Consider the following 144,179-nt stretch of genomic DNA (forward strand, 5'->3'; position numbering starts at 1 on the left):
TCACCGGTTTGGATGTTGAATATTTTGCTTTTGCACATTCTATATGGATCATATAAGGTTATTCAGAATGGCCCTAAATAATGCGGGATGTCAAGAGGTTAATGGTATGAAATTATATTTTATTGGACATCATTTGGTTCGATTTTGAGTACCTTGATTTGGCATATTATTTTTTATGGCTCAATTGAGAGTCACTTAGGGTGACCCTAAATAATTTAAGATTGCAAGGGAATGGTTCATTGAGGACGAAGTGATGGTTATTGGACCATGTAGATTTTTTTTAAAAGAAATATATATATATATATATATATATATATATATACTTTATTTTTATTTATTTTTAGGTATCGATCTATCTTTCGACAGTATTCTTTTATTAAAAAATTTTTTAAGCATGTTAATCTGTCGTTGACAGCAAGCAAAAGCGAAAAAATATAAGTTTTTAACGTGCTGTTAGGATAGGTGGTGTGTTATTAGAAAAAGTTGTTTTTAATTCTTAAACTCGTAATGTGGGGTGTTGTTAGTGTTTTTAATTCTTTCTTTTTTCTATCTTCTTCTTCAATTAGAAAGAAGATGACAGCAAGAGGAGAGGCGTCCCCCCATCTCTCTCTCTCTCTCTCTCAATTTTGATTTTTAGTGATTTTCCATCTTTTAAGTTTCTTTTCAATGCCATCTCTTTATTTCTCTCATCATCCACGCTCGTTTTCCGATTATTTCTTGATTGCTTTGAAGGTCCTTTAATGGTGTCGTTTTCAATCTCTACTTCTGTCTCTATTTTTTTGGTTTGATCTACGAAATCATTTTTAATCCCTCTCACAAACGAAACTGATTCTCAAAGCCTCCTCTATCAATCTCATTCCAGACCCACAAAACTAGTAATTCAAACCAGTAGCCCCTCCAACCTTTCATTTCAGATCTAAACTAACCTCCCTCATCCCTTCGTTTCAGCGCCAAAAACCAGTCAAAGTATCTTCTATCTTAATTCCATGTAGTGGGTTTGAAGGTTGGGTTCGCTGTGATGATAGAGTTGGCATGTGGTTCTGTTGTGGATAAATAGGTGTGTGGTGGTTTTAAAAAAAATAAAAATAAAATGGAAGTGTGGGTGATGTGAAAGGTGCTGGCAGCAACATAAAATTTTAAAAAAATTGTTTTATAAAAAAAAAAGGATGTGTGAGTTGAGGTGCTGGCAGCAACATATAACTGAAAAAAATGAAAAAAAAAATTGAATTGTTAGTGTTGGTAGCATGTTGTGACACTAACATAATAATGAAAAAAATGAGCTAGCGGTTTGTGTGCTACAAGTTGCATAAAAAAATTGATTGTCTTTAGGATGGCAGCAACATAAAATATTTATAAAAAAAAAATATGGGTTAGTTTTACTAACTTAATAAGATTCCTTTCTTACTAAGAGTCATTGATTTCACCACGTGGCACTTCGAAAAGATGATCCAACGCCGCGTGCTTGTGGTGGATGAAATTTTGAAAAATTTTAGAGGAAAATTTTTAAAATTTTTTTTTTTTTTTGAACTTTGATTTTTAAATTTGAAATTTCAATGTCACCCATTTTCAAAACTTTGGATCTAAAAATAAAGTGAATTTTATTTTTGGATCCAAATATTTTCTAATCAAAATTGTAAAGGCCATGGAATTAGATTATCAATGAGGAAGCCACGTGGCCTAATGACCCTTAGTAATTTTGAAATCTAAATGTGTTTGTCGAGATAACCTAAGTTCTCATTGAGAAATTTGTTGAGTCATAAAATTAAAATGCAAAAAAATTCCAAAAAAAATGAAAAAAAAAAAGTTGTTGGTTGTTCTTGTCCCCTTGTTTGATTGGTGATTGATATTATTTGGTGTTATCCTGATTGATTGATCATCTTGGTCTCCTTTTGCATTATCTTGATTGATTGCCTGTCTGATATGCCATGAACTTAATTGATATGTATCTTTGATGTGCATGAATGGATCTTGATTGATGTTATGGATATTGTTATGTTTTGTGAACACATTTTCTAATATCCATATTTTGATGGTTTGATTTGGCCTATGGGCCTATTTATCTAGAAAATGCCCTAGGCACACCCCACCCTGTATTACACACACCACAAGCACGTTTACTGTTTTGTATGCTTGCATGTCCCAATATAGCTAACGTGGCATTAGTGCATGGCCCGGTCTCTTCGGAGATGCGACGTCATTCATGAAAACCATAACTCCAATCACATACCTTAGGGTATATCAAACTGGGGCATCAGTACCGTCTGATCAGGTGACTCTGAAAGGTATATCGATGCACCTAGGCTAGAGTGACCTAAGCCTTTGACCTATTGTAAGTCGCACAGTCACATGTCCTGTTTGCCAATGTAGTACTAGTACGTGGTCGGTCCCCTCGTGGGATGCCAAACCGTTTATGAAAGCTACAACTCTTGACTCGTACCCATAGGTATATCGAAGATAATATAAGTACATCAATTGCACTTCTTGGTCAAAATCAGTGCCTAAGCGAGATCCTGCTCCAATGTTATACGGGACTAGGAGGATAGACTACGTCTATTCTAGAAAAGAGGTGATTTAAGAGTGCCTTTGCTCAAGCATCACGCGCCACCTCTGATCTGGGGATTAAACTGACTATTTTTGGCTTCAGAGAAGTGAGTTGAAGTTTTAGATTATCACCTATACGATATATCAAACCAAGTCACCATGTACCATCTGATTGAGCATGCTCGAAAGGTATATAGGTGCACTTGGGCAAGGGTGGCCAGGTAAATTGCATTGCACGTAGTGAACCTAAAGTCTAGAAACCTCCCTATAGGTCACGACTCGAACTTATCGTAGCTGTTCCCGGGTTGTTCTATTCAATCCAACTAAAAGGTAAGTGGGTGGACCGGTCCACACAACTCCAATCGAACCCGCAATATCGGTCCAACCCAGTAGACTTAATTGATGAGACATGCCGATCAATATCAAATTAAACTAATTGGTAAATGGACCGGTTGAACTAATTGGCTTAAAAATATTGGATGAAGTGATTCAAGAACATTCGGATCCATTGGATCGAACCGGTCCAAACTCGACTGGGTACATAGTCCCAATCACCTTATATCAGCCAGTTTAATTCAATGGATCGAATATTTCACAAAATTGGAATCAGTAAGAAAATCATATTAAGGGATGTACAATTTGGATCTTACTTTTAGAAAACCGTACAACCCTTAATCACTATTCAAAATTTTCTAAGATTCCTGATTAATCGATAAATCATCTTCATGTAATGTTTCTTGATCGAAATATTTCATTGGTTAGAGTTTTTGAATCTAGGGGTTTAACTTAACCAATGCTATCAAGAGGGACCTATATTTCTAATTGCTAAACGCCTACTCCACCTTTGATGGGGTTTCAGGATATGATTGCGCCTAAACTCAAGCGTCCATCTCCTAATTGGAGTCGTAAGTCCAGTCAATTAGAACGAACATCGGTACCAAATCAACAGTCGGAAATGGCTTCAGAATCTGAGCTTGAAGAGATCCGTAAGATTTTGGCAGCCTTTGCTAATGATATCAACAATATAAAAGGTAAGGTGGAAGTCTTAGAACAGATTTCAAAATCAATTGGCAATCCTCTTAAAAACCCAAAAGGAAAGAAGGCAGAAGAAGGTGCAACAAGACGTTCACATGAGGTCTTTGAAGTTGATGGAGATGAAGAACTCATCGATGAAAATCCTGTGTTAGCCAACATAATGTCTTAATTAGAGTAAACTCTGAAGAGTATAACTGATATTAATGAGCAAGCATTGAAGCTTTGAATCATATCCTTAGGATTCAATTGCTAGAGAAATTTATGATGCCTGAAATGGATAAGTTCAATGGAGTGGGTTGTGCAAGAACCCATCTCAAAGTATATATCACTAACATGCGCACTATAGGGCTTAGCAACGAATATATGACATTTCTATTTCAGCAAATTCTGTCAGGATCAACTCTACGATGGCTGATGTCTCAAGATCCAGCTATAATAGGTACATAGGAGAATATGTCAAAGGCTTTCTGGCATCAGTACAAATACAGTACCGAAATTGAAACTTCAAAAAACTACTTGGAGTCAACTAAACAGAAGAATGGGAAAACATTTACTGACTTCATCGGTCGTTGGAGGGCCAAGGTTACACAAATGTGGGATAGACCTTCAGAGAAAGAACAAGTGGCTATTATCTTAAAAAACCTCTCGCAAGGGTATGCCCGATATCTAGTCTCCCAATACCTTCCTATATTCGAGTCGCTAGTGCAAGTTAGTAGCCAATTGGAAGATGCTTTCGCTTCTGAAATCCTTTCCAATCCTTCTGACAACAAGCTCAAAAAGCCTTTCACCAATTCCAAGTCTAGCGCTGATCACACGTATGTAGCCAATACGTCTTCTACACCCGTCCAATCTACTATCTTGCCTAGCAACCAAGTTAACCCTAGTCAACCTCGACCACGTAAGAAATTCACCAATTTTGGTATGCCTTTGAGCATTGTCATTCAGAAATTATTAAGTAAATGACTCATTGCACCTCTCCTACCTCGACTCTTACCAAATCCACTTCCTACTTCTCACAATCCCAACTTATTTTTTGAGTTTCTCAAAATCCAGGTCATCTTACTGATCATTGCGTCCCTCTTCGTCATACAGTTCAAGACCTCATTCGACGCCAAAAAAGTTATTATCCTTGCCAGTGAGCAACCAAATGTTACCACCAACCCTCTACCCACTTACCAACCTCCTCAGACTTTGAACATAGTATCCAATACTCAATTCTCGTTTGACCCAATCCTTCTCATTCGCTCAGCCAATCATAAACCTCCTAGCCCCCCTCTTACCAGAGTGACGGTCCATAATGAGGTTTTCGCCACCAAATGCAATCTTTGCCAACAGAGAAAAAATAAGTCTGAAGAATGCAAAGGATCTGAAGAAGAAAACTCATTTCAATCGCTTGGAAACAATTTCTCGAGTTCTCAGTCTGTAATCAAGCCCATTGTGGGTAATTGTCTCAAGTTGTTTATGGGTCTTGAGTCCAGATCTTTCTATCAATTCAGTAATCAAGTCTGTCTTTTTATTTCTTATTTTGTTATAGTCAAGTTAGTGTCGAGTCTGCAATGGTGTCAGTCGCCCTATCTGAATTTAATTGAATAAAGGAAATTTCTAAATACCTCGAGTGCATTAACGATTTAACTAATAAACTGGCTTCAAGGAGAAATTCCTCTAATAAGTAACCCCTTCCTGAATGAGAAGATAAATGTCTTGCTCGACCTCTAATCAAGAAAGCAAAGAGCATTGACCTCGGAACAAAAATAATTATCAAGAAATTCAGATTGGAACTAACTTATCCCTAAGGAACATAAAGACATGATGAATTAATTCAGAAAATTCAAAAGACTTGCTTACATGGTCTTATGAGGATATGTCGGTTAAATTTGGAGTGTTGTTCAACATGAAATATGTACCCATCCTGTGAGAACACCACATATACAAATCAAAATAGATTCAAATAGTCAGAGGAGAGATTACAAAATGTATTAGAGCTGGACTTTTAAAAGGTTTACTATTTTTAGATCGATGAAATAATTGAAGTAGCCAGTAAAAATCTCAAGACAATCATTGTGAAAATGTGTCAATCACACATCACATCGGGATTGGCAAGAGAAATTACTATTCGGGCTATGGACATATTACACTTCAATACAATCTTCCACTAAAGTCACACTAGTATATGATATAGAAGCAATCTTACCGATTAAAATAGAAAACCCTGTATCTCAAGGTCTTGATGGAAGTCAATTGTTAGAAACAGATTGGATCTTTCAACAGAGAGGAGTCACTTGCATGTTTGACAAGAAAGTCAAAGTTCATCACTTACAAGTCAAGGATTTAACCTTCAAACTACCAAAAAAAAATTGAGCACTCTTCCTCAATTATAGGTGGAAGTTTGAACCCAATTGGAGAGATTCAATCATTAAATAAATACTATTTGGAAAAACTATCAAACTTCAAGATCATGATGGAATCAAATTATCAGAACCAACCAACCTTGACCAGATCAAGCGGTACTACATTTAAGGAGGCCATTTTCGGTCGAATTAATTTTCCTGCTACCTAGTTCAATATCTTTTTTCTCAGCTCTTTGCAGCCTTTTTCAAAAAATAAAAAAGAAATGACTTTTTCTTTCTCAGCCAGATCACCCAACCTAGGGTAGCGAAAATTCGAACAACGTCTTGGTCTGATCCCAAAATTCTGGGGTACGTAGGCAACCTGAGAAGTTATTTCAGGCCCGACCACATCAAAATAAAAAAATAGATTCCCCGACAAAGAAAGAAATCTAAAAATAAAAAATTCAAAAGAAAAAGAAATATCATCCAAAAGGGGAAATAAAATTTAAGAAAAAAGAAAACAATTTAAAAGGAAATGCCACACAAGGGGCATTTGGGTTTTTGAGCCTCAAAATTCCTTTCTTTTTATACCCACTCTTAAGCTTACCCATGAAAGTCCTCATTAGTATCGTACGAAAAACTTAAGGAAGGTAGTAAAGCATGATCAGACAATAACTCCAGAAGTTTAGAAAGGAAGAAGAAGAAAAAAAAAAGAAAAAAACCTGCTAAGTTGAAAACCCGAAAATCGCGGCTTAGGCAAAAATTAAGGTAAGCTCGCAAGGTTAAAAATCTAAAATGACGACCTTGGCAACAATCAGAGAAAAGAAAAGAGAAAAAACTGTAAGCTCGCTAAATTGAAAACCTAAAAAGGCGATCTAGGCAAAAACTAGAGCATGCTCACTAAATTGAAAACCTGGAAAGGCAATCTAGGAAAAATTAAGGCAACAAAAAAATAAAAGAAAATCTCCGTTGAGTTGAGAAGCTGAAAAGGTAATCCGAGCCGAAACATCAGAAGTCTGAATGATAAAGTTTCAATACCCAGTTTGAACTAAATATAGACTCAATGGATACAAGTATCTCGTCTATGATTGATCTGAAGATTTTCATGTCCCTAAGCGAACCGACGGGGAGAAAGAACAAATTCTATGATGAATTGCAGAAAGAAATATTTTGTTCCAATTTCTTTGAGCCTGACTCAAAATCTTCAATATAAAAAGTCTAAATTAAAAGTTAAAGCTTTATTGCACTTACGGTAATCAAAGATTTCAAATTTTAATAACAAGGGCACTTCCTTTTTCTAAAGAGTACAGTTTCTTCCCTTACAATAGGGGCATTTATTTTAAAATTATGTTCAATTATCCCCAGTGCAATGTTTCCTGTCAAACTAGGGGCATTTTGGTTCTGAAGCCTGGTCAATTTCAACCCCAAAGGATAAGGTTAACTTTGAATTAAAGGTTATCCTCTTGATAGCAATTTTGAAAACTCCTAAGATTCAAAGAGAGTTAAAATGTTTACCGGACCTTCATAAAATCCAACTTTTTATTTAAAAAAATCAAATGCGAGGTTAATCCCCCATTTGTTCCTTCAAAGCTTAGTTCATTACTCTTTCACTCCAAGTAGGTAGAGTAGAACTTTCCAAAAAAAAAAGCTTAGTTCATTACTCTTTCACTCCGAGTAAGTAAAGTAAAACTTCTAAAAAAAAATTAGTTCATTACTCTTTCACCCCGAGCAGATAGAGTAGAACTTCCCCAAAAAAAATTAGTTCATTACTCTTTCACCCTGAGCAAGTAGAGTAGGACTTTCAAAAAGCTTAGTTCATTACTCTTTCACTTCAAGTAGGTAGAGTAGAACTTCCCAAAAAGCTTAGTTTATTACTCTTTCACTTCGAGTAGGTAGAGTTGAACTTCCCAAAAAAAATTAGTTCATTACTCTTTCACCCTGGACAGGTAGAGTAGGACTTCCAAAAAAATTAGTTCATTACTCTTTCACTCTAAGTAGGTAGAGTAGAGCTTCCCAAAAAATTAGTTCATTACTCTTTCACCCTGGGCAGGTAAAGTAGGACTCCCAAAAAGCTTAATTCATTACTCTTTCACTCCGAGTAGGTAGAGTAGAACTTCCCAAAAAATTAGTTCATTACTCTTTCACTCTAAGTAGGTAGAGTAGAGCTTCCCAAAAAATTAGTTCATTACTCTTTCACCCTGGGCAGGTAAAGTAGGACTCCCAAAAAGCTTAATTCATTACTCTTTCACTCCGAGTAGGTAGAGTAGAACTTCCCAAAAAAATTAGTTCATTACTTTTTCACCCTAGGCAAGTAGAGTAGGACTCCCAAAAAATTAGTTCATTACTCTTTCACTCCGAGTAGATAGAGTAGAACTTCCCAAAAAATTAGTTCATTACTCTTTTACTCCGAGTAGGTAGAGTAGAACTTCCCAAAAAATTAGTTCATTACTCTTTCACCCTAGACAGGTAAGTAGGACTCCTAAAAAAATTAGTTCATTACTCTTTCACCCCAAACAGGTAGAGTAGCACTCCCAGAAAAAGAAGTCCATTACTTTTTCACCCCGAGCAGGTAAAGTAGAACTCCTAGAAAAATAAGTTCATTACTCTTTCACCCAGGGTAGGTAGAGTATAACATTCAACTCTTTCTCAACTTTTGCTTAGATTTTTCTCAAACCTCAAATTTTTTTCAAGTTTTGTTTAAAGTCAAATTTTTTCTCAGGTTTTCCTAGATTTTATGTTTTGCTCAGATTTTACTCAGTTTTACTCAGATTTTGCTTAGACCCTTTGAGATTTATCTCAGATTTCAAGTGCACACACTTGCACATTTTAGTCAAGGAGAATTTTCTAAAATTCAAGGATCTGACACCGTCAGTAAGAGCTCTTGCTCGAGGATATGACAACATTTTGTTCGGGGAGAGTTTTACCCTCAAAGATCTGAACACCTCGACGAATTGCTAAATCAGACTCCAAAATGAACTGTCCCTAACTTTGGCATTTAGATATCGCACTATCTACCAAAATAGATTTGTTATCTAATTTGCTTCAACCCTCTGCCAAAGAGGGGCATCTGTAGACACCCCATTTTTGCACTCGCCTGATTAATCAACTCGTTAACAATCACAACGGTTCCCACTGATGGATGTTTATTCCAATGCTTTGTTTGTTACTAGATGTGTTTCAGAAATTCGGATGAGGTATCTCAAACTAACAAAACCTTAGAAACCATGCTACGCTAGGAAAATATAACTCCAAAAACATAGAAATTATCATCTTGCAGACAAAAAGAAATTTTACGATAAAAATCACTAAAAATGACCAAATTACGAAAATACCCCTAAACTCAAAACAACCCTGGAACCCACATTACACTAAGGAAAATCCTTTCAAACACATAAAATAACAAATCAAAATCAAATAAACCATTTCGCCAATTTTCACAAAATTTTACAAAATTACGAAAATACCCCTCATAAAGTTTACTACCATTTTGCACAAAAAATTTCATAAATTACACAAACCAATATTCTCATTGAATTCCTTACGAAAAATTGATTCCAAAACATCCTGGAACATTGAAAAATGACTTAAAATGCAAAAAGTCCTCTTCGAGGGTAAAATGATAATTTTACAATTTTAATAATTAAAAATTTTAAAATTAATAATTAAAATATTAATTAATGTAAAGTGAAAATTCTAATTAAAATTAAAGTCAATCAAGTAAGACTAAAGTCAAAATCTTAAAGTCAATCAAGTAAGACTAAAAGTCAAAACCCTAATAGAATTCTAATTAAACAATAACTCTATTTAGTACAATTTTAATTAAACAATAACTCTATTTAAAATAATTCTAATTAAATAATAAATCTATTTAAAATAATTCAAATTAAATACTAACTCTATCTAAAAAGCACTTAAAAAAATCTATAAATAGGGGTCTCTACAATTTATTTTCGTATGAAAAGATAAACCTTAAGAAAATTAGGTTAAAATGCTTCCCTAACCTCTCATAAACCTTATTTTGTAGCCTTAACTTCTTATCTAATATCCATACCCCAACTTTAGCTCAAAAAACACCTAGAAGCCCTTCAAAAATACCTAGAAATTCATAAAAAAATTCAGATCTAAGAAGGAAATATTTCGTCTTGGAGATTTGAAGTGAATCCGGTAACAGAACGAAGTAAGGAGTGTTGTATGAGGAGCTGTTCTATCAAATCTGAGAGAACAAAATCATTGTGTTCGTGAAAGTAAATTTCTTTTTTTTTTATTTAGGTTTTTTTAACAATGTAGTTTTATTTGAGAATTAGTAGAGACTGGCATTTGTCGGGCGGGATTGGTGCCTAACACATTCCAACCCTGTAATGTGATCCCCGGACTTAGTATTTTTTAATAGATTAGTTGTTTGTTTATCAGTTTCGAGTCAATATTCGGTTCCTAGACCGTAATAACTAGGTGACGACTCCCAAACCTCAAAGTCAAAAGCGAATTCGTGTACCCCGCAGATCAATGGCGTTTTCAACTAGATCTTTCACCCTGCAACCTTTATTGTAGATGTGATAAGGGGGCCGAAAAATGTTGCTCTCATTCTCATCTTGGAGGAAGGCCCCGTGTCCCATCCAGGCAAAAGCAGCCTCTTTTAAAGGAGTCTTCCGAAGATAAAGGCACTTATGCTTGGACTCTTCAAGCTTTTCTTGATCAGTCGACACCTTTTCCGTAGCTGAAGGTTAGGAACAGGGTTGTCATCCCTGGCAATGGCAAAACTCTGCCTTACTTGCATCTAAGTCTCTGCAGAAATAGCTGCGACATTAATAATAGTATTAGTAACAACCGTAGTAGAAACAGTAGCAGAAATAGTAGCAAGGGTAGCAGGCTCCCTAGGCACCACAACTATCTAACTAGCCTCTCCAAAAAGGCTTGGACCATAAGAAGTCTGGCTCCTCTTCTTTCTTCGATTCTTAGCTGGGACAGTGGGAGAAGGATCACTAATGGCGAGGGAATGTAAGAATCGGAACTTTGAGAGATTGATGTCTATCGTGTCGGAGGACCGTGATAGAATCCCAGAAAGAGGAGAGCGCCACTCAAAATGGATCAAACGATCCAAACCTTGCTCGTCAGAAGGAGAAGCTTGATGGCTAGGATCCCATCATCAAGGAAGAGGCTGACTGGAAACAAAGTTGGGACGGGATGGATCAAGACATTCCACTGTTTGTCCAGCTTGGCCAGAGGGAGCACATCATGTAGGTGGTCGAGGAACGTCACTTAGGAGATCTTTCACCATCTCCTTCTCTACAGCCCAGGTTCAGAGATCCACTAGCACTAGCCTCCGATCTTTGGATGTTTTGCATTGCTCTCTCCTAGCCTCAACAGTCACAGAGCAGAAGAACCTGTGAAAGAAGCAAAGAAACCATTAAGAAAATAGAGCAAATTCTAAACAGGGTTAAAAATATAACATAGCCAGACAGTATTACCCTGGAAGGTCCGGGGGACTCTAAATCCCTAATGAAAAGTGCCTGGGGTGAATTCTTAGTCCTCAAAAATGTAGAGGGGATCTTTATGCCATATTTTATCAAAAATAGGAAGAGATGGAATCAAGGCCACCGTTGTGTTCTTGGAGGACAACAAATAGTATCCCGACCGTTGGGGAATAGCTTTCAGGTTTTATCGAAAAAGGAAATTATTGGGGGTAATGCCTATCTTCTTTGTAGCCTCCACCAAATGGTAGAAGTTCCCGGATATTTGGCTAAGGGCCTGGTTTATCTTACTTAGTACTTCTTTAAGGAAGGCAGAGAGAGGAAAACTATAGCCAGTCTTAATTTGGCCGACAAAGACAAGAATTTTTCCTTGGTGGTACTCGCCAAAGGCATCAGAGTCTCTGTCAATCTAAATGTGTATAGATGCGGGAATGTACAAACTTCGTCGAAGTTGGGTCACAATGGCATCCATGGAAAAGTTATGAAAAGGAAATTGTACAAAGAAATAAAAGGTTACCTCGATGTAAAAGAGGTAATTGAAGAAGCAAAGTAGAAAGAGAAGTAAAGGGGGTTTTCGTGGAAAAGCACAGAGATGAGTTCACAAAGTTTTAGCACGATAATGTGCGAAGAATGCATTAAGTCCCCTATTTATAGAAAAAGGCGAAGGAGAATATACGCTTGAAAGGACAGCTTGAGCCCAGTTGAAGCGTCGTGAGATATGGGGTAGTGCAAAAAGCATCAGGACATGTGGACAGGTATAGATGAAGAGCAATCCCTCAAGGCTGTCAGAGAAGATTCGAAGTGATATCGCATTGAATGCGTCGATTCAAAAACAACATATGCAATTATGAAAGTACAAGGTAGCCAATCAAAAAATAGAATTGAGTCTCGAGGAGACGAAAAGACCTTGCTCCTCCTTGAAAAGGGGTAACTGTAGAAGAAAATAATTGCATGAGACATCTACGCCATATACATGTCTTAATCGACTTAGTGGTACCAGGCACAAAATAATATATGAAATGCAGCTCGGCGGGTAGGGCAAGTCAGAGCAAAGATCTCCCTAGTCTTGTTGGTAGGGCAGTATAGCAAGAAGCCATACCAAGCCTGCTAAGCTGGATAGGCCAGGTCCTGAGAAAATATTAATTGTTGCATGCATGTCAATCCTGGAGATCACGGAAGAGATCTTTGCAGGTAAGTATAATAGATCCAGAAAATCCCGATTAGGTAAACAATCCGCAAAGTTAGTGGAAATCCCATGATTGCTGCCTATGGAAGAAAAAACCCTAGGAACAGTTAGGGGGGATAAATAACATAGTAAGCACTATAGAATGGGATCTTTCTGGAGATATTAGAGTCTAACCAGTACTAAAGAAAATTTCTCCACATCTCTAGCTTAAGCGTCGAAGTGGTTTTGGTAGGTACCATGCCGTCGTGAAGAGGGAGGTGCTATGAACAACTTCATATCAGTGCGGTTGGAGTCATCGTAGTCGTTTACCAAGCTCTGACCACACAATAATATCTATTAGATTCCCGAACGGCGTGTCAATCAAATCTACCATTTGAAAGTTATGGCCAAAATATCTCCCAATGGCATTTTGATAATTTTCATAATGCCACAGGATTAACTTCACAGTACCACCTGTGGAACTCTTGATGGTTCATGGTGTCATCGGCAACAACTGCAAAACGGTCATATTTTTTTATTGTTAGGCTCCAAAACCCCTTGAATGCCTATAAAACTCACTCTTGAGTTCATTTGTGGGTTGGATTGATCCCTAGAGAACTTGTACTCTCCCTCTCCCATCTAGAGAACATTCTCTATACATTAGAAGGTTCAAACCTAAGTTGAAATCCCATTCAAGTTATGCCCTTCCTGTGATTCGACTCTTTCTTCACATTCCTTTAACCCTTGCAGACATTGACACATCTATTGGAGCAAAGAGCTGATGTTGAAGGAAGAAGTGAAGCATAAAGAGCCGAAGAATTAGAAGACGTGATTGGAACATTAGATCGTCAAAAAGCTCTCGTGGACTTAAAGACTCGAAGGCCTCAAAAATTGATTGGCAAATCTCTTATGTTGAGTGAGTTCTTATTATTTTGTTTTTGTTTTTATTTTTAAAAACATATGTATGTGGTTATTTAGTTCAACCCTCAAAAATCAAGCTTTTGTAAGAATCGATGATTATTAACAAGAGTAGAGGTTCGTGAATTTCTAAGGAACAAAATTCACACATTTTGAGAGGATACGTTATCTCGATCTTAAGGTTTTAGAATTTAATCTAGGTATAGAAATTCTATGTAAAAGGTTCGAGGTGAACCTAAACCTCTTTTATAGTGAACATCAAGCTCCTAGGTAGGAACCTTGGGAGAGGATGTAGGCACGTTGCCGAACCACTACAAAATGCTTGTCTCGTGTTTGTGAAAATACCTCTATTAATTTACACTTAGATGAATACATGTTATGGATGAATATTGTGCTATGTATGACATGCTATAAGTGTTTAAATTCTATATGAACAACTATTGCATTGCAAATTAGAAACTTGTCGTGAGAAAGGATGTAGGCACATTGCTGATCAATTAGATGTCTTATGTCTTGTGCATTTTTTCATAATTTCACAATTTACATTTGAATGTTTTGAATGTCATAAGATGCCATGAATGCCGAATTGGTAAATCTTATATGAATGGATCAATGAATGACATGACGAAATGAATGTTTAAATTTCAAGTGTATTTTCATTAAATGCAAATTAGAGACATGAGTGAAAAATCGAGGCTAAGTGATGACTTAGAACACAGTCAAATTAATCAATCTAAGTTAAAATTGGATAAATCGAAAGAAATTTTAATTATCCTATGCAGCCCCTTCTATTATTAGACACGGTACGAAGCCCGGTATTTTCAATTTGTATTAAAGCAAGCTACTCTTAATAGGCTTAACATCCTAGAGTTGATCCCAAGACTTTGAACCGTGTCTAAGTCCAACATTGGTCATCCTCTAAACCTCCCATCTATCCATTAGCTCAAGTATGCATATTGGTAAATTAAGACGATGATGTACATCAATTCCCTTGAGTTATGATGTATTATGGAACAAAGTAGAGCAAGGGTATGAGCTATCCAAACAATAGAAGACCAAAAGTTTCAATATTTGAAAACTTTAAATATAGTTACACGGTCAAATCAAATGATGAATTTATATGAATATAGTTACACGATCAAATCAAATGATGAATTTCACCTCATGATTGGACAAAAAGGATTGTGAGCTAGATAGATGGAGAATTGGGAATCACTTGTGTAATGTTGGGAAGTGTTTCCATCCCAATTAATGCAGTACTTGAATTTGATTAGTGAGAGCCTCAAATCCTTTAATGAAGGGGTTGATAGGATAGATATTTTTCTCAAGGACTTTGTTGATAGAGTGTTCCATATCTATGGCCCCTTTTATAAGTGAGGGATGATATCACATCAATACTAAGATTTGGAAAGAAGGTTATCTGAACTGGGAAAGCCCAACTCCCTTTAATATTGTCTTATTATGTCTTCCTAATAATTTATGCTGAACTTTATTTTAAGTACCCAACTAGTAATACTTAACTATGACAATTAAGTTTTTACTTCATCATTAACAAAGATAATCTTTCACCCTTGGACTAGGAGGAATGGGTCTCTAGGATTTTGGTTACAACCTAAGTTGGTGCACATACGTGGGAGCATATTAGGTTGGCATGATCTTTATGAATGATTCTCCTTGGAAGAAAAGATATTCCTTAGTCTTATAGAATGGCTGAGAACTGGGATGGTGCTTTGTCATCCTTTGTTTCTCGACTCACCCAATCTTTCCTTTTTCAATGTCCTTGGTTAGGTAGATATGATCGAACTAATCAAAATTAAGGTATCAAGAATTCTTATACTATAAAGTATCCTTTAGTTTGACTACGTTCATTCCCCTATTATATTTGTATTATCCAAAGAATCTTGTATCATCGAAATCAAATTGGAATCTTTGGCATTGGGACAAACATCTCCAACAGAATTAGCATTGGAATAAATATCTACAAGATTCTCTTCATAGAGCCTTTGAAAGCGTATGTGACATTACTTTCTCCAGTGATAAAGCCTCATAGGAAATGAAGGAAAACAAGCTCCACATGCATTTTATTTTATACAGTATGGCAAAGTATAGTAGACAACTAACCAATCCAATTGAAAATCTTAATTCGAGAGATCAAACTAGCCAAGATCGAGGATTCACGTCTTCCCTAAAGGGAAATGTCCGTTTGTAGACACCCCATTTTCGCACTTGCCTAATTAATCAACTCGTCAACCTGATCGCGACGATTCCCAATGATGGATGATTATTCTAATGCTTTATTTGTTACTAGATATGTTTCAGAAATTCAGATGAGGTATCTCAGACTAACAAAACTGTAGAAATCACGCTACGCTAAGAAAATATAACTCCAAAAACATAGAAATCATCATCTTGCAGACAAAAAAAAGCTTTACGATAAAAATTAAATTATCAAAATATCCATAACATCAAAACATTCCTAGAGCCCACAGTACGCTTAGGAAAATCATTTCAAACACATAAAACAATAAATTGAAATCAAATAAATCATTTCGTCAATTTTCACCAAATTCGACAAAATTACGAAAATGCCCCCCATAAGGGTTGACAATCATTTCATGCCAAAAAATTTCATAAATAAAACAAATCAATAATCCCATTGAATTTCTTACAAAAAATCGATTCCAAAACATCTCGGAACATCGAAAACTGACTTGAATTCTCTTCGAGGAAAAAACGATAATTTTCTAATTTTAAAAAATTTTAATTTCGAAATTAATAGATAAAATATTAATTAACATAAAATAAAACCTTAATAAAATTAATTTAAAAATCTAAACCAAGTCAATCTCATAAGACTTAAGTCAAAATCCCAATCTAAAGAAACTAAGTCAATCTCATAAAACTTAAGTCAAAATCCTAATTAAAATCTTAATATAAAAAGACTAAGTCAATCTCATAAGACTAAAGTCAAAATCCTAATTAAAATCCTAAAAGAAACCTAATCAAATACTAACTCTACCCAAAAAACTCTATAAATAGAAAATCTCCACAATCCAATTTTGTAGGTTAAAGAAAATCCTAGAAAAAGTAAGTCAAAAAGCCACCCTATCTTTTTCAAAACCTTGATTTTGAAGTCCTAACCCTTTACCTATCATCAAAACCCTAACTTTTATAAAAAAGACTCTCAAAACTCCCCGTAAACCACCTAGAAACCCATCACAATACTAGGAAAAACTCAGATCTAAGGAGGAGATACTTCATTTTGGAGATCCGAAGCAGATTCCATGACAGAACAAAACGAGGATAATTTATACGAGAAGTTGTTCTACCATATCTGAGGGAACAAGTCGTTGCGATCGTCACATGTATAATTTCTTTGTCTTATTTATTTATTTATTTTAGGTCTTTAGCAATGTAATATTCTTGGTAATTAGTAGAGATCGACGTTTGCCGGACGGGGTTGGTGCCTAGCACCTTCCAACCCCGTAACGTGATCTCCGGACTTAGTATCTTTTGTAGATTAGTTGTTTTATTCATTTTGAGTCAAACTCGGTTCTTAGATTATAATAACTAAGTGGCGACTCCCAAATCTCAAAAATCAAAAGCGGATCCGCACACCAAGCGGATCGAGGGCGCTTTCACCGTTCCAAATGAGGAACAATATTATTTTCTCACGAAAGGTCAGCTCAAGAAGTAGAAGTGTACTGGTATCCACATGTAACTTTTGTTAAAGAAATCAACGATCAAAGACGCTTAATTATTTTGTGTGTGTGGTTGTTGAGGTGGGGGGTGGGTTGGGAGAATCAAAAGTTTTTGAAAAAAATAAATATCCAAGTATTATCCTATAAATCAGAATTTTAACTAGAGTTCATCATATAATTTGAGGGAGGAGGTATAAAATCCCACAGCCACACCTTAGATCATGCTATATATAGATATAAAAGAATATTCATTTTCTAGTGGATCTAATGGGAGATTATTATTGTGGCAAGATGTGAGGTGTGTGGGGGTATTATTTTTTTTTTGAACTTTTAACCATCATCCGTGGTTTTCATTAGATCCCAACTTCTTTTACCTTGAAAGATAAGGTGGTGGAATTTTGTGAAAAATAATAGAGGAATTTTCTTTAAGGGGGTAAAAGATGAAGGGTATTTCGGTTATTTTAAATTTATTTTAGTGGAGACCACGGTCAAAGGATATGACATCAGTTTGAAAATGCACGTGCGTATGTTCTTGCCTTCGTTGATCGATGGTCTCTCTCTGGCTCTGCTCAATAAAAAGAAGACGAGAGGGTTTTTAATTCCGAGTTTCCAACTCCCAATTCTTTTCTTACTGAAGATTGAAGAACCGTAAAAAACTGAATAAAAGAAAAAGACAAGAAAAGAAAAGGGGGTTCGAACTTCGAAGTTATTATTCCTGTAAATCTTTCGAAATCTTTTCACTGTGATCGCCAATCGCCTCCTCCACGCATTCTACAATCATGGGTTCTGGTAAGCTCTCTTCTAATTACTTTCTCATTGTTTCCGTCCAGCTTTAATCAAAATCAGGGTTTCTATAATTTCTTATTTTAGTGATTTTATTTTCGTCGAATCGAATGGTAGTAGTTTTCTACGTCATTTGATAATCTTAGCTGATTACTTATTTAATATTGTTGGGTTGATTGGTTGTTTTGGGTTTTTCATCTATGGATATCTTTCACGATTTGTATTTTGTGGTGGTTATTAGAGCTAAAGTTCACTAGTAGTTAGGGTTTTAGAAACAGTAACTAAGACTTAGGATCTAGTACGTGTTAGAATATAATTTTTTTTTTTTTTTAAAGGTTCACGACAGAGGTCGTGAACCTTATTTAGATCAAATATATTGGATTGTGAAACTAACCTAATTCACAAAATCAGCTGATTCAAAGATTTTTAAGTATCTATTATGTAATTTAGGGTATGTTTGTTAACACTTTGAAGTCTGAAGTCTAGTTTCTATTTTTGAATTTTGAATTCTGAAATCTTTTTCGAGTTCTTTGTTTACCATTTTTAAAAGCTTCTGGTTAAAAAAACGAATTAATTTTAAAACATATTACCCTTTATGTTATTTTAATAAATTGTTAATTGAAAAACATAAAAAAATAGCATGTTATGCATAATGAAACCATTCACACGTTTAATTTCGATTTTTGAAAAATCAAACATCCCCAAAATATTGTTTTCAAATTGAATTCATATTTAAGAAATTATATTCTAAAAAGATCATACTTAAATAATAAACAATTATGCATGTTCTAGTTGAAGTGCAATCAGTTCACGTAAAGTGATCATATTAACTTGTGCTTGCGGTGAGAATATTTCATTATAAAATGGTGGATCTTGTAGGGGTTCAGAGTCTACTAAAGGATTGTTCGCTTCGTCAACATTAACTTTATATTGTCAAAACAACTCATCGTGGAGAGAAACATGACGCAAGAAGTTGTGTATTGCCATGCATGCAATAACAATGTTCCGTTTGGTGGGAAAATGATATGAAGGCATTTTGTTTAAAATCAGGAATATTTTTTTAAATATACCAAAGGTCATCTCAATGACATTCCTTAATCAAGCATATGCATGGTTAAATTTATCCTTTCTACCTATTGCGCGTGTTCCTCGATATGTTCTTCATCAATATCGTGTGTTGCGATAGGGAGTCATAAAAACCCTAGTTTGTGTGTATACAATGTCACACAAATAATATATATCGACAACAAACATAAAATATATGTAAAACATATGCTATTGATTGGAAGGTTAATTCCAAAAATATAATTTGAAGCACAACTCAAGTAAATGCTTCCCTTTCAAGTGGTCCATAGAAAAGCCTACCCTATCAACACTCTTTTCTTATTGAGGGTTTTGGTTACTCCTTTCTTTATTTTTATTCTTGGAAGTTATACCTATAAGTAGCAACAAATAATGATCAACTTTTGTTGGGACATTTGTTTAATTCCAAAGAATGTATGGTCAATCTTCATTTTTTTTTGGGGCTTGACATAATATCAAACACCTAACATCCTTATGCGTTACCTATAATGCTATTGTTCTTACCAATTGAACCACAATTTGGGAGCTAATAAGTAATGATTCCTACTTTTTATAATAAAATGTGGTAGTAGTGATCAGTAGAAACATTTTCAAATTGCTCGAAGAAAGAACCTTTATAGGTATAAATCAACAACACCTACCAAGTTTTTGTCAATAGTTTAGATAAAATTTATGCAAAGTATAGATATTGTGTTTGTTTAATGAAGGATTATATATATTATATAACTAATAAAGTTAGACAATTGTCGGAATGGTAATGCTAGTCATTAGGAAACCTCATGTAAGAATTTCTTTGGAGTTTAGAAAAATAAAAATCTAGGAAAAGTGCAAAAAGAGAAATGACACAGCTTTTGTCCAACCAAGATGCCGAAGCTCTGGGAACCACGGATTCAATCAGAAAGTTCTCGATTGAATCCACAGAACCCAATTTCAATTTTGCAATTTTTTCGCTACCACCCAACCCTAAATTCCCTAATATTTTTAATTTTAAGAGTATTGGGGATGGATAAATTCATGAGGTTTTGACTCCAAGGAGATTTTCTAGATCAGAAATTAGTTTAACCAATTAATTTATGCTTGAATTTAACAAACTTGTGACATCTGAAATAATATCATTACATATGTTGATAGCAAGCAAAAGAAGATTACTTAGAGTTGAGACAAGAAGCTATTGACCAGAAGAAGTACTCTAAAGTCACTGACCTTTCGTTGTGAGGTAGAAGAGAAAGAATAGAAATAAGAGTTGAAGAGATGAAGTGACGAAATGAGTTTCTATAAAGAATGGATAAGAGCTGGAAATATATTATTAGACGAGGGTAATTTAGGAAAAAAATACAAATTAGAAATTAGAACTTTCGTTTAGCACCACTCCATCGTTGGTTCACATCTTCTAGATTTAGCTTCTGAAGTCTGAAATCAAACAAACAAGGTTTTTTGCTTCTGAAGTTTGAATTTGAAGTCTGGACCACCTCCATTCAGACTTCAAAAGTGTTACTAAACACACTTACTTTACTGGAAATTAGCATGGTTCAAAGATTTTTAAGTATCTTCAATGTATTTTTTGTTTTTGATTCATTGCAGATTTCCTTCACCATATCACACTTTTTTTACTTTTTTAGAAAACATGAAAACCTTAATTAATTTGTAAAATTAGTAAAATTAAATTTATGATTGAGGCCATTCATTAATTGATTTTTGGCCCTGTGTCTAAGATGTGACCTACATGTTGGGTCCTGATCTTCTGCTTTCCAGCCAAAAAAGGTTTATTTTCTTGTTTGAAAATTTTAGTGTTAATTTTAAATTGATTCAGAGATTGGGTGTTCATACATGTAGATGCGGATATGGAGGATTATGGTTTTGAGTACTCTGAGGAAGAACCTGAGGAGCAGGATGTTGACATTGAGAACCAATACTACAACTCTAAAGGTACTTGCTTCTCCAACTTCTTAGATTGAGTTATTGATATTTTACATGATGGTTCATTATATATTATCGTAGATACTTAATGCGGAACACAAATCAAGTCAACGGTCAAGGGTTATGACTAAAAATTCGTAATTATTTAGGTTTTCACTTATTTGGGTTTAGATTTATCATTTTATCATTCAGGATTATTTTAGATTAATTAGTTAATTTTTTTGTTTTAGGACTTTAATTTTATGTTTTTTGGGTTCATTTTATTATTTTATTGGCCCATGGTCTTAGTATAATTAGGTGCCGTTTAGTAACTTTAGTTAGTCTTCTATTTAAGTTTATTAGGGTTAGAAAATTAGGAGAGAGAAAGTTATGAAATTAGGTTATGTATTTGGAATTTTAGTTTGATTAGGATTTTTGGATTTATTTTCTTTATATATAAATTATATTGGGATTTTTTTTAACAAAATTTGATGAATAAAGAATGATTTTATTTCATAGAGTGAAGTGAGTTCTCCACCATTCTTGGTGTGATTCCAAGAAACCCTTGGTGGGATTTAAAGGTACTATCTTTTCTACCATCTTCTCATCTTTCCATTTTTTTATTGTTTCTTGATTTTCTGGAAGTCTTGAATCCACCAAGAATTCTCTTTTCTTGATTTTCTTTTAGACCTTGTTCTTGATTTACTTAATTCTTGGAACCTACTAACCTCCATTCTTAATCCTTTCCCCATTTTCTTAACCTTTAATCCGTACCCTACAAACCTTAATTTTCGACACTTTCCTAATCCAATAAACCTAGATTAATCATAATTGGAAAATGAGAAAATTAAACCTCACAACCAAATCCTTTGGGTTGACCCTAAAATTTTAAGGTATCCCTATTGTAGCACAAATCCATAACCCAATCCCAAACTAGAAATCCCCAACCAACCTTTTTCTCCTCTTCTTCCCCCACTGTCCTACATCAATACTTTAACTCGTTAATTATTTTTTCTCTTTAGGTACTGGAAAACTAGCCAATCATTTTATTCTATTCTAGCTGTTGCTACCTCTTGATTTTTATGTTTTCCTACGATAAGCTGAAAAGTATAGCATCTTCGATAAGGGTGTGTTTGGAAGCAAGAGTTAGGTGGAGTTGGAGTTGGGAGTCTGTTAGAGTTGGAGTAGGATGTAATTTTACAAATAAACTCCAGTGTTTGGTTTGCTGTAGAAAGTCGGGAGTTCGGTGGGAGTTTAGTAGTTGTTCATTTTCAAAACCTTGGATCAAGCCAAAATTTTTAATTAATTATTTGTTTAAAATCTAAGTTTTTCCATAAAATCTAGAGGGCTGTGATGTTGGATTGCCAATTTGGTAGTTCATTTGAGCTCGACCACCTTAGTAAGATTTCAAATCTTCCTTAGAAAACCTAGAAACACAGTGGAGACAGAACACAAAGAGGTCAAACTCAACACGTATGAAAAAATAAAATAAAAACCATATTTGTCTATTGACCAGCCATTGTCGGTAATCATGATTAGGTGTATTGAACTGGAATTGGTAATTCTTTTGTTGGATTGAATCACTAGATCATGATCTATTGGTTGTAGGAGCTGCAACCTCACCCTCATTGGTGACACTTATAGCCATGTAGATTAGAGAGAGAGAGAGAGAGAGAGAGAGAGAGAGAGAGAGAGAATGGAATGGGGGGAGGACATGATGATCTTTTCCTCTTATGAGTTGAAGTGATTTGTTTAGAGAGGATGAGAAAAAAAAGACTTTTTATAGATTAAAATTTATCAAGAATGTTTTAGGAGTTTGTGTAGGAGTAAAACGGGATGGAATTGCAACTCCGACCCTTCTCAGTGAGAATTGTAAATTCGCTTAATCAGGGTGTTGGGATGAAAATTGGAGTTCTAACTTTGTGGAATTAGTCATCCAAATAACGTCTTTGGAGTTTACACGAGGAAATGCAATTCCAACTCCATTGAACTCTTTATTCCAAACACACCCTAAATGATTGAGCTAGCAGAGATATTCCATCTCTTGGTAAATAGAAAATCACTATGGAGCAACAACCTATGGAGGCACATTACTTTAATTAAGAAAATCTCCTCATATTCAATTTGTTACTTAGGGCACTTCTATGCATCCATAAAATTCAAGATTTTGTCATTAAGGTTCATCTTCATTTTTTTTCCTATGAGATTCTATTTATATTGTGGAGTGATTTTAGTATTTTTTGTTTGATGAATCTACGTTCGACAAATATGTATAGCTATATTTGGGGTCTTAAACAATTTAACTAAATTCAGACAATCAATTGAAAAGATAGAAAATCCTTAAGTGTCCTAAGTTATATGTTGGTTAAATTGTTCTAGATACGTGTTTCGGGTCAAACAATGTTTACTTGTGACTTTTAGGGTTTTCTACATTTTCTTATATTCTAAATGTTCTACTTGTTTTTTTTTTTGTTAACTGAGTGTCCGGGCCAGCTTGCGCGCACCACAACTAATCTCAGGGAGGACAACCACAACAACCCACCGCCATGGTCTCCCAGTTAAATCATGAGAAAACCCAATCGGAGAATCGAACCCGTGACGTGCGCCTAACCCACACTTCACATGCTCGCCCTTACCCTTACCACTTAGGCAACCCATGGGTGGGTGTTCTACTTGTTTTTTCCTTCATATTTTTTTGCTAGGCGAAAGAGAATAATATTAAAAAGCCGGTCGAGATAACCAGCAACAAAGAACAATAACGAAGAGAAAGAACTAAATGCCAAAAAACAAACTAATCCTCCTCTGAGAGATTACAAATTCTATCCCAATTAAACACAAATTCTATCCCAATTAAACACAAAATCCTCAAAGAAAATCCCTCTCAATTCTTTAACGATTTTACACCAAAAGAAAAGCGAGTACATAATAGTGTAAAAAGTATCCTCCACTGCATTATCTCTATCCTAAAAAATTCTCTCATTACGCTCCATCCAAATTCCCCAAAGAATAGCAAACACTTCACAATGTCCGCTTAAAATTAGAGAAGTAGCTCAACTGAGACCACGATTCCAACACCTCTTTCTCCGAAGAAGACAAGCAACCTTCCACTCCGAAAAGTGCTAAGAAGCGAGACCAAATATTTCTTGCTCTAAAGCATTGGAGAAGCAAGTGATCAACCATTTCCTTTTCACTTTTACACATGCAACAAGTAATCGGATCGCAAAAATCTCTCCTCTTCAACTAGTCTGTTGTCAGGATTCTCCCCTAGACAACTGTCCATACAAAGAAAGAGATCCTAGAAGGAACCCAAGACCCCAAACAACCACATGAGGAAAGGATATGAGTTGATCAAATTTAGCCAGTTGGTGATAGAAATTCCTTATTGAAAAAAGAACGTCCCTGCCTCCAACCCAAATTCTACCATCTTCTCTTCCCAAATTAGTCACAACTTCAGACACTATGGGTCAAGGAAGCCACTTCTGGTATCTCCCAATCATTAAGTGCTCTCTGGAACCCTAGATCACAATCTCCTTGAGGATGGCCCTAGCATTCCAAGATAGACGTGACTATCTTCCTAGAAAAGGAATGAAGCTCCAGATATTCGTCTTTCAACAATCTTTCACCACACCACAGATCCTCCTAAAATCTGATCATATCACCCCTCCCTACCAAGAATCTAACTTTTTTCTTAAAATGAGGAAGCACCATAATCCCTTTCCACAATCCACATCCATACGGCCTTTTCAATTCCTTATTGTCCCAATCGAATCTATCTCCGCTGAACTTTGCAAAGGCAACTCTTCGCCATAGACTCTCCTCTTCCTCCCCATACCTCCAAAGCCACTTGCCCAACAATGCTTGGTTCATTAAGCACACCTTCCTAAAACCCAGACCTCCATACTTTCTATCCACACACACATGCTCCCAACTTACCCAATGATATTTTATTTTTGCTTATTTATTGTGCCAAAGAAAATCTTTAAATAGCTTGTCCATTTGGATTTCTACACTCCTAGGAGTGGAGTAGATCGATAAGTGATAAACTGTTAAGCTATAGAGCACGCTCTTAATCAAGGTCAACTTCCCCCCTTTTTATAAATGCACATTCTGCTACGCCCCCAATCTTCTCTTAACTTGCTCAATGAGTAGATCGATATGTGATAAACTGGTAAGCTATAGAGCACGCTTTTAATCAAGGTCAACTTCCCCCCTTTTGATAAATGCACATTCTGCCACGCCCCCAATCTTCTCTTAACTTGCTCAATGACTGAATCCCAAATGGACTTACTATTATACAGAGCCCCTAGAGGAAGATCCAAATATGAGGAAGGAAGGAAGCCTACTCCCATCCCAAATTAGTTGCTAGAATTCCCATTTCATGCACTTGGCCCACTGCAAACATCTTACCCTTCTGAGCATTAACCATAATTCTAGAAATCACCTCAAAACAACAAAAAACACCACCCAACAATCTAACCTGCTGCAAATCCGCATCTAAAAAGATTAATAAGTCATCTGCAAACTGAAGGAATGAAACTACTGGACCAGAATAGTGAACTGCATTGTCCACCCCTTTACCCTACATCCTCCCTAGTGCCTCAACAACAATCAAGAAAAGGAATGGTGCTAGAGGGTCACCATGTCTCAAATCCCTAGAGCTCCTAAAATACCCCTTACGAGAAGCATCAAGTAATATCGAAAAACAATGGATAAGACATTTCAACACCCACTTGATCCACCTCTCACCAAAACCCATCTCGTCCATAAGATAACGCAAACAACTCTAGCTCACATGGTCATATGCTTTTTCGAAGTCCAACTTACAAACCACCCCCGAAATTGATGATTTGAGTTTTGAATTAATGCATTCGTTTGCTACTAAAATGCCATCCAGAATTTGTTTCCCTTTCAAGAACGCCCCTTGGCACAGACCAATAACATTGCTAAGGACCTCCTTCAATTTAGAAGCTAACATTTTAAAGACTCTCTGATGTAGGACGATGAGGGGAGATAAGAAAATGAATTTTGATTTAGGAAAAATAGGGGAATGGGTAAGGATTTGGGTAGGATAGGGTAATTTAATTATGATTTTGTATAAGTATGACCACAATCCCAATGAAAAGGGTTAAAAGTTTGTAGGGTAAGGAAATGATTAAGGGTTAAAGATTTGAAAAAGAGATTAACGAAGTAAGGGTTAAAAAAGTGGGGAAGGATTAAGGTAAAATAAAATGGGGTTTGTCGGTTTCAAGAATCAAGAATCAAGAAAGGGATTTCAAGAATCAAGAATAAAGAATTAAGAATCAAGAATCAGGAAAACTTAGTATATGGATTGGTTTCTTGAAAGGATTAAAGGTTTCTCGATCTCTTACAAATAATAATAAATAAAAAAATAGAAAAGATGGATTGAAGAATAGATAGAGGATAAAAAGAAAATTAAAGAACGAAAAAAATGATATTTACCTTGGAATCATCCCAATGATTTCCATGGCATCTACCACATTGAATGCACCAACATTAAAAAAAAAAACATAAACTTCTTATTTATTCCATTCATTCTTCATGTAAATAAACCCTAATACAATCTATATAAAGAAAATAAATCAAGAATCCTAGTCAAACTAAAATCCAAAATAAATAAACCTAATTTTCGTAATTTTCTCTCCTAATTTTCAAACCTTAATAAATTTAAATAAAAGATGGTAAAGTTACTAAAATGCCCATAAATATTATAATAAGACCATGGGCCAATAAAACATAAAAATAAGTCCTAAAAACATAAAATTAAAGTCCTAAAACATAAATCTAAATAAAAACTAAAATCTACTGTTTAAGATTTGATGCCCCCATCAATTCTTCTCGACTGGAAAGATTTCGCCATTGACGAAATAAAATTATAGTAATTCTCATCATTGGCTGCGTTTCACATTATTCTTATTTAGTTAAAGATAACTCGTCATTGAGTTTTAAAGTGCTTACGAATGATAATGATAATTTGTAGTTCATCTTTTTTGGTGAATATTCGTCCTCTTGTTTTGATCTTGTGTTGAACTATTAACTTCAAATTACGATCTTCCATCTTGGCAAAGTCTTCATTGTATCTATTTGAGATGATTAAGTCGGTTTTAGGTAGTGACGGAACAACTGTATCATGAGCAAAAATTGTAGATGTTGTCTCCAAAAGATTTTCCTTAGGCTCTTTTGACGTATTTTTTACTTTGTGATCTTCTTCAAGATCCATACTTAAACAACTTTTATACATGAAACATCAAAATAGATAAATTTAAAACAACTTACACGAATAACAAGTCAAATATTTAACAATATTTAAATTAAAGTACTAAATTTAAGACAAGCCATCCTTATACATTAATATCATGTCGATCATAGGCTTTTTTTATAGCTTCTGTTATGACTTCTCTCTTTTGTTGCATAGCCCTATTTACTTGACGATGTGAATGCACAATTGGATTTCTATAATCTAAAGATGTGGATCCTTCTTCTACAAAACTATCTTGATCATATTGGACAAATTCCACATCTGCTAAATCTTCTTTTCGAATAAAATTGTGTAATCCCATACAGGAAATCACAATATCCTGTGCGTATCAAATGAATACGAATGTATGTCATGTAAAATTGCCCATCGCGCCTTTAAAACACCAAAACACCTTTCAATGACATATTTGACTATATAAGTGTGTATTGTATCTAGTTGAAAAGTATCTATGGTTTCTAAGCACTTCCATGTCAGAAATTCCCCCCCACCCCCATGTTACTTTAGCATTTTCCATAAAAGATAGAATCGTGATAATCTTACTACCCCATGTGACACACTCAATCGTCTCTCTTGATGTGACAACTTTGGGAATTGTAGATCCCCATGTGGCACAAATCTATGGTGCCTAAAGTTTTCACGTCAGAAGAGTGGATTGAGTGTGCCACGTGGGATATTCAGATTATCACGACTCTAAAAGAAATCACATAAACCAATAGGAATGAGAAATCTGAGATATTCAATCTTAGTCCATGGCAGCCATTACAGCCTGAACAACTCCCATTCCACCCCTTTTGCAGTAAATAGACCTCATATTTCCTTTTGTTTTAATAGCCCAAGCAACCCCTTTTCCATCTGTTTTTCAATCACTATTAAGCCTTCTCACTCTTTCGTTTTTCTGCCAACAAAATCCCCTTATCTCTCTCGAATTTTTTTCCCTACAGATCATCATCAATCCACTCACCTCCCCTTCGTCTTGTAGCCATTAAAGCCTCACACCTTCACTTTGTTTTGCAAACATTAAAAACTCACATTCACTTCTGTTTTCACCATCAAAACAACTTCTATCATTAGCCATTAACACCTAACTAGCCTCTATTCCTTTTGATTTTTCACTCACCCAATCAACCTCTATCCCTCTCAGTTTTTCATTCACCAGACTCACCATCACACAACTTGTCTCTAATCTACTAATCAACTAACAACAATTATCATGACTCTATTCCTAAACAAGGATTGATCAAGTAATGTACGGTGAATGATGATAAGATGAACAATGAAGTAATCTTAGATAAGTTATAAAGCATAACAAATCATAATCATAATCATAATGAACTAAACTAACCTATCAATAACTGTAATTCAATGCTAGAAAATTTAAGTTAAGCAATTGAGAAAAAAAAAATTAGTAAAATATCTTACATTGGAGGATCAAATCTAATTGATAGAATCTTTGGGCCATGGCTGATCCAAAAGTGATTCCAAACATTTTGATTAGTTAGTTGTTGGGATCATATTCGACTATATAAGTGTGTACCGTATCTAGTTGAAAAGCATCTATGGTTTCTAAACACATCCATGTCAGAATTCCCCCCCACCTCCATGTTACTTCAGCATTTTTCATAAAAGAAAAAATCGTGATAATCTTACTACCCCACGTGGCACACTCAATCGCCTCTCTTGATGTGACAACTTTGGGAATCGAAGATCCCCACGTGGCACAAATCTATGGTTCCTAAAGTTTTCACGTCAAGAGATTGGATTGAGTGTGCCACGTGGGATAGTCAGATTATCACGACTCTAAAAGAAATTACATAAACCAATCGGAATGAGAAATCTGAGATATTCAATCTTAGTCCATGACAGCCATTACAGCCTTAACACCTCCCATTCCACCCCTTTTGCAGCCAATAAACCTCATATTTCCCTTTGTTTTAATAGCCCAAGCAACCCCTCTTCCATATGTTTTTCAGTCACTATTAAGCCCTCTCACTCTTTCGTTTTTCTGCCAACAAAATCCCCTCATCTCTCTTGAATTTTCTGCCCTACAAATCATCATCAATCCACTCACCTCCCCTTCATCTTGTAGCCATTAAAGCCTCACATTCACTTTTGTTTTCACCATCAAAACAGCTTCTATCATTAGCCATTAACACCCAACTGACCTCTATTCCTTTTGATTTTTCACTCACCCAATCAACATCTATCCCTCTCGGTTTTTCATTTGCCAGACTCACCATCACACAACTTGTCTCTGATCTACTAATGAATCATGTTCTTTCAACCCAATAAAAATAAAGAACAACAACAGAATAATTTTCTAAAATAAAAAAACTAGAACAAATGTGGGTTTCATCACCTCAGAGTATCTGACTGATCTAATAATCACCATGAAAATAAAAGAAAAAAATTTATGGGTTTTTAATTGAATCGTGTTCTTTCAACTCAATAAAGATAAAAAATCAAACAGAAATTACAGCAACCATGTTCACCTTAGATATACGAGTAATAACAATCAATGAAAAAGGTTCATAACTTGGCTTTCGTCTACGGAGAGAAAAAGAGAGACTGAAGAAGATGACGGTGTCCTGGTTGGTTGAATGAGTGAAGAACACAGCAATAGAGGTCGAACGATGGAGGGCTGAACAAACGAAGAACACAGTCAACAATGGAGGCTGAACGATGGAGAAGAAGGGGCCGAACGAGCGAAGAACACAACTAAGCCAAACGAACAATGGAAAAGAAGAGCCGAATAAGCAAAAATCAGCAATGGAGGGCTTGGAGGCCGAAGGAACGATAGAGAAGAAAGGGTTTCTTTCGTATGATTTAGGGCAAATGAATTAGGGATCTTTTCATAGAAAATTAATAAAGTTAAGGGTACTTTGGTAAAATGAACCGTTAGATTTTGACTCCCCGCAAGATGAGTTTTGAGAAATAGGTTTTCTCAACTTTTTCATAAAGAGTAAATTTCTTACTCTTGCGCGGAGTAACTCTTCGAAGGAGTTGCTCATCCAAACACATCCAAACGACTTCTAACTCCCTGTAAGAGTTAGAAGTAGCCAAGGAGTCCTATCCAAACGCTTACTTAGTTTATAGATTGGTTTTTTGAAATGATTAAAGGTTTCTCGATCTCTCACAAATAATAAAAAATAAAAAATAGAAGAGATTGATTGAAGAATAGATAGAGGATAAGAAAATTAAAGAACGAAAGAATGATATTTACCTTGGTATCACCCTAATGATTTTCATGGTATCAACCACATTGAATGCACAAACATTCAAAAGAAAACAAAAACTTCTTGTTTATTCCATTAATTCTCAATGTAAATTAATCCTAATACAATTTATATAAAGAAAATAAATCAAGAATCCTAATCAAACTAAAATCCAAAATAAATAAACCTAATTTTCGCAACTTTTTCTCCTAATTTTCAAACCCTAATAAACTTAAATAAAAGACGGTAAAGTTACTTGTTAAATAAGTCTGTAGGGTTATTTTAGTCTTTTCACTTCTTTAGTTCTCTTATGTAATACTTACATAGCCTAATTAGGGCTAATTTAATTGAATCACTATTTTCCTCTTAATTTTAACTTGGTATCAGAGCTAGGTTCCATCGTTCCCTCCTCTCTCTCTCATCTCTTCTTTCTTGCTGTAAATTTTTTTTTTCTTCTTTCTCTCCTTAAACCTATCATCAACAGTTCTCGACTTCAACAACTAGATCACCCCTACGGGGTTGTTTGCTCCACACCTTAATCACATCATGTGATAGGGTTGTTTGAATCTCTACGGCAGTAGTGTAGTCACTATCAAAGGTAGCAACAACAACAAGGTTGTTGGTTGGGGTTAGTTTGGCCTGGCGATGGCATCTTTGACCTCCACAAAGGCTGACGATGACAACAACTTGGCTATTTGATGAAAACTAAGTCAGGCAACACAGGATCTCCACAAGGGCTGGCGATCATAGAAAATGTCTGTTTGCAGCCTGCGATCACCCCTGTGTGACTGTTTTGGTCTGTCAATCACAACAGAGTTGCTGTTTGGTTGAGTTTGGAGCCTGCGATCATCACAGGGTTATTGTTTGAGTCTGGAAATCACAGCAGAGTTGCTGTTTTGGTCTGTCAATCACAGCAGAGTTGCTATTTGGTTGAGTTTGGAGCCTGCGATCATCACAGGGTTATTGTTTGAGTCTGGAAATCACAGCAGAGTTGCTGTTTAGTTCTTTTTTGAGTTTGCGATCATCACAGTGTCGCTGGTTGGAGCTGAAAATCACAGAAAACGATTGGTTTAGCGCTTGCGATCACAGCAGTATTGCTGTTTGCGACTATACTCACAGCAGAGTTGCTATTTGACAGTTGTAACCACATCGAGTGGCTGTTCGGGTCACCTACAGTAGTAATTGGTCATCCTCCACGCCTCTTACGATCGTATATTGTCACCGGTGGGGTGTTACGATCAGTTTCCTGTTTGAATTATCTTCAAACCAAAACATATCCACTCTCTAATGGCTTCCGAGGTGTCTTCTTCCTCAATCACTGGTAATAGTAATGGATCGGGTGGTTTTACCTCTAATTCGACTGACTTTCCCGGTATTCAAATTACCACCGTGAAATTAGATGGTCCTAATTATCTCCTTTGGGCACGATCAGTTGAAATGTTTATTGGTGGAAAAGGGAAAATCGGTTACCTCACTGGGACAGACAAACAACCTGCCCAGATTGACAGTTCTTACTCCTATTGGTTTGCTAATGATTCTGTGGTCCATTCTTGGTTGGTTACTTCTATACAACCACACATTGTGGTTGGTTTTATGTTTTCCTCGACAGCAAAACAGATATGGGATTCCGCAAAGAGTATTTACTCACAACGTTAGAATAATGTTAGGATCTTCAATTTGGAGCGTGAGATTTCTTGTCTTTCCCAAGGAGACTCTTCAATTACCACTTATATCTCACAACTACGTGCTCGGTGGGAAGAGTTGACTTTCTATTCCTCATCCTATGCTTTGAAGGACCCTCTTGATGAGACATTATATTCGTCAATTTTGGATAAGAATCGGGTTTTTCAGTTTCTAGCGGGTCTCCGAGACGAATTTGAGTATGCGCGAGTTCATTTATTGGGTATGGATCCTTTTCCGTCGCTACAGACTGCTTATTCATATGTCTTAGCGGATGAGAGTCGTCGTGCAGCTGTCCTACCTCATTCTTCAAGGGATCATTCTGTTATGCTTACTCGCCTATCTTCTCCACAACCCCCTAGTGGGTCTATGCCTACCCGTCAACGACATAAGTGATCATTGTGGAAAGTTAGGTCATGTGACGGCTCGATGTTATGCACTTCATGGTCATCCTAATTAGCAACGTAAACAGTCTCAACGATCTTCGGCTCATATAGTTTCTCAGTCAACTACTGATTCAGCACCTCTTTCAGTTACTACATCCTCATCAGACTCGGTATCTCTATCCCAAGCCGAGCTTGCTAAGTTCAGAAAATTCTTCAATCAGATAGAGACTTCATCTTAGCCGGTTTCTACCTTCGTTCACTTAGGTACCTTTGCATCTGCAAATAGTGTTTCTACCACTTCCTCACTATGGATCATTGATTCTAGTGCCTCAGATAACATGACCGGTATGTCCTCCCTATTTCAAACCTATAGTGTTTGCTCTGGTCATCGCAAGGTTCGCCTGGCTGATGGTTCTTTGTCTTCCATAGCTGGTCAAGGTTTTTTACCTGTTACATCCTCTTTATCTTTAACTAACACACTACATGTTCCTTAACTTACTACTAACCTGGTATCCGTTAGTAGTCTTACCAAAAATTTGAACTGCAGTATAACCTTTTATTATTCTCATTGTGTCTTTCAGGATCTGGAGTCGAAGAGGACGATTAGCATTGGACGTGAAGTGAATGGATTGTATCTCCTGGATGTTCCCAGTTCCCCTAGCACCCATTCTGCTTTTCAGCTTAGTAGTTTTAGCAGTCAATCTAATAAGGCTCTTGTAATGCGTTGGCATTTACGCTTAGGCCATATTTCTTTTGGATATTTGAAACACATGTTCCCTAATTTATTTAATAATAACAATGTGTTTGATTTTTCTTGTGAAACTTGTCAATTAGCTAAACATGTGCGTTCTTCTTATCCTATTAGTATGAATCCTACTACACCTGCTATGTTTGACTTAATTCATTCTGATGTGTGGGGTCCTTCCCCTGTTACATCCACTCTTGATTTTCGCTATTTTGTCTTGTTCATTGATGATCACAGTCGTACCACTTGGGTTTATCTTATGAAACACAAGAGTGAGGTTTATGGGATCTTCAAGCAATTTCTTGCTATGGTTCAAACCCAATTTGGTCGTACCATCAAGACCTTCCGTTCTGATCAAGGTACTGAGTACACCTATAATGAGGTCCTGAAACTTTGTTTAGAGTCTGGCATTGAACATCAAATGTCCAATGTTAAAACCCCTCAACAGAACAGCCGATCAGAAAGAAAAAATCGTCATATTCTAGAGTTAGCCCGTGCCATTTCGATTGGCATGAAAGTGCCCCAATCCTGTTGGGCTGATGCAGTTCTTACTGCTGTTTACCTTATTAATTGGAACCCCTCTAGTGTTCTTCAGTTTGTCATACCCCTTTCAAAACTCTCTTTAGATCGTCCCGTGTTTTCACTTCCTCTGCTTGTTTTTGGGTGTGTCTGTTTTGTTCAAATTCTTGATCAAAATCGTTCTATACTTGACCCTAAGGCGTCAAATGTATCTTTCTGGGTTATTCCTCTACCTAGAAAGGATACCGTTGTTATCATCCTCCTTCTCGACGACGTTTCATTTCTCGAGATGTTTCCTTTTTTGAGCATACTCCTTATTATAATGGGTCCGTTGGCATTCAATCTGAGTGATTTCCTCTAGGTTCACCTGATGATTTTTTTCCTTCTTTATTTCTCCTTCCCCTGCCTGTTCCTCCCTCTCCACCCCCCGTCAGTCGTCCTCTCCTCCATTGCAGGTTTACTCTCGACGTTCACGTGATACTTTCATCACTTCTATGTCCGACCAACTCGCCTCCTCGCCTCCAGCTCCGCCTCCGTCTGTTCCTTGTGATGATCGTCTTATTGCCACTCGTAAGGGTAAGCGCACTTGTACTTATCCCATTTCAAATTATATATCTAACTCTGCGCTATCACCCTCCTATCAGAGTTTTCTTGCTTCTGCTTCCGTTGTTTCTCTTCCTACTACTGTTGCAGATGCTATTGTTCATTCTGAGTGGCGCGCAGCTATGATTGATGAGTTGACTGCTCTTAAAAAGATTCAAACTTGGGAAATTGTGCCTCTTCCGCCTGGAAGGAAAGCTGTGGGTTGTCGCTGGGTATTCACGCTTAAGCATAATCCGGACGTTTCCATTGCTCGTTATAAGGCCCGTCTGGTGGCCAAAGGTTATGCTCAGACTTATGGGATTGATTATCAGGAAATTTTTGCTCCGGTTGCCAAGATGACCACCATTCACATCTCCTTTCTGTTGCTGCTATCCGAGGATGGCTTTTTTTTCAGTTAGATGTCAAGAATGCTTTTCTCAATGGTGATCTTCAGGAAGAAGTCTATATGGTCCAACTTCCTGAGTTTTTTCCTTTTGCTTCTCCTGCACATGTTTGTCGTCTTCGCCGGTCTCTTTATGGTCTGAAGCAGTCTCCTCGTGCTTGGTCTGAGCGCTTCACTTAGGCCATGCATCAGTTTGGTTTCCATCTGAGTTCTGCTGATCACACCTTGTTCTTGCGTCACTCCCAAGGCAAAACTGTTGCTCTGATTATGTATGTGGATGATATTGTTCTTACTGGAGATGATGCCGATGGCCTTACCGAGGTCAAAACTTACTTAGGTCGTCAATTTGAGATTAAGGACCTTAGACATCTTCGCTATTTTCTGGGTATTGAGGTTGCACGGTCCCAATTTGGTATATTTATTTCTTTGCGTAAGTATGTTCTTGACTTACTCAGTGCCTCTGGTCAGCTTGGATCTCGTCCAATTGATACTCCTATTGAGCAGAATCACAAGTAGGCTGATTCTAAGGGGGAATGTGTGTCAGATATTGGCCAATATCAGTGTCTTGTGGGAAAATTGATCTACTTGTCTATGATTCGCCCTGACATTGCCTATGCTGTTAGTGTTGTAAGTCAGTTTATGCACTCGCCTCGAATATCTCATCTTGCTTCTTTTTATCGTATTCTTAGATACCTTAAGGGATGTCCTGGTCGAGATATTTTATTCAACAATCATGGTCATCTTCGCATTGAGGCATGTACAGATGCAGATTATGCTGGTTCAGTGACTGATAGATGGCTACTTCTGGGTATTGTATTAAAGTTGGTGGTAACTTGGTAACTTGGCGTAGTAAGAAGCAGGATGTGGTTTCTCGGTCGAGTGCTGAGTCAGAATACAGAGCTATGACACTTGGAGTATGCGAGTTGTTGTGGCTTAAAATCTTACTAGCTGATTTATGTTTTCCTGTGCCGGTCCCCTTCTTACTATATTGCGATAATAAATCAGCTATTAACATATCTGCAAATCCAGTTCAGCATGACAGAACGAAGCACATAGAAGTTGATCGTCATTTCATTAGAGAAAAGATAGTTTCTGGACAGATTTGTACTCCCTTTGTTTCTTACCTCTCAACAACTTGCTGATGTTCTTACTAAAGGTGTTAGTAAAACCTCCTTTGAAGATGTCTTGTCCAAGTTGGGCATTGTTGATATCCACGCACCAATTTGAGGGGGAGTGTTAAATAAGTCTGTAGGGTTATTTTAGTCTTTTCACTTCTTTAGTTCTCTTATGTAATACTTACATAGCTTAATTAGGGCTAATTTAATTAAATCACTATTTTCCTCTTAATTTTAACTTTACTAAATTGCCCCTAAATATTATAATAAGACCATGGGCCATAAAATATGTAAATAAGTCCTAAAAATATAAAATTAAAGTCCCAAAACAAAAATTTAAATAAAAACTAAAATCTACTCTTTAAGATTTGATGTCCACATTACTATCTTGTAGGTTGCCCCAATCAAGGTAATCGGCCTTAGATCTGAGATATCCTCAACACACGCCTTCTTTGGAATTAAGGAGACAAATGTGCAATTTGACCCATGGTCTAGAAACCCGAAATAATAGAAATTTGTAACCATTGCCATCAAATCATTCTTCAAAGTCTCCCAACATACTTGAAAAAAACCCAAGGAAAAACCATCTGGACCCAGAGCTTTCTCCTTGCATAAACTATCAATAGCTCTTTTAACCTCCTGCACTAAAGAGTCTCTCCAGCTAAGATCTTTGAGCATGCGAGATACTATCAAAACGTAACCCATTAAGCTTGGGTCTATCAAGATGTGCCTTATTGTACAACTTCTCATAGTATTTCACAGCTCCTTCACTGATGTCATCCTCACCAATCAACCACTCTCCATTCACTCTTAGCCTAGAGATGAAGTTATTTCGATGGTGTCGTATCGTCGCCCTATGAAAGAACCTTGTAGTGTTATGTCCCTCATTTAATCATCTAATTCTTGACTTTTGTCTTCAACACACCTCTTCTATCACCACCAATGATTGATAATTCTCCTTCACAGTAATACGCTTTGCCTTCCAAATAGGAGACAAGCTCCCAACTTCTTTTTTCCCGTCCGACTCCAACTCCAAATGCTGATGCATCAGCCACATGTTTTCAAATATGAAGGGTGAGGGTCTCCGACTACAATCTCCTACATCGAGAGTAATGGGACAATGATCTGGCGCCGGACTAGGCACGATCTTTTGGATAATGCTTGGAAAGTTTTCCTCCAAGTCTCTTGAAATTAGGAATCTGTTCAATTTATTAATAACCACATTCTCCTGATTATTTGACAACGTAAATTGCTTCCCACACAATGGTAAATCCACCAACTCATTATCTTCCATGAATCTCCCAAAATTCCTCATCCTTGAAGAGACTCTAGATCCCCCAAGCTTTTTGAGCGAAAACCTTATTACATTGAAATCCCCCCTATGCACCACGACCCATACCAATAGGCACACACATCACATAATTCTTCCCAAAATTGTTGGTGATCCCTATCATGGTTTGGTTCGTAAACAACTGAGAAAATCCACTAGAAATTTGAACCTACCCACCTATAAAGAACTAAAACGGAAAAAGCATCCACGAGCGAATCCTCCGCCTAAATAAAAATTTTATCCTAGAGAACAAGAATCCCACCAACTGCTCCAATTGAAGGTGCACAATACTAGGCGATATTCCTAGAGGCCCATAATTCCTCAATTATCTTTTTATTAATACAACTTAGTTTCCTGTAGTGTCACCAAATAGGGCTTGACTTTGCATAGATTTAACCACCCTTTTAATTTTGTGATCGTTCAAACCTCACATTCCAAGACATCAATTTACTCGACATTGAGAATTGATTTGCGTCGCCCTGATCTCCTACCAGGAGAAGACTTTACTGGGAAATCAATGAGATTTCTCTCCAACTCAACTGCTTCCTCAATCTGGTATTCTTCTTAGAAGGCATTCCTGGAACTTCCACTGCCTCTACAGGAATCTCTTGATGGGTAAACAACCCCTCTAGCCCCAAACTCCTCCAACTCTAGATCATCGTCGGTTTCCTCCTCACACAAATCCCCCCTTGATGGAACCTAGTTTTCCTAAGACTAACTATTGTATGGTGGAAGAAACAAATAACAAGACCTTTCCTTCTTGTCCCATGTCCCCACTTAGCAAATCCACTAAAGACCCAACCTTTGCCACATTTTTCAACAACCATGCTGAAGAATCAACTTCAATACCTATTTGTGAGAATTCAATTGTAGCAAAAACCCCTTCTGTCCTTGATAACATTTGGACCTAAAGCAAAAACCCACCAAAGATAACTAGAAGCCTAGAGAAAGGAAATATGAGTCAAGAGAGTTGGGATTTCCTCAAATCTTGAACATAAGGGCATGAGAAGGCCAACTTGCATCCTCTTGCGGAGCCATACTGATCCAGAGAGAACTTCTGGTTGAACTTTACTCCTCCAGAACTCCTACTTGCCACTTATGCACAACGCCCTTACTAACTTGTTCTACTTCGTGAAGAGCTCTATTGCTAAACAAAAATCCTCAGCCTCAATAGAATCAAAAGAGGTAAATGTGGGCTTAAACATTCTACATTCTACAGCCAGACTGGCTCTAGTCTGTGGATCTCAAATCCTGCCCAATCCCAATGCTAAAAGAGTTGGAGATAACCCTTTTGGTCGAAATCGTGATCTGGCCCACGCAAACAGTCCAACCCAGTCATAGTGTTATTCACACCACACATAAGGGATTCTGAATTGTTGCCACACGTAGGCCCATCAACTTGGCTAGGCCCAAGACTATTATCCAGCCCAGTGAACAAGTTTCCACTATCTGCAACTAGTGGATTCTCGGATCTCACACAATCTGCAGCCTTAGTAGCCTCGAGATTTGCTGCACTACAAACATTGGACGATTCTTGACCTTCCACGTCAATTGAGTAGGAGACCCTAGAAATTCGATCACCGCTCCCTGGGGACAACTCCTCCATGGTTTGCGGCATATTTGTCTTAATTGGCTTTTTTACCAGACTTTACGCACATATCCCTTTAATAATGATTTGGAACTTTTGCTCCACCTTGAGATCCTCTCTATAAAGTGAGCCCATTTTCGACATTTCCATGATCTACTCCTAGTTGCATCATAACACCCGTTTTGCTTTTTCTGCCAGCCTCCTTTTACAGAACTTGCAAAGGAACCCTTTTCCCCTGCCACGTGCGTCCACCTTGCCCTTTTGAAACCGATTTGAAGTTTAAAAACTTTAGAATTTCCTCGAAGATTTAATTATTTTGAAAGACCCCCTTTCTCCTTCCTTGTAGCTCAGAGAAGTTTACCCATAAAGTCGCCTCACAGGCATGGGTTGCGGTAGATGTCCCCCATTCTCTTTCACTACCACCACTTCCTCCATGAACTTCCCTTTCCCTTTATCCACCCAATCACCCTTGGAGCTCCCATCAGGATCTAGATCGAAGCCATGCCTCCTTTCATCAAGCAGGCTAGCTCTTCAACCTCAAGAGAAACAGAGAAATTTTGAAATCTACCTCTCTCCATCAGTTCCACTACCTTGAGATTCTTCGACCATCTTTCCTTCAATTTTAATTTTTTTGATCCACATGAATCACCCCCGGTTTCTTCATTTTCAAGTCTTTTTTTGGCCATATGGTTTTTTTATCTCCCTCAAATCCTAGATCATTTTTTCAAAGCACCATTGCTGCTCTTGGAAACTCGATTGAATTTTCATTTCCTTCTGAGTAGAGAGGGTTTAATGAATTTATACTTGTGACAATGGGCTCTCTTTCTTACTTTCCTAGACGTTTTTTATGGTAGCTACTGTAAAACAAGTGGGATTTTCACCGTAAAGGATTAGTGTATTTTGTTTTTCTTTGTTTTTTTCATTAATGGTATAATCATTATATAATGGTTCTAGGTATGTATTAGATGTGGTTGTGAGGGTATCCCTTCAACCAATTTTTCATCTTCAAGTACACTAGATTATTCAAACAACCAGGTTTGAAGATCAAAATTCTTGGCTGGGGTTGTAGTATTATATACAAAAACAAAAGAAGAGGGAGGATGATAGTCACCATGGATTCAAAGAAGTTTGAGATTTTCGCTGGATGGAAATAATAGTCAAAGGGGTAGAAATAGTGGAAAACTCCAACGAAAAGTCATGCCTTACAATTTTGTGATAGAATAGGCTTTATGGCTGGTGGAAGTCCCACTACAGTCCTTCAACATCCTAGTTGGGAAGGAGGTTTGTTGGAAGAATGTTGTTAATGAAAAAGTGAAGTTAAGAAAATAAGTGTTCCAATGAGTTTGAAAGATACTTTGGAGGGATAGAATCCTCTCCCATTTGGACCGTTCATTTGCACCAACAGACACATATCTCAAGGTGGACACATGGCATATTTGGGTGTAATTCTTTCTAATTAGGGATGAATCCCAGTATGGGAGGATTCTTCTTTTTTAGAATTTTTTTTTTGATATTGTGGGTATCCCCACCGTTTAGGTGGGATTAATCTCGCGGTCACACGCACCACCCCTTTGGAAAGTTCTTCGTGCAACAGGTTGAGTCCAAAAAATAAAATAAATTGGACCACTCAATTCAATGGAATCACTAGACTCGGTCAAGTTGGGCATGAAATTAGCCCCACACCGAAAATAATGTGTAGTCCACGCACCCAAACACAACCTTGTCACTTTTTTTTATCTTCCTATTTCCTTTTTAAAGGATAAAAGGGGAGTCTTCGTACATAAAAATGATGCATAGGTTAAACATTATATTTTACTCAATTCCCAGCAAACCATTTTTCCTGAGGAATTTACCACTAAAGGGATTTAAGCACATCAAATTTGATGTGTATAAGATGCACCCAACCACTTTTTGTTTCAATTATTATTTTTAAAGAATGAAGAAATGTGAAAAATACCCAACAGCTTCAGTTTCCTCATCCTTTCAAGGCTACTTGGTTCCTCATAGCCTACGTGAGGCAGCTTGTGATGTCACAACCCTTTCATGATGCAATGGCTTAGTTGTCAAGTCACCTAGCTGTATTCGGATTGCCTTTACAATATCAATATCCCATAACCCTTATCCCTTTCAGAATTAATGGCTCTTTATGTACCTGTACCTTTGTTTAATTAACACCTCCTTCTTGACTATATTATTGCCTAACAAGCATCCAAACCTCAAATACACCTAATTCCATTCTACGTTTTCACAATAGTACTTTTCAAATAAAGAAAGGGGTTTCCCACACATCAAGAACAATGCACATGCAATGCACCCAATCTAATCTTTTTTATACATACCCTTTTATCTTATGTTCTTGTTACATATGAAGACGTTCAATACTCAATCACTATCTTCTTTGATAGTTTTCCTTATCAACCCAATATCACCATGATATCAAAATAACCAGGTGATACTTAAAGTTTCTTGTTAATCTTTCACAATCTTGTAAGGCTTCCTCAAAGAGTTCCTCAAATTGATTTGAATCAAAAGGTGTATCAACTCGATTGAAATTCAATGAGTCAACCATCTTGGTGCTCAACTCAATGAACTTTTCCAAACTGATGGACCAATCTTGGCCCAATCAAACAAGTCGATTTCTTCGAAGGGGCACAACAACCTTGTCTCATTTCATGGAGCTATGCCTTTATTTCGACAGACAGAGAAGACTAAAAAACCATAGTCTTCCAAACCCTAGACCTTTTAGGATTGATTTTGGGTAGCCCCTAATGTTTGTCAAGTAGCCCCCAACGAACCTACTACCCCACGATCCCTACCTTCCTTTCAATCCATCTTTTTTTTAGCCTCAGCCCATATGAGCCAATAGTTACCCCATATTTTTTTTGATTGGAAAAATAGTTTAAAATCTCTCTGTAGAACGTGATCCAGTCTTCTTTCTTCTCTTTTCTATGTGTCGTAGTCCAACGAACCTGCAACCCCCATCTCTCTATTATTTCCCCTTTTCTTTCTTTGTGGTGCTTAGAGTTTTCCCAAGGTTGGTTTTAATCCTATTAATCCTCTGCATAAGCACTCAAATCTTGTTACCTTGGTCGTACCTTTTCCTTGCAATCCAATAATCCAAAAAATAAATCGTGACTTTCCCTCTATAAAATCAAATTGACCAAACTTGCCAAGGGTTCTTGGGAGCAGCCCGCAACTCCTACTTCATGTTATTTCTTGTGGATCCTTATTTGTTCTCATGGACGAATCCAAATTGTAGGGATATTTTTTCTAATTTGTCTCGAGATACTAGAGATTTGTTGATGATCCTCAAGATCTCACACATGGGCCATACAAATAATAGAAAAGCATTAAATAAGATAAAAAACACAAGATTTTTATGGTGTTAGGCAAAAGTGCCAATATCTACGGGCTCGAGGAGCCATTCTACTATATTATTTCAATATTACATGATTTTCTCTTCGCTTTCCAAATCCCTCCTTTCCTATCCCTCTTCTCTTCTCCTTTATTCTTCCTCCTTTCCAATGGCTTTTAGTCCCTTTAAATAGAAAAATCCTAAACCAAAAATAGAAACCCTAATTCTAATCAAATTAGAATTGTCATATTTACCCTTATTTAAATAAAGTAATTATCCAAAGAGGAAGAATCCTCCCAAATTGGAATATTTCCCTAATTAAATAGAGTTCCACCTAAATAAATAATGCCACACATCCACCTTGAGATGTGTGTCGATTGGTGCAAATGAACGGTCTAGATGAGAGGATTCTATCCCTCTACACTTTCTTGTTAATGAATTCACTTAGAAAGACTAAAGCTTACTGTTATGCTTTTTGGAGGGGACAAATTAGAGAAGGTGGTCAAAGATAACAGGGTGGTTGAGGTTTGCAGTTTCAGAGAAGAGTTGCAGAAACTTTTGGAAGAAAAAGTACATAGATATTCAAAGAGTATCGAGTTGAAGGATATTTGAAATGACAAGATTTTGGTGCACATGAAGGCTTTGGAAAGTGAAAAATGCAATGGTTTGTGAGGACCTGATGATGAGGTTCCTTGGGAGACATTAAAATTAGAGGCCATCTTAATGTGATTAGGTTTGGTTATTACTTATGAGAAAATGAAGACATTTGAATCACCAGAAGCATGAGGGACTTAGATGATTGTCATTTTGTACACTCAAAATTTTGGATTATGAGTAGATGGTGGTGTTGCTATAGAAAGTTGATTGATATACCTAGCAATCTTTCTCTTTCTTTGATTTATTTATTTATTTTTGTCATGGATATATAATAGTATTCCATGTATTTAATTTATTCTGGCAAATGTTGTGATTGCATAGATATGATTTTTCATTCCTTTTCTGATGTCTTCTTTAGTTGTTCATATCTCATATCTAGTTTCTATTTGTGTTGGAGAAGATTTAGGCACAAAATAATCTCCTTCCAACTAATTTATCTATCTTTTCTCTGTGGCTATCCTTTCACAAAATTATAGCTTTTTTGTTTTGAGATTCTGTATCCACAGTTGCTTCAGAGTTCATTTTCTTCTAGTAACATCCATCTTTCTTTTTTACAGGTCTGGTTGAAACTGATCTAGAAGCAGCACTTACTGGTTTTTCTGAAGTAGTACGCATGGAACCAGACAAGGCAGAGTGGTAATTTTTTGAAATCTAAGTCTTCTTGATATGACATCAGGGCCCATGGGTCAGATTTATTTGGAGTCGTTAGTATTTTTTTTAATTTATTCTTATTATTATTATTAGTGGTTCATGTTTAAGTAGGGGTTATGTTTCAATTTCTTATTTTAGTTAGACTCTTATGTAGAGTCCCATGATTGGGATATTAGAGAATCCCATGATTTTTTATAAGATCGTTTCTATTTTAGTAGTTAGGGTATTGTAGGAGTCTTCGTTGGAGTAGAAAACTATATATTTTTGTAAATTTCTCTTTCAAAACCAATGGATGATTAATATTTACAGATATTATTCATCTTCTATTCACTTCTTGTTTGAGGTAAGTTTTAATGCTATATTCTTTTAAAAAGGGTCTCTCTCTCTTTCTATATTTATATTTTAAAGACCAACAAGCCACCTGTATCTCTATAGCTGCAATATACCCTAACCAAACTGCTCATGGCACCCTCTATTGCTGTAGTAATCTGATTCTGCTGCCCTCTAGTGCAGCAAAAGCCATCGTAAGCACCATCTAGTCCAATTTACCCATCCCTCTTGAATTGTGGTACCCAGCTGAGCCCTATGGATGAACTAATACCCAACCGAGGTACCCTTTGAGAATTCTTGTTGCCAGAAAATTTATATCTGGTGTACTTCTGCCAGCCATTTCCAGCACCCTAGATTAGTCTATCCAATCCTATTTTCTTACCCTAGACCTTTCTGGCCCAACTACAATTCCTATATACATTCTTTCATTGCTATTCCAACCATCCAATTGCCGCCAAAACCTAATCGCCAGTCCCCAATATTCTTTGCACACAAACTTAACTACATCCTTCACACCAAGCCAACCAATACCGTTTATAATGCAGGACGGTGGGGGAAGAAGAAGAAAAAATGGGTGATTAGGAGATCGGATTGGGGATTTGGAATTGGGTTAAGGATTTAGGCGACAATTGGAAAAGGGTTTCTAAAATCTTAATTGGCTATTGAGATGTAAAATGCAAAGTTTTGTAAATTACGATATTTTGAATGGGGTTGGATAAGGGTTAAAGGAAAGGGGAAAAGATAAGGGTTGAGGTTTGTAGGTTTCGAGAATTAAGAATCAAGAAAAAAAACAAAATTAAAAGAAAAAAAGAATGTTAGCTTGGACTCCCTCCAAAACGGCCTAACATTACACCCATTGTTGGGTAGAGTTCGAAATAGAGAGAGAAGATTAAACTTGATTAATTAGCCCTAATTAGGCTATATAAGCATTACATAAGACAACTAAAGAAAGGGAAAAGATTAGAATAACCCTACAGATTTATTTAACACTCCCCATCAAGTTGGTGCGTGGATATCAACTATGCCCAACTTGGACAAGATATCTTCAAAGGAAGTTTTACTAACACCTTTAGTAAGAACATCAGCAAGTTGTTGAGAGGTAGGAACAAAGGGAGTACAAATCTGCCCAGAAACTATCTTTTCTCTAATGAAATGACTATTAACTTCTATGTGCTTTGTTCTGTCATGCTGAACCGGATTTGCAGCTATGTTAATAGCTGATTTATTATCGCAATATAGTAAGAAGGGGATCGGCACAGGAAGACATAAATCAGCTAGTAAGATTTTGAGCCACAACAACTCGCATACTCCAAGTGCCATAGCTCTATATTTTGACTCAGCACTCGACCGAGAAACCACATCCTGCTTCTTACTACGCCAAGTTACCAAGTTACGACCAACTTTAGTACAATACCCAGAAGTAGACCGTCTATCAGTCACTGAACCAGCATAATCTGCATCTGTCCATGCCTCAATGCGAAGATGACCATGATTGTTGAATAAAATATCTCGACCAGGACATCCCTTAAGGTATCTAAGAATACGATAAACAACAGTAAGATGAGATGTTCGAGGCGAGTGCATAAACTGACTTACAACATTGACAGCATAGGCAATGTCAGGGCGAGTCATAGACAAGTAGATCAACCACAATAAGCTGATATTGGCCAATATCTGACACACATTCCCCCTTAGAATCAGCCAACTTGTGATTATGCTCAAAAGGAGTATCAGTTGGACGAGATCCAAGCTGACCAGAGGCACTGAGTAAATCAAGAACATACTTACGTTGAGAAATAAATATACCAGACTGGGAACGGGCAACCTCAATACCCAGAAAATAACGAAAATGACCAAGGTTCTTAATCTCAAATTGACGTCCTAAGTAAGTTTTGACCTTGGTAAGGCCATCGGCATCATCTCTAGTAAGAACAATATCATCCACATACATAATCAGAGCAACAGTTTTGCCTTGGGAGTGACGCAAGAACAAGGTGTGATCAGCAGAACTCTGATGGAAACCAAACTGATGCATGGCTTTAGTGAAGCGCTCATACCAAGCACGAGGAGACTGTTTCAGACCATAAAGGGATCGGCGAAGACGACAAACATGTGCAGGAGAAGCAGAAGGAAGAAACCCAGGAGGTTGGACCATATAGACTTCTTCCTGAAGATCACTGTTGAGAAAAATATTCTTGACATCTAACTGAAAGATAGGCCAGCCTCGGATAGCAGTAACGTAAAGGAGAACACGAATGGTGGTCATCTTGGCAATCGGAGCAAAAGTTTCCTGATAATCAATCCCATAAGTCTTAGCATAACCTTTGGCCACCAGACGAACCTTATAACGAGCAATGGAAACGTCCGGATTATGCTTAAGCGTGAAGACCCATCGACAACCCACAGCTTTTCTTCCAGGCAGAAGAGGAACAATTTCCCAAGATTGAGTCTTTTCAAGAGCAGTCAACTCATCAATCATAGCTGCGCACCACTTAGGATGAGCAATAGCATCTACAACAGTAGTAGGAAGAGAAACAACGGAAATAGAAGCAAGAAAACTCCGATAGGAAGGTGATAGTGCAGAATCAGATATATAATTTGAAATGGGATAAGTACAAGTGCGTTTACCCTTACGAGTGGTAATAGGACGATCATCATAGGGAATAGACGGAGGCGGAGCTGGAGGCGATGAGGCGAGCTGGTCGGACATAGAAGTGATGGTAGTATCACGGGGACGTCGAGAGTAAACCTGCAATGGAGGAGAGGACGAACTGAAGGGGGGTGGAGAGGGAGGAACAGGCATGGGAAGGGGAAATAAAGAAGGAAAAGAATCATCAGGTGAATCTAGAGGAAACCACTCAGATTGAATTCCAACGGACCCACTATAGTAAGGAGTATGCTAAAAAAAAGAAACATCTCGAGAAATGAAACGCCGTCGAGAAGGAGGATGGTAACAACGGTATCCTTTCTGGGTAGAGGAATAACTCAGAAAGATACATTTTACGGCCTTAGGGTCAAGTTTAGTACTAGTTTGGGCAAGAATTTGAACAAAGTAGACACACCCAAACACGTGCGGAGGAAGTGGAAACACATGATGATCTGGAGAGAGCTTAGAGAGGGGTGTGGCAAACTGAAGAACATTAGAGGGGGTCCGATTAATAAGGTAAACAGCAGTAAGAACTGCATCGGTCCAATAGGATTGAGGCACATTCATGCCAATAGAAATGGCACGAGCTAACTCTAGAATATGGTGATTTTTTCGTTCTGAGCGACCATTCTGCTGAGGGGTCTTAACATTGAACATTTGATGCTCAATGCCAGACTCTAAACAAAGTTTCAAGACCTCACTATAGGTGTACTCAGTACCATGATTATAACGGAAGGTCTTGATGGTACAACCAAATTGGGTATGAACCATAGCAAGAAATTGCTTGAAGATCCCATAAACGTCACTCTTGTGTTTCATAAGATAAACCCAAGTGGTACGACTGTGGTCATCGATAAACAAAACAGAATAGCGAAAACCAAGAGTGGATGTGACAGGGGAAGGACCCCACACATCAGAATGAATTAAGTCGAACATAGCAGGTGTAGTAGTATTCATACTAATAGGATAAGAAGAACGCACATGTTTAGGTAATTGACAAGTTTCACAAGACAAATCAAACAAATTGTTATTATGAAATAAAGTAGGGAACATGTATTTCAAATATCCAAAGGAAATATGGCCTAAACGTAAATGCCAACACATTACAAGAGCCTTATTAGACTGACTACGACTACTACTAAGCTAAAGAGCAGAATGAGTGCTAGGTGAAACGGGAACGTCAAGAGATACAATCCATTTACTTCATGTCCAGTGCCAATCGTCCTCTTCGACTCCAGATCCTGAAAGACACAATGAGAGGGATAAAAGGTTACATTGCAGTTCAAATTTTTTGTAAGACTACTAACAGATACAAGGTTAGTAGTAAGTTGAGGAACATGAAGTGTGTTAGTTTAGGATAAAGAAGATGTAATAGGTAAATAACCTTGACCAGCTATGGAAGACAAAGAAGCATCAGCTAGTCGGACCTTGCGATGACCAGAACAAACACTATAGGTTTTAAATAGGGAGGACGTACTGGTCATGTTATCTGAGGTACCAGAATCAATGATCCATGGAGAGGAAGTGGTAGAAACACTGTGTGCAGATGCAAATGTACCTGAGTGAGCGAAGGTAGAAACTGGCTGAGATGAGGTCTCTATCTGATTGAAGAATTTTCTGAACTTGTCAAGCTCGGCTTGGGACAGAGATACCGAATCCGATGAGGAGGTAGTAGCTGAAGGAGGTGCTAAATCATTCGTTTGCTGAGAAACTACATGAGCTGAAGACCGTTGAGACTGTTGACGATGTTGGTTAGGACGACCATGAAGTGCATAACAGCGAGCCTTCACATGACCTAACTTTCCACAATGATCACACTTATGTCGCTGATGGGTAGGCAGAGACCTACTGGGGGACTGTGAAGAAGGTAGACGAGCAAGCATAGCGGAGTGATCCCCGAAGAAAGGGGTATGACAGCTGCGCGACGACTCTCATCAACCAAGACATAGGAATACGCAGTCTGTAGGGAAGGAAAATGATCCATTCCCAATAAATGAACTCTCGCATACTCAAACTCATCCCGGAGACTAGCCAAAAACTGAAAAACCCGATTCTTATCCAGAATTGACGCATATAATGTCTCATCAAGAGGGTCCTTCCAGGAGTAGTACGAAGAATAAAATGTCAACTCTTCCCATCGAGCACGTATTTGTGATATATAGGTAGTAATAGAAGAGTCACCCTGCGAGAGTCGAGAAATCTCACGGTTAAAAATTCGGACATTGTTTTGACGTTGCGAATAAATGCTCTTTGTGGAATCCCATATCTGTTTTGCTGTCGAGGAGAACATAAAACCAACTGTTATGTGTGATTGCATAGATGTAACCAGCCAAGAACGGACCATAGAATCATTAGCAAACCATTGTAAGTAAGAACTGTTGGTCTATGCAGGTTGTTTGTCTGCCCTTATGAGGTAACCGATCTTCCCTTTTCCACCAATGAACATTTCAACCGATCGTGCCCAAAGGAGATAGTTAGGACCATCTAATTTCACGGTAGTAATTTGAATGCCTGGAAAGTCAGTTGAATGAGAAGGAAGACCACTCGATCCATTACTAATACCAGTGATTGAGGAAGAGGATGACTTAGAAGCCATCAAATAATCCGAGTACTTTGGTTTGAAGAGAGTTCACGAAGATGAGGGCACAACTCTCTAGAATAAAGTGATCGCAGCACCCTAAAGGTGACAATACACGATCGAAAGAGCTATAACGATTGATTAAACACTGTTGTGGGTGACCCAAGTAATCATTACCGCAAGTAATCCTCCTTGCAGCCGGGTTGGTTAATAAGTTGTGTAAACAACCCCAGGTCAAGGGTTCGAGGGTCAGTAGAGAGGTGAGAACAACCTTAAACAGCACCCTGTTGTGATCGAAAAATTTCGTAGATGTTCAAGAACACTGTCGGAACCCTCATATAACCACTATGGGAATCGGAAAACTAAAACACAGCCACCTGCTGTGTCACACAAGGCAGAACAACAACTAATTGGGTTCGTGTGCTCAAGAATCAAATACCTGCTGTAGTTGTAGGGTCCAAACACTCATGAGCTGAGTTGCACGAACTAGAATAGCCACTTATTGGGTTCGTTTGCGCAAGAATCAACTACCTGCTGTAGTTGTAGGGTCCAAACACTCACCAGCTGTGTTGCACGAACTAGAACAGCCAGCTGCTGCGTTGAAAAAGCTGAAACACAGTCACCTGCTGTGATCGCAAACGTCTAGACTCTACCTTGGGTGTCGCAGGACCTCACTACAACCACCTTCGGTGTCGCAAGGCTGAAATACAGCTGCCTTAGGACTTGTAGGCCCTAAACAACATCGTTGCCCTAAACAACATCGTTGCTGTAAGTATAGCTTGATCGCAGGCTTTGAATATTGTTTAACTCCCTATCTCATGATGCGATTAGGGTTTGCAGCAACAGAGAACCCCCGTAGGGGTGATATAGGTTGAAGACGAGTGGTGTAGGGGTGTAGGAAGTCGATTGAGGTCTGTTATAAATGAAGAAGGAGGAGTTCGATATAGCTTCAGAGAGCAAGCTCTGATACCAAGTTCGAAATAGAGAGAGAAGATTAAACTTGATTAATTAGCCCTAATTAGGCTATATAAGAATTACATAAGATAACTAAAGAAAGGGAAAAGACTAAAATAACCCTACAGATTTATTTAACAGGTAGATCAAAGCTCATACTCTATTTTTCTTCATCATTTTTCGTTAAAAAAAACCCTAATACAATCTAAATATAAAGAAAATAAATCCAAGAATCCTAATCAAACTAAAATTTTAAATAAATAACCTGATTTCGTAACTTTCTTTCTTAATTTTCTAGCCCAAATAAACTTAAATAAAAGACAACCTAAAGTTACTATACTGCCTGTAAATATTATACTAAGACCATGGGCCAATAGAATATCAAAATAAGGCCTAAAAATATAAAATTAAAGCACCCTAAAATAAAAAACTAAATAAAAACTAAAATCTACTCTTCAAGCTTTGATGTCCCAATCAATTCTCCCTGAATGGGAAGATTTTGCCATTGACGAAATAAAATTATAATAATTCTCTAGCAAATGAAGTCTCTGTAGTCCACATGCAATATGATCCTGGCTTGCTTCTCAATTAATACACCCTCCACGCTTCAATAGATATCATCAAACCAAATAAATAACCCTTGGACTCTTATTTTCTTGCAAGAATTGGAGCTGGCACTCTAAAATGCTCCAATGTAACTTCTTGGTTTATTCCAAATATCATCTACCTTTTCTTTTTCGTAGGACAAAACCTGTATAAGCGGTAAAGGATGTAGCGACTCAACAATTTTCTTTTCCAATTGTTCAGATTTTTCAGACATAGATTATTTTTCAAGATCCAATAATGATGTCTCACACTCATCTATCTCGCTATAGCTTAAATTAGACTCATATATTTCTTCCTTGATTTTTTTATTACTCACCTTGAGTTTAGGTGCATAGACTTTGATCACAGTTGCTTCATTCTTCCAATTTGAGCACTCTGTTTTATAATTTTCACGACAATTTGACTTGTTGCATATGTTTTGTTGTCTGAGTTCTTCATACTGTTGTTCACATCGTGGTTTGTGCTCTTCACTTTCTTGCATAATACGATTACAGACATAGTAGAAATATGCTTGAGAGTGGCGCGTTCGATGTAAATTTGACAACATATTTGTCAAATCCTCTACTAATGTTTTTGTTGCCTGGACCTAGGCTCTGATTCCAAATCTGATATAGGACGGAGGGAAGAAGAAAAAAAGGTGATTAGAGGATTTGGAATTGGGTTAAGGACTTGGATTAGAATAGGAAAAGGGTTACCAAAATCCTAGTAGGCTAGTTAGATGTAAAATGCAAAGTTTTGTATATTACGTTATTTTGGATGGAGCTGGATAAGGGTTAAAGGAAAGGGGAAATGATTATGTGTTGAGGTTTGTAGGTTTCAAGAATGAAGAATTTGTAATCAAGTAAAAAAAAACAAGACTAAAAAAAAAAAAATTAATGTCATCTTGGACTCACTCCAAAATGTCCTCACCCCACACCCGTTGTTGTGAAGATCAAAACTCAAACTCTATTTTTATTCATCATTCTTCGTTAAAAGCAACCTTAATACAATCTATATATAAAGAAAATAAATCCAAGAATCTTATTCAAACTAAAATTCTAAATAAATGACCTAAATTCGTAATTTTCTCTGTCCTAATTTTTCAATCCTAATAAATTAAATAAAATAAAAACTAAATTTACTAAATTGCCCTAAATATTATACTAAGACCATTGCCATTAAAACATCAAAATAAGCCCAAAACATAAAATTAAACTCCTAAAATAGAAAACTAAATAAAAATTAAAATCTACTCTTCACGCTTTGATATCCCCATCAATTCTCTCTAGTTGGGAATATTTTGCCATTGGCAAAATAAAATTGTGGTGATTCCCCAACAAATGAAGTCTTTGTAGTCCACGTGCAATATGATCCTGACTTGCTTCTCAATCAATACACCCTCCACACTTCAATAGAGGTCGTCTAACCAAATATATAATCGTTGGAATCTTATTTTCATGCAAGAACTAGAGCTGGCACTTTCAAATGCTCCATGTATAATGTAACTCATTGGTTTATCCCAAAAATCATCTATCTTTTCTTTTTTTGTGGGGCGAAGCCTGTGTTCGCTATAAAGGATGTAGCAACTCAATAATTATCTTTTCCAATTGTTCAAAATTTTCAAACAGATTGTTCTTCAAGATCCAAAAATGATGCCTTACACTCGTCAATCTCACTATCGCTTAAAGCAGACTCATAGATTTCTCCCTTGATTTCTTCATTACTCGCCTTGACTTTAGACTCATAGAATTTGATCACATTTGCTTCATTCTCCCGCTTTGAACACTTCCATTTATAATGTCCACAACAATTTAACTTGCTGCATAAGTTTTGTTGTCTGAGTTCTTCATACCATTGTTCACATCGTTGTTTGTGCTCTTCGCTTTCTTGTATAATACGGTTATGAACATAGTAGAAATATGATTGAGAGTGGCGCGTTAAATGTAAATTTAACAACATATTTGTTAGATCCTCTTCTGATTTTTTTGTTGCTTGAACCAGGCTTTGATTCCAAATCTGATACAAGACGGTGGGGGAAGAAGAAGAAAAAAAGGTGATTAGGGGATTTGATTTGGGATTTGGAATTGGGTTAAGGACTTGGACGAGAATAGGAAAAGGGTTTCCAAAATCCTAATGGGCTATTGAGGTGTAAAATGTAAAGTTTTGTAAATTACGATATTTTGGATGGAGTTGGATAAGGGTTAAAGGAAAGGGGAAATGATTAAGGGTTGAGGTTTATACGTTTCAAGAGTGAGGAATTAAGATTGAAGAATTTAAAACTAGGAAAAAAAACAAGACTAAAAGAAAAAAAAAATGTTATCTTGGACTCACTTCAAAATGCTCTCACACCACACCCATTTTTGTGAAGATCAAAGCTCAAACTCTATTTTTATTCTTCAGTTTTCGTTAAAAAAAACCTTAATACAATCCATATATAAAGAAAATAAATCTAAGAATCCTATTCAAACTAAAATTCGAAATAAATAGCGTAGGGCCTGTTTGGATTGACTTCTCCAAGTGATTCTGACTCTGGCGGGGAGTCATAAACACTTTCACGCACGTTTGGTGTCAATACAAGTACTTCGCTCTAGAGCTAAAATCGTCTCCAAGTCGAAGTAGCAACCCAAATACTTCTCAAAAGTGTTAATGAGGGGGAGCACATTCTCCATCAAAATAACATATCTGAAAGACAAGTATGCCCTTCATAGTTTTGTGAAATGCCAATTTATATCCTAAAGCCTATTTACCCATTTTTTTCGGTCTCCTTCATTCATGATCTCATCTGTTGGACAATTGATTTTTGCCCTCAAACTAGCTGTCACTGCTCCAACCTGTCGTCGTCGCTTTAGTTACCGTCGGCTTTGCTCCAACCATCGTTGTTCTTCTTCATTCGGATCTAGTGTTTTTTTTCCTCTAAAATTTAGGGATTTCTTCACTGATTTTCAAACATAATGTCATTGATGGGGTAAGGTATCACCACTACTCATTTGTCCAAGATTCTAATTGATTTTAGGGAGTAATTGTTGTCATCTGAAAAAGATGATTTCAGATCAATATTATGACTTGATTTGATGAATTTTACAATCACATTGCCTATAAATTTGTGAATTTGGTTTATAAATTTGATACACGTGTTTTATAAATTTTTTTTTTTTTTTGCTTAGCTATCACAGATTTGTGAATTTGATACATTACTTTTATAATTACTTTTTTTATTGTTTTCAGATTGAGTTTCATCCATCATCATTCAAGTGTTTATAGTTCAGATTGTGTTTATGTTCATATGATCTTGTATACTATCCAAACAACATGGTCGTGTGTTTTTCTTGTTAATTATCTTGTATGTTTTTAGATTGAATTTTCTTTTAGTGTGGTGTTATAAATCATCTGGTGTTTTGTTGGTGAGAGGTACTCATTTATGATATTATATTTGACAGAGTATATTTCTACAGGTTTATTTTTTTTTTAAAAGTCCAGCTTTTAGGGGAGGTTTTGTTTAAATTTTGTAAAAAATTAATTATAACTTAAGTTTAAAATGATATTATAACATTTTTGTATAATTAATAACACATGAAAAATATTTTAGGACATAATTAGTGGAGTTATAATGCTAAAAACAATAATTAGTACTTATAAGGGCATTTTGGTTATTTTATTAGAATTTGGGATAGTTCCCAAATACAAAACTCTGTTAGAAGTACTTCTGATAGTACTTCTCAGAACTGGTTCCCAAACGTACAGTACTTATCCAGCTCCTTCACACAATACTTCTAATAGTACTTCAAGCAGTAATCTGTAGATAGTAGTTTTGGCTCTTGATTTTGTAACTTTCTCTCCTAATTTTTCAACCCTAATAAACTTTAATAAAATACAAACTAAAATTAATAAACTGCATCTAAATACTATGCGAAGACCATGGGCCTATAAACTATCAAAATAAGCACAAAAAACATAAAATTAAAGCCCTAAAATAGAAAAGTAAATAAAAACTAAAATCTGCTCTTCATGCTTTGATGTCCCCATTAATTCTCCCCGATTGGGAATATTTTGTCATTGGCGAAATAAAATTGTTGTAATTCCCCAGCAAATGAAGTCTCTGTAGTCCATGTGCAATATGATCATGGCTTGCTTCTCAATCAATGCACCCTCCACGCTCCAATAGATATCATCAAACCAAATAAATAACCGTTGGAATCTTATTTTCATGCAAGAACTGGAGCTAGCGCTCTGCAACGCTCCATGTATAATGTAACTCCTTGGTTTATCCCAAATATCATCTACCTTTTCTTTTTCGTCGGACAAGACTTGTGCAAGGGGTAAAGGATGTGGTGACTCAACACGTTTCTTTTCCAATTGTTCTTATTTTCCAAACATAGATTCTTTTTCAAGATCCAATAATGATGCCTCACACTCGTAAATCTCACTATCGATTAAGAGTTAGGATCTAGAACGGTGTTTCGTTCGTATAATAAAGGTAAGTTGTCTACATGACGCATTTTTATTGAGTTTAAAACATCTAGGGCTCCTCACCCAGTCATGCACGTTGCCCGATGTGTTTGAACTTCAATAATAATTTTCTGTGTAGACACCAAAGGTTATTATAGGAATGAGACACCAGTCTGGATCGCGACTCATGCTTAAATCAGGCTCATAGATTTCTTTCTCGATTTCTTCATTACTTGTTTTGAGTTTAGGCTCATGGACTTTGGTCACAATTGCTTCATTCTTCTTATTTGAACACTCTGATTTATAATGCCCACGACAATTGTACTTGTTGCATAAGTTCAATGGTTTGAGCTCTTCATACCATTTTTCACGTCGTTGTTTGTGTTGTTTGCTTTCCTATATAATTTGGTTGCAAACATAACATAAATATGCTCTAGAGGTGCATTTGACATAAATTTGATAATATATTTGTTAGCTCCTTTGAGAATATTGTCATTTGAGTCCATCTTTTCCCAATGTGATCTACTAATTTTTTTGTTGCCTAAGCTAGGCCCTGATACCAAATCTGATGCAGGACAGTGGGGGGAAGAAGAAAAAAAGGGTGATTAGGGGATCTGATTTGGGGGACAATAGCAAAAAGGGTTTCCAAAATCTTAATTGGCTATTGAGATGTAAAATGCAAAGTTTTGTAAATTATGATATTTTGAATGGGGTTGGAGAAGGGTTAAAGGAAAGGGGAAAGGATTAAGGATTGAGTTTTGTAGGCTTCAAAAATTAAGAATCAAGAAAAAAAACAAGATTAAAAGAAAAAAAATAATGTTATATTGGAGTCACTCTAAAATGGTCTCACGCCCCATTGTTGGGAAGATCAAAGCTCAGACTCTTTTTATTCATCATTCTTTGTTAAAAAAGCCTAATATAACCTATATATAAAGAAAATAAATCCATGAATTGTAATCAAACTAAAATTCCAAATAAATAACCTAATTTCATAACTTTATCTCTCTTAATTTTTCAAGCCTAATAAACTTAAACAAAGCCCTAAAACAGAATACTACATAAAAACTAAAATCTACTCTTCAAGATTTGATGCTCCCATCACTTTAGGCATGATCACTTTTATTTACATTGGGTTATTTTTTTGGTTTAATATTCACACATAGCTCTAATTGCAAAACTTTGCAATCAATCTTTTAACATATAGCCAATTGGGATTGTTGAAGCCTTCGCAATAACCACTTAAAAACCCTTTGTGCCTGTTTAATCCTTGAAAGGATCAACAGAGTCCAAATTGGTTATTGAATTGAAACCCTAAGCTAGTGGAACTACAAATCTTTTAAATCTCTCTTTCCTTATTTTAGGGATTGACATTGTATGATTGTAGTTAGCATAGAACCCCTTCTTAATCACTTATTTGATTTTGTTTTAAGTTTATGGTGAAATTAGCTTATTTTATGATTTGCCTTTTTTGGTAATTAGTTTGCTCTCAAAATCATCATTATAGAATGTTGGGTGGTCTTTGGTTTTGAAGATTTAGATCTGTAAGTGGAGCTTTGCTGGGTAACTGGTGTTGGCGTTTTAGAAATGAAAAAGATGAGCTTTGGAGGAAAGTAGTTGCAGCCAAGTTTGGAGAGGACCCTATGGGTTGGGAGTGTAGCCGAGTAGACTTCCCTATTGGTGTGGTGTTTGGAGATGTATTTCTAATGTGGGGGACACCTTGGGGGAGCATATTCGCTACGAGGTCGCAAGAGGAGAACAAATTCGTTTTTGGGAGGATTGTTGGTGCTGTGAGACTCATCTACAGACTTTGTTTCCAGGTTTGTACTCGTTGTCCATGAGGAAAGGAATGTTTATCTCTACTTTCTTGGTTCCAAGTGAGGTGTGTCTTGGGATCTTGGTCTACGAAGACGACTTGATGACAGGGAGATTGTGGACACAACTTCTATCATAGATTTGTCAGTCTCCTCGAGTCCATCTCTTGATAGGTAGGATTGTCGGATTTGTAAAGGTACTAGTGATGTTCGTTTCTCTATCAAGTACTTTTATTCTCTGTTGGAAGGAAATCATGAGTCTTGCTTTCCTCCATCTTTTACGTGGGCTTCCAGAGTGCGACCAAAACGTCTTTCTTTATGTGATTGGCATCTTTATTAAACAGGCTTTGAACGGTTGATCATCTTGGACACAAAGGTCTATTTTTTGTGGATTATTGTTGTATGTGTAAAACGAGTGGGGAGTCTGTTAAGCATCTCCTCCTTCATTGAGATTTAACTTTTGGTGTTTGGTCTCTCTTCCTTTCATTGTTTAAGGTTTCTTCATGTCTCCCTAGCTTGGTTACTTTTCTTTTCAGTTGGAAGTTTCCATCTTTTTCTGGCAGGTTGAAGATTTTTTGGAAGTTTACTTCCTTTGCGATGTGCTGGGTTTGTGGAAAAAAAAAAAAAAAAAGGAATGGGTGCACTTTTGACGGCAAGGAAAACTCGTTGCAGGAGAATTTTTTTAGCATTCTTGGTTTGTTGTTTTTTTGGGTGCAAGTAGTTTAAGGAGTTTAGGGGTTTGTTTTTCGAAGATTTCTTGTTTAGATGGGATACTATTAGCAGGGGGAGATTGTAATCTGTTTTAGCTTCTTTGAGGACACCTTGTCCTCTTATCAATAAATTTTGACTACTAAAAAAAAAGGCTTGTTGCATCGTCCTTCCTCACTTCTATACAACAAGGTAAACACTAAATGTTCCAAAAGATTAAGGAAACTTCCATTACTTACCTCTTTATAAATTTCTTGTGTTGTTTCCAGTTTACATGACATCTGTGGCTGGGAAGTGAGTTTATTTCAGCTTTAATGAATTAGTGACGTTATGAATTCCACTAACTAGAAAAGGAAGATCTCTATTCCATTCATTTTTTTTCCTTCTTGATCTTAATTCTGTGCTTGTAAGAACTCGGTGTTTTAACTTCCTGTTCCTCTCTATGTGGTACCAAACAATAGAGCTATATATATATATATAGCTTTAGGCAGATTTAAATGGAAAAAATGGGATTCATGCTTCGGATCCTGATATTTGAGTATGTGTAGATGATGAAGATGACTACATATTATGCGTGCAAATATGCTTACAAGCACAAGCTTACAATAGATTTTCAATTCAAAGAAGGCCATGATTCTCACCATCCTGGAGTTAATGATTTTAGCTATTGACCATATAATATGAAAAAAGTTTAACTTCTCTAGACCAAAGCTGAATCCAACCTTCATCCTCTTTTTTTTTTTTTTTTTCTCATTCTGCTCCTTCTTCGAAAGAAGTAAAAAGTATAAAATAATCTAACGTTGTAGTGTAATATAAAACTTTCAACTTCCATGTAGATATTACTGAGAGTAATAGGTGTGTTTGAACCTGTTTCTTTACTGCACATCGTTGGCTGTATTAAATTTTCAAACTGCACTTGTCTTAATGATATTTCTCCATTTTATCAGGGGATTCAAAGCTCTAAAGCAAACTGTCAAGCTCTATTATAGGTTAGGGAGGTTTAAAGAGATGATGGATGCTTATAGGGAGATGCTGACATACATTAAATCAGCTGTAACACGTAATTACAGCGAGAAATGTATAAGCAACATAATGGATTTTGTTTCTGGGTCAGCTAGCCAGAACTTCGGTCTTCTTCAAGAGTTCTATGAGACCACGCTGAAGACCCTTGAAGAGGCAAGGAATGAGGTCAGAAGTTTATCTTGGCAGTTTGGCTGTCATTTTAATGTTTCCAATGTCAAAGTTTGATATATTTAACCTCTTATTCTGCCGAGATTGTGGTTTAAGGCAAATCTAAAGCTTTGCAAGATTTGGTTTGACATGGGTGAATACGGACGAATGAATAAGGTATATTGTTGGATCTGACATTGTATTATAGCTAATTCTCTCCTCCTGTATTGTGTGTTAACGAGTGTAATAATTTCTTCACATTGGATCTTGAAGGAGCTTCACAAATCTTGTCGAAGAGAAGATGGTACAGATGATCAAAAGAAAGGAACACAACTTTTGGAGGTCTATGCAATTGAGATTCAAATGTATACTGAGACCAAGAATAACAAAAAACTCAAGGTAAGTTCATTTTATAGTTCTTGTTTCACGTAATCACTTTAGAATTTGTATGACATGCAACTATTGCATACACTATATGATGATTTGAAACTCGTAGTTAAACATTATGCATCAGATATTTGAAATCAAAATTTTGCGGATCCAAACAGTAGATGAGATCTAGATCTAATCACACGTTTCTAATCTGAATCGGTAAAATATCCATAATAGATCAAAATAACTGGAGATATCATATAGCTGTCCAGACTACGATATAGTAACAGCCTTACAAACTGTAGACACCCCATTTTTGCACTCGCCTGATTAATCAACTCGTTAATCCGATTGCAATGATTCCCAATGATGGATGTGTATTCCATTGCTTTATTTTGTTACCAGATATGTTTCAGAAATCCGGATGAGGTATCTCGAACTGACAAAACCTTAGAAACCACGCTACGCTAGGAAAATACGACCCAGAAACATAGAAACCATCATCTTGCAGACCAAAAAGAAACTTCACGATAAAAATCACTAAAAATTGACCAAATTACCAAAATACCCCTAACATCAAAACAATCCTAGAGCCTACGTTACGCTTAGGAAAACTCTCTCAAACACATAAAATAACAAATCAAAAACAAATAAATCATTTCGCCAATTTTAACAGAATTTGACAAAATTACGAAAATGCCCCTCATAAAGTTTACAATCATTTCACACAAAAAAAACTTCATAAATGACACAAACTAATATTTCCATTGAATTCCTTACGAAAAATCGATTCTAAAACATCCTGGAATATAAAAAACCGACTTAAAACGTGAAAAGTCCTCTCCGGGGGCAAAACAGTAATTTCACAATTTTCATAATTAAAAAATTCGAAATTAATAAATAAAACATTAAATAATTAAAGTGAAATATTAATGAAATTAATTTAAAATTTTGAGTCAAAGAAATCGATCAATCGAGCTCTCAAGCAAAATTGTTGAGGGTTCGTGGGATATTTCTTTAAGGACCCCTCCATTTGGGGGTCCAAAGAATTAAAGAAATAATGGAGGGGGTTCTCCAAAAATTTAAAGTCAATCAAGCAAGGCTAAGGTCAAGGTATTAAAGTCAATCAAGTGAGACTGAAGTCAAAATTAAAGTCAATTAAGCAAGACTGAAGTCAAGATATTAAAAGTCAATCAATTAAGACTAAAGTCAAAACATTAAAAGTCAATCAAATAAGACCAATAAATAATAACTCTACCTAATAGAGTTCTAACTAAAAAACAATTCCACCTAAAACAATTTGAATTAAAACACAATTCTACCTAAAACAGTTCTAACTTAAAAACAATTCTACCTAAAACAATTTTAACCAAAACACAACTCTAATTAAAAGATCTCTAATTAAACACTAACTCTATCCAAATCAACCCCTAAAAACATCTATAACTAGAGGTGCTCACACCCTATTTTCGTATCAAATCATAAACCCTGAGAGAAGTAGGTCTAGAAGCTCCGCTAGCCCCCCATAAACCCTAGTTTTGGAGTCCCAACTCCTTACCTAACATCCCCCCTTCGATTTTAACATAAGAAACGCCTAAAATACTTCCAAAAACACCCCCAAATCCGCAACAAACTTGAAGAGTTCAGATTCAGAAACAAGGAGATACCTTGATCTAGGAGATCCGAAGTCAAATCCGGAGACAGAACGAAGCAAGGGAACACGGTACAAGGAGCTCTTTTTGTCAGATCTGAGGGAACAAAGTCCTTGCTATCGGAAAGGTAAATTTTTATTTTTATTTATTTTTATCTAGGTTTTAGCAATGTAATTTACTTGGGAAGTTAGTAGAGACCGGCTTTGGCCGGGCGGGGTTGGTGCCTAACACCTTCCAACCCCGTAATTTGATCTCCGAATTCAGATTTTTTATGGTAGATTAGTTATTTTTATCCATGTTAGAGTCAGTTTGGTTCCTAGACCACAATAACTAGGTGGCGACTCCCAAACCTCAAGGGTCAAAAGCGGATCCGCGCACCCCGCGGATCGAGGGCGCTTTCACAAACATGTTAACCAGTCCAGTCGAAAATAATTGGACAGGTACATAGTTAACCACACAACTAGTATAGAGATTCTCTGGTTAAATATAAATAATCTTTTATATTTAAAACTGCTCATAACTAATTCCATTGCATTGAACTTAACTAACTAGAATATATTTAACCTGATCCCCTGGAATTGGATCAAAACTTACTCATAATAATCGGATCATAATTGAGTCCTATACCAATTACCTCTATCAATATCATTTTGCAATCCAATGAATAACAATCCTAATTAGCAATTGCTGCAACTGATCTCTAAATTCCAAAATGACGATTCACTTAGGTAGATCAAAATACTTTTAAAATACCCGTAGATCCTTTCAAACCAGCTTAAGTAGATCAATATACTTGAATTATCAAATTTCAAACAAACTAAACTTTTAAGGAAACTAGTGGGCCCTGCACGTGCGATGCATGTGCAGGCTGTATGGTCATACATTTTTCAATCATCTCAATCCCAATTCATGTGTTGCATGCCAAATACATGATTAAATTGCAGTACAAGGTCAAATGGTTGTCTAGGTGTGCAAATAATTGGAAATAATAGCAACAAAACCTACACAATGAGTTATATTTTCAACTACAGTACCATTAATTTTCTACAGTATTGTCAGAATACAACAAAAAATTAACTTATTTATGACAAATGAACTAAAATATTGGATTGAATTTTTTCATTTAGAATTTTCTTTCCCAATCGAAAGTTATTATCTTGGAATGCAGACATCATAAGGTAGTGGTTGAATGACCTCCCCCTAACCCTTTTTTGGCTGCCATAGATTTACAAACAAATATTAAAAAATATAAAAAATTATTAGAAAGATTGATAATATATACCAACCTGCAACATGGGCCAAGATGGGAAACCAATGTAAAAGTTGACACTTTTTGGTACTAAAAATTGAATAATACTCTTGTTAACACCATACAAGGAGTGAAATTAGCACCAATTACTGAAGGAGACATCAAATTAAAACACAACTTATAGTTTCAAATCAAATCTTGAGCAAATTTTATGCAACTTATTGGTAGTTCTATGTTTAAACAGTCTCTATCTGTACTGTGAACCATAACCCAAAGGAAAATCTAGAGTTGCAATGGAATCCAAAAAGCATGATATAAGCCTTCACAAACTATCATTTCCTAGTGCTGCATCTCTCTCTCTCCTACAAAGTGTCACCCATCACTATTTTGAAGTTTGGAGGTACATTCCAAGGTTTGTCCATCATGTTTGAAGATAACTTGCTAATGTATAGAGAAAAAAAAGAAGAATATATGAGGTCCTAGTCATGAACAAAGATTTTTTGGTGATCATTCATGAATGGTAAAGGGACCACTATTAACTTAGTAGAATTCAAATGTACTTTAAGAGTTCTGCGAAAGTAGAGAAATAGCGTGAGGGACTATTCAAAACCTAAGGTTCTAATAAAAAGGAATAGCACTTGAGCAGATAAGAAAGTTTAGAATGGAATTCTAGGCATGTAGAAAGATGCAACCAAATAAGTTTTTCAGAATCAATGTTCCTCACATGACCTACAGAAGGCAAACTCCAACTGCTATAAATCACCAATAAAGGACCCTAAAGATTATCAACATAGTAGAATTATGTATGTGGGACTGATTTTTTTATATTGTATTTTTGTAGAACCTATAAAGGATGGGCCTGGCATTCATATCTTAGGATCCCAAAGCCTTATGTCGTGTGGCATGGAATTGTTTCCCAACTGGTGCAATACAATGCGTATGAGTAAATGTAGTTCAATCAATACAAGAAAAATAATTAGTTAAATAGTAGACATATCCAGTACATGAAACTTTTATTGTGTTCTTGCTTATAGAATCCATAATGAAAACATTGATCCAAAAAGGAAAGCAGCAGAAATGAAAGTTTTGAAAAAATTTGCAGGTTTGATAATATAAATGAAAATTTTGGAAAATGTGCTATAGACCGATTTATTGGATTTTGATGAAGGTCGAACTTGAATGCTAACTTAAATTTTAGTTCAAACTTAAAGGAAACTCACAAAAGCTATGGTCAAAATATAGTTCATGATTCTCCATTCCAGGTATCATAGAGAAAATCTAGCTAACTGAAGTTTTCATTGATGTGATTGAAACTTACTAGTAACAATATCACAATTGTTAGAAAAAGTAATTGAAACTTACATCTAACAAAGAATCTAATGACCCGATTAGTTGATATATGAAGAAATCCTATAGATAGGTTGACTGAAATGTTGTAGTTCTACTTTGAAGAACTAAAATTCTTCTGTGTATCCTAATGCACTTGGCTTTCATGGAGAAGCTAAGATGATTGGAGGGAGAGTAGGGTGAGAGATTTAAGGTTGGAATCTTTTATGGGTTTCGAAGATAGGGAGAAACTCATATCATTTTCTTCATCAACACAGCCATCATGAAAATTAAAAGAGTGTTCTGAAAAATATTCAATCCCAAAAATGATTATTAGAAGAGAAGTATTGTAACTACTACTTGGTAACCTAAAAAATGTTTTCATTAAGCATCATTTCATTAATAGAATAATACAGTATATATGGAATAACTTACCATCTCATATCTATCAATCAATACAAAACATTCATTAAAGCAAGATTAAGAACAATGTTGCTAAATAGCATATGCGAGTCCGTGCGATCAACATAGGCTGTTTGCATATGCAGAATTTGTTTTTTTGGAAAAAAGCAGAAAACATTAAAAAAAATGCTAAAAAATCCAGAAAATACATAATAATTAAGTACTGCACAAATTTCATATTTTCATTCATAAATCATAGTTCATACACCAAAACGTGTAAGTAAAAGACAAAATAGTCTATTATCAACGAAACAATATGTCAAATAGCCAAATTAGAGCTGTCAATGGGCCAGGGTTTACCCCGATTTGGCCTGCTGTGGACTGGGTTTTGGGTTTAGTTATTAAGTCCATTTAGCTATCGTGCTGGGTCGAGCCGGGCTAAGCCCGTTTGATTATATGACCGGTTTTGGGTTTTGAATGTAGGTCTGATGGGTGGTTAGGCCCACCATACTAAATTAAATATGGTATATAATAGTTTTATTATAAATTAATAATGATCCCCTTACCTTAGTGTCTTTGAAAATGGGTTTGGCCCGGTCTAGCCTGCAAATGGCCCGAATGTAGGTGGAAGTGGATTGGGCTTGGACTAAGGTTTTATTTTTCATGCCCGGCTTGGCCCAGTCTGGTCCATTGACATCTCCAAGCCAAATAGTCATATATGCTTGACATGTATAACAGCATTGAGATGATTTGACATATATTTCGTTTCAAATTTTTTTGAGAGGACACGTTTCCAAGGGATAAGATCGTACCTGAATGAAATTGGGGTATAGAAACGTTGAGGTGTTGTTCATAGATATCTACATCATGTATTTGCAATTGAGTGAAATTTGCCCGGTAGCTATTCCTTTTTATATAGGGTATAGATAAAAAGTCTACTTCCCATAATTTAACCAAATGCAACTTTCCAATTTTCTAACATCATTTACATATATACCGAAACCCTTAGTAAACATCTGTGAGTCATTGATTAAATATAAACCAAGTTCTTTAGATAAATTTGGTTTCAATGCTTTATTGATCTTTGATATTATAAGTAAATTTTTATTAGAGGAAAATGCTCATCCCAATTCCCTTTAAACTCTAAAACACATGTTTTGAACATATCTTCCAGAATCTGGTTAGTCCTCTATGATTGTCCATCTTTTTGAAGATGAAAAAGTTACTTTCAAATTTTGTACCAAGAATTAGATTTCCTTGTGGGAGAACACTGACCTAATGTTATTGTGTTTGTTTCTTTATACCTCTTGCTGGTCGAAGTTATGCTTGTAACCAGATCCTTTGGCTTCTTTGGATAGTTGGAGTTAGTTGGTAGATCGAAAGTTTTGTTGACACCATTTGGATCCGTTTTCAAAATTCAAATTGGAATGAGTTAGGGAAATTTTCAACCTCCCGTTCGGTTGGGGAAAAAAACCTTGGAAGGAAGAAGACAGTCAAAAGTTGCCTTGGGCTGATAATTATTTAAAAATCATCTTCCCGGGCAGGATTCATGGAGGTGTTTGTTGAGGAGGCTTGATGGCTTCTTCAGGTGTATTCGAAAGTGATCAATGCCTCAAAAAATAAGGTAGTGAAGAGAAATCATGTCTTTTGCCACATTAGAGTTGTCTAGAAGGGAAGTTATAGGGGGACTTTATTAGATTTTCGAATTTTGCAACCACTAACCAGGCGAGCCCCACTAATTTTCCTTGATTGTTTTAGATTGACTAATTGGAAATCATTGGTGACATGTGTTGAGAAGGTTTTGTTGGAGCGGTTAATAGAGGTGTCTAAGAAAACCGTTGAGCCTTAGAGACACTTGGACACATTTGCACTTGGAGATGGGTTGTACTTGCCCCTTAACACTTGCTTAGTATCTATTCTCTTCAAAGGTTTTGGAGATTGGCCGAAAGTTATTATTTGCGAAAGATCCTCGGAGACCATAAACAAGGTGGGTGATCCAAGGGGAAATTTCTCAAAAAAAAAAAAAAAAAAAAATTTATGATGATTTGAATACTGTAGAGGATAACAATGATACGTTATCTAGACCGTACATGTGTCTTGGCCAGGTAAGTGGTACTTGGAACGAGTCAGTAAATCCAATCCTGCCCAGCACCAGGGAAGACCAAGTTAGTAGCGTCTAGTCTGACTGATACCTGGCCTAGTTAGCAGGGTAGGCTTAATCTGAATATCTGTATAAGCTTGGACTACGCATGTCAAGTCTAGAGATCTCGGAAGAGATCTCCCAATAATCTTGGACTCAATCTCAGAGATTCAAATTCCTTCTACGATCCTTGTAATAAGGGGACTCACTGTAATCGAATCTCGATTAATGGGGAAATCCTCATTTGAAGGAAAAACCTATAAATATAGGGAGCAATGGAGGAAAGAGGATCTGTTTTTGGTCGAGAGAGAGAGGGGACTAAAATTGTTTTTCTTTAATACTGTTTTCTCAACAACTCTAACTTGGTCGTTAGAGGATTATTGGCAGGTATCACACCGGTGCTTACAGGAGGAACTTAGGAGCTACTTTGGTTCAGTAGAGCAGAGTCGATCAAGGTAAAACTCGATTCCGCCTCTACAAATTTGACGTGGTCTGTGGGAATCGCTATAGCAAATTGATTTCAGTCGAAACAATGGTGAGAACCACCAGGTCAACTGAGGGGAACGCTCATTTGCTTGTTGCGCTACCATAAAGACTATTATCTTGAATCAGCTAGAAGATATGAAAAAATAACTAGTGGAGATGCAGAAAAGAGTGGATGACTTAGTTGAACAAAATCGAGAGGTGAGTCAATGCATAGAGAACCATCAGAAAGAAAGGTAAGACTTCCCACTTCCTTACGGAGATGATCACGATTCAAATGCAGAAGGCAGTTCTTGATCGCAAGACCTAAGTGAGAGGGAAGACGCTAAAATCGCGACCGCCACAACAACTCGAATTGAGCCCATGATAGGTTTGACGCGAAAGGAAGTCAGAAATATGATTTAGAAGGAAAATGAGGTGGTAAAAAACACGAATATCGGCTTGGTGGCTGCATAGGCTGTTAAGGGAATTTAAAAATCACCCTTCACAACTGAGATCTTGTCTGAGGAGATCCTAAAGAAGTTTGTAACACCATGTTTTACCCCTTATTTAGGAGCAAAGGATTTGGTTGAGCATTTGTTCTACTTTCGACCAATGTTAACTTTGTAAGAGGGGAACGAAAACTTAATGTGTAGGCTGTTTCCTTCTAGTCTACAGGGAAATACCCTGACCTGGTTCCACAAGCTACTGAGTGGATCAATAGCTTTTGAGGACCTCTGCACTGCTTTTGTGGCACGGTACATTGGCAACAGGAAAGTTGGTAAAGATGTGGATGCTTTGCTCAGCATGCGGATGCAACGAGGAGGAAGTCTCAGAGATTTTACAAGGAGATTTAGAGAAGAGGCCATGGCCTTGGAGAGCTGTGATGAGAGAACTATAGTGGTGGTGTTCTAGAACTCATTGCCGTTTGGCTCAGGGTTATATAGATCACTGGTGAAGAAGAGGCCAAAAACGCTAAGTGAGTTATTTGAAAGAGCAGAGAAGTATATCCGACTAAAGGATGACCATCGAAATTCGGTCGGAAAGGGTAAGGTGATACACATAGTGGCCAAGCTTGTTAAGCAGCAGCAGCAATTGAAGAAAATAAGAGTACAACATGAATAGGGCAGAGGACAGAAGAAAGAAGGGATGTATTTCTTCATGCCCCCCGGCGAGATCCTGTCCCTTATTGTAAACGAGTCTTATTTCAAATGGTCAGGGCCATTTCCACGAGATCAGATAAAGCAGGATGAGAGATACTGTGCATTTCATTAGGTTTGAGCTCATGCTACCAATAAATGTCATGCTTTGAGAAGCCCGTTATAGAGATTAACGGAGCAGGGTTTGTTGGGAAACATAACGAGAATAGAAAGGCCAGATTGTCTTTGAGAAGGGAATCAAATATGAGAGCAACCTCTTGCGGAAGGTGAAGATGGAGGGGTTATAGTGATTGATGTTATCTTAAAGTAGGAACCTAAGAAGCTAGGGCAGAAAAATAACAACAGGAGAGTAAAGATGCGATGGATAGAACATTTCATGCACGTTTACAAAACTAGGAGTAGACCTATAGAGCAGAGCGAGACGAACAAGGAACAGATGACGGTTTTTACTGAGGACTTGGAAGGCATGGTTAGGCCACATTACGATGCTTTGGTGGTAACCCTTCAGGTCGATACCTTTACTCTTAAGAGAGTGTTGATTGATAGTGGCAAATTAGTCGACATCTTGTATGCCTCAACTTTCCAGAAAATGGGGCTGAATAGGAGTGCACTAACCCAAGCTGGAGCCCTTTTGATCGGATTTGATGGAAGATCGGACTAGCCCTGGGGGTAAATAGTTTTACCTGTTTAGGCAGGACCTGTGATCATAATGACCAGGTTTATGGTTGTTGAAGCAAGCTCACCGTATAACGTTATTCTTGGGAAATGGTGGACGCATGAGATGAGGGCTGTCCTATCAACGTTGATATAGGGGAAGGAAGGCAGATAGGAGGAGTAGAGTTGGGTCCGAAAGAGTTATAGGATCTGACAGATTGTTTGAAGAGAAATAAAGATGTCTTTGCTTGGTCGATAGAGGAGATGCTAGGAATTATTTTTGAAGTGATTTGCCATCACTTAAATGTCGAACCAGGCATGAGGCGAGTAAAGGCCAGAGCAGAGAGCTATACCCTCTTGGATGGGCAGTTGTACAAAAAATCCGTGGGTAGGCCATTTTTACGTTGCCTAACATTGGAAGAGGCAAAAGAGGTGCTCAATGAAATCCACGAAGGAGACTGTGGGAATCATTTAGGTGCTAGGTCGTTAGCACATAAAATATTCTTCCAGGGGTATTTTTGGCCGTATTTACAAAAAGATGCTACCCTGCATGTCAGACGTTATGACAATTGCGAGAGACATAGGAGGATCATCTACCAACCAGTCGTTCAACTCAACTCAATTGTCAGCCTATGGCCTTTTGCGCAGTGGGGAAAATATTTGGTTGGTTCATTGCCTAGAGCATCGGGAAATCTAACCTTCTTACTAGTGGCAATAGATTACTTCACTAAATGGGCAGAAACACGTCTTTTATCCATGATTTGTCAGTAAGAAGTGCAGAAGCTCATCTAAGAGAACATAGTTTGTCGGTTTGGTCTGCCTCATACAATAGTATCAGATAATGAGAGGTAGTTCTCGGATGAGCAGATCAAGTCATTTTGTAAGGAGCATGAGATAACGCAGTTGTTCTCTTCATTGTAGTATCCGGAGGGAAATGGTCAGGCTAAAGCCACAAATATGGTACTGATTGACATCCTAAAGATAAGGTTAGGAGAGGCAAAGGGTAGGTGGACAATAGTGTTGCATGGAGTGTATGGGTCTATAGGACAATTGCTAGAACTTTTACTGGGTCATCTCCGTTCGTTATGTCTTATAAAATGGAAGCAGTGATACCTACCGAAAATAGTTTTCCAACATCATATTCAAAGGTGGTTCAGACTGACTAGAACAATAAACAGATAGTAGCAGAGTTGGACTTGCTTGAAGAAAAACGAGAAGTAGCACTGGTAAGACTAGAAAGTTACCATTAGAGGTTACAAAGAATACTTCAACACGAAAGTTCGCTTAAGATAATTCAAAGAAAGAGAGCTAGTACTTTGTAGGATTTTCCAGAATACAGAAGAGTTGAACAATGGGAAGTTAGGACCAAATTGGGAAGGGCCTTACAAAGTTATAAAAGTTGGTCACAAAGGCATCTATTATTTGACCACCATGTTAGGTCAAGAGTTGCTCAGACCTTAGAATACATGTAACCTCAAGAAATATTATCAATAAAAGGAAATTCTTTTAATTATGTGCGTTCTAAGTTCGGCCTTGTGTGGCTAAGGATCCCGTGTGACCTATGCTATCCTGAGTGACAGTGAAGCGTATGTGCCAAAGTGAAAAGTTCAGCCTTGTATGGCTCAGGGTCCTATGTGACCTCTGCTGTCCTGAGTGGTAGTGTGGCCTATATGCCAAAGTGAAAAGTTCAGCCTTGTGTGGCTTAGGATCCTATGTGACCTTTACTGTCGTGAGTGGCAGTGTAGCCTATGTGCCAAAGTGAAAAGTTCAGCCTTGTGTGGCTCAGGATCCTGTGTGACCTTTACTGTTGTGAGTGGTAGTGTAGCCTATGTGCCAAAGTGAAAAGTTCAGCCCTGTGTGGCTCAGGATCCTGTGTGACCTCTGCTGTCGTGAGTGGCAGTATAGGCTGTGTGCCAAAGTGAAAAGTTCAGCCCTGTGTGGCTCAGGGTTCCAAGTGACCTTTGCTATCTTGAGTGGTAGTGTGGCCTATGTGCCAAAGTGAAAATTTCAGCCCTATGTGGCTCAGGGTCCTGTGTGATCTCTACTGTCCTGAGTGGCAGTGTGGCCTATGTGGGTTCTGTGTGACCTCTGCTGTCCTGTGTGGCTTATGCACTTATCATCTCACAAGGGTGCTACTCAAGGTAAAAAAAAAAAACCTTAGGTAACACCTGGGGGAAGAAATAGGGTGCAAGATTGAACAAATATTGTTCAAATAAGAATTTCAAGATTGAAATTTAGTATGAGTTATAGAATAAGAGTATTGCAATGGTTCAACAAGATAGAATAAGTTAAAATGAAAAGCAAAATTTTTCAGATGAAAAATAAAATTTTCATTAACTGTGAAGAATCATTACATAGTGAAGTTATGAGTTACATAATAAGAGTATTGCAATGGTTTAACGAGATATAACAAGTTAAAATGAAAAGCAAAATTTTTCAGATGAAAAATAAAATTTTCAGTTGTAAAGTCTCAAAATTGGAGATTACATAAGGAAAGGCAAGCATAACAAAATCAGAGAGAAGGCGTTTGGTCCTCAACAGAAGGGGTCTGATCAGAATGAGAAGGCAGGTTTTCAGCAAGGTTGGTTTGATCGGCTAAATTGGTCTGATCAGGAGCATGAACCTGACCAGAAGCATTGTCCTGGCTAGGGGTTGGTATATCTTCCTAGTTCAACTGGGGGTGGGGGTACTTGTTTGAATGAACCCATCCATTTTGGTTGATGCTCGAGAACAAGAAGAGTAGAACCATTGTTAGAATCATCTTTTTCATCGTCTCCATATTGCAGTCGAGCTGCCTCAAAATCTTCATGGTAGGCCTTGTGGCTACTTTCTCCGCGACTTAGGAGTAACGAGTCTACAGTTGACCCAGTAGCTTCTTGGTCTCTGCCTTGTCTTCCTTGGCCTGTTCTACCCTGGTTTTTACCTGCATTGACTCGAGTTGAGTCGTCAGAGCAAAACTGAGGGCAACTTCCAAGCGCAATTCCAAGTCAGCCTTGGGGGAGCCCAGCTCAAGGTCTTACTCCTTCGCCTTTTGATTTTGTTGCTTTACCTTTTCCTGGAGGTCTACCAACTCTACGTCCCTCCTTTCTACTCTCTCCTTGTAAATCCAGTTGGAGATACTACTGGGAGCTCACAAACTTTTTATTTTTTGCATCCAAGGCGTCGTTTACCTTGGAAACTGAGCCAAGTTTGCCTCGAGGTCCTCCATGGCTTCCTTAGTGGCATGATTAGAGGAGGTTAACTCGTCGTTAAGATGGGCCAGCTTCTCTTCATACTCCCTGGCTAGAGCAACTGCATGGCTATGAGCTTCACGCCATCTAAAGAGGGCCAAGGATCCGATCATGTTGGCTTGTCAAGAAGAAAACAATCAGAAAAATTGATAAAATATAAAGTAAGATATATGAAGATAGAGAAGAATATTACCTGGTAGAGGCCCTGGATCAACTTCCCAAAGGTCAGATTAGGTTGGCCTAATCAGCAAGTTCCATGTCCCTAGGAGGAATGGAGTGGGAGAAGAGTGAGGCATTGATCATAGGGCCCTCACTTTGCTGTCCTTATTGCTGACCAGGCCAACACCCACAGTGAAGTTAGGCCTCTAGACTAGGTTCTCATTCCTTTCCTCGAGGAGTTCTTCCTTGCCTGACCAGTGGAAGGTTAGATCCTTGAGGGGGGTCTTGTAGCTAGTGAGGCCCTCCTGATCTAGTTTTTCCAGGGGAGGAAAATGGTTTTTCCTCCTAAGCATGCGCCTCTTGCGCAATTGGAGCTCAGGAGCAGGGCTGACCTCCTTGACTTCGTCAGAGCCCTACCCCTTCTAGACGAGGGCCCCGTTAGGCATCTCAGTAGTTGCCGCCTGTTCACTGCCAACCAACGCCAATTGCTCAGCTCCAGTAGCTTGTGTGCTGCCTTGCCTTTTAAAAGGAGCTAGATTCTTCTTCTTCTTGCTCTAACTGCCAAGGGGTGAGTGGGCTTTGGTAGAACGAGGGAGGGAGAGGGGAAAGTTCAAGAGGTCGATGTTCATGGCGTCAGAAGGGGGGTTTGGTGCAAGAAAGTGGAATTTGGTAGATAAGAGGAGTAGGAGGTGAGGGGGAGTTCTCTGCGACTTGCTCAGAAAGATGAGCAGGAGCACGCCGTACAAGTGGACGAGGCTGAAGAGAGGGAGAAAGATGTGCCTTATCCCTTTCAATCTCCTCGTTTGGGGTTCCCTGGTTTCTTCCTTCTTTTCCTTGGCCGCTCTGCACTGCTTTTTCCTAGCTTCTACAGTAGAAACGACAAAAGAATCTGCAAAAGAGCCAAAATCAGATTAGACTGACTCGCACAACCAAGTGTAGTAGAAAAAACAAGTATTACCAGAAGCCAAAGGTGTGGCTTACCCTAGAAGACCTAAGGAACCCTAAATCTCTCATGAGGGACACCTGGGCCAAATTCCCAATCCTCAGAGATGATCGGGGGATCCTTGTACCACCCTTTGTCAGCATTGGGAAGGGAACGTACCAGGGCGACAACTGCATTTTTAATAGACAGTGAGTAGTACTTAGGGCGCTGAAGGATGGCTTTCAAATTGTACTTGGAGAGAAAATGATTGAGGGTTATCCCCAATTCCTCCACCTTCTTTACTAGGCGAAAGAAATTGCTTGACATCTGGCTTGGGACTCGATTGATTTTACTTAGCACCTTCCTAATGAAGGGAGAGAGAGGGAAGCTTAGGCTAGTTTTAATTTGGCTAGTGTAAACTAAAATTTTCCCTTGATGACATTCGTTAAGGTTGTTAGGGTTTTATCAAACCCTAACAGACACAGAGGTGGGGATCAAAAAATCCTTATGAAGTCGAGCAATGTTGATAGCCATTAAAGAGTTGGAAATCAAAGAAGAGTAAAAACGTAAAATGGAAAGTAGAAAATTACCTCTGAACGAGAGGTAAAAAAAATGGCTTAAGGTCTGGAAGGCTTCAGAGGCACCAGAAGACAAATTCGCAAAAGGTAGAAGAACGATAAGAAGGGAAAGGTATTGGGGATTCCTTATTTATAATAGGGCAAGGAGGAGGGCGTATGCCTGCGGAGGATAATCTCTTCTTACCTAACCGTCGTAGCCCTTGAGTTTAGTGAGGATGTTAATGGGGCATTAGTACGACTACAGATGAGAAACAATTCGTCTTAGTTCTTTAAAAGATATGAAACGACGTTTCATTTAATGCATTGAGATGTTAACGACAGAAGTAATATTGGAAGATAATGCCAACCAATCAGGAAAAAAATACGTCTCAAGAAGACGGGGGAGCTTCACGTCTCCTCGAAAGCAGGTAAATGTATAGGGTATCAATGGTATGTTATCTAGACTGTACACGTGTTCTGGCCAGGTAAGTGGTACTTAACGAGCCAGTAAATCCAATTCTGCCCAGCAGCAAGGCAGACCAAGTTAGTAGCGTCTAGTCTTACTGATAGGGTAGGACAACATAAGGAGAGACCTGACCTGCTTAGTAGGGTAGGCCTAATTTGAATATCTGCATAATCTTGGACTACACATGTCAAGTCCGGAGATCTCGGAAAAGATCTCCCAAGAATCTTGGACTCGATTTCAGAGATTCAAATTTTGTTTACGATCTTTGTAATCAAGGGATTCACCGTAATCGAATCCCGATTAATGGGGAAATCCTGATTTGAAGGAAGAATTTATAAATAGAGGAAGCAATGGGGGAAAGAGGATCTTTTTTTGGCCGAGAGAAAGAGGGGACAAACTTTTTTTCTTTAATATTGTTTTCTTTGCAACTCTAACTTGGGTGTTGGGAGGATTATTGGCAGGTACCACATCGGTGCTTACAGGAGGAAGTTAGGAACTACTTTGGTTCAATGGAGCAGAGTCAATCAAGGTAAAACTCGATTTTGCCTCTATAGTGACGATTTGCCCAACCTAGAGGATTCTGATACCAATTTCTTTGAAGGATCTCAAGTGGTCCGTTCGGTCAGATTAATCTCAGTAGGAAGCCATTTTGTTCGCTTTTGTCGTGGTGGGGCTTGTTGAACAGTCGCTTAGATCTCTGGGAGAGGCCAATCTTGGATTGATATTTTGGACTCCCATTCTATCTTTAGACATTGAAAACTCAATTTGTAAACCTTTTGGGGGATTAATCCAAATGGATAATCCTGTTTGCAATGTAAGAACTATTGCAGCAATAAGAGTTTTGGTCAGTACCCTAGGATTTGCTATTCCAAGATAATTAATTATCGTTTTTTGTTTCTCTTTCAGTGGTTGGAGTTGATTTAGATCAGATTAATCATGTTATGCAAAGAGCCAAGATTCATTTCAATGGACAACAAATGGTTTCAGGGTCAGATGAATGTTCAAATATTGGAATCCCGTATCCTAACAACGGGATGGAAGGGTGGTCTAGTGGCTCTTAGCCAAGGAAGATGATTGAAGCGTTGGAGAAGTTGGTGGAGTCTAGTCAGCCAGGTGGGTAGGTATGGATTAGACAAGGGTACAATATGGCCAGGCATGAGTTGAAGAGGATAGAAATTTGTCTGAGATGAAAGGATCTCCTTGGACATGTGTCTCGAACGACTGGTTGATCCCTCCACACCTAGCTCATAGAGTGTTTTTGTTGTTGCTATGGCTTAGGAGTTGGAAGTTTAGGACAATGGATGCCATTTGTGATAATCAGCCCTAGCCAAACACAATTATAGATTCTTCAAAGGCAGAGATTAAACCATTTGATTCAAACTCCTTGGGATCATGCAAACTCACTATACAACCCGATAGAAGGGGAAAAGGTGTGTTTGTCAGGGGAAGGAATTACTAAGGTAAGGAATAAGTGTATAGGCACAAGTCCCGAGGAGACAAGGCATAATGAGAAACACCAAAAAGCTGTTAAACCTTTTTCTATGCATAGGGTCCACTCTTCAAGGGTGGTCAGGAGATTTGTTGAGTTATTAGCCTCCAATTCTAAAAAAGTGGAAAGAAGGGAAGGTAGGGCGGGGACACGTGGATCAACCAACGAAGCAGAGGGGCTTAATGGATATAGGTTTCAAGTCCTTGGGTTTGGGCAATTGAAAGACCAATCCCAAGAGTGTCTCCTTTCCAAAGAAGCTCTAAATCCTCAAAAGAGCTCTTTTTGTAAACAACTCCCAGGAAGTTTGTTGGGAGAGGTTGAGGGGCATTTGCAACGTACGATCTTGACCTAGAAGTGTCGTGTGGATGAAGAGAATCATCAGAGCATGGTGTTCCTGTGGAAGAAGGTTAAGGATTAGACATTGGAATCGAATCTTCAAGGGTTGTAGGAATTGTACGAGGAACTGATTGAGGTATAACTCTTTTTTTTTTTTTGATAAGTAATTGAGATATAACTCTTACTCATTGCACTATTCAAAAACTTTATAAGCCCCTGCGAAGGTAAATGCTTGTTGGCTCATTTGGAACTTTTTTTTATGCTAGTAGGTGTTGGTGGATTGTCAAGTTTGTTTCCATTGCCAATTCTTCCATTTTCACAGTAGTTCCTCCTTCCCTTTCTTTGAAATGTTCAAATCGGCTTGGGTTTGTTCAAACTTTTGTTTGTATGAGATTGAGTTGCTTTTTTTTAAAGGTTTTTATTGCCTTTGGCATTGCTTTTGCATACTGTTTCTTCCTTGCTAGGTGGATCGAAGAAGATGGGGGTAAATCGAGGAAGTTTATGGCTATGTTGTGAGAGATTCCAGTTGCTTTCAACTAATAAATTCTCTCTAGTTTATCCTGGGGCTAGGAATCAAGAAGGTAGAGTGAGAGTTCTGGTTCTCTGAGTTGGGGATTATCTTGCTATAGTGTCATCCAAATCTGGAAATGAGGTTGAGAATTGCCTAGAGGTTCTAAGTGAAGAGAAATGGGTTGAGTCCATCCATTTGAGAAGGAAACAAGTTGTGGAAGAAATGGCAGTCTGGTTTCTTAATAATATTCTGATCCAAAAATTTGTGGTGGATTTGGATCGAAAGGCTAAGTGAGTCTTGTGAGGGTAATTTCAGCATTTTTCCAATTTTGAGGGTATTTAGGTTAAATATTCTATTTGGAGTTTGGGTGTGTGGTTACAGTCATTCCTAGGGTTTTTTGAACTTCTGAATCTATTGTTAAAGCTTTTTCATCGAAGAACGATTATTTGAGGTCGGATGTGGTTCGGTCAAGGGCATTTTTAGTAAGAGAGATCACTTCTTGGGGAGGATGATGTGTCGTCTTATTGGGATGAATCATGGTGTTCAAGAGTGGACTTTAACTCTATCAGATTTTCTTTCGAAAGAAGCAAAGTTTCAAGAATTACTAGGGGAATGAGGAAATTTGCAGAGTGTGTATAAGAATGAGTTAGTAGACTTTTTTCACACCCCAAAATCTTAACGCGCATCCCCATGATTGTGTTAGAATCTCAAGGTGTGAGATATTTCCCATGTACTGATAAATATAATATAACTCAACAATTTTAAACTATGATCAGCGGATTCATAACTAAATAAGATACATAAACAAAAGAAAAAAATCTTATCTAACAACTCCATTTATTTATGTATAATAGAAAGAAATATTGGCATGTACTACCAAGAATATACTAACCAGCTCTCTCAACATAAACCATTCTACTCTATCTACTAATACTCACAACACCCAAACCTACTGATCTTGAAACTGCAACAGCCCTAAAGTTGATCATTGATCATCGATCACTCGAACTTCTTGAAAGTGAGATGATTGGTAGGGTGAGTAACAAGGGAGTTACCCATCATGAAACACATATTTCAAGATCATAGTCCTAATATGCATATTAATCACACTAAAAGCAATTTTCCAATTGGAGGAAAACGATTTTAACTTGGTCCAACAATCAGAATTTCCCTATCTTGTCTTGCCTAGATAGATTCTTAGTGTCCCCTAGTTGTGAAAGTCTGTCTCTATCATCCAAAAACCAATACAAAACCTTACTTCTGACCATTCACCTATTTTTCTAGAAGGTGGGTTGAGTTGAGGCGACAAACCCCATTTGGGAACAATGTCGAACTCTTAGGGAAACCTAGGGCTAGGTAAAGGAAAAGATTGAAAACTTTGAAGGTGTGGAACAAAGAAGCATTTGGGACAGTAGAAGTTAGGAAGTTAATCCTGTTAGAGGGGATTAAGGAGATGAATTCAGCGGAGGAAGATGGTTGCTCTCTTTGGAGGAGAGGGGTGCTTGGGCCAACCTAAGAACAAAATTTCAGAAAATATATCGTTGTCAAAAGAAATAAGTTGTAGGCAAAAGTCCTCTAGTGACGTGGCTTTAGGAGGGTGACAACAACACCGAGTTCTTCCACCAAGTGGGTAACTCCTATAAGAGAGCCAACTTCATATCTTCTTTAAGGGTTAATGGAAGTTCGGTAGAAGATGAAGAGTGCATAAAAAAAGTGTTAATGGAGTTTGATAAGAATCTTTACTCTATGGATTGCCACGAACGTCTTTTCTTGGATAATTTGGGTTTATCTTGCAGGATTTGAGTGATAGGATGAAGAGGCCTTTTGGTTAGGAGGTAATTTTTTAGGCTATTGATAGCATGAGTGGAGATAAGGCTCTAGGTCCAAATGTTTTTTCTATGGCATTCTACAAGTTTAGTTGGGAGTTTATTTAGGAAGATCTGATGATGGCTCTGTGGGACATTAATGATTGGAGCTTCTTGGACCATAATTCAAACTCCACATTTATAGCCTTAATCCCAAGAAAGAGGGAGTTGAGGAGCTATCAGATTTCAGACCTATTAGCATGGATTATTCTGTGTACAAAATATTTGTAAAGGCTTTTCGCTTTTAGGTTAAAGATGGTGATTCCAAATATACTTGGTAAAGAGTAAGGGGCTTTCATCATGAGAAGGAAATTTTGGATGGAGTGTTGATCGCTAATGAGTGTATTTACTCAAGGATTAGGGAAGGGAAGCCTGGTTTGGTGTGCAAATTAGACATTAAAAAGGCTTACGATCATGTGAGTTGGAATTTCCTCCTATATCTCTTGAGATACCTCTTCTGTTTTATTCTCAGTTTTGGTTAATGACAATCTAGTGGGATTTTTTAAGAGATTGAAAAGCTTAAGGCGTGGTGATCCGCCATCTCCTTGTTTAATATCATGGTCGAGGCTTTGAGAAGATGATCTTAAGAGCGTCGAGTGTGGGGGCCTTAAGAGGCTTCGGGGTTGTTGATAAGGGTTTAAAGATATCTTCATTTTAATTCATCGATGCCTCAATAAACTAGGTTTGCTTTCTTAGTTGTTTGTTGAGTTGCTTTGAGGTTGTGTCAGGTCTCCCTATCAATTTTAGGAAGAGTTAGGCTCCCTCCGAAGTGTGTTTTTTTTTACTTGGCTATTTGTTCTAGACAAGTTACCAACTCTTGATCACTTAATCAAATGGGGTTTTGTGATTCCAATTTTTTGTTTCCTTTGCAAAGCAAGTGGCAACTAGCAAGTCAGTGGACCACATCTTTCTTCATTGCGTGTTATCTTCCTCTACTTGGTCTCTTCAAGGTCCTTTGGGTGGTCCCAAGTGTTTTGTTGTCTCTTTTTCTAAGTTGGGATCCTTCTCTATTCTCTTGGAGAAAGAAAACCCTATGGAGGTTTGTTCCTTTTGCCACTTGTTGGGGGTTATGGATGGAAAGGAATGGCAGTTTTCAAAGGCATTGAATCAACATTTCAGGAGCTTGTGCTAAACATTCTCAGGTTGATGTTTTTTTTGTGTACAAATTATGTCCCAAATTTAAGGGTGTTTTCTTTGACGATTTTGTAATTAGATAGGATACTTTGTGTGAGAGTAGTGTTTTTGTTGTTTTCTTTTGGTTGGTCATCTCAACCGCCTTTTGTACCTTTTATGATTTTAATAAATTTATACTTCAACAAAAACATATGTAAGAGAGGTGTTGGACATCCAAGCTTGGGTGGATTTTCTGGATTGCCAAGTAAAAAAAAAATTGTGAAGACAAATAACAAGCTTTTCATTGCGTGTTGTACATCTTATTTGTGTTTACCTCTCGGGGTAGCGTATAGATCATTGAGCATCTGTGATTCTATTATTAAGATAATTAGGTGAAGATTGAGCTCATTGAAAGCTTGGTATTTGTCTAAAGAGAAGAATTGTGAAGTCTCATAATAAAAGCTTATATATATATTAATAAATATTATTTCCAATACTCCCCCTCAAGTTGGGGCAAATATATCAACTAAGCCCAGCTTGACAAGATGAGAGTTAGTGACAGAAGGACCAACAGACTTCGTAAGTATATCGGCAAACTGATCTGAAGAAGATACAAAGATTGTTTGAAGAGCACCAAATTAAACTTTCTCCCTGAGAAAGTGAACATCAACCTTTATATGGTTGGTCCTTTCGTGAAGAATTGAATCAGACGCAAACATGATGTCAGATTTGTTATCATAAACTAAAGTTGAAGAACAGAGACAGGAAATCCCAGTTTCATCCGTAAAGATTTAAAGCCAACTAAGCTCACTAGTGCCAAGGGCCATAATTAGATATTCAGCTTACAAGTACCAAGTGCCAAGGGCCATAACGGGAAAGTACATTATGCTTTTTACTTTTCCATGAGATCAAGTTATCATGGAAAGTACAGAAATCAGAGGTAGATCTCTTATCTATAAGAGAACCAGCATAATTAGCATCAGTGAAAAAAGAAAAATGTGGCTGAGCAGTAGACGAGCAGAAAATCCCAAGACTAGGGCAATACTTTTAGTAGTGAAGAATATGATAAACGGTATTAAGATGAGAGGTACACAGAGCATACAAGAATTGACTGACTACATTAATCGGAATGGTTGAATTCGATCTAGTGTTAGTCAGATAAATCAGACAGCCTATGAGTCTCTAATAAGAAAGATCAGATAAAAGATCACTAGATTCGGCATGAAGATGATTCTGATCCATAGAGGAGGAGGTAGGACGACAACCAAACATCCTAGTGTCCTGAAGAAGATCCAGTGTGTATTTGCGTTGAGTTAGGGAAATATAACGGCAAGAGTGGGCCACTTTTATCCCCAAGAAATAATTGAGGGGACCCAAGTCCTTAACCTCAAAAATTTGACCCAATAACATACTAACTTTGTCAATTCATTGTGCATTATCTCTAGTCAAAACAAAACAATGATGCAACGACCATTCATTCCTCGACGAACAAAATAAGTATGATTTGAGTGGCATCTAAAAAATTCCGTAGATAAAATAACCTCAGATTAACGTTGAAACCAAGCTCGTGGGGACTACTTTAAGCCATACAGAGATTTGAGAAAGCGATAGACATTCCTCGAATACTCCCCCTGAAGATAAAACCCAGGAAGGGGATCCATGTAAATAACCTCAATTAGATCACCGTTCAGAAATGCATTCTTTACATCGAGTTGGTGAAAGGGCCACGAGTGATATGCAGCTAAAGAGATAAGGAGGTGAACAATAGAGAGTTTGGCTACAAGGGGCAAATGTAGCACCAAAATCTTTTCTTGGAGTCTGCGTAAAGCCTTTAGCAATAAGGCGTGCCTTGTACTGATCAACAGTGCCATCCACGAGATATTTAATAGTGAAATCCCATTTACAACCAACAGTCCGCTCCTCAGAAGGAAAGGGAACAAGCTTCCAAGTGTGATTTTTGTGCAAAGTATCCATCTAAGCAATTATGTCTCTCCCCGAAATGCCTACACGAATCCCTATGATTCATTAGTCAGAATATCAATGTGTGAGGTAACCAATTACACAACCTGATAGAACATTCACAAGCAATAATACTTATGAAAAAGAAAATATACGCAGCGGAACAAACATTTGACTAACATCTAAACAAAGGTCTAGAATAAACGGAAACAACCGCCAAACACTGATATCATCAAAATCCTCAATCTCATAATACATAAGATTTCAAAAATTTATAAAATAACATAGTTCTTATTTACAAGCAAAATCGTTAGGATCCTCTACTAATCCTCAAAGACACAGCGGTGGCAAGACATCAATTTGGTCCTCCTCAAAGGACTCCTCAAAGAACAATTCCTCAATAGTTGAATAATATGTAAGGGGAAGGATAGGGTGAGTAACGGGAGAATGTAACTCAGCAGGATGAACACCGTTCTAATAATGAATCATACATGCGCGAGGAATCATTTGAACAGTTAAATAATGCAAGTTTTTCATAATGTAACATACGATAAATGTCTAAGCATACTCAATAAATAATTGCAATAATTTCAATCTATCATTTCTATCATTTAAAGTAACTTATGTATTTTTCAAATAAAAACATCTATCAAACATCACAAAATAAAGAAAAGATACATAATAAGAACACGGTGGTGTAGTCGATAAGAGAGCAGAGGAACACGTCGATATAACCGCCTTGGCTAAGACAATTCGTTATTCTAGACTTCCAATACGACGTGGAATCCCATCGTTATAATATGATTTTGTGGCCGGTCTAGCATACCACAGTTGGATGATCATTTATCCAGCTCAGACTGGTCGTTGACCAAGAACCCAATAGTGAGTTCAACTAACGGTGAGGTCAACCGTTTGCCAATTATAGACTAACAGTGATTACTAACTAGTCCCAGGAGACCCTTCGTGTCGAAGCCTATTGTAGATACACCATTTTTGATTCCGCCTGATTAATCAACTCGTCAACCCGATCGCAACGATTCTCAATGATGGATGTTTATTCTAATGCTTTATTTTGTTACCAGATATGTTTCAGAAATCCGGATGAGGTATCTCGAACTGACAAAACTGTAGAAATTGCGTTACGATAGGAAAATATAACCCCAAAAGCTTATAAATCATCTTACAGATCAAAAAGAAGCTTCATGATAAAAATCATTAAAATGACCAAATTACCAAAATACCCTTAACATCAAAACAACCCTAGAGCCTACGTTACGATTAGGAAAACTCATTCAAACACATAAAATAACAAATCGAAACCAAATAAATCATTTCGCCAATTTTCACAGAATTCGACAAAATTACGAAAATGCCCCTCATAAAGTTCACGATCATTTCATACAAAAAATTTCATAAATGACAAAAACCAACATGCCCATTGAATTCCTTATGAAAAACTGATTCCAAAACATCTTGGAATATTGAAAAACGACTTAAAATGCAAAAAAGTCCTCTCCGGGGGCAAAACGGTAATTTCATAATTTTTATAATAAAAAATTTCGAAATTAATAAATAAAACATTAAATAACTAAAGTGAAACATTAATGAAATTAATTTAAAAATTTGAACCAAAAAAATCGATCAATTAGGCGCTTAGGCAAAATTATTGAGGGTTGCCAAGATATTTCTTCAAGGACCCCTCCGTTTGGGGGTCCAAAGAATTAAAGACATAATAAGGGGGGGTTCTTCAAAAAATTAAAGTCAATCAAGCAAGAGGAAAGTCAAAAAATTAAAGTCATTTAAGTAAGATTAAAGTCAATCAATTAAGACTAAAGTCAAAATCTTAAAGTCAATCAATTAAAACTAAAGTCAAAATCTTAAAGTCAATCAAATAAGACCAAAAGTCAAAACCCTAATAGAGTTCTAATTAAATAATAACTCTATTTAATAGAATTCTAACTAAAATATAACTCTACCTAAAACAATTCTAATTAAAATACAACTCTACCAAAAACAATTCTAACTAAAATACAACTCGAAATAAAAGAATTCTAATTAAACACTAATTCTATCTAAATCAACCCTTAAAAAAATCTATAAATAATGGTCCTCACACCCTATTTTCGTATGAAATCAAAAACCCTAAGAGAAGTAGGTCAAAAAGCTTTTCTAGCTCCATAAATCCTAGTTTTGAAGCCCCAACTCCTTACTTAACACCCATACTTCGATTTTAGCTTGAAAAACACCTAAAAGCCCTTAAAAAACACCCCAAAATTCATAATAAATTCGAAGAATCCAGATCCAAGAAAGAGATACCTTGCCTCAGAGATCAGAAATCAGATCCGGAGATAGGACGAAGCAAGGAGTACGGTACAAGGAGCAGTTTTATCAGATCTAAGGGAGTAGAATCTTTGCGCATCGAAGGTAAAATTTCCTTTATTTTTTTTATCTAGGTTTTTGTTAGTAATGTAATCTTATTTGGGATAAGTAGAGATCGGCATTGGCCGGGCGGGGTTGGTGCCTAACACCTTCCAACCCCGTAATGTGATCCCCGGATTCAGTTTTTCTTTAGTAGATTAGTTTTCTTATCCGTTTAGAGTCAGTATTCGGTTCCTAGACTATAGTAACTAGGTGACGACTCCTAAACCTCAAGGGTCAAAAGCGGATCCGCGCACCCCGCGGATCGAGGGCGCTTTCAGTGGCGACTCCACTGGGGATTATTGAGGATCAGACTTGAAAAGCCCCAAGTATGGGAGCATTGCCAGTAGGACCTAGTTTTTTATTTTATTTTTAGTTATTTATTTTTTTTAATTTGATTTTTTTGGCTCTATTGGTGATCATTGATTGGGATGTTGAATATTTTTGTTTGGCACATCTTTGTTATGGTTCAATTTGGGGTCATTCAGAATGACCCTAAATAATGCAGATGAAAGGTTAATGACATAGGGAATGACCCATTTTTTTATTTGAATTATTTTTGGGTTTGTATTATCCTTTATTAGTATCTTTTAGTTCAATTTTGGATACTTTGTTTTGGTACTTTTTTTTTTATGGTTCAATTAAGGGTCACATTTTGATGATTCCTAAATAATGAAATATTCAAATTGACATAAATTGAGGATGGAATGATGGTGTTGGGATGAGAGTTATGATATTTAAAAAAAATATATATATATAATTTTGGATGATTTTTTGGCACGTTACTAGGCATAGGCGGCGAGTTGTGAAAAAAAATTATTTGTGAGTGATACACTAAGAAACGAAAAAATTTCTTTTTTTAATGTTGTTCGTGATGAGGAGAGAATTCCAAGAAAAACAATCAGAAAAAAATCGCAAAAAAAAAAAAAAAATTTTACTCGTGGGGTGCCATTAGTAGAAATCCGTTTCTACTATTGTTTATCTCCTTCTCCAAAATAAAAAACTGAAAAACAGCAAGAAAGAGAGGACGTCACTCTCTCTCTCTCTCTTTCTTTCTCTGCTACAACCCACCATTTCTTCTGCAACTACTCTTCAAGCCTTTATCCATGGCGGATGGATGTCTAACCTCTTTACCAGCCCTCTTTACCAAAACCTACTACCCCTTTTATTTCTCTACCTTCAAAACCCATAAAACTCCTTCAAATCTCTCCCTCTTCTTTTCCTTTATGGGTTTCTATCATAAACAAGAATTCTTCATCGAATTTAATCGCTTTGGTTGCAACTACCTCTGATTGGGTTCAGCAAGGGGAGGAAAAAGAAGTTAAAGAAAGTGGGTTTAAATGGAAAATCAAGAAAATGAGAAAACCTGAGAGACTGTTCTCTTAAACAATTTTGGGAGAAATTTGGAGATTTTTGTCAATTTCCTACTCCTAATTTGAAGATTTGTGCTGTAATTTCATGTCGGATTTTTGAATTTCGGTTCTTATTTCTCCAATTCTTTATAAAAAAAATAGAGATTTTGCCTACCTAACCACGGGTAGGTCATCAAATCAGATCTCATAAAGGGCTTATTCGGCGCAGGTTAACATCAAACTCGACTCCATCTTCTCTGAGTTCTCTTTCAAAATCCTAAAATTCAAAAAAAAAAAGGGGGCTCTTGATCCTAGTTAGTATTCTCTGTCTCGTTGTCGTCTTAGCCTTCATCACTCGACTGATTCAGTGATCTTTGCCACAAAAGCATGATCCTTGAGTTCGATCCATACTCCAATCACCGTATCACATTGTTCCTCACCAAGAACAGATTCTATGATTTTTGGAATTTCGATTTTGAAAGTTGGTATCCATTAGATTGAATCATTGATGGAACCCTATATCAAGGTCTCATGGTCTCAACTGCCATAATCTACTGGACTACGAGATTTCTCCGACTCACGGTCCACATTTGTGAGCGGCATTGATTGCAATTTGCCCCGGTTGCATCTCGAGGTCCATTGCGGGATCTCGTGATAACGAAGTTGAGCTGGCGGTTGTTGAATCAGTCCATGGGTTATAAATGTGGTGATCTCTGTTTAAATGTACAGCTTATGTATCCTGTTTTGCTTTTTTCTTTCCAACAAAAGTAAAAAAAAGAAAAAGAAAAAAGAAGGATTGCATTGTTGGTTATGCTGAAAGTAAGGGACGAGAGAATGAGTGTGGTGTGCATGTGTGTGTTTGTTTTTGATGGCAGCAATAAAATAATGAGAATTTAAAAAAAAAAAAACAAATGAGTTGAGTATTTTGTATGCTGCCAGCTATATATAAGAAAAATAAATGATTGTGTTTGTGACATAATGTGACTTATGTGGCTGGCAGCAACATATAAAAAACAGGTTTTTTTTTTTGTTTTGTTTTGTTGAGAGTATTATATGCTTTGTTGAGAGTATTGTGTGTGCTACCAGCAAAAAAACAAAGAAATGCATTTCTTTTGGGTGTTGTGCTGGCAATAATAAAACAATTTTTTAGGATGTCATTTGCTTGCATGCAGCAATTTAAAAAAAAAAAAATAACGAACAGGCTGTGTTGCTAATAGCAATATAGAATTTTTATTTATTTTTGTTAGTCTTACTAACTTAGTGAGATTTAATTCTTACTAAGGGTCATTGACCTCACCACGTGGCACCCAAAGAGGTCATCCAATACTACATGCATGTGGCGGATGAAATTGTGAGAATCTTTTTATAAAAAAAAAAATTTGAATTAATTTTCATTTTGAATTTTGATTTTAAATTTGATTTCATAGTTCTCATTCTCAAAACGTTGGATCAAAGTAAAATAATGTGAATTTTATTTCCGGATCCAAAATTTTCCATCAAAATCTTTAAGGTTGTGACATTGGATTGTCGACATGAGGAACCACATGGCCTAATGACCCTTAGTAAATTTTGAAACCTTATGAGTTGGTCACGCTAGCCTGTGTTCTCAAAAGATTTGCCATGCGTGTTTTTCAAAAAAACAAAAAAAACAAAAAAAAAACGAAAAAAAAACAAAAAAAAAATAAAAAAAATGTGTTCATCACTCTATACCTTAACAATTATCAATATGTCCTCAATTCAATGTTCTTTGAGAATCTCGATTTGTGTAGGGTCACCTCAAAATAACCTTGATTGGAGCATAAAATTTATTTATTTTTTGGTTTGGACTAAGAATTATATGCTTGTTTTAATGATCGAATCTGATTATTAGTGTTTGTGTTAATCGCCTATCTAACATGCTATGATCTCGATTTGAATATACGTTTGATATGCTTATGTTGATCTTGATATGATGGGTTTGTGTATTATCTTGATTAACATTTCTATGATACCCATGTTGATGATCTAATCTGACCCACGGGCCCATTTATTTGAAAAAGGCCCCGGGCACACCCCACTCTATTTTGCACACACCACTAGCACGTTTATCGCTTTGCACGTTTGCATGTCCCTTATAGCCAATGTGGCACTAGTGCGTGGCCCGGTCTCTTTAGAGATGCGATGTCATTCATGAAAACCACGACTCCAGTCACGTACCTTAGGGTATATCAAACTGGGGCATCAGTACCGTCTGATCAGGTGACTCTAAAAGGTATATCGATGCACCCAGGCTGGAGCGACCTGAGCCTTTGACCTATTGTAAGCCACACAGTCACATGTCCCGATTGCCAACGTAGTACTAGTATGTGGTCGGTCTCCTCGTGATATGCCAAACCATTTACGAAAGCTACAACTCTTGACTCGTACCCGTAGGTATATACAAGATAATCCAAGTATATCAATTGCACTTCTTGGTCAAAACCGGTGCCTAAGCGAGATCCTACCCCGCTGTACCCAACTGTACGAGGGGGATAGACTACGTCTATTCTATACGAGAGGTATTTAAGTGGGCCCTTGCTCAGCATCGTGTACCACCTCTCAACTGGGGATCAAATTGGCTGTTTTTGGCTTCAGAGAAGTGAGTTGAGGTTTTAGATTATCACCTATACGGTATATCAAACCAAGTCACCACGTATCGAGAGGTATATCGGTGTGCTTGGGCAAGGGTGGCCAGATAAAAATGCATTGCACGTAGTAAGCTTAGAGTCTAGAAACCTTCCCTGTAGGTCATGATTCGAACTTATCGTGGGTGTTCCCGGGTTGTTCATTGAATGAGACATTGTGAATGATGAATGTATGTGAATGATAAGATCAGAATGCATGTGAATAATGAGATGAATGTATATGAATGATGAGATCAGGAATGTGTGGGTTTGTCTTCAAGGATAAATTTTTTGTTGTTTAACCTGATTTGAAATTACAGTATCACTGGGTACACCAACCCAATAAAAAATCCATTTTAAACTTGACCTAGTCCATCTCGATCCAACGATTATTATGGGCCGAGCCATTTGAATCAAAATGAAATTCAAAGTAAAATGTTTTTCAAAAGAGATGCTTTTCAAAAGTAAAATGTTTTCCAGAAGAATAAGATTTTCCAAAAGGAAATGCTTTTCCAAAAAAGTTTTCTAAAAGAAAATGTTTTCCAAAAAACAAAGAAAAGAAAGAAAAATATTTTTCAAAAATAAAAAATGATTTACAAAAGATCTATTTTTGCATGAAAAATTATTGAAAAATATTTGTGAAAATTATTACTCAATAAAAACATTATTTTTCAATAATTTTCAAGAGTGTAATAAAATTATTTTCCTTTTATGGATGAATTGTTTAATGGATTGGTGTACATAATTCAATAAAATCTAAGGGTTCATTTAAAATATTATCAAGGGGGTAACACTGGAATTGATAATCCACATTTGATGGGGTTAGGTTATAATTGTATCTAACTCAATCGTCCATTGTCTAGCTAGGGTTGTAAATCTGGTCAGCGTCAATATCAAGTCAACAGTTAGAAATAATCTCATAATTTCTCAACATCGCCCAGTTATTCCCTGAAGATCATAGTGCTTCAGTCTTGCCGTTCATAAGCATTGTCTCGAATCCTCAGTCCATAATCAATCCCGTTGTGAGTAGTCTTGAGTTTTCATGAGTCATCTGGGTTAGCTCGAGTCCCATTTTTTCAGCAAGGTCATGTCTTCTTTTCGAGCCGACTCTTTTTTCTGTTGAGTTGACTTAGTTTGTCGAGTCATAGAGGTGTTTGTCGCCCCTTCTGAATTTGATTGGATAAAGAAAATTTTTGAATACCTCGAGCACATTAATGAACTAACTAATAATCTAACTTCAATGATATATTTTCTCTTGAACAAGAAGATAAGAGTCGGGCTCAAGAAAGCAAAGGTCATTGACCTCGGAACAAAAATTAATTCCTAAAGAGATTCAAATAGAAACTATCTTATCCCTAGAGGAACACAAGGGGATAATGAATTTTCTCATAAATTTCAAAAGACTTGTTCACGTGGGCTTATGAGGATATGTTAGGTGCAAGTTTGGGTGTTGTCTGACATTGATTAGATATTGACTTGATAAAATGAGATCAAGAAAGATGTTACAAAATGTATCAGTGCTAAACTTCTCAACATGGTAGAGCTCCCAGAATAGATTACATTCTCAGACTAATGAAATGGTTGAAGCGAAATTGATCTCTGATCTATGTTCATGATTTGGCATCATCTCCCTATCGTCCTCAGATTAATAGAGCGATTGAAGCAAGTAACTAATAAGAGTCTCAAAATAACCATTGTGAAAATGTGTCAATCGCACCAGGATTAGTCAGAGAAGCTACCATTCACACTATGGAGGTACATAAACAGTCTTACTAGTTGAAAGGGAATTTCATATCTCAAGGTCTTGATGGAAAATCAATTACTAGAAACAGACTAGGTTCGTTATTGGGTATGAAGAGCTAAACTTGATTGAAGAAAAACAACTTAGAGTTTTGTACCACGTGCAAACTTAACAGAGAATAGTTACCCGCATGAAGGTCAAAGTTCACTACTTACAAGTTAAGGATTCAACCATCAGACTTTGAAGAAAATTGACCACCCCTCATCGACCATATGAGGAAGTCTGAACTTAATTGGAGAGATTCATCCATTAGCAAGGAAACACTACTTTGGAAAACCATCAGATTTCAAAGAAAATCGAGTACTTATTTTTGACCCCAGAGGGAAGTTCAAACCTAATTAGATACTCATTCATTAAGAAAAACTGTCTTAAAAAATCGTCAGATTTCAAGATCATGATAGAATTGAACTACTAGAGTCAACCAACTTTGACCAGATCAAGCGGTACTACATTTAAGGAGGCCATCTTTAGCCGAATCAATTTTCTTGCTACCCAGTTCAATATCTCCTTTTTTAGCCCTTTACAGCCTTTTCAAAAAAAAAAAAAAATGATGCATTTTTCTTTCTCAGCCCAATCACCTAACCTAGGGAAGGAAAAATTCGAATTACGTTTTGGTCTGATCCCAAAATTCTGGGGTACGTAGACAACTTGGGAAGTTACTTCAGGCCCAACCACATCAAAATAAAAAAAATATATATTTCCCCACACAATAAAAAATCAAGAAAAAATTCAAAAGAGAAAAAAATATCTTCAAAATGGGGAAGAAAGTTCAAGGCATTCGGGTTTTTGAGCCTCAAAATCCCTTTCTTTTTATACCCAGTCCTAAGCTTACCTATAAAAGTCCTCCTAAGTACCGTGTGAAAAGTTAAGGAAGATAGCAAAGCATGATCAGATAGCAATTCCAGAAAAAAAAAAAAAAAAAAAAAAAAAAAGCCTGCTAGGTTGAAAACCCGAAAAGGGCTACTTAGGCAAAAATTAAGGCAAGCTTGCAAGGTTGAAAATCCGAAAGGACAACGTTGGCAACAATCAGAGCAAAAAAAAAAAAAAGCTCGCTAGTTTAAAAACCTGAAAAGGCAATCTAGGCAAAAGTTAGAGCAAGCTCGCTAGATTGAAAATCTGAAAAGGCGATCTAGGCAAAAGTTAGAGCAACAAAGAAAAAAAAAAATTCTCCGGGGAGTTTAAAACTAAAGAGCGGTCCAAGCTGAAACATCAGAAGTCCGAATAATCAAGTTCAATACTTAGCTTAAATTAGGCACAGACTCAGAAGCCATAAGTATCTTGTTTACGATCGATCTGAAAATTTTTACTTCTCCAAGTGAACCAAGGAAGAGAATAGTGAATTCTATGATGAGTCTCACAAGAAAATATTTTGTTCTCTTGAACCTGACTCAAAATCTTCAATAAATTTAATCAAAATTAAAAGTTGGATCTTTAGTGCGCTTGTGGTAATCAAATATTTCAGACCTTCATACAAGGGGCATTTTCTTTTCCCTTTATTTACCCCTTATACCAGGGGTATTTTTTTTAATTTTTGCATGATGTGTTCAGTTATCTTCAATGCTATGTTTATTGTCAAATTAGGGGCATTTAGTTTTTGAGCAATGTTAATCCTAAAAGATAATAGGAACCCTAAACTTAAGGTTACCCTCTTGATAACAGTTTTTCGAAAAATCCTTGAGGTTCAAAAGAAATAAAAGCTCACGTTTTAAATTTATAAAACTTTTAGATAAAACCTTGAGGTTCAAACAAAAGCACTTCGGATCTCACATTTGACTGTGCCCAGAGATTAACTAATAATTCATTTACCTAGACTAGGAGATATGACATTCTTTTGTTCCCAGATTCTTTTTCAGATCCATTCATTCTTGGATTCGATCATTCTCTTCCAGATTCATTATCTTTCAGATTTATTCGATTCATTTTAATTAGTCTTCTCCAAATTCATTCATTTTTTCCCAAAATTCATTCATTCCTCTACCAGTTTTGCTCAGTTGCCACCAAGAGTTATCTAGGATTTTGCTCAGTTGCTACCAAGGGTTAACTTGAATTTTGCTTAGGGGCTGTTCGTTTGAAATTTAAAAGCTGTTTTTTTTAGCTTTTAAGCCAAAAAAGCTCTATGAGCAATGTTCGTTTGACATCTTTTAGCTCCAACGAAAATCAGCAAAAGCCAAAAACTGGCTCTTATTTAGAGACGTTAGAGAGAGGCTTTTTTAATTTGCAGCTGTGCAGAGTCGATCACCGAAAACGGTAAGGTATAATGACCGAAAAGCCCTTCATCTTTATTTGTATTTCCAACGAAGAAAACTTAACCCTATTTCGTTATCGACTTCGAACGACTGTAAACCCTTCCTCGTCGCTCTCCACTCTCACTCTCGGTTCACACAAATCGATCTCTTAAGGGTAAACCCCTCCTCGTCACTCTCTACTCTCACTCTCGGCTTCTTTCTTCGTTTAGATCTCTCTCGGCTCACACAAATCGGTCTCTCAACACTCTCTACAGATCGCGAATCTTGGGTTTCCTCATCTCTCATGAAGGTAAAATCTCTACTCTCTGCTCTCGATTTTGTTGCCTCTGTATTATACTCTTCTCTCACCCTCTCCACTCCAAATCTGAACAAAAAAATTCAGTTTTTTATAGAGAAATAAAACTGTGGGATCTCCTGCAACTAATTTATAGGTCTTGTTGGGGTTGGGTTTGATAGAAAAAATGAACAACTTGCAACTTGTAATTCGCTTCTTGTCTTGTTAATTTTGTTTTATAAACAATCTAGTTTTGTAATTTTCACGAATTTTATTTTATTTTAATGTTTTCTGTCAAAAACTTGAATTGGTTTTGCTATCGGGATTGAATATAAAAGCATGGAAATCTCTTTTGATTCTATTGGGTTTTTGTTGTGGGTGAGTTTATTTATATTGTTTGCAACTTTGGATGACGAGTTATCTGATTTCTATTGGATTTCTAGTTGTTTTTGTGTATGTTTAAAATTGTAATTGGATAGGTGTGGAATGGATAAAAAAAGCTGGAAATTGATGATTGTTATATGTTCAGGATTTGTGGTTGAGTTTCTTCATGATGTTTGAAGCTTTTGCTGATTTTCTGATTGAATTTGTTATTTTCTTCAATGATTCTGTTGAAAACTTGGATTGGATTGGTGTGGGATTGATAAAAAAGATAGGTTGTTCTACTATTTTTGGGTTGTTGAGTTCCTTGTTGAGATTTGAAGCTTGGTTTTAAGTTATGGTTTTTGCTATTCTTCTCCATGTATATCTTCGGACAATCTGGAACTTATGGGGAGGTAGGTGAACCAAATGCATTGAAAAGAAAATTGGTATTGGAGAGAATGCACCAACAATGATTAACCTTACGTGCAAAGCTTATGAACAAACTCTTTAAGAGTTTTAATACAAAATACCAACAAAGCAAAACAAGTTAATTCTGTGCACATGGGTTGTTCAATACTTATATAGAATTGGGTTCGGCTAAATAAGCTCCTAACACTTGCTAATAACTGTACTAGCTAAATTACATACATTCAGACAGAATTCCTCACATGACAATATCACTTTTTAAAGTAAAAACTATCATTGTCTCCTAACACTAGGTCTCGACTCTTCCTACAATTTTTATTTTATTTTTTGAAGTTGGGTTCGATTTTAATTGGGTTTAAACTTATCATTGCTGGAAAAGATTTAAAACCATGCTTGGGTTATGCTCAAGTTGTCTAGTTGTCTCAGTCTCGGAAGAGATTTAAAACCATGCTTGGGTTATGCTCAAGGTAGAAATTGTACAACTGTTTCCTTTCCATCAAATTTGAAGTAAGGTGTAGGATAATGTGGTTAATTTTATGGATCTACCACTTTGGGGATTCATCTCTTTCTTTTTATTATGAGGATGCAAGCTTACAATCTTAGCTAAGGTATAACTAAAAGCCTTCCTATAGTGACGACAAATTGACGTAGATTTCCAACAGCATTCCAAACAACAAAAAATGACGAATGCCGTTATGTTGGGACGACAAATTGAGCGTTTAGTTGAAGCAGTTTCATCTAGGACAAGTGCGAGTAGTGCAACACCTCCACCACCACCACCTACACAACCTGGTAGCATTAGGGAGTGTATTGATTTGTTGGATACAACAACAGAAATTATCCCTAATAGTGATCGTTATCGGTTTGCACTGAAATTATTCAGTATGAAAAAGGAGTACAGGCAAATTTGGTGCATGTTGAAAACAAATGAACTTCGTGTTGGGTGGTTGGATGGCGAAATGGAGGATGCTCGAGTTCATCATTCTAAATAGTGTGTGATTTTAATGTGATTTTAATATATTTGTGTATTACCATCTTTCATTGATAGTTATGACTATATGCCACCTCTATGGTGGTATAACAATTACTGTTTATGATAGAGCTTGATATATTTTTGATTTGTTATTAATAAAAATTATATTTCTCTTTTTGTATGACATTGTAATACTTTTGATTTTTGTATAATATGTATTTGTTTGAATGTTAATGTGTATGAGATGTTATGTGGATATCAGATTGTGTATGGGATATTATGTGGATGTCGGATTTGTGTATGGGATGTAATGTAGATATTAGATTGTATATTATGCAGGTATTTTCTTTATCAGGAAAATTTCATATGTCCATTTTTAAGAGGAGATGTTGCCGAAATTTCGATAAAATCATAAAATTTATACATTTATTTAAATTGAAAATAATTATTTTAATAATTTATATATGTATTTTAATAATATTTATTTAAATTTATATATATATATATATTTATTTATTATATTCTGATTATTTTTTGTGCATTTTGGGTGCATTATCAACATGAAGGGTATTCTGGTCATTTTACTAGAATCCAACAATAAAAAGCTGTAAAACGAACAGACTTTTCTGATTTCTGTGCTTCTGTAACGAACAAGCTTCTGCTGAATATTGCTTTTCAGGCTTCTGGCTTCTACTTCTTCTAGAAGCCAGCTTCTGGAGCTAGAGCTGGCTTCTGTAAAGAACAGACCCTTAGTTTCCATCAACGGTTATTTTGGATTTTGCTCAGTTGCCGCCAAGGGTTATCTTGAATTTTGCTCAGTTGCCGCCAAGGGTTAACTTGGATTTTACTCAGTTTCCGCCAAGGGTTATCTTGGATTTTGCTCAGTTGCCGTCAAAGGTTATCTTGGATTTTGCTCAGATGCCGCCAAGGGTTTGCTCAGATGCCGCCAAGGGTTATCTTGGATTTTGCTCAGTTATCGTTGAGGTTTTTCTCGGAATTATGCTCAGTTTATGCTCAAATTATACTCAGATTATCATCAGTTGCTCAGTTTATGCTCAGTTTATGCTCAGTCTATGCTCAGTTTATGCTCAGATTATGCTCAAATTATGTTCAGCTTATACTCAATTTATATTCACTTTGTAATCAGATTTTACTCAAACAAACTCTTTGAAATCTATCTCAAATTTTAAGTCACACACTTGCACAGTTATTACATTAGTTAAGGAGAATTTTCTAAAATTCAAGGATCTGACACTGTCAGTGAGAGCTCGCGCTCAAGAACCTGACATTTTTTTAAATTCGGGGAGAGCTTTACCCTCAAGGATCCGAACACCCTGACGAATTGCTAAATCAGGCTGCAAAATGAACTGTCACTAGCTTTGGCATTCGGATATCGCACTATCTAACAAAATAGATTTGCTATCTAGTTTGTTTCAACCCTCTGCCAAAGAGGGGCATCTGTAAACACCCCATTTTTGCATCCGCCTGATTAATCAACTCGTCAACCCGATCGCAACGATTCCCAATGATGGATGTTTATTCCAATGCTTTATTTTGTTACCAGATATGTTTCAGAAATTCGGATTAGGTATCTCGAACTGACAAAATTGTAGAAACCGTGGTACGATAGGAAAATATAACCCCAAAAGCTTATAAATCATCTTATAGACCAAAAAGAAGCTTCACGGTAAAAATCACTAAAAATGACCAAATTACCAAAATACCCCTAATCTTAAAATATCCCTAGAGCCTACGTTACGATTAGGAAAACTCATTCAAACACATAAAATAACAAATCGAAATTAAATAAATCATTTCGTCAATTTTAACAGAATTCGACAAAATTACGAAAATACCCCTCATAAAGTTCACAATCATTTCATACAAAAAATTTCATAAATGACAAAAATCAACATTCCCATTGAATTCCTTATGAAAAATTGATTCCAAAACATCTTGGAACATTGAAAAACGACTTAAAACGCAAAAAAGTCCTCTCCGGGGGCAAAACGGTAATTTCACAATTTTTATAATTAAAAATTTCAAAATTAATAAATAAAACATTAAATAATTAAAGTGAAACATTAATGAAATTAATTTAAAAATTTGAACCAAAAAAATCGATCAATTAGGCTCTCAGGCAAAATTATTGAGGGTTGCCAAGATATTTCTTCAAGGACCGCTCCATTTGGGGGTCTAAAGAATTAAAGATATAATAAGGGGGGGTTCTTTAAAAAATTAAAGTCAATCAAGCAAGACTAAAGTCAAAATTAAAGTCATTTAAGTAAGACTAAAGTCAAGATATTAAAGTCAATCAATTAAGACTAAAGTCAAAATCTTAAAGTCAATCAATTAAGACTAAAGTCAAAATCTTAAAGTCAATCAAATAATACCAAAAGTCAAAATCCTAATAGAGTTCTAATTAAATAATAACTCTATTTAATAGAATTCTAACTAAAATATAACTCTACCTAAAACAATTCTAATTAAAATACAACTCTACCAAAAACAATTCTAACTAAAATACAACTCTAACTAAAAGAATTCTAATTAAACACTAATTCTATCTAAATCAACCCTTAAAAAAATCTATAAATAGGGTCCTCACACCCTATTTTCGTATGAAATCAAAAACCCTGAGAGAAGTAGGTCAAAAAGCTTCCCTAGCTTCCCATAAACCCTAGTTTTGAAGCCCCAACTCCTTACCTAACACCCATACTTCGATTTTAGTTTGAAAAACACCTAAAAGTCCTTCAAAAACACCTCAAAATCCATAACAAATTCGAAGAATCCAGATCCAAGAAAGAGATACCTTGCCTCGAGATCAGAAATCAGATCCGGAGACAGGACGAAGCAAAGAGTACAGGACAAGAAGCAGTTTTAATAGATTTGAGGGAATAGAATCTTTGCGCATCGAAGGTAAAATTTCATTTATTTTTTTTATCTAGGTTTTTGTTAGCAATGTAATCTTATTTGGGATAAGTAGAAACCGGCATTGGCCGGGCGGGGTTGGTGCCTAACACCTTCCAACCCCGTAATGTGATCCCTGGATTCAGTTTTTCTTTAGTAGATTAGTTTTCTTATCCGTTTAAAGTCAGTATTCGGTTCTTAGACCGTAGTAACTAGGTGGCAACTCCTAAACCTCAAGGGTCAAAAGCGGATCCGCGCACCCTGTGGATCGAGGGCGCTTTCACCTATCAAGAGGCAATGCATGTGAACCCCGCCTACCTCTACACTATACAGAGACCGCCTTTACATACAACATTCTCCAGGAAATAAATAAGAGAAATTCCCAGATCTCATAAGCTATAATATGCTCTAAGGTATCCCATACTACCGAAGAGCATATGATATCTAACACTATCCTAGATTGATTTGCCGCTTCCGAATGTATAGCAACGTATCACTTTTTATGGGTTTTTTACGAACCTTTTCAGGTAAACAAAATAGTTTATTTTTTTATATAGTCTATAATTTTTTTTAATTGAAAATACAAACAAGGTTTGGCAGTGCCCTCCAGTGACAATCATTTGTTATTTTCATCCATTAACCATCCCATCCCTTTATCCATCAATCACGTTTTACGTGGCATGGCCACTACGTAGAACTGGAGGCATTGTCCCATCAATCAGTCGAGAACATATGTTCTTTCTATCCATCTATCAATCTATCATCTAATTTCCTATATATTTATCAAAGTAATTTTGCCTTTAAAGTAATTCGAAACTCATAAGGCATCAACCAATTCCATTTGATGAATTTGATTGAATTGAAGGACTCGGAAAACACGATAAAATCATAAGGCATAAAAAACTGGAGATCTGTGAAAATTTGGCTAAGTGTTAAAAAAATGATTTTGCGAAGTTGTCGAAATTGCCCCGACAACATGAGAAACACTATAAAAAAAATTTCTTACTTAATTCAAAGGAACGCTTAAGATATCGTGTTTTGAAAATTAGGAGAAAACGTTGAATTTTATGTTTTTTTGAAACAAAAAATCACATTTCGATACGATGAGATTTGGATCTTAAAACCATTCCCAACGTTTCGAAATGGGGGGTAAAACCTTAACTTCATTAAAGAACTTAAAGTAATTGGAAATTACTTCAATGTTTTTAATGAAATAAAAGTAGAAAATGGCTATACATACTATATGGAAGCAACACTAATAAAAATTGGAACTAAACTCAACATTTGGATTTATTTATTTTTTTTTTTCGAATTGCTAATTTTTGTGTCGAAACTTGACAAAAATCGATACAAACCTTATACTACTCATAAAATGCATAAAATACATCAAATAAATCAAATGAACTAAAATAAATAAAAAATAACCATGCAAACATGATCTAATACTTTCAAATATGTATAAATGTGATGAAATAGTCGATCTATCAAAGTTCGTATGGATTTTCTATGAAATTACTGTATGACTAGAAGGTAGAAGGGAAGGCAACCTACTTCGAGCTATATTCGACGGTTGAACGGAGTTTAAGATCGCCTCCGGCCAATCTCCAAATTTTTCCTCTGACGAAAATTGAATTTCTTTGCGTCCATGCATAGTCCTTGACGACATGCACGACTTTCCTTCTTGCGACAAAGTTTGAATCGTTGTAGTTCGGTGTAGATCTGAGTTACAATTTTGAGGGAAAAGGGATGAGTTTTGTTTGGAGAGGAGAAAAAGAAGAAATCAGATTTTTCTAATAGAATTCAGATATTTGTAACTTAAGTGAGACGTAAGCGTCATTTCGGGAATTGTTTTTTCCGAATGTAGATTTTGATATCTTGTACTCTATTTTGGGTTTATTTTTCGATACGAATATAATGGTATGATCGGATTCCTCAAATTATTTCTCTAAAGTGTCGTTTACCTACTTGGTAAATATCTAATGCGGAACTCGAGGATTTAGTGACTTTTCGATCGACTTCTGATTAAGTTGTGTTTACAGACTAAAGTATGTTTTTTGATCATTTTGAATCTAATGGCAAAATCAGATTTCGTTAAAGATGGATAGAACAAAATCTGAGTATTTTACCTTAAGTCCCTCTATTAAAATTTCTCCAAATTTCACTATTTTATTTTCTCGAGATACTAATTAGAATTCGGGATATTACATTATGGCTCTAGTCCACTGAGGATTTAGCAATGGCTCTGATACAGACTGAGGAACTCGAATAGAATTAGTAGCGGTAAGGTAAGCTTGATAAGAATGAGAGTCTCTGATAAAAAACAAACTAGGCAATAGGATGATTAGTAACACATCCCCGCTTACCTTTGCGAAGCGCAATAGGCAAGTGAGGTAGAAATAGAAAAAAAAAAAGTAAGAGTAGAATAAGTATACCTGAGTCCAAGGAGAAGATCGAAAAAGGGCGAGGGTGACAAGAGTAAACCTTAAGCATCAATGAAGATGAAAATGGAAAGAAAATCAAATATGGTAGCACTATAGGAGAGGAACCCTACAAAGGAAAAGAGTCCTGCAAAGAAGATATAGGACAAAAGTAGGAAACTTTTTCAAAAAGGTGACATCCAAATAATGAATTACACGATGAGAAGGGATCATAACAACGATACCCTTTTGACATTGACGAGTAACCCAAGAAAACACATCGAATGTCTTTGTCATCTAATTTCGAGCGATGAGGATGAAGAGGCACCTGTCCCCATAAGGTGCGATTCGGAACAGGGTTAAGAAGAAAAAGCCGTAGTGGGGATTGTCATATTCCAGTACAACTTGGGAACATGCATCCCTCGAAAAAGACAGTAGACAATGTTCATGAAGTGACGATTCTTGCGTTCTACTATCCTGTTCTATTTAGGAGTGTAGGGACAAATCAATTGGTGAAGCATACCATGCTCATGAAGATGGGATCGAATCCCATTAAAAATATATATTCCCCTATTATCAGACCTAAGAGACTTAACAGTGATGTTATATCAAGTCTGAATCATGTTAAGAAAATTAACAAATAGGAAGCACCTCAGAACAAGACTATTCAAAATAGCAACAGGGGAAGGCCCCTACACATCCATTGAACTAAATCAAATATTGCTTTAAACCGATGCTTGCGAGTAATATAAGAAGTACGTGTGTGTTTAGAGAGCTTACTCACTGAGCATTGAAACTTGTGTCCACACCAAGAAGTTTTTAAAGTAGGAAATAAATAATGTAAGTGTTAAAAATTAGTATGGCCTAAGTGAGCATGCCATAAATCTAAAGTTTGAGAAGAAAAAAGTATGGCTCCCAGAGAAAGGAAGCACAGAAATCGAAACAGCAGTAGGTTAAGATCCAAATAGGTACAACCCATCCCTTTCATACCCCTTGCTAAAAATCTTCTTCAAAGTCAGGTCCTGAAAATACAATTAGGAAAAAAATATTACTGAGCAATTCAGGGATTAAGTAATACTACTCACAAACAACAGGTTAAGAAACAAGTAAGGAATATGAAGCATAGAGTCCACAAAAAAAATTAGACGATAAGGAGATCGTACCCTTGTTGTGGATAGGTGTGAGAGATCCATCAGCAAGACGAACCTCCCTATAAGTAGTAGGAAAAGTAGAAGTTTGGCTAGACGTACCGGTTATGTGATTAGAGGCACCAGAATCAATTACCTATGTCAGGGGAGCAAAACCAGACTAAGTGACATAGAATGTAGAAGATGTATCTAGAAGTGTGGTAATTAATGCCATAGTTGATGATGAGTGAGTGTGAGCATGAATCTGATCATGTACAATAGTAGCAATTTAGGTTTGAAGCTGTTGCAAATCAATAGTGCCAAGCAAGGCCAGAGATTCAATGGTAGGAATTGATGAGGACTCCACAATAGTAACATGAGAAATAGAACTCCTCAAAGAGGAAGTAGTAGAAAAGTATAATAGGTGGGGATAGAGCTGAAAACAACAGGTCTTTTCATGGTGAATCTTCCCACAATGGCTGCAAGTAAGACTATTCCCTTTACCACGACTACGACTTCCACGATTACGACTCTCAGAGCCCGAGGCACAAGAGTCAGAATAACACGAATTGGTTGCTAGAACCATCTGATCTGTAGTTGGAGTAGAATATATACCCTTGCCCGATTCTGAGAAGAAACTATACGACGACGACGCTCATCACTATCAATTGTTGCAAATATCTCAAATAAGAGTGGTAAAGGAGTGGTGTTAAGAATTTGGGTCCGAAGTGCATCAAACTCAAGACGTAAACTCATGAGAAACTGGTATGTCTAATGTCGAGCAAGTTTCTTAACCACATACCTAGTTGCTTTGCAGACAACTTAGCCATAGACTCGTAATGAGAGAACTCCTCGTGGAACTAAAAAAGCTCAAAGTAATCAGCTACACTTTGAATCCCTTAGGTAGCTTGGGCAATGTCCCGATAAAGCTCATAAATCCTCGAGTCATTCCTAGCATGCGCATATGTCTGAGTGAGCACTGACTACAAAGATAAGATAGTCTCATGGTACATGAACATAGTATAGATGCGTTATTCCATGGAATTAAATAGCTACCTAAAAATAGTGCAGTTGTCAATTTCCAATTGTTCAAATTTGGGATTAGTGAGGGTTGACTCATTTACGGTGCCCAAAAGTCATTCTATCACTTTTTTACAATCTCGAAGAAGGTAGAGGTGCAAATAGAGGGTATGATCAATGGTTTCTTGTGGAATGACAAAGTGGGGAATCGTAAACTCCATTTAGTAAGCTAGAGGATTGTTTGTCGTAGTAGGAAAAATGGGGGGTTAAGGATCACAAGACTCAAATTGATTAACCATGCTTTGTTAGGAAAATGTTTGTGGCGCTATTGAGTTGAGAAAGATGGGTTGTGGATGAATTTAATCACAGAGAAATATGGGAAGGAGCCTATGGGTTGGGAGTGAACCAAACGAGCAGATTGTCGTTTGGCTGCAATCTTTGGAAAGAGATCTAAAAAATGAGTCCCAATTTCGGAAGCATATCCATTTCAACGTGGGTAGAGACTATGTTCGGTTTTGTGTGAATCGTTTGTGTAGCAATTCCCTTCTTTAGAGCATGTTTCCTATGTTATTCTCGCTATCGTTAAGGAAAAAGAGACCTATCTCTTCCATTTTGATTCCTAGTGATTGAGAGGTATCTTGGAGATTTGGATTTAGAAGAAGATTTAATGACTAGGAGATTAGCGAGGCAACGTCTTAGATTGACCTCCTTACCCTCTTCCTCTTTCTATTTGCTGGATGATCACAGAATATGGAAAGGCAATAAGGACGTATGTTCTTAGTAAGGTCTTTGTACTTTCTTCTAAGTACTATTTTGGATTCATCTTTCCTAGTTACATTAGTATCCCTAGTACCCTCGAAAATCCCTTTCTTTATGCGGGCAACAGCCCTGAACAATTTTTTTACCATCAATCATTCTAAATCAAGGGGCTCATTCTTGTGGACTTTTGCTATATGTGTAGCAAATGGGGAGTCTGTTGATCACTTGCTTTTGTATTGTAGTTTTTCCTACGTACTGTGGTCCCACTTTTTCTCCCTGTTTAATGTTGCTTTGTGTCATCCCGATTCTATGCTCCTTTTTTTTCAGTGCTGGCAATCCTCATCATTTTTTGACAGGAAATACAAAGACCAAGAGCCCAGCATTACACCGAAGTAATTGTACACACCCCAATCCCATTTCCCCAAAAAATCATAAAAAGTACCCCCATAAACTCTTTAAACACTTTATCCAAAAAAAAAAAAACCCATAATAGCGACAATAACATCTTGAATCGATAAACCATTGCCCTAAAAAATCCACCAATTCCTTTACTTCTACATCCCCCAAATTGGTGAAAAGAATAATAAACCACTAGATCTTCTTAGATAAAGAGAAATTAGCCCCCAAAAATAACCAAGACCCAAACAAAGACACCATCAAATGTGGGAAGCAGGAGCAAATGCTGAACAACTTCAAGAAATAAAACATAAGCCTCATCTGGCTTTAAGTTAATTTCTAATTACTTCTTCAACTGATCAAAATTTTTTATTTTATAAGATTTTTTTTTAAATGCTCATCAAAGGGTGGTGGAGCTAATCGTTGTGACATTGCTCTATCTAATCAGTTCACAGAATATTGGAGAAGTTGTCACTTATCTTTCCAATAATCTATCCTTCTTGGGTGAATCATACCCGTCTTTCTAGGCTTGATTGAAAGTTTTTCCCTATTTGCACATGAAATATATTTATTGAATTGCTTTTTATTTCTCTCACCTAATTGCTTCCCATTTTTCCTATGTATGGTGTATAAACCATTTCTCAAGTATGAATTAATTGCAGCAATTATATCAGAAAGCACTTTCAATTAAATCTGCTATTCCCCATCCGCGGATCATGGGGATAATTCATGAGTGTGGTGGGAAAATGCATATGGCAGAGCGTCAATGGGCGGAGGCAGCTACGGATTTCTTTGAAGCTTTTAAAAACTATGATGAAGCTGGGAACCAGCGGCGTATTCAATGCCTCAAGTATGGTTGAAAGCACATTACCTTACGTTTCTGTTTTTTTGTTATTTTTATCACATCCAACATCCAACATCTACTCTTGTACTCTCATTTTGCTTCCCCCCCTTTGTACATAAGAGATTATACTCCAAAAATATTTCTCTTTTCATTTTTCTGTTCAAATATTAGGAACTGTGTGAGATGGTAACCACACCAACTTTTTTGTTCCCTAGAAGAGTGGTAAAGGTTTCACTGTGCTCGTGTTTCTTTCTACCATCTGTTCTCTTCTCTTTCACTGGTAGATCTCATGTTCTCTCTATCTTTATGATGCTTCATGTGCAGATATTTGGTTCTGGCAAACATGCTAATGGAATCTGAAGTGAATCCATTTGATGGGCAGGAGGCAAAACCGTGAGTTCTTTGAATTTCACCATTTCATTTTAGATATTAATTTATTTGAATATTGGTTTGTTTCATAGGTATACAAGGGTTTTTTTTTGGTTGGCAGATACAAAAATGATCCTGAGATCTTGGCCATGACAAATCTGATAGCAGCGTATCAACGGAATGAGATATTGGAGTTTGAGAAAATTCTCAAGGTTAGGGATTTTCATCCTATCTTTGACGTGATTGCTCTCTTTGTTATTATTATTATTATTTTCTTTTGTGTGTTTTTCTGTCCCTTTTCTCATGTAGGCTGCTCTCACAAACCTGTTATTGTTCAGAGTAACAGAAGGACTATTATGGATGATCAGTTCATCCGTAATTATATTGAGGACTTGTTGAAGAATATCAGAACCCAAGTACTGCTCAAGCTCATCAAACCTTATACAAGAATAAGGATCCCTTTCATATCAAAGGTGATCGTCATAAATTCTCCAAATGGTTTTTTTTTTTTTTTTTGGTGGGAATGCATTTACTTTTATGACCACTTTTTAGATTCATAAAAATCCTAGACGTTTTAGATTAGCTTAGCTTGGCTAGTTGTATTCAGTTCCACAGATTTTTTTATTTTTATTTTTTCCCCATATTTGCTAAACGCATTTGTGAGCTACATGTCTTGAAGTTAGTTAGTGAGCCCATTTGATGATTTACAGGAGCTCAATGTGCCAGAGAACGATGTTCAGCAGCTGCTTGTCTCACTAATTTTAGATAACCGTATACATGGGCACATTGATCAAGTGAACCGGTTGTTGGAGCGTGGGGACAGGTCACCTATTTTCAACTTGTTAAAACAACCTCTCTTTATATGAATTTTATTAAATTATTATATTTATTTTGGAAATTTTGCAATTCAGGTCCAAGGGGATGAAGAAATTTGCTGCCATAGATAAATGGAACACTCAACTCAGGTCCCTTTATCAAACTGTCAGCAATAGAATGGGGTGAGATTTATATAGAAAACAAAAGGTAGGAGGGTGGTTCTCTCTTAATTCAAATAGCTCACAGTTTTGGTTGAAGTATAACGTATAGAGTGTACGTACTAGCAAGTAAAAATTAAAAATAACCTCTGTACCTGTTGTTGGTTGATAGATCTGCTTAGTCCCACTTCAAAGTTTGATCCCTCCACCTTTTATTGAATATTTGAGATGCCCTGAAACTGATGATGATATCCCTTGACCTAAGTTATTATGGAAAATTACCTAAATGTCATGTTAAAGTGCAATAAATACACTTTGGAAATTGGAATCTAAGGGTATTTTGGTAAAAAAAATTACTTTTTTTAAATGCATTTTCGGTTCAAAATCCAATTCCTAAATTGTAGTATTTCACTTTAATGTGTGCCCTTAGGGCACATGACGTTAACAAAATCCACACTAAAAAAAAAAATACTTGGAAAACTAAGGGTATGTTCTTTTTACAGCTTGTAGTTTCAATTGCAGGTTTTTGTGCTTAGGAGAAGTAGAAGCTGTTTCCAGAGAAAAATTGTTTATTACTAAAGTTGAAAAGTATTGGGCTTCTTAGAGAAGTCTGGAATTGATGTTTGTTTGATAGTTTCTAGTTGTTGGCTTTTGACAAATTTACCAATTTGCCCTTACATGTACGAAAACTATCAAATGATATATTTTTTACATTAGCACAAATAATATTAAATACTTAAATAATAACTAATTAAACATTTGAAAATTAATCAACTAACTTATAAATTAACATCTAAACAATATATAGTCATCTACATTAGCATTGTAGAAAACATATAGGTCATACAACATATTTTAGTATGTTTAATCGTAGATTAAGTAGAAATGCTACTAGTAACACTGTAAATAAAATTAAAACAAGCATTAAATTTTACTTGATTGATTTTTAGCTACTAACTATGTCTTTGTATCTATTAAGAGGGGGTATGAAGTTTTGTTATATGGTTAATGGTGTTCTTAAAATGAGCTAATGAAAGCTTGTCACTATCTCATTATCGAAAGAGAAGTTTCTGAAATGAAAAATGATGACAAAAAATGATTCCTTCAGGATAATAAAGGTCATGCTCTTTCACTATGCAGTTCGACAAATCTACAAAATTGATTGGGTCTACTGGATTTAACACCCACAATACTCAAAAATCTTTCCATAACCTTTGGATCTGTGATCTACATTAAAACCTACAACGAATAACGACTTATGTTGAGATCGCCCCCATTAGATCATCAAATCAAGGAAAACCAAAGAAGCTAACCCAAATAAAACCTAACCTGCTTGTGAAGAAGAAGAAAATCGAAAATCTTCAATTATTGCGCAATGTACTTGATTGAAAGTCTATGAAGGTGCTTTGCGATATCTTCAAGCAAGGCCTAATGGCTTTTGTGAAGAGACAAAATAGAAAAGGGTTTTGTTCTTAACCAAGGAAAAAATCGATGGAAATGTGTGATTTCATCAAGGGTACGTTAGACATTTCAGCTGAGCCATTTTTCAGTGATTTGAGAAGTGCAAGTGCTTCAATGCGAAGCTTATCTAAGGTGACTTTATTTTGATGTACATTTTGCATAAAAAAAACTACATATGCATACAAAACCAAATCGAATGGCGACATAAGCATACAAAACCAAATCGAATGGTGATAAAAGGGCTTTTGCTTTTCAAAAAAGCCATGAAAACAATAAAAAGCCACACACAAAAGCCCAAACGAACAGGCTTTGACTTTTAGGTTGTACGTTTAAGTATAGCTTACTCATCAAGAGAAAAAAAAAGTAAAATCATTAATTTTTCTTCTCATAACTGTAGACATGAGATATTCATTATTTAAACCTAATGCTACGTTTTTTAGAGTTGCCACCATTCTTTGTTGGAAATGAGTGTATCTAGGTAAGGAGATTCGGTTAAAGAATGGAGAAGGTATTTAACACCCATTCTCTCTACTTAAGGTAACCACCTTTTAAATTTGACTATTTTTAAAAAGAATATCATAACAATAAAAATGCATGAGATGTATGAAGTAGGTGTGTGCATATGGTGAGTATATTATACCTCTTTGAAAGAGGATTTAATGTTAATATTGACATGAGAAATATCCTATAGAAGAGTATCATAGAATCATCACATTTTACATGAGTTAAAATGTTGGTTTAGAATTTTAAAGCAATTCCATGGATGGAACTCCCTTAAAGCTATAACCTTAATGCATGCATGTTTGGTTAGAAGGTTATTGTTTAAACCTTATTGAGTGAGTTACACTTTTCTTCATCGTGGTCAAACATGTGTGGTGTGTGTATAGTGTACATATGATGCATAAGAGAAAATAGGTTAAGAAGGACTTCAACCTTCATCCGTTCGATCAAATTGTATCAAGCATTCCATGTTTAAAGTTGAGGTTCAATTTACTTGGGATGAAGGAGGGTTCTCCGTTACCTCCTAAAGGCTACAAAAAAGAAAAAGAGAGGGATGAAAGAAGAAGATGCAAGTTAAAAAGAGTTTTAAAAAATAAACTACAACACCTACCTTGCCCCTGTGATATTCTTGAATGATCTGGAATCTTGGAAGATGAACTTGACGGTTAAATGATTTAGTTGAAGATAGAAAATGAGAGTTGTTGAGTTGAAGGTAACGAGATTAGAGAATGAGTAAGGATTTTGGTAGAGTTTTAGGTTGAGAGATGGGGGCTTAAGAGCATGCCTTGTTCATAGAAAATTAGGTATTTATAGAGTTTTTGAAGAACTTTTGGGGATAAAGTGGTCCCACCCTAAAAATAAAGAGAATAGACATGAGGTTTAAGTTATTTCTTTTTGGATTTTTCATTTGTATGAGGGTAAATGTGACTTTTGTAAATAAATCCTATAAGCATTCTTTGATCTTTATTTTTTTGGTAAATAGATGTGAGAAGACAAAGTATTTTTTGGAGAGTGAGTTAGGGAGTGACATGTGTTAAGGTGGAGTGGTAGGTGAAAAGTAAACCTTGGTTCATTTGTAAATAACTCATAAAGTAAAGGTGAATGTATATTTTTTAAATGGACTACTTGGAGAACAAAAGTACTTTTGGGAGGGTGAGTAAGGGAGTTGCATGTGTAAAGGTGAAGTGGTAGGTGAAAAATAGACTTTGGTTCATTTGTAAATAACTCATAAAATAAGGGTGGATGTATATTTTTGAAATTGACTAATTGGAGAACTCTATGTATGTACTTGAAGATTCTCACGTTTTGAAGGTATGATTGGAAGTTCCCTAAATTTTATTTGATTTTTATCAAAAAGACCAAATAACCTTTTTGGTTTGACCATCGTTTTTGGGAAGGGTATTCTTGGATTTCCACAAGTAAGAGTTGACTCTCCCATTAGATGAAGCATTGGGTATTGAGGGTATGGACACAAGATTCTTCGTTTCCTAAATATCTCTCCTACTTTGAGACATTTTGGAGTCGTCACCATTCTTTTTGTAAAAGGGTGTGAATGGTTACCCATGATGTACTTTTTTGAAAAATCATTTGTTTTGACATTTAGTGATTCTCATACGGATGTGGCTCATTGGTCCAACTTTGGATTTAGGTAAAAGGGTTCATGTTAGGGAGTAGGGAAGGTATTAGGCATCCTACTCCCGACACCGTTGGTGCTAACCTCGGATTCGATCATTTTTTGAAAATAAAATAAAATGAAAAGAATCGGAAAGATTCGACATGTGCTCTCAAGGTGTTAGGCATCCTACTCCCGACACCGTTGGTGGTAACCTCGGATTCGATCATTTTTTGAAAATAAAATAAAATGAAAAGAATCGGAAAGATTCGACATGTGCTCTCAAGTATGAGATACTTTCGATGTTGGTTCAAACCATTGATGGCATCCTTATTGAAAAAGGGACCCTATGATGGTTCAAGCCATTTGTAGTGTGTGCATAGGTATAGAGAAATGAGAGAAGTAGAAGAGGAGAAGTTGGAAGGGGAGAGAAGGGGGGAGAAGAAGAGTGTTTCTCTTTTTCTTTTTAGTCCATTCCTACCTTGCTCTTAGGTTGACCTTCAAAAGATGAGTCCTTGACTTGATCTTGGCTTATTTGAGAGAGTGTGGAGAGTTAAGAGTGAGTAGTGAGTTGAAAGTAGAGAGTTGGGAGTAAAGGGTTTAGAATGAGAGTATTTTTTTAATTTTTCATTAGGTGAGAATTTTATTGAAGATTGAGAGATTTTATAGAGTTTTGAAGGTTATTTTAGGGGTAAAATGAGATAAATTGATGAAAGGAAGTAGAATGACTAGGGGTCTGTGAAAGGGGGTGTGTAAATTGAGGGTGATGGAAGGGTATTTGTGTAAAGGGGCTAAATGGGTTATTTATGACCAAATGTATTTGATCTTTCAACCCATTTGGGTTAAGTGTTAAGTAAAGGGGAATGAGTGGTGTTTGGTTGAGAGAATGGGGTTATAAGAGGGTGAGGGATTGGTTAAGTGTCTGGTGAGGTAAAGGGGAGTAGTATTTAGTTTGAGAGAATATGGGGTATAAGAGGGTGGTTGATTAGGTTTTGAGAGGGTAAGAGAGAGATGATGACATGTGTCAAGATGTGTGAAGATTAGAGGTTCAAATGGGTTGATTGGAGAGAATGAGTGCTTGATTTGAAAGGAGGGGTATGGGTTTGGATTGTAAAGAAAGGTTTGTAGGGAATGATGAAGGTAGGTTAGTGAGAGGTATGGGTTGGAGATGTGGGTAGATATATTTTTTTTAGAGAAAAGTGACGATGGTAGGTAGTTGGATGAGGAAGATGAGTTGAGATGGTGACATGTGTCCCACCTTAATAATCATTGTGATTGGTTATGATCATTGGGTTGGGTTGAAAGTTGGGCTTAGGTAATGGATTAGATAGGTACAGTGTTTGATGAATGATTAGGCTTAGGTGGTAGGTTAGGCTTGGGTATAGTAATGGCTAGGGGGTTGACTTGAATGGGATTAGGTGGTAGGTTGGACTTTGCTATAGATTTGGGGTTGAGTTGAATAGTAATGGATTTGGATTAGGGTTAGAATGGGTTGAAAGATGAGAGGAGTAGTGAGGAGTTTTTGGTCCATGGGCCACGTGAGTAGGGCCTTGGGCCATTTGTTGAAAGAAAATGACGAAGTATATTGGATTTTGAAGGTTTGGGCCTTTAGGATCCATTCCAATTTTTTTGGGCATTTGCATCAAGGGCCCAGTCAAATTTGAGTGTCTACAGTTGTCCCTCTTTGCAGGAATTACGTGCAAAGAATAGATGAAACTGTGATTTGTACGGGTCCGAGGATTTTGCTCAAACATGTTTTGAAAACATCGATTTGATTTGTGTATTTCAGGACAAGGAGTGGCTACCCAAGCACAGGGTCTGACAGGGTGAGCTTTTTGATTTCCTCAACCTCGTGGTGCGGAGCTCGTGTGAGGTCTCAGATTTGGGATAGATTAATGAAAAACTTTGAAATGGTAGTTTTCCAACGATTCTTAGACAAATTTGAATTTGTATATTTCCTGACAAGGAGTGGCTACCCAAGCACGGGGTCTGATAGGGTATTCCTTTTAATTTCCTCAACCTCGTGGTGCGGAGCTCGTGTGAGGTCTCAGATTTGGGATAGATTAATGAAAAACTTTGAAATGGTAGTTTTCCAACGAGTCTTAGACAAATTTGAATTTTGCTTTTACAAACATGATACTTTTATTTTTGTGATTTTTTTGACTTTCTGACTTTTTTTTATTTTTGTTTTATTTTATTTTTTATTTTATGATTATGGTCCGTTAATGGAACACGGACTAACGAAGCATTCCTCGTACTTTCTTGTCATAAGAACTTTTCAATTGCTGCTGATACCATGTAACCCTCTCCATCACTCACTCTCGAGTTTCATCTAACCAATCTAGATTTCGTGTTATCATTTCCTCGTTCATGTTTGCCTCAGAAACTTGCATTCTTGTTATAGGGAGTTGTACCTCTGTAGGGATGACAATCTTCATTCCATATGTTAACGTAAATGACGTCAGCCCTATGGCCCGTCTGGGTATTGTTCGATATACCCACAATACACTATGCAATTCTTTCACCCATTTTCCTTTATGCTCGGCCAACCTTTTCTTCAAGTTATCCAAAATGGTATTGTTCGAAACTTCTATCTGTCCATTTCTTTGCAGGTATCTCGACGATGATTTGAGCAAGTGGATCTTGTGCTCTTTGTAATATGACTGCACTTGGCTTCCCTTAAATTGTTTGCCGTTGTCTGAGATTACCGTATAGGAGATTCCAAAGTACGTTATGACATGTTCCCATGTAAACTTAATAACTTCTTCTTCCCTTATCCGAATAAGAGGAACGGCCTCTACCCACTTGGTGGAGTAATTCGTTGCCGCTAGTATGAATTTCTTACCCCTTTTTCCCCGGGGTAGGGGTCCAAGAATGTCCATTCCCTAGATTGCAAAAGACTAGGGAGCTGTCATTGGGTGAAGCTTGTTAGAAGGTCGGAGGTTCAGATGAGCATATCTTTGGCATGTATCGCACATTCTGATGTATCTTTTATAATCTTCTTGCATCTTAGGCTAGAAATATCCTTGAGTTACTACCTTATTCGCTAGTGACTGTCCTCCCGAATGATTATCGCATATTCTTTTATGTATTTTTGCCATTGCTAGCTCAAAGTCTTTTGCATTTAGACATTTTAAGAGGGATCCCCTGAATGACATCTTGTACAGTTCTTCATTGATTAGCGTATACCTTCTGACTTTATAGAGGAGGTTCCTAGCCTTCTTCTTATCTTGAAGAAAGGTTCTTGACTGAACGTATTCTATGTAGTCGTGCATCCACCCTAGTGTCAGGTCGATCTGCATACATTTATTTGACTTATAGTTGATGCTTGCTATTTTCTGGTATTCCACGAGTATCGCTCGAGATTCTGAATCTCTGAGTATTGAAGCAATAAACGCTAATAAGTCAATGTGCCTATTTTCATCCCATGAAATTCTATTTATATTTACCTTGGTGAACCCGTTGATTTCTCCTTTTACCATTGCCAAATATTTCGCCATTCACTCATCCTTGGCTTCGTACTCTCCACTGCATTGATTTGCAACTAACTGCGAGTCTGTAAGCACCAGAAGTCTACTGATCTAGAGGTCCCTTACCATTTTGTGCTCGTTTATGATGGCTTTGTATTCTACTTCGTTGTTTGAAGCCTCGTACCTGAGCTTCAATACTTTCTCGAGTCTAACATTGTTTGGGGTCAACAATACTATGTCGACGCCTAACCTAGTATAATTTGATGATCTGTCGACAAACATCCTTTATCCTGACTGACTCCATACGTCAACTTTTTCTATTACTTCATCCCCTTCCTCTTCCTAGTTGGGATTTTCAATTGGAAAATCTACTAGGAAATCCATCAACACTTGCCTTTTCAATGTTTTTCAACCTTCGAACTATAGGTCGTGTTCTCCAAGAGTTATTGCCCATCTTGCCATTTTTCTGGACTTATCCGACCTGTACATCATGTCTTTCAAAGGGTGGTCGGTTACTACTCGGACTCGATGAGACAAAAAGTACGGTCAGATTTTTTGGGGGATATGTAGACTTTCTCGATTTTGTGTATTTGACCTCTGATGGGCTTAGCGGTTTGTTGATGTAATAGATATGATATTCTTGCCTGAGGTCCACCTTGAATAACACCGAGCTTATGAATTGTGTTGTAGCTGCTTGATAGATTCTCAACTCCTCCCCTTCCTCTAGAGTGGTGAGTATGGGTGGTTGTCCCTAGTATTTTTTTTTGGTTGTGAAAGGTTGTCTTGCATTTTTTGCTCCACATGAACCCTTTTCCTTTTTCTAACAAGTTAAACAATGGACGACACCTATCCATGACTCGAGAGATGAGCTTGTTTAAGACCATTATCCTTTTAGCTAAATTCTGCGCCTGCATCATATTTTTCAGACTCGGCATCTCAATCAAAGACCGTATCTGACCTAGGTTTGCTTCAATGTCTCAATCCCTCTCTTTGTAATGAAATGCCCAAGGAACTTTCCGGAAGACACCCCAAACGCATATTTCTTCGGGTTTGACCTCATTCAATATCCCCTTATGCACTCGAATGTCTCCTCAAGATCTCTTAGGTGGTCTTCTGTTTTTTTATTTTTTACTAGCAGATCATCAATGTACACTTCAACTATTCTCCCAATCATGTCCTCGAACATTTTGGTCACTAGTCTCTAATAGGTTGCCCCTACATTTTTTAATCCGAAAGGCATGGTTTTATAATAGAACAACCCTTGCTCGATTGTGAAAGATGTCATCTCCTAGCCTTCTACTACTAGGGGGATCAGGTTATATCCTGAGTATCTATCTATGAATGACATTGTTTCGTGCCCCAAGGTGGAATCAACCAATCTATCGATTCTCGACAAAGGGAAGCTATCCTTTGGGTAGGCTTTGTTGAGTTTGGTGAAGTCGATACAGATCTTGACCCTTCCATCCTTCTTTGGCACTACCATTATATTTTCCATCCACTCGGGGTACTTGACTTCTTTGATGAACCCTGTCCTCAAGAGTTTGTTGATTTCCTCGTTTACCCCCTACCTTAGACGTGAATACAATCTCCTCGGTTTTTACCGAACTAGTCGCAATGCCTCATCGACATTTAATTGGTGGCACACAATGAGGGGATTTATCCCCAGCATATCATCGAAAGTCTATGCGAAAACATCTTTATTGGCCTTCAGGAACTGCACTAGCATATCCCGTTCTTCCTTTGGTAGTATTGTCCCAATGCTAATTAGTTGTTCTCCTTTAGTAGCGAGATTTATTGGCTTTACTTCCTCAACCACTGCTACCCGTTCTATCTGTGATTCTCTCTATAATTGTTATAACTGCTCGATTTCGACAGGTGGCTCTTTCCTTTTCTTTTTAGGCTCGATTCTATCATGTTTCCCAGACTTAAGTGCCATTGAAAAACACCTCTAGGACATGTTTTAGTTTCCTATAATCTCCATCATCCCCTCTTTACGTGGGGCGGGAAGACTTTCATCTTATGTATCCTTCTTTTTCTGAGAATGGCATTGTACACCAAGTCGACATCGATCACTATGAATCTTATCATAACCACCCTAGACCCTGCTGCTACTAGGAGGGGTATTTCTCCAAATTGAGGTAGTCAGGGTTCCGCTGAATCCGAACACAGTAGTTGGTTTAAGGCTTTCTAAGATCCCCATCTTATTCGTTGGTTCCAAAAATAGGATGTCCACTGCGTTGCTAACAGCCACCAAAATTCTCTTGAGGTCTACGCTTCTGACTAGTAATGCTATTATGAACATGTCTTGGTGAGGCATATCGGAGGTCATTTTCTGTGAATACTATTTCCATACTTCGCCACCCCCAGAGGATACTTGGTTGACGTTGATTTCGTGGCGTATCTTTCTTCGATTGCCTTTCTAATTCATAAATCCCCAAGGTAGTATGTACTACCCTACGCCCCTTAGGTTCTTGTTGTCTATCGCTTTTGGGTTGTTGAGGTCATGGTTTCTGATTTTCTTCGTCTTTATCTGGCTATGGTAGCACATATCTCCTGAGTTTCCCATCCTCAATCATATCTTGTACAATATGCCACAGTCTATAACAATCTTCAGTCGGGTGGTCCTCTTCTCCATGGTATTCACAGTATGGTTTTCCCAGTTTTCCTCAATAATCATGAGGTGGTTCTATGAAACCAGGGTCGCTACGGATGTGCCTCAATATTACTGATAGCTCCTCGTTGAGCGGGATGTACACTCACCCCCTCTTCCACCTCAACTACTTCTTCTAGTCCTTATATCTCTTCCTACTACCCCCATCACTTGGTTTGATTGAGACTTTCGGGGCCTCAAGATCTACCATACTGACAACGACTATCTGCGTTATTTGCCCTCTACTCTTTAGTGACTCCTCTACTAAGATATATTTTTCAACTTTCACTTATAGGTTTTCAAGTCGTGAAGGGTCAGACTTGATCAATGACTCATTCAATCGAGTTTCGAAGATGATTGTCGCAACATAAGCCGTGCAAATGGTCGCCTCGTCTCTCGATGTATCTTTGTCTGGAATCGAGTCACAAAAGAATGTAAACTCTCATCGACTTCTTGTCTAAGGTTAAAAAGTATGTTCATTCTGACATTTTGTTTATGTAAGTTGATAAACTATCCGACAAACGCCTCCTCCAACTTGGAAAAACTTCTTATTGATCCAGTGGGCAACCCTTGGAACCATGACTTAACTCTTTACCTCAGAGTTGATGGGAAGAGTTTGTAGAGTAATGAATTATCGTTCTGGTACAAAACCATTTGACACCTGTAATGGAAGATATGGTCCATAGGGTCCCTCGTTCCGTTGTCTGCTTCAAATTTTGGCAAATGAAATGCCATCGGGGGCTCAGATCCCATTATTGTTGGTGAGAATGATGTCCCCTGAGTTCTCAGATTGCATTTCGAGCTCTTTGTTACGGATCCCTTCCTCGAACAAGTTCCTCATATCTCATTCTCAGCATTTCTTCAACTTCTCCCATTGTCATGGGGTTCTAAGCATCAGAGCTTCCTTGCTTTGTTTTTGTTGCCATTGAGTCCATGGTGCGATTTTCCTCAGTTAGTTCCGTCGTGCAGGGTAGGTGTCCCTGACTACATTCCCCTTCCAGATTTCCTCATGTCTCAGCTCCCTCACCCACTCTTTGCTTGAGTTCTTTTTTTTTTCTTTATTGTTGTGATCTCATCATTTTGCTTCTCTAGTCCCCTACGCATCTCTTCTCTCATCTCCGTTAGCAAATGATACATCGCAAGCATTGGCTCTGGCGATAATGGAGTTGGGTCCACTGTAAGGGGTTTAATGGCTCTCCACGTCCTTCACCTCTTGTTCTTACCATGCTAGTTGTTTTTCTCTTGTACGGATCCCACAGACGGCACCAAATTGTAGATGCACGGATTCACTCTACTTTGTGATCCTCCCTGGAAATTCCTAAGCTTGGTGGATAGCCTGAAACAAAACCACTCCAACATCCAAGTTAAAATTTTAGTGCCGAGTTAGTAAAGTGTTCTCAAGAAGAATTTTTTATAACTTTTTGGGTGTATTGCCTCCCTGTATTTATAGAGCTCTCTATCTGCAGATCTCTTTAGGTTTTCTCTGCGATTCTTGTTGGGGTGGTTTCATCTACTTCAAGATCTGCCTTGGTGTCTGCAAGAGTAGTTACACCTAATCCCTCTATTGCAGGTACAACTATACCTAATCCCGCAGGAGCAGGAGTAGCTATACCTAATCCTGCAGCTGCAAGTGTAGTCGAACCTAATCTTGCAGCTACAGGAGCAAGTACACCTAATCTCGTAGCTATAGGAACGGGTATACCCGACATACCAGGTTTCACGGAGCTTTCCACAACCTACTTACTAGTATAATTTTTAAAGGTCGGTCGTAATGTAGCTCGATTGGTTCACCACATAATTCAGTAAGTTGGTTACGATTCCTTGAGATTGTCACGTGTCACTTACTCCAAGAAATACTCTCCATAGCTCCTATCCAGTCTTATCCATGGAAGACACTCTGATAACAACTGCTTTCCCCATGCTTCCAACTTTGGTAGATGCTAACTCTAACCCCCTTCCACTGATCTTATTGATGTATCTCCTACTTAGGAGAATATTTTGCCTATTGACCCAGTTGAGGTCTAGGATTGTTGTAATTAATTTTTTTTGTCTACATTAATGAAACATGATCTCCCTTTCCCTTCCCACCTTTTTTAAATGAAGAATATTTCTTGACTCTCTAATTTGATCTGACTTCTGACCTCTAACTTTGATTAAGCATTTTGTACTTATGACTTTTAACTCTTATAAAAAATAATGATTTACTTACCTCACTGAGTGAAGTTTTGTTCCCTCAATGAATTGAACATTTTCACTTATAAAAATAATGTTTTACTCACCTATAAAGATAATGCTTCACTCGCCTCATTGAGCAAGGCTCAGTGCCCTTAGTAAACCAACCATTTATAATTATAAAAATAACCACTCACCTCATTGAGTGAAGCTTGGTTCCCTCAATGAATCAACTATTTACAATTATAAAAATAGTGTTTCAGTTGGGTCAGCATTTGTTTCCTCCATCCGACCTTTTTGTTATTTTTTTTTATCATGTTAGCAACGTAGTTCTGAGCCACCACCTAATCACCTCTAATTTCCATGGGTCTTTGGCTGGTCAAGAAAGGTATTATTTGGTGGTACGTTGAACACACGACTTGTATGGAATGTATCCACCTCCTTCCTAGTGTAGATTTGTACACCAAACTCACCTCTATGAATACAAACCTAGTCATTACCACCTCGGGCCCCACCACAACAAGTAATATGAGTTCTCCTGTTTGGTTTATCAGGTTCCTGTTAAATCCATAAACACTAACCTTAGCCTTTCCCAATCATTCGAGGAGTTATATTTGTTCAACTATCGAGAGGAATAAGATGTCTATTATACTCCCAACATCAATGAGGATTCTCTTTAGATCCACTATCTCCATGACCAGAGCATTGTTGTGTGGTCTTGTTACCCCTATCAAGTCTTTTTGCGTAAATATAGTCTCTTTACTTCTCTAGATCAATTCAGGTACCCGATTTACTATTGCCCCAATTGAGACTTGGTAGATCTCATTTTCATGCTATGTCTTTCTAACTTTGAATCGATGAAAAATTCTGACCATCCTATCATAGCCAAACTTTCCAACTATTGTATTAACTACACTCCAACCTCGTTCCTCCTATGCTAGAAGACTTGTCAAAGGTAAAGGGGGTAGCTCTCATCTCATGGGCTCCTCTATTATGGTTGATACAAACCTTCTAACCTTCTCTTGATCGACCATGTCCTGGATGATATGTTTTAACCTCCAGCAATCATTAGTTGGGTGATCATCAACCTTGTGGTATTCGCAATACGATTTTCCCAATCCTTCTTGATAATTTAGGGGAGTGGCATGAAGCTAAGGTCATTATTGATGTATTTAAGGATTTTAGAAGATCTCTAAGTTAGAGGGGTAAAGACCCTTTTTAGTTTCCATGAATTTCGACCCTGAGTTTGTCTCACCATTTTCTTTTTTGACCTTTTTTTTTCATCTTTCCATCTACCCCATGCTTATATTTTGTCTAGCATCACAGTGTTCACTGTTGGTGTTGTTTCTTATGCTCTACTTCTTAGAGTTTCTTCCAAGATGATGTACTTTTGAATCATCACATATAGGTTCTCCAACCTTTTTGGTGATTCAGTTATCAGTTCCTTATCTAGCTTTATGCCTATGGCGATTGCATTAACGTAAGCTTGAATTACCATATCATCATTAGTGTTTTCCACTTGCATAAGTTGGGTTTAGAATCAAGATGTAAATGCATAGATGTTATCCCTATCCCCTTGCCTCAAGTAAAACAGCACATTGACCTTGATCTTCCTATGCCTATTGTAAATATAATGAGCCACACTCCAGTTATTAGAGGTTCTTGATCGAGGCTAGTGGCAAGCCCTGAAACTATGTGATGGATCTCGGCCATAAGGTTGATGGGAACATCGTACACGTTGGTGCATCGTTTCCTTGGTGGAGGACCATAAGGCTTTTTTATTAGTGCATAACGTGTTCCACCAAATCCTTAATTCCATCGAAAGAATCAAATTTGTACATGTGGAACTTCTTGGGTGGCTTAGAATTCTAAATGGCCTCTACGAACGATGACACCCTCAAGTCTCTAACGATTGATTAAGCTAGTTGACTGACCAGTTCTCTTCTGATTCCGTTGTCTTCCTTTTGCCTCAACATATCATCCACCTCCCCTAACATTAGAGTATAGCTTTAAAAGATTTATATATACATACATGATGAAACTCCAAAAATATATATACATTAAGTACTCAAAAGAAAACATCCGAGATTTACAAAACTCCAAAAATAAATCCCCAAAAAGTAATCCCAACCATATAAACCGACATGTCTACTATACTACTAATACTCTATAGTAATCCATATCTTGAGATTTATATTAACCAACTCATCCTCCTAGGCTTCTACTGATATCATATAGACATAATCGACCACATTCTCTCATTATCTGGCAGAGACTCGAAATACCTTCTCGCAAAGTCTTCTAACACATTTATCCAGACTGACATTTTATTCATATTTGGATTGGATCAGATATAACAAATCTTACACTGAGGTATAAAACGAGTAGGTAATGATCAGTGTCAAAAATTACTAATTTATCCGTACTTTTCCCAGGCATTTATCTTGATTTTTGTTCTATTTCATTAGATTAGATAAATAATCATGCTAAGCCTCAAATTATCTTATTACATGTCCTACCATGCTAAATAGACTTAATTGCATGAAACTAATGAATTTATCAGATGACTGATTACGTGTGTTCATCTTACAGGTCAACTATCAAATCATAAGGATGAACAACCAAATCAATTAATCAAGTGTACATTACAATCTAGAAGACTAATCAAGCAACCATGCAAAATTGGAGATCCAAAAGTCTCAACATCAATGTGGTGCAATCAAGAACCAAATGTGGAACGCCCTAAAATTCTTCGAGTGTGCTCCTCGCATGCTTTTATGTGCAAGATTGATGATGGCTCTTTTTGGGTCCTTCTAGAGCACCAAATGTGTATAAATAGACATGTTTCCCAATTAAAAAGGGTCCTTGTGCCTTCTCTCTTTTCTTCTCTACTGTCCTTAGCATTTTTTCTTGTAATTTTTCATTTTTTAGATAGTTTACATTCTACAATTTTCTGTAATTTCCCCAAGAAGAAGATAGTGTTCATTGGTTAATCAATGAATACAAGTATTGGTTTTATGACTTCTCTCTATCTCCTTGCAATGACCATAGGCTAGACTCCCTTCATTAGTGAGAGGAGGAAGTTTAGGAGAAAGCTTTTAATCTTGTATTTTAGTTCTTATCCTTCCATGTTTCTATGATTATTGGGTTCTTTTCAAAGTTTTATCCAACTCTGATAGATCAAAGCTTTAGATGAATCCTTACACCTATTATGCTTAATTTAGATGTTTTATATTTAGATTAGATCAAGATAAAATATGTTTAATCTAGATAATTGGTAGTATGGGCTTTACACATTAGTGAGTAAAGAAGCTCTAACTATTGTGTTATTCAAGCTTCATGTTATATCTTCCAATCCAATGGACTCACACCAAGCCCTTGGAGTTGAGTTAGAAGGATAAAAATTAGATGTGGGTTGAAAGCGCCCTCGATCCGCGGGGTGCACGGATCCGCTTTTGACCATTGAGGTTTGGGAGTCGCCACCTAGTTATTACGGTCTAGGAACTAAATTTTGACTTTAAAAGGCAAATAAACTAATCTACGAAAGAAAAATACAAGTCTGGGGATCACGGTACGGGGTTGGAAGGTGTTAGGCACCAACCTCGTCCGGCAAACGTCAGTCTCTATTAATTCCCAAATAAAACTACATTGCTAACAAAACCTAAATAATAATATAAAAAAATAAAAATACTCACCTTTTCCGAATGCAACGATTTTGTTCCTTCAGATCTGATAGAATATCTTCTCGTGAAGTATTCCTCGTTTTATTTTGTCTTCGGATCTGATCTCTGAGCTCCGAGGCAAGGTATCTATTTCTTAGATTTGGATTCTTCGGATTTGTTTATGGATTTCTGAGTGTTTTTTAAGGGCTTCTAGGTGTTTTTCAAGCTAAAATCGAAGTATGGGTATTAGGTAAAGAGTTGGAGCTTCAAAATTAGGGTTTATGAGAGGTTTGGGGGATTTTTTGACTTACTTCTCTTATGGTTTATGATTTGATATGAAAATAGGGTGTGAGGACCCTTATTTTTAGATTTTTTTAAGGGTTGATTTAGATAGAATTAGTGTTTGATTATAATTCTTTTAATTAGAGTTGTATTTTAGTTATAATTGTTTTAGGTAGAGTTGTATTTTAATTAGAATTGTTTTAGGTAAAGTTGTATTTTAGTTAGAACTTTATTAAATAGAGTTATTATTTAATTGGAACTCTATTAGGATTTTGACTTTTGATATTATTTGATTGACTTTAATATATTCACTTTGGTCTTACTTAATTGACTTTAATTTTGACTTTAGTCTTACTTGATTGACTTTAATTTTGAATTTAATCTTATTTGATTGACTTTTAATACCTTGACTTTAGTCTTGCTTGGTTGACTTTAATTTTTTGGAGAACCCCCCTCTATTATATCTTTAATTCTTTGGACCCCCAAATGGAGGGGTCCTTAAAGAAATATCTTGCGAACCCTCAACAATTTTGTCTGAGAGCCTGATTGATCAATTTTTTTAGTTCAAAATTTTAAATTAATTTCATTAATGTTTCACTTTAATTATTTAATGTTTTATTTATTAATTTAGAAATTTTTAATTATGAAAATTGTGAAATTATCGTTTTGCCCTCGGAGAAGACTTTTCGCGTTTTAAGTCGGTTTTTTATGTTCCAGGATGTTTTAGAATCGATTTTTCGTAAGGAATTCAATGAAAATATTGGTTTGTATCATTTATGAAATTTTTTGTGTGAAATGGTCTTGAACTTTATGAGGGGCATTTTCGTAATTTTTTCAAATTCTGTTAAAATTGGCAAAATGATTTATTTGATTTCGATTTAATGTTTTATGAGTTTGAATGGGTTTTCATAAGTGTAACGTAGGCTCTAGGGATATTTTGATGTTAGGGGTATTTTGGTAATTTGGTCAATTTTTAGTGATTTTTATCGTGAAACTTCTTTTTGTCTGAAAAATTATGATTTCTATGTTTCTGGAGTCGTATTTTCCTAGCGTAACGTGGTTTCTACAGTTTTATCAGTTCGAGATACCTCATCCAGATTTCTGAAACATTTCTGGTAACAAAATAAACTAATGGAAATAACATCCATCATTGGGAATCATTGCAATCGGGATGACGAGTTGATTAATCAAGCGAGTGCAAAAATGGGGTGTCTACATGGGTTTAATTGCTAGCCCTAAGTTACTCTAATCACTAATGATATTATTTTCTTACTTTTTAGTTTAATTTCCATTTCTATTGCTTTACTTTCCAGTAATATTTACTTTTATTTTTTGTTATACAAAACACAAAAACAACGTTTAAAATAGTGACTTAGATTACTTCATTTTTCTTTAGCTTGGTAACAACCCATTTTTTCTTGGGTTCGATCCCTTACTTGCCCCATAAGTTAAGGAAAGTTGTAAACATTATTAATCTCTCTATTACCAATCATAATTTTGGGACCGTTGCTGGGAAAATGTATAGTTGTTCTAAGTTTTGTTTGAAATTATTTTTGTTATTTTTTTTCCATTTTATTTTATTTTTTGTCAATAAAAAAAAAAAAAAATGGCATGCTTATTACAACCAAGAAAATCATTTAAGATCTGTGGGAAAATTATGGATATAGATCCCTAGATTTCACTATGGCACGGTGAATAGTGACTATTATTTTACCATATTTCTTAGTTTGTCTTCAGGATTGTAACAATCAGAAAAGAAGCAAGGTCTACATCTTTACTATTATAATGAGAGAAGGTGTAGTAGAAATGGTCCAAGTGTCCGACACCAAAATTTGGATCTCACCAATGCCCCACATTTACATTTAAGTTTAATATAATCAGGGTCATTTTAATCAAAAATCAAGAAAATTGCAATCCCAATATCCTATGATTACAATTAATTTTTAAAATTACAAAAATATCCCTTTTTTAGTATTTATTCTTCAAAATCCTTTAATAAATATATTAAATTACAAATAAATCCTTCTAATATATGTGCATTTGTGCATGCCACCTTCTCTAGTCACAAATAGTTTGAGGGAATAGATGGTCAGAAAAGATCTAGATACGCAGGAAGGATGAAGTATTTTCTCGAAATAAAATAAGAAAATGCTGAAGTAACATTGAAATTGACATCGTTCCAGACATTGCTGAGATATGAGTGAGAATCATCTATGGTTATGTGCACAACAATGTCCGAGCAATGTCAATTTCAATATTATTCCAGCACCACTCACAAGAAAAAAGAGCTTAGTACAAAAGTCTATATAAATCCCAAAGATCTACCAATATGGAAACTGGAAAGACACAACGTAATCTACCTAATGGATCTTAATCTAAATCGTTAAGATATACGATGAGATGGCACCAGAGCAATGATACAGTGCATCACATGCACATTCTTACATTACATCTAACATGTAATTATCATCCCAAACATCTCTATCAATGTGGTATTGTATAACTATAATAATTGGTTCTTATATTATTGGGATAAATGTTAACTTAGTGGTAAAATTTGATGGTCTACCTCAAAAGTGGATTGAGAATAGCCAAGTCGTTACATAAGACACACATGAGAAAAAAAGAGTAATTAAGGAAAAAGAGACTTTGTGCTTAAAATTAGCAAATTATGAAGTCTACCTAACCTCAATAATCTTTGCCATGAAGTGTTAAAATATCTGTTGTTATTCTTTGTCGAGTGTGAAGCCTGTCTCATCACCATTTCAAAACAAGAAGGCTAGTGAGGTGGTGGCCATCGTCATACCTTTGAAGCAAGATTTTTCACCGACAAAGCATGTGGCCAAGTAGTCTGTGTGGCTAATACATGTAGAAAAATGTTGGAAGCTTTAAGAGGAATGTGTGGTGAGCGTTTATTGCCTCGTTGTACCTCCCATACCAACCACTCAAAAGATAATATAGGAATATTATAAAAAACTATCTAATTATTAATTCTTTTAGAATTATGTAGCTCCCCATAATCTTCCTGTCGGGGCCAATAGATCATTTAATAAATACTTTCTTGTTATAGATAGAAGGCCCACTGTTTATAAATTCCATGCCAATATCATATCATACCATGGCATACCATGCAAAAATAAGTCATTTTTTTATGATTATTTTTTTATTAACATTTTTTAATTTAGTTGCTTTCATTTATTTTTAGGGTGTGTATGATTGGAAGGAAACTTTATCGGAATATAATTTTATCGAGATAATGCAATTTGAAAGTGTTTGCTTGTGCATTTTCCTAAGAATACCAATTTTCTAGTCTTGGCAGAAAATATTCTCCAGCCCGGAGTGTTAGGTTATGCTTTTCTATATTTGGTGGCTCCCAAAAGTGGATAAGGATCTCCTCATCAGTTTGTTTCTTTCCAATTTATAAATGGTTCTGCCCTATTTTACTATGCCATCTGGCAAGGGTGAACCCTAATCCACGTTGACATCATCAATTGATGAGTACAGGTGTCGCCTCTGCATTGAGCCAGCTCTACTTTGGCCGGTCATGTTGGATTCTCTTCCACGTGTCGCCTATTCATTAGATGGTTCTTAATTCGCCTACCCATTACTCTGTGCGCTCTACCTGTCCTTCTTGTCTTATCAGTAATGGTATGGTATTGGCCTTGTAATGACTTCACAAATCATCATCACGTCACGTTAGCACGATCGAGCCACGTGTTTCTCTTCTACCTTATTATGCAACGTCACCATCCTCCGTGGCATCCTCATTTTACCTCCATGTCGTTGTGCGGATTTGGTCAGTTTTGAATGCTCTACGTACCAAATTACTGTTAGTTTCATGTTTTGTCAATCCTAAGACATATGTTGAGTGTCGGATCGATTTGCCATTGAAAACATATGAAGACTCTGATAAAATTACTCAACTGCATGCGCTTCAACAAAAAGTACTTATGTGCGTGCACAAAGCCCAAAAGGTAGTGAGACCACCTAAGACCATTTCCCAATATTTAGATGATTGATAGGTCAATCTGTAGTGATTAGGAAAACTCTTTCCTCGACCCATTCACTCATCGGACTTTTCGAAAATCGAAAATGATCATGTAAAGGACACTAGAGATTTGACCACCCTAAGACCATCCTTTGTCCTTGGCGATTTTTTAGAGACATTAAATAGGTAATATCTATCACACTTTCGAACCGTTTCGTTACTGGACTTCCCAAAAGCTCGTTTTGATAAAAATGGATAAAATGGTATTTTAGTTATTTCTCCCACTTTTTCCAAGGACCAGCCCGTAGTGGTAGTTTATGGATGTTTTACACATTAATATCTATTAGATCCCTGATCAATGTGTGAAACAAAACTACCATTTGAAAGTTGTACTTGAAATACCTTTAGTGGCATTTATGTAATTTTCCAACGATGCCACCGTTGGATTTTGCTGTGGCTAATGGCGACGCCGCTGCCATCAGAAAGTGCAATAATGGTCATTTTTTTAATCGTTGAGCTCTGAAAATGACCTCTAAGGCTTTAAGACTTATTCTTGAATTCATTAGAGCCTTCGATTGATCCTTAAAGAACTTGTGTTCTTCTCTCTCCCATCTAGAGAGCATTATTTAGACATTAGAAGGTCCAAACCTTAGTTGAAATTCCATTCAACCTATTCATTTCCTTTGGATCAAACCCTACAGAAAATTGTCTCTCCTATCTCCACACTTTGAGAGTCTTCTCTATTCTCATGAGAATCTAACTTCAGTGAACCCTTCAACTTTCTTAGACTTCTCACTTGATTCTACCCCAACTATCAAACCTTACCTTGCACACATATTAGTACATTCATAGAACAATAAGCAAAAGGAGACGATGGTAGAAGTAATCATAAGGAGCTGGTAACCTTAAAAGCTTAATTGAAAAATCCAACCGTCGAGACGTACTTGTGAGCTCAAGGACTTGAAGAACATAAGATCGCCATTGACAAACCTTATAGAATTGTGTAAGTCTTTAATTTTATTTTTATTTTCAAATTTGATGTGCTTAATTGTATTTTATAATAAATTATACGTGGATGGGACATTTCACTAGGTTATTTATGCCAGTTTGGTCCTGTGTACTACTCGGTTCTCGTTTTGCTCCAATATTTATAAAAAAAATTATTTAAATGATAAAAATAAATTTAAAATTTTAAAAATGATTTAATATTCAACGAACTGATACTGAGTGGATGAATATCAGAACATTAATGATGTGTTCAAAAAATTAAAAAGTACGAAAATTGAAAAAAAGAAAAAAGGTGGTGATGTATGCATTTTACATTGTGACTTGTATGTTTATTTACGATTATTCGTTGTGTACTATTATTTATTTTAGGCCATTGGGCTACAATTGCATGGTAAGAAACTGGATATCCAATATCAACTCTGTAATAATAATTTGTTATTTATTTTCAAAAGAATGATATATATATGTAGTTATTTTGTGAACTATTAAAGAATTTGTGAATACTTGTAGGGATAGTCTGTCATATCATCCGTAGTGATATACTATCTTGAGATGTATGATAGGGACAACAAGCTCATATGTGGCATGGGACGCGTATGAGAGTGGAGTCACAATTGGAATCTAGATTTATTCCTTTCTATCTTTACTAGTGAACTTGTAATGTAAATGTGGTCGTACACGAATGGGGTTATATAATGGGAATCACATGCATGCCTAATAGGCATAGACGAAGATGATTATTCAGTGATCACTAACAATCTGTAGTAGTCGAATATTTTGACACATAGAAAAGAGATCCATTGCTTATGATCATGTCAAATAGCTAACCTGAGCTAGATAAATGATCAAACAAGTGTGGTATAAGCATCAACCAATCGCAAAATCAAGAATTAAAAGTTAATAAAGTATCGTAACATCATGTCTCAACTAAGAGCAATCCAATCGTGAATCCCAAATCTCTAATTTTACTACTCTACTATTGTGTATTATGTATTTGTGGCCTTATGTTGAATTATTAAATGAAAAGCATGTTTACTATTTCAGTTTTGTCAATTAGATTTGTATAAAAAAGAAAATGTTATAATGAATACTATTGATTGATGTAATGTGAATTCTGAATGTTTAGTTGCTCATCCTTAGCTATATGTTCCAGTTAATCATAATTTATTATGTAAAATGTTGCACATATTGAAATGATTCAGAATGCTTACTCCCTTCTAGGATGATGCTATTGGTAGGAATTATTTCCTTCCCTATTAGGTAACAATTGTTACTCATCCTTTTCTTTTCAATTTTTTTAATTTCAGATTTAGAACTTAGCGAGGCAAGTGTAGAGCACAAATGAGGATTATTTAGTAGGTAAGATAGATGAGTAAAGTCATTTTCATGGTGTGTACTAGGCTATACCCTAGCAGTGTTAATTCATCCAGGTAACACTATAGATTTTGGGTCGAGTGTTAGGATTTTTGTTAAAGAGATGAGTTCACTAAAACCATGTATATTAATTACTTCTTCCGCTCTTTGATTTACCATACATTGTTTTATGTATATAGGCTTCCACTATTATTTCCATTTTATATATATACAGGATATAATGTATATTGTTGATCAGATAAAACTGGTATTTAGTGCCTTAGAATGTTAACTTAAACAGAGGAAACCATGACAAAATTTTGAGGTGGCATCTATTATTTCAAGATTTGACATGAAACTTTGTGTTAGTATTTCGGGGGCACCGTAAATGGTATCAGAGCATAGCATTAGATCCGTATGGGATATAGATCTACTATATTTTGAAGAGTTAGCTGCTACCATAGATATCAGAACAATATTAGGAATCCAATATCTGAGCTCATTAGTAGTTATGTATTGAGATTATGAGTTCTTTTGTGTCTAGAAATCTGTAGAGCCTGCTAAACCTACGATAAGATTCTAGGTTCATTTTGCTAGTAATCAAAATGGTGCCTATTATTACGTTCTAGGTTACGGTAGCAATTTATAGTTATGTAAGAGCGAGTTTGACTTTAGTCTGATAAGTGCTTTTTTGAGGATAAAACACAAACAAGATGAGTAGATGAGGCAGAGGTCGAGGGAGATGCTGAACCAGAACAGAGACAAGATAGGTTTCGAATCAGACCACTGACCCGATATCATAGCTAATGTCATTCATAAGACAAATGGTTGAGCCTCAGGCCAAGTTCATAGTAGAAATAGTGGAGTCACAACCAAGATAGCCTAAGAGGTGGTTGAATTGAGAAAGCGCCAAACTTCTTTACAAGGAATAGATACTATTCCACCCTAGGTTCCACCATAAGAACTGATGAGACTATCGTTGTTCTTCTCACTGGAGTCAATTATAATCTTACTTTTACCTTACTTGTGAGGCAAGTAGGGGATCGAACCCAAGAGAAAGGAGGAATAAAGTTAAGCTAAGAAGATAAAATTCAAATTAACTAAAAGGAATTAAAACTGTTTTTCTTTGTATTTTTGAACTTATAAGAGGATGTAAAATTGCTAGAAAATAAACTAAAGTAAATGAAATTAAAAGCAAATAAACTTATAAAATTAAAACACCATTGGAGGTGGATCTACCTAGAAATTTTGATGAGCAATTCTTAGTTTCTAGCCTTTTTATAACTCAATCGTAAGGGCTTGGTGTTAGCTCCTTATATCGGAAAGTTTTGCAAATGAAATGAAATAAGGGAACATAAACAAAGTAGAATTCTTTGAAAACTTCCTACTACCAATTATCTAGTTTAAGCATACTTTATCTTGATCTAATCTAAGCATAAAGTATCTATATTAAGAATAAAAGGTGCAAGAAACTTAAAGAGAACTCATAAGCATTTTAAATAAAAGAAAGGCATGAAATTAGAAATAACACAAGAACTTGCTCTAGGCTTTTCCACTCTCCAATGGAGGGGAACCTAGCCTAATGTCATTGCAAGAGAGGAAAGCTAAGAGATGAAATAACTTTTCTTCATTTCATGAAGAAACTTACAACTTCTTCTTCTTCTTCTACTTCTTACAAGACTATTTAGCCAAAAAAAAAAACTAGAAAATGAAAATACAAAAAATAAGAGAATAGGCTAAGAACCTTAGATTAAAGGAGTCTTGGATAAGAGAACCAAGATGAGACCCTTTTTTTAGAAAGGGAGGCTCTATTTATAGAGAAAAATGTGTGTAGAAGAGTCTAAAAGTAGCCTCCACTTTTCTTTGCACAAGAAGACAAAAGATGAGAATATGAGTTAAGGATTAGGGCATTCCAATGTGGGCCCAAATGCTTTTGTCTTGAGATTTTGATTTCAAATTGTTGATTTTTTGCACAAGAAACACACGTAATTAGATTTATCTAGTAAATGAATTTATTTATATATAATTAAGCCTAATTAAAATGCAACATGGTGTTTTGAGGTACTAGGTGGCACCTCGAAATTTCGGCATGGTCTCCTCTGTTTATGTTAGCATTCCAAGACGTTGAACCTGCACCTGATAAACGACATACAATCCTGCATGCAAACAAATAATATATAGTACTAGCGGAAGCCTATATACATCTAATAACGTACAAAAATTAAAGTGCGGAAGAAGAAGTTTATATACACGATTATACAGGAATTTCTCACTCTAACAAAATTCCTAACGCTCAAAATATGATCCACAAAACTACCTGGAGGAACTGACACCACTAGGGGTAATAACCCCAATACTCACCAGGTAATGGACTCTGGTCGTCTATCTGACCCACCAGATGGTCCTCATTCGCTGGTTTTATGCCCGCCTCGCCAACTGCAGGCTCTGAAGCTAAAAAAAATAGAAAGGAATGGGTGAGTAACAATGGTTACCTAGTAAGGAAGAACACAATTTCTGCCAATAACCTTTTCTAACATGAACGAATAAGCATACTAAATCATTTTAAAATATGTAAAATTTTACAAAAGAAACTACGATTAACTGGTACATATAGCCAGGGATGAGTAACTAAATATTTTAAAACTGACATTACATCAATCAACAGTACTCACTATAACATTCTCTTTTTATACAAATCTAATTGATCAAATGGAAACATTAAACATGCATTTCATTTTATATATCAAAATAAGACAACAAATACATAATACAGAATGATGGAGTATTGGAATTAGAGAGTTGGGATTCACGACTGAATCGCTTCCAGTCGGGACATGATGTTACAATTCTTATCTGGTTTTTAGTTCCTGATTTTGTGGCTGGTCGCTGTTTACCACCCTTGGTTGACCATTTATCCGGCTCAAGCTAGCCGTTTGACGTGACCGTAAGCAATGGGTCTCTTTTCGATGTGTTAGAACGTTCGACTACTATAGATTGTTAGTGATCACTGACTAATCATCTTCGTCTATGCCTATCAGGCGTGCATGTGATTCCCAAATATACAAACCATTCGTATACGACCACCTTTACATTACAAGTGCACTGGTAAAGATAGAGAGGAATAACCCGGATTCCAGTTGTGACTCCACTCTCATACGCGTCCCATACCACGTATGAGCTTGGTGGTCCCTACAGTACATCCTAGGATAGTACACCACTCCGGATGATATGACGCACTATCCCTTCAGGCATTCACAGACTCTTTAACAGCTCACAAAATAGCTACATATATATTATTTTTATTTGAAAATAAAAGAGAAATTAACAATACAAGGTTGAGAATGGATATCCAGTTTCCTACCATGCAAGTGTGGCCACTCGGCCTAAAATAAATAACATAATGGAAAAGTAAACAGCGCCTCGCGCTAATAGAAATTTAAATAAACATGCAACCAATAATATTATCTCTGGATATCTGTTCACCAACCTACACACAACACAACAACGTAAAATGCAGATATCACTCCTCGGGTGTGACTTTGACATTTTACTGTTTCATACCTTTTTTCGATTTTTACAATTTTCAATCTCTTCAATAAAATATTTATTTTCTGATATTCATCAACTCAATATGAGTTCATTGAATATTAAATCACATTTTCCAACTATAAAATTTATTTTTATCAATAATATTGAAAAAGAATACAAATTTTATATCAAAATGGGGTCCGAGCAGTGCACAAGACCCAATTTATGAAAATAACCCGTTAAAATACCTTACCCACGTATAATTTGTTAAAAATACAATTAAACATATCAAACATGCAATTTTTGGCGTGAATTTTTTTGAAATAACAAAATAATTCTATATTTTGGAAATACATCCAAAATTTTTCTGATAAAATCATAAATGCAATTTTCACAATCTACAATTACTAATAGAAATTGAGAGTTCCTTACAATGTCTAGGCAAAAGGATCGAAGCGTGTGCACGGAAATCAAGGCGATCTGCACAAAAATCGAGACAGAGCAAACTTCAAAATGGATAATTTTTTAAACCAGCCCGGTGATTTCGAAGATCTCGACGTGGTCGTCCTTTCTCCCTTCTGCGACGGAGGACGGTTTGATCCTGAAACGGATGAAATCCGAGGTCGAAGTTTCGAAACTCCCGTATATGTATATGGCTGATTTTTGACGATATGGGGTGAAAGAGAAGATGAAATGAATGGATCTTGGGTGGGTTTTATAGATGTCGAAGCTGCGGATCTTTTTCCCTTCTGCGACGATCGTTGACGGTGGATTGTTTGTCGTAGATCTGCGGTTGAAATTTGAAGAAAAAAATGATTTTTTTCGTTTAATTTTCGTTGACTGTATTTTGATGGGTTGAGAAGGATGAAGTGAATATAAAAAAAATTTAAAATTTTATTTATATAAAATTTGGGACGAATTTGGTATTTTGTCAATTGTTTTGATCGACGATAACTTGACCGTCCGGACTTCAAAAATGAAGAATGAATATTCTATTTCGCCTAATTTTTCATTCTGAATCTAATGGTGTAGTCAATTTCTACAAATTCTGTCTCTAACAAAAATTTACATTTTTGGCCTGAGGTGACCCTAAAATTGATGTCGTTTTCATTTTTGACGATAATTCAACTTTCTGGTCTCCAAAAATGATAAATAAATAGTCCATCTTCATTAATTTTTCATTACGATTCCAATGGTGTAATCTAATCTTAATAATTCTTGCTCTAACAAAAATTTACTATATTTATTTTTTTCCTTTAGATACGAATTAAAAATTTGGGGTTTTACACGCAGGCACCTCGACTGCATTTAGCGAATGCAACAAGCCTTTGAACCATTAGGTTACCCCTAGTGGACGAGTTTGACTCGTGAGGGTTTGCAGAAAATATACCCACAAAATTTAAAAATAACTTTGAAGTAAAAAAGTCAAAATCAAAACTTATATTGAAAAGCACAAGTTTTTTTTTTCTTTGGTTTTGTCAATCAATTGGAAGTACTGCTTGGTATAGAGTCCCAACCCTTATTTCTCTACGACAAAACTTAGACTTAAATTGACCTTTAAGCGATAGTGGTTCTAACTCAGAAATTTAAGAGATTCGATTTCCTAGAATAAGTTTAAACCTTCTAACTACTCAAGAGTAGCTAGAGTAACTTAGGGTTTAATTCTAAACTTAGTATCCTTTCTGAGGTAGTGAGAAGTGTAGATATTCACTTTAATACCTCTAAGGGGCTTCATCTGTGATATTCTAGTATACTCACATTTTTACACTTGATGGCTTTTACCCTACTAAAACTTTACACAAACTTTTGAATCTTTTTATTTTTATTTTTTTTATTTACTTTTCCACTCTTTTTCTAAGAAAAGTAGGTAGCCTTTTCAAGGTACCCAGTCTAATTCAATGGTTGCTGTACAAGGTGTATACAACCCAGTTCTGTTTTTCTTCTAATCAGCCAACCAATTGAACAAGGAAGTCAAAGTTCATCAAACCTAGTTTTTCCTTAAACTCTAGGTAGAAAAAAGGTAACAAGTTCTCTTAATACAATCTAGACTCTTGGTAACCTTATTAGAAGTGACTATAAACCAAAAGATAACCTTGCTCTAACTTTTGCCTGAGAAACACAAATGGGGACTCTAGATCATAACTTCCAATGAAAGACTGATTAAATATTTTTGATCAAGTGCTTAAAGATACAAGCTACGATTTTGAGCAAAATACAACAAAGTCGTCAATTTTTTTTTTTGAAATAAAAGAAGAAAATAATAAGTGGAAATCCGACCCATACACCCCCAAACTTAAACATTATATTGTCCTCAATATTTCAACATATACATGCAAAGGTAAAATTGAAATTGACAAAATGAAATGAAGTGGGTTAGATAGCACCTGAGAAAGACCTTACAGTCCTGTTGATATTTAACACAATGTCCCCTGAAACGTGTGGGTTGCCTCCTAGAAGTGCTAAGTTTAACGTCTTTAGCCAAACGAAACAAAGTTAATTTTGATAGACGGGGTCATCGAGGAGAAGAACTTCCTCATGCGGAACATACTCAAGAAAAGGTTTGAGACGTTGATGAAAGCGCCTTCGATCCGCGGGGTGCGCGGATCCGCTTTTGACCCTTGAGGTTTGGGAGTCGCCACTTAGTTATTATGGTCTAGGAACCAAAATGACTCTAAAACGGATAATGAATTAATCTGCTACAGAAAATCTGAATCCGAGGATCACGTTACGGGGTTGGAAAGTGTTAGGCACCAACCCCGCCCGGCCATTGCCGGTCTCTACTTATCCCAGATAAATCTACATCGCTAATGACAAACCTAGATTAAAAAATAATGAAATTCTTACCTTCGATCTGCAAAAGTGTTATTCCCTCAGATCTGGTGAAAACGGCTCCTTGTACCGTATTCCTTACTTCGTTCTATCTTCGGATCTGATTTCTGATCTCCGAGGTAAGGTATCTCCTTATTGGATCTGGGTGCTTCGAATTTGTTATGGATTTTTGAGATATTTTTGAGAGGTTTTTGGGTATTTTTTAGGATAAAATTGAAGCAGGGGTGTTAGGTAAGGAGTTGAGGCTCCAAAATTAGGGTTTTAGAGAGGTTGTGGAGGCTTCTTCACCTACTTTTCCTAGGGTATTTTCTTTGATACGAAAATAGAGTGTGGAGGCTCCTATTTATAAAGTTTTTTAGGAGAATTAGGGTTTGATTAGGGTTTCTTTTGGGATTTCAATTAGGGTTTAGACTTTGGTCTCATGAGATTGACGTAGTCTTTAGGGTTTTAATTTAGGGTTATGACTTTAGTCTTATGAGATTGACTTGATTAGTTTAGATTAGGGTTTTGATTTAGGGTTTTGATTTTAGTCTTATGAGATTGACTTAATTAGTTTAGATTAGTGTTTTGATTTAGGGTTTTGACTTTAGTCTTTCTTGGTTGGCTTTTAATATCTTGACTTTAGTCTTACTTGATTGACTTTAAGGTTGACTTTAGTCTTACTTGATTGACTTTAATGTTTCACTTTACATTATTTAATGATTTGTTTATTAACTTCGAAATTTTTAATTATTAAAGTTGTAAAATTACCGTTTTGCCCTCGGAGAGGATTTTTTACGTTTTAAGTCATTTTTTAATGTTTCAGGATGTTTTGGAATCAGTTTTTCGTAAGGAATTCAATGGGAATGTTGGTTTTTGTCATTTATGAAATTTTTTGTGTGAAATGGTCGTGAATTTTATGAGGGGTATTTTCATAATTTTGTCAAATTTTGTGAAAATTGGCGAAGTAGTTTATTTGATTTTGATTTGTTGTTTTATGTGTTTGAATGGGTTTTCCTAAGCATAACGTAGGTTCTAGGGTTGTTTTGATGTTAGGGGTATTTTGGTCATTTGGTCATTTTTAGTGGTTTTTATCGTGAAGCTTCTTTTTGGTTTGCGAGATGATGATTTCTATATTTCTAGGGTCGTATTTTCCTAGCGTAACGTGATTTCTAAAGTTTTGTCAATTCAAGATACCTCATCCGGATTTTTGAAACATATCTGGTAACAAAATAAAGCATTGGAATAGACATTGGGAACCGTTGCAATCGGATTGACGAATTGATTAATCAGGCGAGTGCAAAAATGGTGTGTCTACAGATGCCCCTCTTTTGCAGAGGGTTGAAGCAAACTAGATAGCAAATCTATTTTGGTAGATAGTGCGATATCCGAATGTCAAAACTAGTGACAGTTCATTTTGCAGCCTGATTTAGCAATTCGTCAGGGTGTTCGGATCCTTGAGGGTAAAATTCTCCCCGAATTAAAAGATTGTCAGGTCCTTGAGCGCAAACTCTCCATCCACACTCCCCATCCATTTTGGACTCGAGTGGGGATTAATTCGTTGTTTTGGTTCACTACAACAGTGATACCAGATTTCTTAGGAACTACTTGTATGGGACTCACCCAACGACTGTCAGAGATAGGATAGATAATACCTGCATCTAACAATTTCATCATTTCCATCCGAACCACGTCTTTCATGACAGGATTTAGCCGTCTTTGAGGTTCTAAGAAAGGTTTAGCAAAATCCTCTAAACAAATGTGATGCATCACCACAGATGGACTAATTCCCTTGATGTCAGCTATGCTCCAGCCAATAGCTTCTTGATATTCTCTTAGTACTCCTAACAACTTTTCCTCTTGAACTTTATTGAGGTGAGAAGAAATGATCACAGGCAAGGTTTGATTCTTGCCAAGAAATGCATATCTCAAGGTCTCTGGAAGCGACTTGAGTTCTAATTTCGGAGGCTCGACATGAGAAGGAACAAGATTGGATGTGTGCACAGGAAGACTTTCAGCTTTTGCGTGCCACCGCACAAAATCTAAGAGTGGAACGGATTCAAGCAAAGCATTGACTTCACTTATAGACTCTTCTACGTCCAAGTCAAGGCCAAAGTTAGCCAAACATTTCGTTAGGGGATCAGAGTACCCTAACTCTTGATACGTTTGATTGACTAGCGTATCTATCATGTTCACCTCCTCCATACCATCATCTACATGAATTCTTTAAAAATTATGGAAGACGTTCAGTTTCACTTTCATATCCCTAAATGCTAAAGTCATAATCCCATTTCTACAACGAATGACTGCGTCAGACGTGGTTAAGAATGAACGTCCTAAGATGATAGGAATATGACTGTTCGAATTGATGACTGACTCTGTGTCTAAGACAACAAAGTCAATAGGGAAATAGAAATCGTTGGCTTTAACTATCACATCCTCAACTATATCCTTTGAAATTTTTATGGACCTATCGATTAGACTCAACGTGATATCAGTGGGTTTCAAAACCCCCAAACCTAATTATTTGTAAACCGAATATGGTAAAAGGTTCACACTGGCCCCTAAGTCTAAGAGACATTTTTTGACCACTTGATTTCCAATATGAATGACAATTGTCGGACATCCAGGATCCTTAAATTTTGGTGCAATCGTTTGTTGGATGAGCGACGAAGCTTGGGCTGCCATGATGACTTCTCGAGGAAACGATGTTTTCCTTTTAGCTGTGGTCAAATCCTTTAGGAATTTCGCATAAGAAGGTATCTGGTTAATGACATCTAGGAATGGGATATTGATATGCACATTTTGGAAGACTTCTAAGACACCCTCAAATTGCTTACCTTTTTTAGAATCTCTAAGGCGATGGGAAATGGAGCTTTTGGAATTGGCAAAATGATGGGAGGATTCTCCAAATCTTTCTCCTTCTCTTTTGGAGACTTTATGACTTCTTTTTGAACTTTGTCCTTCTCTAGGACTTTTTCTCCCTTGTTAATAGGTTGGATCTTATTGTCCACCTTTTTTCCGAACGCAAGCTGTGGATAGCCTGGACTGAGTCTTGTGGAGCTCCAGAATTGCTTCCTACTTCGTATTGACCTTTCGATCCATTTGGAATCAAAGGTTGACCTCTAGGGTTAGGGATAGTCAGACAAGGAAATTGACCATTCTCTCTCCCACTCAAGGAGAGAGCTAACTGCCCCAACTGAGCTTCCATCTTAGCTATGGATTGCGCAGTGACCTGGTTAATCTGAGTTTGATTTTGATGGGTTTGTTGTTGAGTTTGGATGAACTGCTGTTGTTGTCTCATCAACTGAGCAATCATAGATTCTAAGGGCGATTGTTGTTGGGCAGGCTACTGGTAATTGGTCATGGGATCTGGTATGATGACTCTGCAATGTATAGATTGTTGGGGTTGATAAGGGACTTGAGGAAGAATGGCTTGGTTTGTGGAAGAACCAGATTGCCTAGGAAAACTCTTATTATAACCTGACGGACCACTAGATTGAATAAGTTCGTTCTGTCTGTACGAGAAATTAGGATGAAATCTATTATCTGGGTGATATGTTTGACTAAAAGAATTTGGAGATGGCTTCCTAAAAACACTATAGCCATTAATCGCATTTGCTTGTTCAGCTTTGATTTGAGGCAAGGTGGGACAACATTTGACCAAATGGTCGTTGTCGTCGTATATGACGCACAAAGAACTCGGTTCAACAGTCACTTGTGAAATTGTACGAGAGCCTATGTGAGGTTTGGATGCTGAGATGGTAAAAGCATCTAACTTTTTCGTGAGATTATTCATTCTACTCACTAGACTAGACATAACATTTTTGAGATCAGGGTCTGCCTTCATCTCATACATGCCTGTTTTCTTAACCGGAGCATCTCTATCAAACTCTTCTTGGTTAGTGCTCCAATTTTGAGTACTCTCGACTAACTCTACTAGGAAATCGTACGCTTGGTTGGGAGTCTGGTTCATGAACTGACCTTTATGCATTGACTCGACTAAGGTACGTTGATTCATTGTTAATCCTCTATAAAAACTTTGCACCAACTGTGCTTTGTCAATGCCATGGTGTGGGAACTTGACCAATAAATCATTGAATCTTTCCCAAGTTTGAGAAAATTCATCATCAGGACGGGCTCTAAAATTTCTAATGGAATCCTTCATTTTCTCAGTTTTGGCCACGGGGTAGAATTTGACCATAAATTTCTTGGATAAAACATCCCAGGTATATATGGAATTGGGTGTTAAGGAGTTCAACCACGCAGCTACGTGGTCTTCCAGGGATAACGGGAACAAAATAAGCTTGGTACTCTCCTCATCTAGATTTTGATTTCTAAAAGTTTGACATATAGTCAAGAATCGATTTAGATAGGTGTAAAGTTGTTCACGCTCTAAACCGTGGAACTTAGGGAGCATATCAATAGTGGTAGTCCTAATTTCAAACTGAGGTGTATTGCTTAATGGTAAAACAATGCATGTAGGAGGAGATGCGGAAGCTGGAGCGAAGAGCTCATTGAGAGTTCGCTCTCGATCATCCATCATAACTACTGATGGTGTCTTGCGTATCCTACTAATGGTACGTTCGATCTCAGGATCAAATGGTTCTAACACGATGTTTTGTGAACCTCTACCAAACATACAAATCACACAGTCGATCAAACAATCACAAAAAGAAAAGACTGGACCTAGATAGGTTGCCTAAAGCTAGACAGCTCCTAACTGGGAAGAAATAGCACAACTAGCCTTCCAACTCGTTTCGTTGGAAGTTTATCATCTTGGAATCGGAGGTTTGTCAGCACGGAGTTAGGTATTGGTTAGCACGGAGCTATAGATATGTTGACATAAAGCTAGAGGTTTGTAAGCACAGAGTTGGGTATCAACATGGAGTTGGAAAAACATTTTGTAAAGACAGATTAGTAAAAATGGATTGAGTTGGAAAAACTTTTTTGTTAGCCTCCAATTCAGTTATCTGAAATCAAGATCGACAATCAGATCCCCAAGGAAGAGGTAGCGCACAATGCCTTAGTAAGGGCACTCTTAAGTCACCTCATTTCCTTGAATATACGTGGTCTATTCTCCTCATATTAACAAGGCAAGATCATTCTTAGGCATTAACTTTGATCAAAAATTGCAATTGGTACTTTGAATCATAATATTTATTTTATTTGTAAATTTTTTTTTTAAATATAATTTGTTGAAAAATGATTGGATTCATTTGGATTGATTGCTAGATTGTTGATCTTAATGGATCACATATAGATCATGGTTAGGGTTGAAATTATATAATAGGCTTTGTTTGCGTGAAATATGGATCGTAAACCTGATTTGAGTTGAGTAGGGATCATGGACCCCGTTTGGGTCGGATTTAGATCGTTGACCCGATTTGGATTGGATATAGGTCGTAAACCCAATTTGAAATGGATATGGGTCATGGACCTGATTCAAATTGGATACATGTCGTGAACTCGGTTTGGATTAGATATGGGTCGTAGACCTAATTGAAATGGATACGAGTCGTGGACTCGATTTAGTTTGGATATGGGTCGTGGACCCTATTCGAAATGGATACGGGTCGCGAACCCGGTTTGGAGTGGATACAGGTCATGGGTCCGATTTGAAGTGGATATGGGTCATGGACCTAATTTGGGTTAGATTCAAGTCATGGACCCGATTTGGATTGGATAAGGGTTGTGGACCCTATACGAGTTGATCCTCGATGATGGATGACAGTGAGTTTGATTGTGATCGAGGTCGAAGTATGCCTTGTTATGTTGAAATCAATTTTGATCGGTAGAAAGTAGGTGAACTCCATTTGGATCAAATAAAATGTAGAGAGTGGTTGGCCCTAAACTTAATGATAAAAGTGATTCAATTAATAATTTTTAGGCCTTAAAATTCAAAACAAAAATAATGTCTATGAAAAAAGTTGTCAGGACTAAAATAAGGGACAAAATGAGAAAAATTAAAAAAATTATTTTTTAAGTTCGTATTTAATGCATGGACCAAGGTATTTTTATACAGTCTGTGCTTTAAATATGGACCAGAACGTATATTTTTGACCAAAATTTTTTTTTCTTTAAGATGATGCAAAACATCAAGAAAAAATAGATTTCCCTATTTACCAAAGGGTACATATACGAAAACAAAAAGGAAATAAGGCTTAAATCTATACAATTTTGCCTTTTTGGACATTACAACTTTGCCTTCAAGGGCTAAAAAAATACAAGATACCATACATCTTGAAGCACTTGTGTCCTATGCTTCTAGTCGTATTGATGCATGCGGCTATAGATGGTTTGAGGTTACTCAATCTTCAAACCTCCATGCATATTGAAATGTACACTTTTTGGTTGGTGATTGAGGTGGATGTTCTCTTCCTAACTGATATCCAGGGTTAGATTTTAAAATAGGAGTGAAAGCGTCCTCGATCCACGGGATGTGCGGATCCACTTTTGATTTTAGAGATTTGGGAGTCGCCACCTAGTTATTACGATCTAGGAATCGAGCATTGACTCAAGATGGATAAAGTCAACTAATCTACAAAAAGAAACTAAGTTCGGGGATCATGTTACGGGGTTGGAAGGTATTAGGCACCAACCCCACCCGGTAAAAGTTGGTCTCTACTAATTTTCAAGAATATTACATTTCTAAAGTCCTAAAATAAATAAAAAGATAAAAAAAATTATACCTGTGACGATCGTAACGACTTGTTCTCTCAGAAATGGTAGAATAGCTTCTCGTATAAATTCTCCTCGTTTTGTTCTATCACCGGATCTGCTTCGGATCTCCAAAATGAAGTATTTCCTCCGTAGATACGAGTTTTTCCTAGTATTGTGATGGGTTTCTAGGTGGTTTTTGGAGAGTTTTGAGATTCTTTTTTATGAAAGTTAGGGTTTGGATGATAGGTAAGGGGTTAGGGCTTCAAAATCAGTGTTTTAGGAAGGATAAGGTGGGTTTTTGACCTACGAAATTGGGTTGTGGAGGCTCATTATTTTTAGAGTTTTTTGGGTAGAGTTACTATTTGATTAGGTTTCTTTTAGGCTTGTAATTAGGGTTTTGACTTTAGTCTTATGAGATTAAATTGGTCTTTTTAGATTAGGGTTTTGACTTTAGTCTTATAAGATTGATTTGGTCTTTTTAGATTAGGGTTTTGACTTAAGGTTTATGAGATTGACTTGATCTTTTTAGGGTTTTGACTTTTTTCTTATGAGATTGACTTGATTTTTCAAATTAGGTTTTTAATTAGGGTTTTGACTTAAGTCTTATGAGATTAACTTGGTCTTTTTAGGGTTTCAATGAGGGTTTTGACTTAAGTCTTATGAGATTGACTTGATCTTTTTAGGATTTTAATTCGGTTTTGACTTAAGTCTTATGAGATTGACTTGGTCTTTTATATTAGGGTTTTACTTTATATAAATTAATATTTTATTTATTAATTTCGAAATTAAAAATTTTAAAAGTTGAAAAATTACCGTTTTGCCCTCGAAGAGAACTTTTGCTTTTCAAATCGGTTTTTGATGTTCCAGGATGTTTTGGAATCGATTTTTTATAAGGAATTCAATGAGATTATTGGTTTATGTAACTTATAAAAATTTTTTGGCGTGAAATGATTGTCAACCCTTATGAGGGATATTTTCATAATTTTGTCAAATTTGGTGAAAATTGGCGAAATAATTTATTTGATTTTAATTTGTTATTTTATGTGTTTGAAAGGATTTTCCTAAGATTACTGTGGGCTCTAGGGATGTTTTGATGTTAGGGGTATTTTGGTAATTTAGTCATTTTTTAGTGATTTTTATCGTAAAGCTTCTTTTTGTCTGCAAGATGATGATTTCTATGTTTTTTGGGTTATATTTTCTTAACGTAGCATGGTTTCTATAGTTTTGTTAATTTGAGATACCTCATCTGAATTTCTGAAACATATCTAGTAATAAATAAAGCATTGGAATAATCATCCATCATTAGGAATCACTGCGATCGTTTCTTTTCTTCGTAGGCTCACTTATACGAAACCGTGGCCTTCTTAAAGTGGCGTGAGGTTGAAAACTGGGCAGCTATCTTGGCCAGAGAGCAGGACGAAAAAATTACTATACTCTAGGTTAAGCTAGCCTCCTCCAACCAATTTTCCCAAGAGGCTAGAGAGAAGATGGAGGCTAACCTGGTCTAATTCTTCAAAGCCAACCTCGATCTGGAAGCATCCAATAAAAGGTTGACGGATCTGCAGGCTATTCTGCAACTAGAGCTGGCTAGCTAAAAGCAGAGAGTGCAACAGAGAGATGTAGAACTAGTAGAGCTTTGGGGTCAAGTTCGGCATCAAGAACTAAATTTGACCTCCCTAAGAACAAGTGTTAATTCAATTAGGACTACTCAGGCCAAAAAAGATAAGGCTGAGACAAGGAAGTTACTGGAGAAACAACAGGCCTGATACTCTTGACTAGTGGAGGAGTCTTCTGTGAAGGCTTATCATAAAGGTTTCGAGGCTGCATGGCTTCAATACGAGGATGAAGAGGAGGATAGGTACGCTGAGGTAGATGATGCTCCCGTAGTATCTCCTATCCGGGGTGCTTCCTGGACTGGGCGCTTTGGGAGTGTTCTCCCCTTCCAACTGGATGAAGAAGGGAATCCCATTGTTATCCTCACCTGGGCCCTTGGGGATCTTATGAAGGCTAGCACTACCTTAGAATTGAACCTCACTCTAGCAACAAGTTCCTTATCCTAGCCAATCGATCCACCCCCTGTCCAAACATCCACTCCTGTTATCAACGTGGACCAAGCTGGAGCTACGGATTCCCCTCATGCTACTGCTGTAGCAGACCCTCCTAGTCCCATTTCTCAGCCTTCTTCTGAGTGAATACTTATATTTTATTGCTGTACTTTGTGCTCTTTAGACTTATTCCGTCTTTCGGGAGTTTTTCTCTCTACTCTTTCTTTGATTATTAATGAAATTTTTTAACAATTGCTGCTATTTTTGCAATTTCTGTGATTTGTTTTTGTGTCTCCTTACTTATGTTTGGTTGACTGCTTAAACATATTTTTTCTAGCTACGAACAGTCAATTATTCCAACTTACTAGCGCAATGCTATATGGTCTTACATACTCGCACAATGAAATTGTTTTGCTTAATATACGTTGCTCGAGCATACCTTTTTCACACTAACTGCTACTTTACTTCCCCCTAGGTTCTACCTAAAGTAAGTTGTACTTTTGGTGGGGCCTTTTCAGATTAATGATGGAAATGGTCTAAAGCCACTGTCTTTAAAGAAGGCTCTGACTCTGCTTAATTTGAACTAAATTACCCACATTAACGGCTATATAAGTCACTATCCTTGATGAAGACTCTGACTCTAGTCAGATCTTTAACTATAGCACAATTCCCACTGAACTAACAGTGCAGATGGCTATCTAAGTCACTGTCCTTGAGAAAGGCTCTGACTCTGCTCCGATTCTTAATTGTAGCGCAATTCGCATTGAACTAACTGTGCAGACGGCAATCTGAGTTACTGTCCTTGAAGATTGCTTTGACTCTGCTTAGATTCTTAACTGTAGCACAATTCGCACTGAACTAATTACGTAGATAGCTATCTAAGTCATTATCCTTGAAAAAGGCTCTAACTCTTTTCATTTTTGGCTATAATCATTTGGCTAACTTTTTAGTTAATGAACTCATGCTAGAGTAGGACCCCGACCAGCTTCTGCTCTGCCTAGGAGGGCACAACAGACCCACGTAGGTCTGGATCCCGGTGGATCCACACGGCTATTGTTACTCATACTAGAGCTGAGCCCCGACCAACAATCTCACTCTGCCAATAGAGTTAGAGAGACCCACATAGGCTCGAATCCTGACTGGATTCCACTGAAACATGCTCAGAACTCGTGACAGAGTAGGACCCTGACCAACTTCTTGATCTATTATTTAAGGCAGAAAAGATCTATGTAGGTCCGGATCCTGGCTGGATCCACATGGTTATTGTTACTCGTATCAGAGTTGGGCCTCGACCAGCAATCTCACCCTACTAATGAAGACAGGGAAGACCTACGTAGGCCCGGATCCCGGCTGGATCTACTTGTTCAGCTTAATCCTGCAAACACAACTAAGAGACAAACATAACGGAACATCTATTGATAATATCACTTTAAATTATATGCATTCCATGGTCTAGGTAACTCTTGATCAGTCTTGGTGAGTAAGTAATATACCCCCTTTTGGCCTACTTGCGCCACTCTTTAGGGCCCTTCCCAATTTGCTCCTAACTTACCGCTATTTGACTCTTCCGTATTCTGAAATACTCATCTCAATACTAAATCATCTTCCTAAAACTGTCGAGGATGAACTTTGTTACTGAAGTAACTCTATAACTTCTTGTGGTAATGCTCAAATCTGACTAATGATGCATCTCGTTTTTCTTCCAACAGATCCAATTTTACAACCAACTGTCAGTTATTATTCTAAAACTGAACTATCTTGGTTCTTACCATGGGGAAGCTATTCTCTATCGCGATTACTACTTATGTTCCATAAGCCATGAAAAATGGGGACATTCTCGTGGACGTCCTAACAGTCGTCCTATAAGCCCACAAGACTCCATGTAATACAGACATCCACATGCCCTTGGCTTCCCTTAACCTTTGCTTCAAAAAGTCGAGCAGCATCTTATTTGTAGCTTTTGCCTGCCCATTTTCTTGGGGGTACTGGGGTGTAGAAAACATCTATTTTATCCCATATTCACTGCAAAACTCTCTTATTTGCTCCTTAGTAAGCTGCTTTCCATTATCAAAAACTATGGTGCGCGGCAAGCCAAATTTGCAGATAATGTTTTCCTAGAGGAACTTCTGGACTTCCTGCTGTCGAATTTTGGCTAAAAAAAGAGCTTCTACCCACTTTGTGAAGTAATCCGTCGTTACTAACAAGAAAGTAAGATTACCTAGGGCAATGAGCAATGGGCCTACTAGGTCAATCCCCCACTAAGCGAAAGGCCAAGGGCTAATGAGGAAATGAAGTTGTGTTGTTCGTTACCAGATTATCTTTCCATGCCTTCAACAATTATCACAACGCTTGACATACGATTCTACATCTTTCTTCAAATAGGGCCAGAAGTACCCCTGAGAGAGCACCTTATGCACTAAAATTCTCCCCCCTGAATAGTTTCCACAGTCACCCCCATGGAACTCTCTCAGAACTTCCTTCGCTTCCTCTAACACGAGACAGAGTATGAGTGATCCCCTACAGACTTTTTGTACGAAGCCCCATCTAGAACAATGTACTTCTCATCTTTATTGTTAACTTGCCTGGCTTCCTTCGGATTGTTGGGTAGCTCCCTGCGTTGTAAGTAGGCTAGGATTGGACTCATCCACCTTTGATCTTTTTCAACTGCTACTATACTGGCCAACCCACACTCATCTATTGATGGGTGTTCCTGATAACTCAACGGTGACTCTCTCTTGTCCTGCCCGACCAATATCTAGGCGATGTAGGCCAATGCATCTGCAGGTCTATTGTCCGCCCTTGGTATGTGCTCGATCTTAATGTCTCGTGCTCGCTACACAACTACCCTGATTTTCTCCAGGTAGAGTTGCATCCATGGATCCCAGGCCTTAAACGTCTCATTAGCATGGTTTACCACTAACTAAGAGTCGCTGTAGACCGTGGCCTCTGGTACCCCCAATCCCATTAAGGATTCGAGGTCAAGCAGTATGGTCTT

General features: G+C 36.8%; 1 protein-coding gene across 11 annotated transcripts; it reads left to right on the forward strand.

Annotated features, from left to right (window-relative positions):
* The first annotated feature begins 17,683 nt into the window (after positions 1-17,683).
* On the forward strand, positions 17,684-118,872 carry LOC147396384 (COP9 signalosome complex subunit 2-like). 11 transcript variants are annotated; one of them, XM_086450351.1, is made up of 13 exons: positions 17,688-17,944; positions 20,855-20,947; positions 43,324-43,402; positions 58,424-58,663; positions 58,748-58,822; positions 58,910-59,045; positions 102,457-102,644; positions 102,963-103,031; positions 103,129-103,219; positions 103,346-103,480; positions 103,718-103,830; positions 103,919-104,030; positions 118,440-118,872. In XM_086450351.1, the coding sequence occupies exons 1-12, from the start codon at positions 17,935-17,937 to the stop codon at positions 104,007-104,009; spliced, it is 1,320 nt and encodes a 439-aa protein (XP_086306477.1). In that variant the 5' UTR covers positions 17,688-17,934; the 3' UTR covers positions 104,010-104,030; positions 118,440-118,872. The 11 variants fall into 11 exon arrangements, 10 of the variants coding, with proteins under 10 accessions (XP_086306477.1, XP_086306478.1, XP_086306479.1 ...); XM_086450352.1 differs by lacking the exon at positions 118,440-118,872 and adding an exon at positions 104,504-104,715; XM_086450353.1 differs by lacking the exon at positions 118,440-118,872 and having other exon boundaries at positions 58,748-58,823; positions 58,920-59,045; positions 103,919-104,224.
* Positions 118,873-144,179: the final 25,307 nt, after the last annotated feature.

The sequence above is a fragment of the Akebia trifoliata genome, chromosome 8 (genome assembly GCF_017979445.1).
Source record: "Akebia trifoliata isolate Shusen 1 chromosome 8, ASM1797944v1, whole genome shotgun sequence".
Classification (NCBI taxonomy): Eukaryota; Viridiplantae; Streptophyta; class Magnoliopsida; order Ranunculales; family Lardizabalaceae; genus Akebia; species Akebia trifoliata.

Bases quoted from the DNA above. Each gene is read 5' to 3' on its own strand.
- LOC147396384 (XM_086450351.1), top strand. The intron at 43,403-58,423 runs GTAATTTTTTGA...CCATTTTATCAG, and splicing joins GAACCAGACAAGGCAGAGTG to GGGATTCAAAGCTCTAAAGC. The intron at 58,823-58,909 runs GGTATATTGTTG...TTCTTCACATTG, and splicing joins GAATACGGACGAATGAATAA to GATCTTGAAGGAGCTTCACA.